Source organism: Eucyclogobius newberryi, unplaced genomic scaffold (genome assembly GCF_026437365.1).
Source record: "Eucyclogobius newberryi isolate DKJ021-1_F unplaced genomic scaffold, fEucNew1.0.hap1 SCAF_7, whole genome shotgun sequence".
NCBI lineage: Eukaryota > Metazoa > Chordata > Actinopteri > Gobiiformes > Gobiidae > Eucyclogobius > Eucyclogobius newberryi.
The window spans coordinates 41,566,275-41,694,145 of record NW_027316389.1 but is presented as its reverse complement, the minus strand read 5'-3'; the positions used below and the strand labels follow the sequence as shown (position 1 = coordinate 41,694,145).

General features: G+C 58.2%; 62 non-coding genes and 2 pseudogenes across 62 annotated transcripts; 41 read left to right on the top strand and 23 right to left on the bottom strand.

Annotated features, from left to right (window-relative positions):
- Positions 1-30,366: 30,366 nt before the first annotated feature.
- Positions 30,367-30,438, bottom strand: trnad-guc (transfer RNA aspartic acid (anticodon GUC)). Its single transcript has one exon. It is a non-coding gene; the product is annotated as a tRNA-Asp (tRNA).
- Positions 30,439-30,640: 202 nt separating this feature from the next.
- Positions 30,641-30,713, bottom strand: trnav-aac (transfer RNA valine (anticodon AAC)). The gene has a single exon. It is a non-coding gene; the product is annotated as a tRNA-Val (tRNA).
- Positions 30,714-30,847: 134 nt separating this feature from the next.
- LOC140349775 (U5 spliceosomal RNA) lies at positions 30,848-30,961 on the top strand. Its single transcript, XR_011924694.1, has one exon. It is a non-coding gene; the product is annotated as a U5 spliceosomal RNA (small nuclear RNA).
- Positions 30,962-31,249: 288 nt separating this feature from the next.
- On the top strand, positions 31,250-31,415 carry LOC140350312 (U1 spliceosomal RNA). The gene has a single exon (XR_011925173.1). It is a non-coding gene; the product is annotated as a U1 spliceosomal RNA (small nuclear RNA).
- A 165-nt stretch (positions 31,416-31,580) lies between these two features.
- Positions 31,581-31,772, top strand: LOC140349731 (U2 spliceosomal RNA). Its single transcript, XR_011924651.1, has one exon. It is a non-coding gene; the product is annotated as a U2 spliceosomal RNA (small nuclear RNA).
- A 415-nt stretch (positions 31,773-32,187) lies between these two features.
- On the bottom strand, positions 32,188-32,260 carry trnav-cac (transfer RNA valine (anticodon CAC)). The gene has a single exon. It is a non-coding gene; the product is annotated as a tRNA-Val (tRNA).
- An 81-nt stretch (positions 32,261-32,341) lies between these two features.
- Positions 32,342-32,413, bottom strand: trnad-guc (transfer RNA aspartic acid (anticodon GUC)). Its single transcript has one exon. It is a non-coding gene; the product is annotated as a tRNA-Asp (tRNA).
- An 893-nt stretch (positions 32,414-33,306) lies between these two features.
- Positions 33,307-33,379, bottom strand: trnav-aac (transfer RNA valine (anticodon AAC)). Its single transcript has one exon. It is a non-coding gene; the product is annotated as a tRNA-Val (tRNA).
- Positions 33,380-33,513: 134 nt separating this feature from the next.
- Positions 33,514-33,627, top strand: LOC140349820 (U5 spliceosomal RNA). Its single transcript, XR_011924736.1, has one exon. It is a non-coding gene; the product is annotated as a U5 spliceosomal RNA (small nuclear RNA).
- A 282-nt stretch (positions 33,628-33,909) lies between these two features.
- LOC140350311 (U1 spliceosomal RNA) lies at positions 33,910-34,075 on the top strand. The gene has a single exon (XR_011925172.1). It is a non-coding gene; the product is annotated as a U1 spliceosomal RNA (small nuclear RNA).
- Positions 34,076-34,240: 165 nt separating this feature from the next.
- LOC140349697 (U2 spliceosomal RNA) lies at positions 34,241-34,432 on the top strand. Its single transcript, XR_011924617.1, has one exon. It is a non-coding gene; the product is annotated as a U2 spliceosomal RNA (small nuclear RNA).
- A 415-nt stretch (positions 34,433-34,847) lies between these two features.
- Positions 34,848-34,920, bottom strand: trnav-cac (transfer RNA valine (anticodon CAC)). Its single transcript has one exon. It is a non-coding gene; the product is annotated as a tRNA-Val (tRNA).
- Positions 34,921-35,484: 564 nt separating this feature from the next.
- On the top strand, positions 35,485-35,598 carry LOC140349774 (U5 spliceosomal RNA). Its single transcript, XR_011924693.1, has one exon. It is a non-coding gene; the product is annotated as a U5 spliceosomal RNA (small nuclear RNA).
- A 287-nt stretch (positions 35,599-35,885) lies between these two features.
- On the top strand, positions 35,886-36,051 carry LOC140349657 (U1 spliceosomal RNA). Its single transcript, XR_011924581.1, has one exon. It is a non-coding gene; the product is annotated as a U1 spliceosomal RNA (small nuclear RNA).
- A 165-nt stretch (positions 36,052-36,216) lies between these two features.
- Positions 36,217-36,408, top strand: LOC140349696 (U2 spliceosomal RNA). The gene has a single exon (XR_011924616.1). It is a non-coding gene; the product is annotated as a U2 spliceosomal RNA (small nuclear RNA).
- A 414-nt stretch (positions 36,409-36,822) lies between these two features.
- trnav-cac (transfer RNA valine (anticodon CAC)) lies at positions 36,823-36,895 on the bottom strand. Its single transcript has one exon. It is a non-coding gene; the product is annotated as a tRNA-Val (tRNA).
- An 81-nt stretch (positions 36,896-36,976) lies between these two features.
- On the bottom strand, positions 36,977-37,048 carry trnad-guc (transfer RNA aspartic acid (anticodon GUC)). The gene has a single exon. It is a non-coding gene; the product is annotated as a tRNA-Asp (tRNA).
- Positions 37,049-37,458: 410 nt separating this feature from the next.
- Positions 37,459-37,572, top strand: LOC140349817 (U5 spliceosomal RNA). Its single transcript, XR_011924733.1, has one exon. It is a non-coding gene; the product is annotated as a U5 spliceosomal RNA (small nuclear RNA).
- Positions 37,573-37,859: 287 nt separating this feature from the next.
- Positions 37,860-38,025, top strand: LOC140349643 (U1 spliceosomal RNA). The gene has a single exon (XR_011924568.1). It is a non-coding gene; the product is annotated as a U1 spliceosomal RNA (small nuclear RNA).
- Positions 38,026-38,189: 164 nt separating this feature from the next.
- On the top strand, positions 38,190-38,381 carry LOC140349695 (U2 spliceosomal RNA). The gene has a single exon (XR_011924615.1). It is a non-coding gene; the product is annotated as a U2 spliceosomal RNA (small nuclear RNA).
- Positions 38,382-38,795: 414 nt separating this feature from the next.
- Positions 38,796-38,868, bottom strand: trnav-cac (transfer RNA valine (anticodon CAC)). Its single transcript has one exon. It is a non-coding gene; the product is annotated as a tRNA-Val (tRNA).
- Positions 38,869-38,949: 81 nt separating this feature from the next.
- Positions 38,950-39,021, bottom strand: trnad-guc (transfer RNA aspartic acid (anticodon GUC)). Its single transcript has one exon. It is a non-coding gene; the product is annotated as a tRNA-Asp (tRNA).
- A 410-nt stretch (positions 39,022-39,431) lies between these two features.
- Positions 39,432-39,545, top strand: LOC140349816 (U5 spliceosomal RNA). Its single transcript, XR_011924732.1, has one exon. It is a non-coding gene; the product is annotated as a U5 spliceosomal RNA (small nuclear RNA).
- A 287-nt stretch (positions 39,546-39,832) lies between these two features.
- On the top strand, positions 39,833-39,998 carry LOC140349642 (U1 spliceosomal RNA). Its single transcript, XR_011924567.1, has one exon. It is a non-coding gene; the product is annotated as a U1 spliceosomal RNA (small nuclear RNA).
- Positions 39,999-40,162: 164 nt separating this feature from the next.
- On the top strand, positions 40,163-40,354 carry LOC140349694 (U2 spliceosomal RNA). Its single transcript, XR_011924614.1, has one exon. It is a non-coding gene; the product is annotated as a U2 spliceosomal RNA (small nuclear RNA).
- Positions 40,355-40,769: 415 nt separating this feature from the next.
- trnav-cac (transfer RNA valine (anticodon CAC)) lies at positions 40,770-40,842 on the bottom strand. Its single transcript has one exon. It is a non-coding gene; the product is annotated as a tRNA-Val (tRNA).
- An 81-nt stretch (positions 40,843-40,923) lies between these two features.
- Positions 40,924-40,995, bottom strand: trnad-guc (transfer RNA aspartic acid (anticodon GUC)). Its single transcript has one exon. It is a non-coding gene; the product is annotated as a tRNA-Asp (tRNA).
- Positions 40,996-41,403: 408 nt separating this feature from the next.
- On the top strand, positions 41,404-41,517 carry LOC140349773 (U5 spliceosomal RNA). The gene has a single exon (XR_011924692.1). It is a non-coding gene; the product is annotated as a U5 spliceosomal RNA (small nuclear RNA).
- Positions 41,518-41,804: 287 nt separating this feature from the next.
- Positions 41,805-41,970, top strand: LOC140350310 (U1 spliceosomal RNA). The gene has a single exon (XR_011925171.1). It is a non-coding gene; the product is annotated as a U1 spliceosomal RNA (small nuclear RNA).
- A 165-nt stretch (positions 41,971-42,135) lies between these two features.
- Positions 42,136-42,327, top strand: LOC140349693 (U2 spliceosomal RNA). The gene has a single exon (XR_011924613.1). It is a non-coding gene; the product is annotated as a U2 spliceosomal RNA (small nuclear RNA).
- Positions 42,328-42,743: 416 nt separating this feature from the next.
- trnav-cac (transfer RNA valine (anticodon CAC)) lies at positions 42,744-42,816 on the bottom strand. Its single transcript has one exon. It is a non-coding gene; the product is annotated as a tRNA-Val (tRNA).
- An 81-nt stretch (positions 42,817-42,897) lies between these two features.
- Positions 42,898-42,969, bottom strand: trnad-guc (transfer RNA aspartic acid (anticodon GUC)). Its single transcript has one exon. It is a non-coding gene; the product is annotated as a tRNA-Asp (tRNA).
- A 410-nt stretch (positions 42,970-43,379) lies between these two features.
- On the top strand, positions 43,380-43,493 carry LOC140349772 (U5 spliceosomal RNA). Its single transcript, XR_011924691.1, has one exon. It is a non-coding gene; the product is annotated as a U5 spliceosomal RNA (small nuclear RNA).
- A 287-nt stretch (positions 43,494-43,780) lies between these two features.
- On the top strand, positions 43,781-43,946 carry LOC140349654 (U1 spliceosomal RNA). Its single transcript, XR_011924578.1, has one exon. It is a non-coding gene; the product is annotated as a U1 spliceosomal RNA (small nuclear RNA).
- A 165-nt stretch (positions 43,947-44,111) lies between these two features.
- Positions 44,112-44,303, top strand: LOC140349692 (U2 spliceosomal RNA). Its single transcript, XR_011924612.1, has one exon. It is a non-coding gene; the product is annotated as a U2 spliceosomal RNA (small nuclear RNA).
- A 416-nt stretch (positions 44,304-44,719) lies between these two features.
- trnav-cac (transfer RNA valine (anticodon CAC)) lies at positions 44,720-44,792 on the bottom strand. Its single transcript has one exon. It is a non-coding gene; the product is annotated as a tRNA-Val (tRNA).
- Positions 44,793-44,873: 81 nt separating this feature from the next.
- Positions 44,874-44,945, bottom strand: trnad-guc (transfer RNA aspartic acid (anticodon GUC)). The gene has a single exon. It is a non-coding gene; the product is annotated as a tRNA-Asp (tRNA).
- Positions 44,946-55,946: 11,001 nt separating this feature from the next.
- On the top strand, positions 55,947-56,112 carry LOC140349641 (U1 spliceosomal RNA). The gene has a single exon (XR_011924566.1). It is a non-coding gene; the product is annotated as a U1 spliceosomal RNA (small nuclear RNA).
- Positions 56,113-56,278: 166 nt separating this feature from the next.
- LOC140349691 (U2 spliceosomal RNA) lies at positions 56,279-56,470 on the top strand. Its single transcript, XR_011924611.1, has one exon. It is a non-coding gene; the product is annotated as a U2 spliceosomal RNA (small nuclear RNA).
- A 537-nt stretch (positions 56,471-57,007) lies between these two features.
- Positions 57,008-57,079, bottom strand: trnad-guc (transfer RNA aspartic acid (anticodon GUC)). Its single transcript has one exon. It is a non-coding gene; the product is annotated as a tRNA-Asp (tRNA).
- Positions 57,080-57,488: 409 nt separating this feature from the next.
- On the top strand, positions 57,489-57,602 carry LOC140349815 (U5 spliceosomal RNA). The gene has a single exon (XR_011924731.1). It is a non-coding gene; the product is annotated as a U5 spliceosomal RNA (small nuclear RNA).
- A 287-nt stretch (positions 57,603-57,889) lies between these two features.
- Positions 57,890-58,055, top strand: LOC140350308 (U1 spliceosomal RNA). Its single transcript, XR_011925169.1, has one exon. It is a non-coding gene; the product is annotated as a U1 spliceosomal RNA (small nuclear RNA).
- A 166-nt stretch (positions 58,056-58,221) lies between these two features.
- LOC140349690 (U2 spliceosomal RNA) lies at positions 58,222-58,413 on the top strand. The gene has a single exon (XR_011924610.1). It is a non-coding gene; the product is annotated as a U2 spliceosomal RNA (small nuclear RNA).
- Positions 58,414-58,980: 567 nt separating this feature from the next.
- On the bottom strand, positions 58,981-59,052 carry trnad-guc (transfer RNA aspartic acid (anticodon GUC)). Its single transcript has one exon. It is a non-coding gene; the product is annotated as a tRNA-Asp (tRNA).
- A 203-nt stretch (positions 59,053-59,255) lies between these two features.
- Positions 59,256-59,328, bottom strand: trnav-aac (transfer RNA valine (anticodon AAC)). Its single transcript has one exon. It is a non-coding gene; the product is annotated as a tRNA-Val (tRNA).
- A 134-nt stretch (positions 59,329-59,462) lies between these two features.
- Positions 59,463-59,576, top strand: LOC140349771 (U5 spliceosomal RNA). The gene has a single exon (XR_011924690.1). It is a non-coding gene; the product is annotated as a U5 spliceosomal RNA (small nuclear RNA).
- A 287-nt stretch (positions 59,577-59,863) lies between these two features.
- On the top strand, positions 59,864-60,029 carry LOC140349659 (U1 spliceosomal RNA). The gene has a single exon (XR_011924583.1). It is a non-coding gene; the product is annotated as a U1 spliceosomal RNA (small nuclear RNA).
- Positions 60,030-60,194: 165 nt separating this feature from the next.
- LOC140349688 (U2 spliceosomal RNA) lies at positions 60,195-60,386 on the top strand. The gene has a single exon (XR_011924609.1). It is a non-coding gene; the product is annotated as a U2 spliceosomal RNA (small nuclear RNA).
- An 843-nt stretch (positions 60,387-61,229) lies between these two features.
- On the bottom strand, positions 61,230-61,302 carry trnav-aac (transfer RNA valine (anticodon AAC)). Its single transcript has one exon. It is a non-coding gene; the product is annotated as a tRNA-Val (tRNA).
- A 134-nt stretch (positions 61,303-61,436) lies between these two features.
- On the top strand, positions 61,437-61,550 carry LOC140349826 (U5 spliceosomal RNA). The gene has a single exon (XR_011924742.1). It is a non-coding gene; the product is annotated as a U5 spliceosomal RNA (small nuclear RNA).
- A 286-nt stretch (positions 61,551-61,836) lies between these two features.
- Positions 61,837-62,002, top strand: LOC140349644 (U1 spliceosomal RNA). The gene has a single exon (XR_011924569.1). It is a non-coding gene; the product is annotated as a U1 spliceosomal RNA (small nuclear RNA).
- A 165-nt stretch (positions 62,003-62,167) lies between these two features.
- Positions 62,168-62,359, top strand: LOC140349686 (U2 spliceosomal RNA). Its single transcript, XR_011924607.1, has one exon. It is a non-coding gene; the product is annotated as a U2 spliceosomal RNA (small nuclear RNA).
- Positions 62,360-63,202: 843 nt separating this feature from the next.
- Positions 63,203-63,275, bottom strand: trnav-aac (transfer RNA valine (anticodon AAC)). Its single transcript has one exon. It is a non-coding gene; the product is annotated as a tRNA-Val (tRNA).
- A 134-nt stretch (positions 63,276-63,409) lies between these two features.
- LOC140349770 (U5 spliceosomal RNA) lies at positions 63,410-63,523 on the top strand. Its single transcript, XR_011924689.1, has one exon. It is a non-coding gene; the product is annotated as a U5 spliceosomal RNA (small nuclear RNA).
- A 287-nt stretch (positions 63,524-63,810) lies between these two features.
- LOC140349658 (U1 spliceosomal RNA) lies at positions 63,811-63,976 on the top strand. Its single transcript, XR_011924582.1, has one exon. It is a non-coding gene; the product is annotated as a U1 spliceosomal RNA (small nuclear RNA).
- Positions 63,977-64,141: 165 nt separating this feature from the next.
- LOC140349685 (U2 spliceosomal RNA) lies at positions 64,142-64,333 on the top strand. The gene has a single exon (XR_011924606.1). It is a non-coding gene; the product is annotated as a U2 spliceosomal RNA (small nuclear RNA).
- Positions 64,334-65,177: 844 nt separating this feature from the next.
- trnav-aac (transfer RNA valine (anticodon AAC)) lies at positions 65,178-65,250 on the bottom strand. The gene has a single exon. It is a non-coding gene; the product is annotated as a tRNA-Val (tRNA).
- Positions 65,251-65,384: 134 nt separating this feature from the next.
- LOC140349769 (U5 spliceosomal RNA) lies at positions 65,385-65,498 on the top strand. The gene has a single exon (XR_011924688.1). It is a non-coding gene; the product is annotated as a U5 spliceosomal RNA (small nuclear RNA).
- Positions 65,499-65,785: 287 nt separating this feature from the next.
- LOC140350307 (U1 spliceosomal RNA) lies at positions 65,786-65,951 on the top strand. The gene has a single exon (XR_011925168.1). It is a non-coding gene; the product is annotated as a U1 spliceosomal RNA (small nuclear RNA).
- Positions 65,952-66,116: 165 nt separating this feature from the next.
- Positions 66,117-66,308, top strand: LOC140349684 (U2 spliceosomal RNA). The gene has a single exon (XR_011924605.1). It is a non-coding gene; the product is annotated as a U2 spliceosomal RNA (small nuclear RNA).
- An 844-nt stretch (positions 66,309-67,152) lies between these two features.
- Positions 67,153-67,225, bottom strand: trnav-aac (transfer RNA valine (anticodon AAC)). The gene has a single exon. It is a non-coding gene; the product is annotated as a tRNA-Val (tRNA).
- A 134-nt stretch (positions 67,226-67,359) lies between these two features.
- LOC140349828 (U5 spliceosomal RNA) lies at positions 67,360-67,473 on the top strand. The gene has a single exon (XR_011924744.1). It is a non-coding gene; the product is annotated as a U5 spliceosomal RNA (small nuclear RNA).
- Positions 67,474-67,760: 287 nt separating this feature from the next.
- LOC140349661 (U1 spliceosomal RNA) lies at positions 67,761-67,888 on the top strand (annotated as a pseudogene).
- A 177-nt stretch (positions 67,889-68,065) lies between these two features.
- Positions 68,066-68,165, top strand: LOC140349745 (U2 spliceosomal RNA; annotated as a pseudogene).
- Positions 68,166-127,871: the final 59,706 nt, after the last annotated feature.

Below are 127,871 nucleotides of genomic sequence, written 5' to 3'. Positions count from 1 at the left end.
GGTGGCTCTGGAGGTTCTCCGGGGGCTCCAGGGAGTGCTTGGTGGAGACCATGCCCAGCCAGAGTGGCCCTTCCCCGGGGTGAGTCTGGGGAGAGTGGGGGGTGGCTCTGGAGGGCCTCCGGGGGTTCCAGGGGGTGCTCGGCGGAGGCCATGCCCAGCCAGAGTGGCCCTTCCCCGGGCAGAGTCTGGGGAGAGTGGGGGGTGGCTCTGGAGGTTCTCCCGGGGCTCCAGGGGTTCCAGGGGGTGCTCAGTGGAGGCCATGCCCAGCCAGAGTGTCCCGTCCCCGGGGTGAGTCTGGAGGAGTGGGGGGTGGCTCTGGAGGTGCTCCGGGGGCTCCAGGGGGTGCTTGGCGGAGGCCATGCCCGGCCAGAGTGTCCCTTCCCCGGGGTGAGTCTGGAGGAGTGGGGGGGTGGCTCTGGAGGTGCTCCGGGGGGTTCCAGGGGGTGCTCGGCGGAGGCCATGCCCGGCCAGAGTGTCCCTTCCCCGGGCAGAGTCTGGGGAGAGTGGGGGGTGGCTCTGGAGGTGCTCCGGGGGCTCCAGGGGTTCCAGGGGGTGCTCGGCGGAGGCCATGCCCAGCCAGAGTGTCCCTTCCCCGGGGTGAGTCTGGAGGAGTGGGGGGTGGCTCTGGAGGTTCTCCGGGGGCTCCAGGGGGTGCTTGGTGGAGGCCATGCCCGGCCAGAGTGTCCCTTCCCCGGGGTGAGTCTGGAGGAGTGGGGGGTGGCTCTGGAGGTGCTCCGGGGGCTCCAGGGGGTGCTCAGTGGAGGCCATGCCCAGCCAGAGTGGCCCTTCCCCGGGCATAGTCTGGGGAGAGTGGGGGGTGGCTCTGGAGGTGCTCCGGGGGCTCCAGGGGGTGCTCAGTGGAGGCCATGCCCAGCCAGAGTGGCCCTTCCCCGGGCAGAGTCTGGAGGAGTGGGGGGTGGCTCTGGAGGTGCTCTGGGGGCTCCAGGGGGTGCTCGGTGGAGGCCATGCCCAGCCAGAGTGGCCCTTCCCCGGGCATAGTCTGGGGAGAGTGGGGGGTGGCTCTGGAGGTGCTCCGGGGGCTCCAGGGGGTGCTCAGTGGAGGCCATGCCCAGCCAGAGTGTCCCTTCCCCGGGCAGAGTCTGGAGGAGTGGGGGGTTGCTCTGGAGGTGCTCCGGGGGCTCCAGGGGTTCCAGGGGGTGCTCAGCGGAGGCCATGCCCAGCCAGAGTGGCCCTTCCCCGGGGTGAGTCTGGGGAGAGTGGGGGGTGGCTCTGGAGGTGCTCCGGGGGCTCCAGGGGGTGCTCAGCGGAGGCCATGCCCAGCCAAAGTGGCCCTTCCCCGAGCAGAATCTGGGGAGAGTGGGGGGTGGCTCTGGAGGTGCTCCGGGGGCTCCAGGGGGTGCTCAGTGGAGGCCATGCCCAGCCAGAGTGGCCCTTCCCCGGGGTGAGTCTGGAGGAGTGGGGGGTGGCTCTGGAGGAGCTCCAGGGGTTCCAGGGGGTGCTCGGCGGAGGCCATGCCCAGCCAGAGTGGCCCTTCCCCGGGCATAGTCTGGGGAGAGTGGGGGGTGGCTCTGGAGGTGCTCCGGGGGCTCCAGGGGGTGCTCAGTGGAGGCCATGCCCAGCCAGAGTGGCCCTTCCCCGGGCAGAGTCTGGAGGAGTGGGGGGTGGCTCTGGAGGTGCTCCGGGGGCTCCAGGGGTTCCAGGGGGTGCTCAGTGGGGGCCATGCCCAGCCAGAGTGGCCCTTCCCCGGGCAAAGTCTGGTCGTGTGCGGGGTGGATGATCCCTGCTCCGCCTCACGCGAGTTCGAGACCGGCTGGGTGCCCTTTTATCCATGAGGCACTGCACTGCCTCCGGCAGCCGAGTTCGGGGCCCGGTGAGGGCTCCAGGCTCCAGGGGCTCCGACCCGGAGCCTCCGACCCGCAGAAGGTGCTCCCTGGCCGGGCAAAGTCTGGCCGTGTGCGGGGTGGATGATCCCTGCTCCGCCTCACGCGAGTTCGAGACCGGCTGGGTGCCCTTTTATCCATGAGGCACTGCACTGCCTCCGGCAGCCGAGTTCGGGGCCCGGTGAGGGCTCCAGGCTCCAGGGGCTCCGACCCGGAGCCTCCGACCCGCAGAAGGTGCTCCCTGGCCGGGCAAAGTCTGGCCGTGTGCGGGGTGGATGATCCCTGCTCCGCCTCACGCGAGTTCGAGACCGGCTGGGTGCCCTTTTATCCATGAGGCACTGCACTGCCTCCGGCAGCCGAGTTCGGGGCCCGGTGAGGGCTCCAGGCTCCAGGGGCTCCGACCCGGAGCCTCCGACCCGCAGAAGGTGCTCCCTGGCCGGGCAAAGTCTGGCCGTGTGCGGGGTGGATGATCCCTGCTCCGCCTCACGCGAGTTCGAGACCGGCTGGGTGCCCTTTTATCCAAGAATCAACTGGAGTGTGGAGCTTCTACGGGCCTCCAGGGGCACTGCCGACCCAGAGCTGTGCCCCGGCTTCAGTTCTCTGTATCTCAGGAAGTTTTTTATTTATACATTTATTTCATCCATAATCTCTGGCGCCTAAAGGGTTATCAGTCCTTGGGGCTTGGGGCTAGGCTTGGCGTTTGTCAAATATTTATTTATTTTTGTCCACCTTTATTTACAAAAAATACAGAAGATGGCAGCAGATGATAAGGTATTGAAACCAAAAACTCTGTATTCTAACCCTTTAAGCGCCAAAGTCGCAGAAATGCAACTTTACCGTACAAGGAAATTAATGAAATAATAGTAGAAAATGAATCACTTCAGTCATTGGTCGGTTCGGTGCAACTTCCCTTTATTAGCCAGGTATGATCCAGGGCAGATCCGGTAAGGAAAAAAATGGCTGGAGGAAGTACACGTGGCATGCAATTTACAGCAGATTCTGACTCTGAAGGGTATTATCTCCCCGAGAGTGACGATGGATTTCCAAGTGGAGATGAAGGGACTTCGAAACAACGGACAGGTGCAAAGGACAGACGGAGGCGAGGAACCAGTGGAACCAGTGGCTGCAGTAAAACTTGCCCGGTGGATGAGAGCTGGGACATGCTGAGAGAGGTCGAGGTATTTGAGGCATGGATCAAACCTTTTGAAGACCCAGTTGGCTACACAGGAGAGATGGATCTGACGGATGCTAATCCATTTGATATTCTGTCACTCTTTCTGACCGATCAGTTTTGGACTTTCATTACTGATGAGACAAATAGATATGCACATCAGTGTATGGCACCTATGATTCTGAAGCCACATTCAAGATTTCTTGAGTGGTATGATGTATCAGTCACCGAAATGAAAGCTTTCTTCGCTTTGCATCTCTCCATGGGCCTTGTTGAGAAACCTGAAATCGAGGATTACTGGGGAACATTTTGGCTTACACAAACGCCTGGATTTGGAAATGTAATGTCAAGAAACAGATTTGAAATCATTCTTTCGTTCTTTCATTTTGTCAACAATAATGATTACGGGCACGATAAACTGTTCAAAGTCCGCCCAATAATAGATTTGATTATTCCCAAATTTGCAGCAGTTTACAGTCCAATCAAGGAGCTTTCTTTAGATGAAATGACAATAGCTTTCAAGGGGAGATCTTCACTAAAATGTTACTCTCCGAATAAACCTGACAAATATGGCTATAGAGTGTATGCCCTGAGTGAAAGCTGTTCAGGGTATGTTTTGCGCTGGTCAATGCACACTGGACAGTACAAAAATAATGCAAGCAACATCAGTGCAACACACGCAGTTGTCCGTGAGTTGGTTTCTCCCTTTACGGGCAAAGGACACGAGATTTACATGGACAGTTACTATACCTCGCCTGTAATTGCAAATGAATTAGCAGATTTGGAAACTGGACTGTGTGGGACGGTAAGGATTACCAGGTTGGGGATGCCAAAATGCCTTGGTAAAAGTGTCTTACAGCTGAAAAAAGGAGATGACCCAGTTTTTTGCAGAAAGGGAAAACTCCTGGCTTGTGCTTGGCACGATACTAAACGTCTCACCATGTTGTCCACAGTCCATGGAAATGATTGTGTTCAGAGGAGGATCCGATCCAAGACAGATGACACTGGCTTCCGTGACATCAAAAGACCTGTATGTGTCGACCAGTACAACGCCTACATGGGTGGAGTGGACACTGCTGACCAGAGGATGAAGACATACCTCTTTCCACACAGGTCCCGGAAATGGTATCATCGCATATTCAATGCCATTATAAGCATAAGTATTGTCAACTCACACATCATATACACCAAATCCACTCCAGGCCCACACAAACCTTTAAAGGTTTACATTCAGAACATTATTGATGCATTACTGGCTGATCACTCCAAAAAACAAGAAAGGCGCTCAAGACCGGAGGGTGAAATGCCACAGAGACTCACAGAGCGTCATTGGCTTTGTCAAGCAGAGGGACGTCCAGACTGCGCCGTGTGCTCTGACCGCTCTCGTACCAAAGGCAGGCGGCAAACAAAGTACAGGTGCCGTCAGTGTGGCGTTGGCCTCTGTGCGGTTCCATGCAACGAGAGATACCATACGCTAAAAAACTTTAAATGCTGTCATTTGGATATGTAAAAGTGCAGGGTACCTTGACCCTGGATGGACATCTTTTCTGTGATGGCTCTCTCCTTTCTTCACTGCTTTCTCCACAACCTGCCTGGCACCAATGATGGATGTATAAGTTGGAAAAATAAAAAAAATGAAAAAAATACATAATAAATACCGTGTTTGTCATCATTTGGTCAGAACTTGTAATCAGGGCCCGAGTTTGAAGATGTGAGCAAAAGGGGTGAAAATGGGTTAAAATGTGAAAACACACCAAAATGAGCAAAATGAAATAATCCCCCATCATCAGTGCACAGTTTGCCCCCAGAAAAGCACTCCCCTGGGGCCTGGAGGTGATCTGACCACCAGAATATAGTACCATATACCCCTGCTGGACTTAGAAAAAAAACCGAGCTTCCAGCCAATAGTACACTATACCCGAGGGACTCTGTCGTTTTTCGGCAATAGTACACTATACCCGAGGGACTCTGTCGTTTTTCGGCAATAGTACACTATACCCGAGGGACTCTGTCGTTTTTCGGCAATAGTACACTATACCCGAGGGACTCTGTCGTTTTTCGGCAATAGTACACTATACCCGAGGGACTCTGTCGTTTTTCGGCAATAGTACACTGTACCCGAGGGACTCTGTAGTTTTTCCGGGCCGTAGTATGAAGTTGTGAGCAAAAGGGGTGAAAATGGGTTAAAATGTGAAAAAACACCAAAATGAGCAAAATGAAATAATCCCCCATCATCAGTGCACTGTTTGACCCCAGAAAAGCACTCCCCTGGGGCCTGGAGGTGATCTGACCATCAGAGTATAGCACCATATGCCCCTGAGGGACTTAGAGTAAAAACCGAAATAGTACACTATACCCGAAAAGACTCTGTCATTTTTCGGCAATAGTACACTATACCCATCGACTCTGTCGTTTTTCCGGGCCGTAGTACGAAGTTGTGAGCAAAAGGGGTGAAAATGGGTTAAAATGTGAAAAAACACCAAAATGAGCAAAATGAAATAATCCCCCATCATCAGTGCACTGTTTGACCCCAGAAAAGCACTCCCCTGGGGCCTGGAGGTGATCTGACCATCATAGTATAGTACACTATACCCCTGAGGGACTTAGAGTAAAAACCGAAATAGTACACTATACTCGAAAAATTTCAAAGTGTGGTTAAGAGTACCAAGGGCACGGGCTTCCATGTCAGAGTACCAAGGGCACGGGCTTCCAGGCGGCTGCCCCTAAGGGGTTTAGCCCGCGAGGGGGTGCTTAAGGGTGGGTCCCCGGGTTCGAAGGGAGTGCCTGGTCCCCGGTGGTCATCCCCGGAGTCCCGGAGCCCAGGACCCGGGGAAGAGTGTGCCCGGGTCGGGGCTGAGTCTGGTGGAGTGGGGGGGTGGCCCTGGAGGTGCTCCAGGGGCTCCATGGGTTCCAGGGGGTGCTCAGTGGGGGCCATGCCCAGCCAGAGTTGCCCTTCCCCGGGGGTGAGTCTGGAGGAGTGGGGGGTGGCTCTGGAGGTGCTCCGGGGGTTCCAGGGGGTGCTCGGCGGAGGCCATGCCCAGCCAGAGTGGCCCTTCCCCGGGCAGAGTCTGGGGAGAGTGGGGGGTGGCTCTGGAGGTGCTCCCGGGGCTCCAGGGGTTCCAGGGGGTGCTCAGTGGAGGCCATGCCCAGCCAGAGTGTCCCTTCCCCGGGGTGAGTCTGGGGAGAGTGGGGGGTGGCTCTGGGGGTGCTCCGGGGGCTCCAGGGGGTGCTCGGCGGAGGCCATGCCCAGCCAGAGTGTCCCTTCCCCGGGGTGAGTCTGGAGGAGTGGGGGGTGGCTCTGGAGGTGCTCCGGGGGCTCCAGGGGTTCCAGGGGGTGCTCAGTGGAGGCCATGCCCAGCCAGAGTGTCCCGTCCCCGGGGTGAGTCTGGAGGAGTGGGGGGTGGCTCTGGAGGTGCTCCGGGGGCTCCAGGGGGTGCTTGGTGGAGGCCATGCCCAGCCAGAGTGTCCCTTCCCCGGGGTGAGTCTGGAGGAGTGGGGGGGTGGCTCTGGAGGTGCTCCGGGGGGTTCCAGGGGGTGCTCGGCGGAGGCCATGCCCGGCCAGAGTGTCCCTTCCCCGGGCAGAGTCTGGGGAGAGTGGGGGGTGGCTCTGGAGGTGCTCCGGGGGCTCCAGGGGTTCCAGGGGGTGCTCGGCGGAGGCCATGCCCAGCCAGAGTGTCCCTTCCCCGGGGTGAGTCTGGAGGAGTGGGGGGTGGCTCTGGAGGTGCTCCGGGGGCTCCAGGGGGTGCTTGGTGGAGGCCATGCCCAGCCAGAGTGTCCCTTCCCCGGGGTGAGTCTGGAGGAGTGGGGGGTGGCTCTGGAGGTGCTCCGGGGGGCTCCAGGGGGTGCTTGGTGGAGGCCATGCCCAGCCAGAGTGGCCCTTCCCCGGGCAGAGTCTGGGGAGAGTGGGGGGGTGGCTCTGGGGGTGCTCCGGGGGCTCCAGGGGGTGCTCGGCGGAGGCCATGCCCAGCCAGAGTGGACCTTCCCCGGGGTGAGTCTGGGGAGAGTGGGGGGTGGCTCTGGAGGGTCTCCGGGGGCTCCAGGGGCTGCTCGGCGGAGGCCATGCCCAGCCAGAGTGTCCCTTCCCCGGGGTGAGTCTGGAGGAGTGGGGGGTGGCTCTGGAGGGTCTCCGGGGGCTCCAGGGGCTCCAGGGGGTGCTCAGCGGAGGCCATGCTCAGCCAGAGTGGCCCTTCCCCGGCCTCATATGCGGCAGAGTGCGGGGTGAGCAAAAGGGGTGAAAATGGGTTAAAATGTGAATAAACACCAAAATGAGCAAAATGAAATAATCCCCCATCATCAGTGCACTGTTTGACCCCAGAAAAGCACTCCCCTGGGGCCTGGAGGTGATCTGACCATCAGAGTATAGCACCATATGCCCCTGAGGGACTTAGAGTAAAAACCGAAATAGTACACTATACCCGAAAAGACTCTGTCATTTTTCGGCAATAGTACACTATACCCATCGACTCTGTCGTTTTTCCGGGCCGTAGTACGAAGTTGTGAGCAAAAGGGGTGAAAATGGGTTAAAATGTGAAAAAACACCAAAATGAGCAAAATGAAATAATCCCCCATCATCAGTGCACTGTTTGACCCCAGAAAAGCACTCCCCTGGGGCCTGGAGGTGATCTGACCATCATAGTATAGTACACTATACCCCTGAGGGACTTAGAGTAAAAACCGAAATAGTACACTATACTCGAAAAATTTCAAAGTGTGGTTAAGAGTACCAAGGGCACGGGCTTCCATGTCAGAGTACCAAGGGCACGGGCTTCCAGGCGGCTGCCCCTAAGGGGTTTAGCCCGCGAGGGGGTGCTTAAGGGTGGGTCCCCGGGTTCGGAGGGAGAGCCTGGTCCCCGGTGGTCATCCCCGGAGTCCCGGAGCCCAGGACCCGGGGAAGAGTGTGCCCGGGTCAAGGCTGAGTCTGGTGGAGTGGGGGGGTGGCCCTGGAGGTGCTCCAGGGGCTCCAGGGGTTCCAGGGGGTGCTCAGTGGGGGCCATGCCCAGCCAGAGTTGCCCTTCCCCGGGGGTGAGTCTGGAGGAGTGGGGGGTGGCTCTGGAGGTGCTCCGGGGGTTCCAGGGGGTGCTCGGCGGAGGCCATGCCCAGCCAGAGTGGCCCTTCCCCGGGCAGAGTCTGGGGAGAGTGGGGGGTGGCTCTGGAGGTGCTCCCGGGGCTCCAGGGGTTCCAGGGGGTGCCCAGCCAGAGTGTCCCTTCCCCGGGGTGAGTCTGGGGAGAGTGGGGGGTGGCTCTGGGGGTGCTCCGGGGGCTCCAGGGGGTGCTCGGCGGAGGCCATGCCCAGCCAGAGTGTCCCTTCCCCGGGGTGAGTCTGGAGGAGTGGGGGGTGGCTCTGGAGGTGCTCCGGGGGCTCCAGGGGTTCCAGGGGGTGCTCAGTGGAGGCCATGCCCAGCCAGAGTGTCCCGTCCCCGGGGTGAGTCTGGAGGAGTGGGGGGTGGCTCTGGAGGTGCTCCGGGGGCTCCAGGGGGTGCTTGGTGGAGGCCATGCCCAGCCAGAGTGTCCCTTCCCCGGGGTGAGTCTGGAGGAGTGGGGGGGTGGCTCTGGAGGTGCTCCGGGGGGTTCCAGGGGGTGCTCGGCGGAGGCCATGCCCGGCCAGAGTGTCCCTTCCCCGGGCAGAGTCTGGGGAGAGTGGGGGGTGGCTCTGGAGGTGCTCCGGGGGCTCCAGGGGTTCCAGGGGGTGCTCGGCGGAGGCCATGCCCAGCCAGAGTGTCCCTTCCCCGGGGTGAGTCTGGAGGAGTGGGGGGTGGCTCTGGAGGTGCTCCGGGGGCTCCAGGGGGTGCTTGGTGGAGGCCATGCCCAGCCAGAGTGTCCCTTCCCCGGGGTGAGTCTGGAGGAGTGGGGGGTGGCTCTGGAGGTGCTCCGGGGGGCTCCAGGGGGTGCTTGGTGGAGGCCATGCCCAGCCAGAGTGGCCCTTCCCCGGGCAGAGTCTGGGGAGAGTGGGGGGGTGGCTCTGGGGGTGCTCCGGGGGCTCCAGGGGGTGCTCGGCGGAGGCCATGCCCAGCCAGAGTGGACCTTCCCCGGGGTGAGTCTGGGGAGAGTGGGGGGTGGCTCTGGAGGGTCTCCGGGGGCTCCAGGGGCTGCTCGGCGGAGGCCATGCCCAGCCAGAGTGTCCCTTCCCCGGGGTGAGTCTGGAGGAGTGGGGGGTGGCTCTGGAGGGTCTCCGGGGGCTCCAGGGGCTCCAGGGGGTGCTCAGCGGAGGCCATGCTCAGCCAGAGTGGCCCTTCCCCGGCCTCATATGCGGCAGAGTGCGGGGTGAGCAAAAGGGGTGAAAATGGGTTAAAATGTGAATAAACACCAAAATGAGCAAAATGAAATAATCCCCCATCATCAGTGCACTGTTTGACCCCAGAAAAGCACTCCCCTGGGGCCTGGAGGTGATCTGACCATCAGAGTATAGCACCATATGCCCCTGAGGGACTTAGAGTAAAAACCGAAATAGTACACTATACCTGAAAAGACTCTGTCATTTTTCGGCAATAGTACACTATACCCATCGACTCTGTCGTTTTTCCGGGCCGTAGTACGAAGTTGTGAGCAAAAGGGGTGAAAATGGGTTAAAATGTGAAAAAACACCAAAATGAGCAAAATGAAATAATCCCCCATCATCAGTGCACTGTTTGACCCCAGAAAAGCACTCCCCTGGGGCCTGGAGGTGATCTGACCATCATAGTATAGTACACTATACCCCTGAGGGACTTAGAGTAAAAACCGAAATAGTACACTATACTCGAAAAATTTCAAAGTGTGGTTAAGAGTACCAAGGGCACGGGCTTCCATGTCAGAGTACCAAGGGCACGGGCTTCCAGGCGGCTGCCCCTAAGGGGTTTAGCCCGCGAGGGGGTGCTTAAGGGTGGGTCCCCGGGTTCGGAGGGAGAGCCTGGTCCCCGGTGGTCATCCCCGGAGTCCCGGAGCCCAGGACCCGGGGAAGAGTGTGCCCGGGTCAAGGCTGAGTCTGGTGGAGTGGGGGGGTGGCCCTGGAGGTGCTCCAGGGGCTCCAGGGGTTCCAGGGGGTGCTCAGTGGGGGCCATGCCCAGCCAGAGTTGCCCTTCCCCGGGGGTGAGTCTGGAGGAGTGGGGGGTGGCTCTGGAGGTGCTCCGGGGGTTCCAGGGGGTGCTCGGCGGAGGCCATGCCCAGCCAGAGTGGCCCTTCCCCGGGCAGAGTCTGGGGAGAGTGGGGGGTGGCTCTGGAGGTGCTCCCGGGGCTCCAGGGGTTCCAGGGGGTGCTCAGTGGAGGCCATGCCCAGCCAGAGTGTCCCTTCCCCGGGGTGAGTCTGGGGAGAGTGGGGGGTGGCTCTGGGGGTGCTCCGGGGGCTCCAGGGGGTGCTCGGCGGAGGCCATGCCCAGCCAGAGTGTCCCTTCCCCGGGGTGAGTCTGGAGGAGTGGGGGGTGGCTCTGGAGGTTCTCCGGGGGCTCCAGGGAGTGCTTGGTGGAGACCATGCCCAGCCAGAGTGGCCCTTCCCCGGGGTGAGTCTGGGGAGAGTGGGGGGTGGCTCTGGAGGGCCTCCGGGGGTTCCAGGGGGTGCTCGGCGGAGGCCATGCCCAGCCAGAGTGGCCCTTCCCCGGGCAGAGTCTGGGGAGAGTGGGGGGTGGCTCTGGAGGTTCTCCCGGGGCTCCAGGGGTTCCAGGGGGTGCTCAGTGGAGGCCATGCCCAGCCAGAGTGTCCCGTCCCCGGGGTGAGTCTGGAGGAGTGGGGGGTGGCTCTGGAGGTGCTCCGGGGGCTCCAGGGGGTGCTTGGTGGAGGCCATGCCCAGCCAGAGTGTCCCTTCCCCGGGGTGAGTCTGGAGGAGTGGGGGGGTGGCTCTGGAGGTGCTCCGGGGGGTTCCAGGGGGTGCTCGGCGGAGGCCATGCCCGGCCAGAGTGTCCCTTCCCCGGGCAGAGTCTGGGGAGAGTGGGGGGTGGCTCTGGAGGTGCTCCGGGGGCTCCAGGGGTTCCAGGGGGTGCTCGGCGGAGGCCATGCCCAGCCAGAGTGTCCCTTCCCCGGGGTGAGTCTGGAGGAGTGGGGGGTGGCTCTGGAGGTTCTCCGGGGGCTCCAGGGGGTGCTTGGTGGAGGCCATGCCCGGCCAGAGTGTCCCTTCCCCGGGGTGAGTCTGGAGGAGTGGGGGGTGGCTCTGGAGGTGCTCCGGGGGCTCCAGGGGGTGCTCAGTGGAGGCCATGCCCAGCCAGAGTGGCCCTTCCCCGGGCATAGTCTGGGGAGAGTGGGGGGTGGCTCTGGAGGTGCTCCGGGGGCTCCAGGGGGTGCTCAGTGGAGGCCATGCCCAGCCAGAGTGGCCCTTCCCCGGGCAGAGTCTGGAGGAGTGGGGGGTGGCTCTGGAGGTGCTCCGGGGGCTCCAGGGGGTGCTCGGTGGAGGCCATGCCCAGCCAGAGTGGCCCTTCCCCGGGCATAGTCTGGGGAGAGTGGGGGGTGGCTCTGGAGGTGCTCCGGGGGCTCCAGGGGGTGCTCAGTGGAGGCCATGCCCAGCCAGAGTGTCCCTTCCCCGGGCAGAGTCTGGAGGAGTGGGGGGTTGCTCTGGAGGTGCTCCGGGGGCTCCAGGGGTTCCAGGGGGTGCTCAGCGGAGGCCATGCCCAGCCAGAGTGGCCCTTCCCCGGGGTGAGTCTGGGGAGAGTGGGGGGTGGCTCTGGAGGTGCTCCGGGGGCTCCAGGGGGTGCTCAGCGGAGGCCATGCCCAGCCAAAGTGGCCCTTCCCCGAGCAGAATCTGGGGAGAGTGGGGGGTGGCTCTGGAGGTGCTCCGGGGGCTCCAGGGGGTGCTCAGTGGAGGCCATGCCCAGCCAGAGTGGCCCTTCCCCGGGGTGAGTCTGGAGGAGTGGGGGGTGGCTCTGGAGGAGCTCCAGGGGTTCCAGGGGGTGCTCGGCGGAGGCCATGCCCAGCCAGAGTGGCCCTTCCCCGGGCATAGTCTGGGGAGAGTGGGGGGTGGCTCTGGAGGTGCTCCGGGGGCTCCAGGGGGTGCTCAGTGGAGGCCATGCCCAGCCAGAGTGGCCCTTCCCCGGGCAGAGTCTGGAGGAGTGGGGGGTGGCTCTGGAGGTGCTCCGGGGGCTCCAGGGGTTCCAGGGGGTGCTCAGTGGGGGCCATGCCCAGCCAGAGTGGCCCTTCCCCGGGCAAAGTCTGGTCGTGTGCGGGGTGGATGATCCCTGCTCCGCCTCACGCGAGTTCGAGACCGGCTGGGTGCCCTTTTATCCATGAGGCACTGCACTGCCTCCGGCAGCCGAGTTCGGGGCCCGGTGAGGGCTCCAGGCTCCAGGGGCTCCGACCCGGAGCCTCCGACCCGCAGAAGGTGCTCCCTGGCCGGGCAAAGTCTGGCCGTGTGCGGGGTGGATGATCCCTGCTCCGCCTCACGCGAGTTCGAGACCGGCTGGGTGCCCTTTTATCCATGAGGCACTGCACTGCCTCCGGCAGCCGAGTTCGGGGCCCGGTGAGGGCTCCAGGCTCCAGGGGCTCCGACCCGGAGCCTCCGACCCGCAGAAGGTGCTCCCTGGCCGGGCAAAGTCTGGCCGTGTGCGGGGTGGATGATCCCTGCTCCGCCTCACGCGAGTTCGAGACCGGCTGGGTGCCCTTTTATCCATGAGGCACTGCACTGCCTCCGGCAGCCGAGTTCGGGGCCCGGTGAGGGCTCCAGGCTCCAGGGGCTCCGACCCGGAGCCTCCGACCCGCAGAAGGTGCTCCCTGGCCGGGCAAAGTCTGGCCGTGTGCGGGGTGGATGATCCCTGCTCCGCCTCACGCGAGTTCGAGACCGGCTGGGTGCCCTTTTATCCAAGAATCAACTGGAGTGTGGAGCTTCTACGGGCCTCCAGGGGCACTGCCGACCCAGAGCTGTGCCCCGGCTTCAGTTCTCTGTATCTCAGGAAGTTTTTTATTTATACATTTATTTCATCCATAATCTCTGGCGCCTAAAGGGTTATCAGTCCTTGGGGCTTGGGGCTAGGCTTGGCGTTTGTCAAATATTTATTTATTTTTGTCCACCTTTATTTACAAAAAATACAGAAGATGGCAGCAGATGATAAGGTATTGAAACCAAAAACTCTGTATTCTAACCCTTTAAGCGCCAAAGTCGCAGAAATGCAACTTTACCGTACAAGGAAATTAATGAAATAATAGTAGAAAATGAATCACTTCAGTCATTGGTCGGTTCGGTGCAACTTCCCTTTATTAGCCAGGTATGATCCAGGGCAGATCCGGTAAGGAAAAAAATGGCTGGAGGAAGTACACGTGGCATGCAATTTACAGCAGATTCTGACTCTGAAGGGTATTATCTCCCCGAGAGTGACGATGGATTTCCAAGTGGAGATGAAGGGACTTCGAAACAACGGACAGGTGCAAAGGACAGACGGAGGCGAGGAACCAGTGGAACCAGTGGCTGCAGTAAAACTTGCCCGGTGGATGAGAGCTGGGACATGCTGAGAGAGGTCGAGGTATTTGAGGCATGGATCAAACCTTTTGAAGACCCAGTTGGCTACACAGGAGAGATGGATCTGACGGATGCTAATCCATTTGATATTCTGTCACTCTTTCTGACCGATCAGTTTTGGACTTTCATTACTGATGAGACAAATAGATATGCACATCAGTGTATGGCACCTATGATTCTGAAGCCACATTCAAGATTTCTTGAGTGGTATGATGTATCAGTCACCGAAATGAAAGCTTTCTTCGCTTTGCATCTCTCCATGGGCCTTGTTGAGAAACCTGAAATCGAGGATTACTGGGGAACATTTTGGCTTACACAAACGCCTGGATTTGGAAATGTAATGTCAAGAAACAGATTTGAAATCATTCTTTCGTTCTTTCATTTTGTCAACAATAATGATTACGGGCACGATAAACTGTTCAAAGTCCGCCCAATAATAGATTTGATTATTCCCAAATTTGCAGCAGTTTACAGTCCAATCAAGGAGCTTTCTTTAGATGAAATGACAATAGCTTTCAAGGGGAGATCTTCACTAAAATGTTACTCTCCGAATAAACCTGACAAATATGGCTATAGAGTGTATGCCCTGAGTGAAAGCTGTTCAGGGTATGTTTTGCGCTGGTCAATGCACACTGGACAGTACAAAAATAATGCAAGCAACATCAGTGCAACACACGCAGTTGTCCGTGAGTTGGTTTCTCCCTTTACGGGCAAAGGACACGAGATTTACATGGACAGTTACTATACCTCGCCTGTAATTGCAAATGAATTAGCAGATTTGGAAACTGGACTGTGTGGGACGATAAGGATTACCAGGTTGGGGATGCCAAAATGCCTTGGTAAAAGTGTCTTACAGCTGAAAAAAGGAGATGACCCAGTTTTTTGCAGAAAGGGAAAACTCCTGGCTTGTGCTTGGCACGATACTAAACGTCTCACCATGTTGTCCACAGTCCATGGAAATGATTGTGTTCAGAGGAGGATCCGATCCAAGACAGATGACACTGGCTTCCGTGACATCAAAAGACCTGTATGTGTCGACCAGTACAACGCCTACATGGGTGGAGTGGACACTGCTGACCAGAGGATGAAGACATACCTCTTTCCACACAGGTCCCGGAAATGGTATCATCGCATATTCAATGCCATTATAAGCATAAGTATTGTCAACTCACACATCATATACACCAAATCCACTCCAGGCCCACACAAACCTTTAAAGGTTTACATTCAGAACATTATTGATGCATTACTGGCTGATCACTCCAAAAAACAAGAAAGGCGCTCAAGACCGGAGGGTGAAATGCCACAGAGACTCACAGAGCGTCATTGGCTTTGTCAAGCAGAGGGACGTCCAGACTGCGCCGTGTGCTCTGACCGCTCTCGTACCAAAGGCAGGCGGCAAACAAAGTACAGGTGCCGTCAGTGTGGCGTTGGCCTCTGTGCGGTTCCATGCAACGAGAGATACCATACGCTAAAAAACTTTAAATGCTGTCATTTGGATATGTAAAAGTGCAGGGTACCTTGACCCTGGATGGACATCTTTTCTGTGATGGCTCTCTCCTTTCTTCACTGCTTTCTCCACAACCTGCCTGGCACCAATGATGGATGTATAAGTTGGAAAAATAAAAAAAATGAAAAAAATACATAATAAATACCGTGTTTGTCATCATTTGGTCAGAACTTGTAATCAGGGCCCGAGTTTGAAGATGTGAGCAAAAGGGGTGAAAATGGGTTAAAATGTGAAAACACACCAAAATGAGCAAAATGAAATAATCCCCCATCATCAGTGCACAGTTTGCCCCCAGAAAAGCACTCCCCTGGGGCCTGGAGGTGATCTGACCACCAGAATATAGTACCATATACCCCTGCTGGACTTAGAAAAAAAACCGAGCTTCCAGCCAATAGTACACTATACCCGAGGGACTCTGTCGTTTTTCGGCAATAGTACACTATACCCGAGGGACTCTGTCGTTTTTCGGCAATAGTACACTATACCCGAGGGACTCTGTCGTTTTTCGGCAATAGTACACTATACCCGAGGGACTCTGTCGTTTTTCGGCAATAGTACACTATACCCGAGGGACTCTGTCGTTTTTCGGCAATAGTACACTGTACCCGAGGGACTCTGTAGTTTTTCCGGGCCGTAGTATGAAGTTGTGAGCAAAAGGGGTGAAAATGGGTTAAAATGTGAAAAAACACCAAAATGAGCAAAATGAAATAATCCCCCATCATCAGTGCACTGTTTGACCCCAGAAAAGCACTCCCCTGGGGCCTGGAGGTGATCTGACCATCAGAGTATAGCACCATATGCCCCTGAGGGACTTAGAGTAAAAACCGAAATAGTACACTATACCCGAAAAGACTCTGTCATTTTTCGGCAATAGTACACTATACCCATCGACTCTGTCGTTTTTCCGGGCCGTAGTACGAAGTTGTGAGCAAAAGGGGTGAAAATGGGTTAAAATGTGAAAAAACACCAAAATGAGCAAAATGAAATAATCCCCCATCATCAGTGCACTGTTTGACCCCAGAAAAGCACTCCCCTGGGGCCTGGAGGTGATCTGACCATCATAGTATAGTACACTATACCCCTGAGGGACTTAGAGTAAAAACCGAAATAGTACACTATACTCGAAAAATTTCAAAGTGTGGTTAAGAGTACCAAGGGCACGGGCTTCCATGTCAGAGTACCAAGGGCACGGGCTTCCAGGCGGCTGCCCCTAAGGGGTTTAGCCCGCGAGGGGGTGCTTAAGGGTGGGTCCCCGGGTTCGGAGGGAGAGCCTGGTCCCCGGTGGTCATCCCCGGAGTCCCGGAGCCCAGGACCCGGGGAAGAGTGTGCCCGGGTCAAGGCTGAGTCTGGTGGAGTGGGGGGGTGGCCCTGGAGGTGCTCCAGGGGCTCCAGGGGTTCCAGGGGGTGCTCAGTGGGGGCCATGCCCAGCCAGAGTTGCCCTTCCCCGGGGGTGAGTCTGGAGGAGTGGGGGGTGGCTCTGGAGGTGCTCCGGGGGTTCCAGGGGGTGCTCGGCGGAGGCCATGCCCAGCCAGAGTGGCCCTTCCCCGGGCAGAGTCTGGGGAGAGTGGGGGGTGGCTCTGGAGGTGCTCCCGGGGCTCCAGGGGTTCCAGGGGGTGCTCAGTGGAGGCCATGCCCAGCCAGAGTGTCCCTTCCCCGGGGTGAGTCTGGGGAGAGTGGGGGGTGGCTCTGGGGGTGCTCCGGGGGCTCCAGGGGGTGCTCGGCGGAGGCCATGCCCAGCCAGAGTGTCCCTTCCCCGGGGTGAGTCTGGAGGAGTGGGGGGTGGCTCTGGAGGTTCTCCGGGGGCTCCAGGGAGTGCTTGGTGGAGACCATGCCCAGCCAGAGTGGCCCTTCCCCGGGGTGAGTCTGGGGAGAGTGGGGGGTGGCTCTGGAGGGCCTCCGGGGGTTCCAGGGGGTGCTCGGCGGAGGCCATGCCCAGCCAGAGTGGCCCTTCCCCGGGCAGAGTCTGGGGAGAGTGGGGGGTGGCTCTGGAGGTTCTCCCGGGGCTCCAGGGGTTCCAGGGGGTGCTCAGTGGAGGCCATGCCCAGCCAGAGTGTCCCGTCCCCGGGGTGAGTCTGGAGGAGTGGGGGGTGGCTCTGGAGGTGCTCCGGGGGCTCCAGGGGGTGCTTGGTGGAGGCCATGCCCAGCCAGAGTGTCCCTTCCCCGGGGTGAGTCTGGAGGAGTGGGGGGGTGGCTCTGGAGGTGCTCCGGGGGGTTCCAGGGGGTGCTCGGCGGAGGCCATGCCCGGCCAGAGTGTCCCTTCCCCGGGCAGAGTCTGGGGAGAGTGGGGGGTGGCTCTGGAGGTGCTCCGGGGGCTCCAGGGGTTCCAGGGGGTGCTCGGCGGAGGCCATGCCCAGCCAGAGTGTCCCTTCCCCGGGGTGAGTCTGGAGGAGTGGGGGGTGGCTCTGGAGGTGCTCCGGGGGCTCCAGGGGGTGCTTGGTGGAGGCCATGCCCAGCCAGAGTGTCCCTTCCCCGGGGTGAGTCTGGAGGAGTGGGGGGTGGCTCTGGAGGTGCTCCGGGGGCTCCAGGGGGTGCTTGGTGGAGGCCATGCCCAGCCAGAGTGTCCCTTCCCCGGGGTGAGTCTGGAGGAGTGGGGGGTGGCTCTGGAGGTGCTCCGGGGGGCTCCAGGGGGTGCTTGGTGGAGGCCATGCCCAGCCAGAGTGGCCCTTCCCCGGGCAGAGTCTGGGGAGAGTGGGGGGGTGGCTCTGGGGGTGCTCCGGGGGCTCCAGGGGGTGCTCGGCGGAGGCCATGCCCAGCCAGAGTGGACCTTCCCCGGGGTGAGTCTGGGGAGAGTGGGGGGTGGCTCTGGAGGGTCTCCGGGGGCTCCAGGGGCTGCTCGGCGGAGGCCATGCCCAGCCAGAGTGTCCCTTCCCCGGGGTGAGTCTGGAGGAGTGGGGGGTGGCTCTGGAGGGTCTCCGGGGGCTCCAGGGGCTCCAGGGGGTGCTCAGCGGAGGCCATGCTCAGCCAGAGTGGCCCTTCCCCGGCCTCATATGCGGCAGAGTGCGGGGTGAGCAAAAGGGGTGAAAATGGGTTAAAATGTGAAAAAACACCAAAATGAGCAAAATGAAATAATCCCCCATCATCAGTGCACTGTTTGACCCCAGAAAAGCACTCCCCTGGGGCCTGGAGGTGATCTGACCATCAGAGTATAGCACCATATGCCCCTGAGGGACTTAGAGTAAAAACCGAAATAGTACACTATACCCGAAAAGACTCTGTCATTTTTCGGCAATAGTACACTATACCCATCGACTCTGTCGTTTTTCCGGGCCGTAGTACGAAGTTGTGAGCAAAAGGGGTGAAAATGGGTTAAAATGTGAAAAAACACCAAAATGAGCAAAATGAAATAATCCCCCATCATCAGTGCACTGTTTGACCCCAGAAAAGCACTCCCCTGGGGCCTGGAGGTGATCTGACCATCATAGTATAGTACACTATACCCCTGAGGGACTTAGAGTAAAAACCGAAATAGTACACTATACTCGAAAAATTTCAAAGTGTGGTTAAGAGTACCAAGGGCACGGGCTTCCATGTCAGAGTACCAAGGGCACGGGCTTCCAGGCGGCTGCCCCTAAGGGGTTTAGCCCGCGAGGGGGTGCTTAAGGGTGGGTCCCCGGGTTCGGAGGGAGAGCCTGTTCCCCGGTGGTCATCCCCGGAGTCCCGGAGCCCAGGACCCGGGGAAGAGTGTGCCCGGGTCAAGGCTGAGTCTGGTGGAGTGGGGGGGTGGCCCTGGAGGTGCTCCAGGGGCTCCAGGGGTTCCAGGGGGTGCTCAGTGGGGGCCATGCCCAGCCAGAGTTGCCCTTCCCCGGGGGTGAGTCTGGAGGAGTGGGTGGTGGCTCTGGAGGTGCTCCGGGGGTTCCAGGGGGTGCTCGGCGGAGGCCATGCCCAGCCAGAGTGGCCCTTCCCCGGGCAGAGTCTGGGGAGAGTGGGGGGTGGCTCTGGAGGTGCTCCCGGGGCTCCAGGGGTTCCAGGGGGTGCTCAGTGGAGGCCATGCCCAGCCAGAGTGTCCCTTCCCCGGGGTGAGTCTGGGGAGAGTGGGGGGTGGCTCTGGGGGTGCTCCGGGGGCTCCGGGGGGTGCTCGGCGGAGGCCATGCCCAGCCAGAGTGTCCCTTCCCCGGGGTGAGTCTGGAGGAGTGGGGGGTGGCTCTGGAGGTTCTCCGGGGGCTCCAGGGAGTGCTTGGTGGAGACCATGCCCAGCCAGAGTGGCCCTTCCCCGGGGTGAGTCTGGGGAGAGTGGGGGGTGGCTCTGGAGGGCCTCCGGGGGTTCCAGGGGGTGCTCGGCGGAGGCCATGCCCAGCCAGAGTGGCCCTTCCCCGGGCAGAGTCTGGGGAGAGTGGGGGGTGGCTCTGGAGGTTCTCCCGGGGCTCCAGGGGTTCCAGGGGGTGCTCAGTGGAGGCCATGCCCAGCCAGAGTGTCCCGTCCCCGGGGTGAGTCTGGAGGAGTGGGGGGTGGCTCTGGAGGTGCTCCGGGGGCTCCAGGGGGTGCTTGGTGGAGGCCATGCCCAGCCAGAGTGTCCCTTCCCCGGGGTGAGTCTGGAGGAGTGGGGGGGTGGCTCTGGAGGTGCTCCGGGGGGTTCCAGGGGGTGCTCGGCGGAGGCCATGCCCGGCCAGAGTGTCCCTTCCCCGGGCAGAGTCTGGGGAGAGTGGGGGGTGGCTCTGGAGGTGCTCCGGGGGCTCCAGGGGTTCCAGGGGGTGCTCGGCGGAGGCCATGCCCAGCCAGAGTGTCCCTTCCCCGGGGTGAGTCTGGAGGAGTGGGGGGTGGCTCTGGAGGTTCTCCGGGGGCTCCAGGGGGTGCTTGGTGGAGGCCATGCCCGGCCAGAGTGTCCCTTCCCCGGGGTGAGTCTGGAGGAGTGGGGGGTGGCTCTGGAGGTGCTCCGGGGGCTCCAGGGGGTGCTCAGTGGAGGCCATGCCCAGCCAGAGTGGCCCTTCCCCGGGCATAGTCTGGGGAGAGTGGGGGGTGGCTCTGGAGGTGCTCCGGGGGCTCCAGGGGGTGCTCAGTGGAGGCCATGCCCAGCCAGAGTGGCCCTTCCCCGGGCAGAGTCTGGAGGAGTGGGGGGTGGCTCTGGAGGTGCTCCGGGGGCTCCAGGGGGTGCTCGGTGGAGGCCATGCCCAGCCAGAGTAGCCCTTCCCCGGGCATAGTCTGGGGAGAGTGGGGGGTGGCTCTGGAGGTGCTCCGGGGGCTCCAGGGGGTGCTCAGTGGAGGCCATGCCCAGCCAGAGTGTCCCTTCCCCGGGCAGAGTCTGGAGGAGTGGGGGGTTGCTCTGGAGGTGCTCCGGGGGCTCCAGGGGTTCCAGGGGGTGCTCAGCGGAGGCCATGCCCAGCCAGAGTGGCCCTTCCCCGGGGTGAGTCTGGGGAGAGTGGGGGGTGGCTCTGGAGGTGCTCCGGGGGCTCCAGGGGGTGCTCAGCGGAGGCCATGCCCAGCCAAAGTGGCCCTTCCCCGAGCAGAATCTGGGGAGAGTGGGGGGTGGCTCTGGAGGTGCTCCCGGGGCTCCAGGGGGTGCTCAGTGGAGGCCATGCCCAGCCAGAGTGGCCCTTCCCCGGGGTGAGTCTGGAGGAGTGGGGGGTGGCTCTGGAGGAGCTCCAGGGGTTCCAGGGGGTGCTCGGCGGAGGCCATGCCCAGCCAGAGTGGCCCTTCCCCGGGCATAGTCTGGGGAGAGTGGGGGGTGGCTCTGGAGGTGCTCCGGGGGCTCCAGGGGGTGCTCAGTGGAGGCCATGCCCAGCCAGAGTGGCCCTTCCCCGGGCAGAGTCTGGAGGAGTGGGGGGTGGCTCTGGAGGTGCTCCGGGGGCTCCAGGGGTTCCAGGGGGTGCTCAGTGGGGGCCATGCCCAGCCAGAGTGGCCCTTCCCCGGGCAAAGTCTGGTCGTGTGCGGGGTGGATGATCCCTGCTCCGCCTCACGCGAGTTCGAGACCGGCTGGGTGCCCTTTTATCCATGAGGCACTGCACTGCCTCCGGCAGCCGAGTTCGGGGCCCGGTGAGGGCTCCAGGCTCCAGGGGCTCCGACCCGGAGCCTCCGACCCGCAGAAGGTGCTCCCTGGCCGGGCAAAGTCTGGCCGTGTGCGGGGTGGATGATCCCTGCTCCGCCTCACGCGAGTTCGAGACCGGCTGGGTGCCCTTTTATCCATGAGGCACTGCACTGCCTCCGGCAGCCGAGTTCGGGGCCCGGTGAGGGCTCCAGGCTCCAGGGGCTCCGACCCGGAGCCTCCGACCCGCAGAAGGTGCTCCCTGGCCGGGCAAAGTCTGGCCGTGTGCGGGGTGGATGATCCCTGCTCCGCCTCACGCGAGTTCGAGACCGGCTGGGTGCCCTTTTATCCATGAGGCACTGCACTGCCTCCGGCAGCCGAGTTCGGGGCCCGGTGAGGGCTCCAGGCTCCAGGGGCTCCGACCCGGAGCCTCCGACCCGCAGAAGGTGCTCCCTGGCCGGGCAAAGTCTGGCCGTGTGCGGGGTGGATGATCCCTGCTCCGCCTCACGCGAGTTCGAGACCGGCTGGGTGCCCTTTTATCCAAGAATCAACTGGAGTGTGGAGCTTCTACGGGCCTCCAGGGGCACTGCCGACCCAGAGCTGTGCCCCGGCTTCAGTTCTCTGTATCTCAGGAAGTTTTTTATTTATACATTTATTTCATCCATAATCTCTGGCGCCTAAAGGGTTATCAGTCCTTGGGGCTTGGGGCTAGGCTTGGCGTTTGTCAAATATTTATTTATTTTTGTCCACCTTTATTTACAAAAAATACAGAAGATGGCAGCAGATGATAAGGTATTGAAACCAAAAACTCTGTATTCTAACCCTTTAAGCGCCAAAGTCGCAGAAATGCAACTTTACCGTACAAGGAAATTAATGAAATAATAGTAGAAAATGAATCACTTCAGTCATTGGTCGGTTCGGTGCAACTTCCCTTTATTAGCCAGGTATGATCCAGGGCAGATCCGGTAAGGAAAAAAATGGCTGGAGGAAGTACACGTGGCATGCAATTTACAGCAGATTCTGACTCTGAAGGGTATTATCTCCCCGAGAGTGACGATGGATTTCCAAGTGGAGATGAAGGGACTTCGAAACAACGGACAGGTGCAAAGGACAGACGGAGGCGAGGAACCAGTGGAACCAGTGGCTGCAGTAAAACTTGCCCGGTGGATGAGAGCTGGGACATGCTGAGAGAGGTCGAGGTATTTGAGGCATGGATCAAACCTTTTGAAGACCCAGTTGGCTACACAGGAGAGATGGATCTGACGGATGCTAATCCATTTGATATTCTGTCACTCTTTCTGACCGATCAGTTTTGGACTTTCATTACTGATGAGACAAATAGATATGCACATCAGTGTATGGCACCTATGATTCTGAAGCCACATTCAAGATTTCTTGAGTGGTATGATGTATCAGTCACCGAAATGAAAGCTTTCTTCGCTTTGCATCTCTCCATGGGCCTTGTTGAGAAACCTGAAATCGAGGATTACTGGGGAACATTTTGGCTTACACAAACGCCTGGATTTGGAAATGTAATGTCAAGAAACAGATTTGAAATCATTCTTTCGTTCTTTCATTTTGTCAACAATAATGATTACGGGCACGATAAACTGTTCAAAGTCCGCCCAATAATAGATTTGATTATTCCCAAATTTGCAGCAGTTTACAGTCCAATCAAGGAGCTTTCTTTAGATGAAATGACAATAGCTTTCAAGGGGAGATCTTCACTAAAATGTTACTCTCCGAATAAACCTGACAAATATGGCTATAGAGTGTATGCCCTGAGTGAAAGCTGTTCAGGGTATGTTTTGCGCTGGTCAATGCACACTGGACAGTACAAAAATAATGCAAGCAACATCAGTGCAACACACGCAGTTGTCCGTGAGTTGGTTTCTCCCTTTACGGGCAAAGGACACGAGATTTACATGGACAGTTACTATACCTCGCCTGTAATTGCAAATGAATTAGCAGATTTGGAAACTGGACTGTGTGGGACGGTAAGGATTACCAGGTTGGGGATGCCAAAATGCCTTGGTAAAAGTGTCTTACAGCTGAAAAAAGGAGATGACCCAGTTTTTTGCAGAAAGGGAAAACTCCTGGCTTGTGCTTGGCACGATACTAAACGTCTCACCATGTTGTCCACAGTCCATGGAAATGATTGTGTTCAGAGGAGGATCCGATCCAAGACAGATGACACTGGCTTCCGTGACATCAAAAGACCTGTATGTGTCGACCAGTACAACGCCTACATGGGTGGAGTGGACACTGCTGACCAGAGGATGAAGACATACCTCTTTCCACACAGGTCCCGGAAATGGTATCATCGCATATTCAATGCCATTATAAGCATAAGTATTGTCAACTCACACATCATATACACCAAATCCACTCCAGGCCCACACAAACCTTTAAAGGTTTACATTCAGAACATTATTGATGCATTACTGGCTGATCACTCCAAAAAACAAGAAAGGCGCTCAAGACCGGAGGGTGAAATGCCACAGAGACTCACAGAGCGTCATTGGCTTTGTCAAGCAGAGGGACGTCCAGACTGCGCCGTGTGCTCTGACCGCTCTCGTACCAAAGGCAGGCGGCAAACAAAGTACAGGTGCCGTCAGTGTGGCGTTGGCCTCTGTGCGGTTCCATGCAACGAGAGATACCATACGCTAAAAAACTTTAAATGCTGTCATTTGGATATGTAAAAGTGCAGGGTACCTTGACCCTGGATGGACATCTTTTCTGTGATGGCTCTCTCCTTTCTTCACTGCTTTCTCCACAACCTGCCTGGCACCAATGATGGATGTATAAGTTGGAAAAATAAAAAAAATGAAAAAAATACATAATAAATACCGTGTTTGTCATCATTTGGTCAGAACTTGTAATCAGGGCCCGAGTTTGAAGATGTGAGCAAAAGGGGTGAAAATGGGTTAAAATGTGAAAACACACCAAAATGAGCAAAATGAAATAATCCCCCATCATCAGTGCACAGTTTGCCCCCAGAAAAGCACTCCCCTGGGGCCTGGAGGTGATCTGACCACCAGAATATAGTACCATATACCCCTGCTGGACTTAGAAAAAAAACCGAGCTTCCAGCCAATAGTACACTATACCCGAGGGACTCTGTCGTTTTTCGGCAATAGTACACTATACCCGAGGGACTCTGTCGTTTTTCGGCAATAGTACACTATACCCGAGGGACTCTGTCGTTTTTCGGCAATAGTACACTATACCCGAGGGACTCTGTCGTTTTTCGGCAATAGTACACTATACCCGAGGGACTCTGTCGTTTTTCGGCAATAGTACACTATACCCGAGGGACTCTGTCGTTTTTCGGCAATAGTACACTGTACCCGAGGGACTCTGTAGTTTTTCCGGGCCGTAGTATGAAGTTGTGAGCAAAAGGGGTGAAAATGGGTTAAAATGTGAAAAAACACCAAAATGAGCAAAATGAAATAATCCCCCATCATCAGTGCACTGTTTGACCCCAGAAAAGCACTCCCCTGGGGCCTGGAGGTGATCTGACCATCAGAGTATAGCACCATATGCCCCTGAGGGACTTAGAGTAAAAACCGAAATAGTACACTATACCCGAAAAGACTCTGTCATTTTTCGGCAATAGTACACTATACCCATCGACTCTGTCGTTTTTCCGGGCCGTAGTACGAAGTTGTGAGCAAAAGGGGTGAAAATGGGTTAAAATGTGAAAAAACACCAAAATGAGCAAAATGAAATAATCCCCCATCATCAGTGCACTGTTTGACCCCAGAAAAGCACTCCCCTGGGGCCTGGAGGTGATCTGACCATCATAGTATAGTACACTATACCCCTGAGGGACTTAGAGTAAAAACCGAAATAGTACACTATACTCGAAAAATTTCAAAGTGTGGTTAAGAGTACCAAGGGCACGGGCTTCCATGTCAGAGTACCAAGGGCACGGGCTTCCAGGCGGCTGCCCCTAAGGGGTTTAGCCCGCGAGGGGGTGCTTAAGGGTGGGTCCCCGGGTTCGGAGGGAGTGCCTGGTCCCCGGTGGTCATCCCCGGAGTCCCGGAGCCCAGGACCCGGGGAAGAGTGTGCCCGGGTCGGGGCTGAGTCTGGTGGAGTGGGGGGGTGGCCCTGGAGGTGCTCCAGGGGCTCCATGGGTTCCAGGGGGTGCTCAGTGGGGGCCATGCCCAGCCAGAGTTGCCCTTCCCCGGGGGTGAGTCTGGAGGAGTGGGGGGTGGCTCTGGAGGTGCTCCGGGGGTTCCAGGGGGTGCTCGGCGGAGGCCATGCCCAGCCAGAGTGGCCCTTCCCCGGGCAGAGTCTGGGGAGAGTGGGGGGTGGCTCTGGAGGTGCTCCCGGGGCTCCAGGGGTTCCAGGGGGTGCTCAGTGGAGGCCATGCCCAGCCAGAGTGTCCCTTCCCCGGGGTGAGTCTGGGGAGAGTGGGGGGTGGCTCTGGGGGTGCTCCGGGGGCTCCAGGGGGTGCTCGGCGGAGGCCATGCCCAGCCAGAGTGTCCCTTCCCCGGGGTGAGTCTGGAGGAGTGGGGGGTGGCTCTGGAGGTGCTCCGGGGGCTCCAGGGGTTCCAGGGGGTGCTCAGTGGAGGCCATGCCCAGCCAGAGTGTCCCGTCCCCGGGGTGAGTCTGGAGGAGTGGGGGGTGGCTCTGGAGGTGCTCCGGGGGCTCCAGGGGGTGCTTGGTGGAGGCCATGCCCAGCCAGAGTGTCCCTTCCCCGGGGTGAGTCTGGAGGAGTGGGGGGGTGGCTCTGGAGGTGCTCCGGGGGGTTCCAGGGGGTGCTCGGCGGAGGCCATGCCCGGCCAGAGTGTCCCTTCCCCGGGCAGAGTCTGGGGAGAGTGGGGGGTGGCTCTGGAGGTGCTCCGGGGGCTCCAGGGGTTCCAGGGGGTGCTCGGCGGAGGCCATGCCCAGCCAGAGTGTCCCTTCCCCGGGGTGAGTCTGGAGGAGTGGGGGGTGGCTCTGGAGGTGCTCCGGGGGCTCCAGGGGGTGCTTGGTGGAGGCCATGCCCAGCCAGAGTGTCCCTTCCCCGGGGTGAGTCTGGAGGAGTGGGGGGTGGCTCTGGAGGTGCTCCAGGGGGCTCCAGGGGGTGCTTGGTGGAGGCCATGCCCAGCCAGAGTGGCCCTTCCCCGGGCAGAGTCTGGGGAGAGTGGGGGGGTGGCTCTGGGGGTGCTCCGGGGGCTCCAGGGGGTGCTCGGCGGAGGCCATGCCCAGCCAGAGTGGACCTTCCCCGGGGTGAGTCTGGGGAGAGTGGGGGGTGGCTCTGGAGGGTCTCCGGGGGCTCCAGGGGCTGCTCGGCGGAGGCCATGCCCAGCCAGAGTGTCCCTTCCCCGGGGTGAGTCTGGAGGAGTGGGGGGTGGCTCTGGAGGGTCTCCGGGGGCTCCAGGGGCTCCAGGGGGTGCTCAGCGGAGGCCATGCTCAGCCAGAGTGGCCCTTCCCCGGCCTCATATGCGGCAGAGTGCGGGGTGAGCAAAAGGGGTGAAAATGGGTTAAAATGTGAAAAAACACCAAAATGAGCAAAATGAAATAATCCCCCATCATCAGTGCACTGTTTGACCCCAGAAAAGCACTCCCCTGGGGCCTGGAGGTGATCTGACCATCAGAGTATAGCACCATATGCCCCTGAGGGACTTAGAGTAAAAACCGAAATAGTACACTATACCCGAAAAGACTCTGTCATTTTTCGGCAATAGTACACTATACCCATCGACTCTGTCGTTTTTCCGGGCCGTAGTACGAAGTTGTGAGCAAAAGGGGTGAAAATGGGTTAAAATGTGAAAAAACACCAAAATGAGCAAAATGAAATAATCCCCCATCATCAGTGCACTGTTTGACCCCAGAAAAGCACTCCCCTGGGGCCTGGAGGTGATCTGACCATCATAGTATAGTACACTATACCCCTGAGGGACTTAGAGTAAAAACCGAAATAGTACACTATACTCGAAAAATTTCAAAGTGTGGTTAAGAGTACCAAGGGCACGGGCTTCCATGTCAGAGTACCAAGGGCACGGGCTTCCAGGCGGCTGCCCCTAAGGGGTTTAGCCCGCGAGGGGGTGCTTAAGGGTGGGTCCCCGGGTTCGGAGGGAGAGCCTGGTCCCCGGTGGTCATCCCCGGAGTCCCGGAGCCCAGGACCCGGGGAAGAGTGTGCCCGGGTCAAGGCTGAGTCTGGTGGAGTGGGGGGGTGGCCGTGGAGGTGCTCCAGGGGCTCCAGGGGTTCCAGGGGGTGCTCAGTGGGGGCCATGCCCAGCCAGAGTTGCCCTTCCCCGGGGGTGAGTCTGGAGGAGTGGGGGGTGGCTCTGGAGGTGCTCCGGGGGTTCCAGGGGGTGCTCGGCGGAGGCCATGCCCAGCCAGAGTGGCCCTTCCCCGGGCAGAGTCTAGGGAGAGTGGGGGGTGGCTCTGGAGGTGCTCCCGGGGCTCCAGGGGTTCCAGGGGGTGCTCAGTGGAGGCCATGCCCAGCCAGAGTGTCCCTTCCCCGGGGTGAGTCTGGGGAGAGTGGGGGGTGGCTCTGGGGGTGCTCCGGGGGCTCCAGGGAGTGCTTGGTGGAGACCATGCCCAGCCAGAGTGGCCCTTCCCCGGGGTGAGTCTGGGGAGAGTGGGGGGTGGCTCTGGAGGGCCTCCGGGGGTTCCAGGGGGTGCTCGGCGGAGGCCATGCCCAGCCAGAGTGGCCCTTCCCCGGGCAGAGTCTGGGGAGAGTGGGGGGTGGCTCTGGAGGTTCTCCCGGGGCTCCAGGGGTTCCAGGGGGTGCTCAGTGGAGGCCATGCCCAGCCAGAGTGTCCCGTCCCCGGGGTGAGTCTGGAGGAGTGGGGGGTGGCTCTGGAGGTGCTCCGGGGGCTCCAGGGGGTGCTTGGTGGAGGCCATGCCCAGCCAGAGTGTCCCTTCCCCGGGGTGAGTCTGGAGGAGTGGGGGGGTGGCTCTGGAGGTGCTCCGGGGGGTTCCAGGGGGTGCTCGGCGGAGGCCATGCCCGGCCAGAGTGTCCCTTCCCCGGGCAGAGTCTGGGGAGAGTGGGGGGTGGCTCTGGAGGTGCTCCGGGGGCTCCAGGGGTTCCAGGGGGTGCTCGGCGGAGGCCATGCCCAGCCAGAGTGTCCCTTCCCCGGGGTGAGTCTGGAGGAGTGGGGGGTGGCTCTGGAGGTTCTCCGGGGGCTCCAGGGGGTGCTTGGTGGAGGCCATGCCCGGCCAGAGTGTCCCTTCCCCGGGGTGAGTCTGGAGGAGTGGGGGGTGGCTCTGGAGGTGCTCCGGGGGCTCCAGGGGGTGCTCAGTGGAGGCCATGCCCAGCCAGAGTGGCCCTTCCCCGGGCATAGTCTGGGGAGAGTGGGGGGTGGCTCTGGAGGTGCTCCGGGGGCTCCAGGGGGTGCTCAGTGGAGGCCATGCCCAGCCAGAGTGGCCCTTCCCCGGGCAGAGTCTGGAGGAGTGGGGGGTGGCTCTGGAGGTGCTCCGGGGGCTCCAGGGGGTGCTCGGTGGAGGCCATGCCCAGCCAGAGTGGCCCTTCCCCGGGCATAGTCTGGGGAGAGTGGGGGGTGGCTCTGGAGGTGCTCCGGGGGCTCCAGGGGGTGCTCAGTGGAGGCCATGCCCAGCCAGAGTGTCCCTTCCCCGGGCAGAGTCTGGAGGAGTGGGGGGTTGCTCTGGAGGTGCTCCGGGGGCTCCAGGGGTTCCAGGGGGTGCTCAGCGGAGGCCATGCCCAGCCAGAGTGGCCCTTCCCCGGGGTGAGTCTGGGGAGAGTGGGGGGTGGCTCTGGAGGTGCTCCGGGGGCTCCAGGGGGTGCTCAGCGGAGGCCATGCCCAGCCAAAGTGGCCCTTCCCCGAGCAGAATCTGGGGAGAGTGGGGGGTGGCTCTGGAGGTGCTCCGGGGGCTCCAGGGGGTGCTCAGTGGAGGCCATGCCCAGCCAGAGTGGCCCTTCCCCGGGGTGAGTCTGGAGGAGTGGGGGGTGGCTCTGGAGGAGCTCCAGGGGTTCCAGGGGGTGCTCGGCGGAGGCCATGCCCAGCCAGAGTGGCCCTTCCCCGGGCATAGTCTGGGGAGAGTGGGGGGTGGCTCTGGAGGTGCTCCGGGGGCTCCAGGGGGTGCTCAGTGGAGGCCATGCCCAGCCAGAGTGGCCCTTCCCCGGGCAGAGTCTGGAGGAGTGGGGGGTGGCTCTGGAGGTGCTCCGGGGGCTCCAGGGGTTCCAGGGGGTGCTCAGTGGGGGCCATGCCCAGCCAGAGTGGCCCTTCCCCGGGCAAAGTCTGGTCGTGTGCGGGGTGGATGATCCCTGCTCCGCCTCACGCGAGTTCGAGACCGGCTGGGTGCCCTTTTATCCATGAGGCACTGCACTGCCTCCGGCAGCCGAGTTCGGGGCCCGGTGAGGGCTCCAGGCTCCAGGGGCTCCGACCCGGAGCCTCCGACCCGCAGAAGGTGCTCCCTGGCCGGGCAAAGTCTGGCCGTGTGCGGGGTGGATGATCCCTGCTCCGCCTCACGCGAGTTCGAGACCGGCTGGGTGCCCTTTTATCCATGAGGCACTGCACTGCCTCCGGCAGCCGAGTTCGGGGCCCGGTGAGGGCTCCAGGCTCCAGGGGCTCCGACCCGGAGCCTCCGACCCGCAGAAGGTGCTCCCTGGCCGGGCAAAGTCTGGCCGTGTGCGGGGTGGATGATCCCTGCTCCGCCTCACGCGAGTTCGAGACCGGCTGGGTGCCCTTTTATCCATGAGGCACTGCACTGCCTCCGGCAGCCGAGTTCGGGGCCCGGTGAGGGCTCCAGGCTCCAGGGGCTCCGACCCGGAGCCTCCGACCCGCAGAAGGTGCTCCCTGGCCGGGCAAAGTCTGGCCGTGTGCGGGGTGGATGATCCCTGCTCCGCCTCACGCGAGTTCGAGACCGGCTGGGTGCCCTTTTATCCAAGAATCAACTGGAGTGTGGAGCTTCTACGGGCCTCCAGGGGCACTGCCGACCCAGAGCTGTGCCCCGGCTTCAGTTCTCTGTATCTCAGGAAGTTTTTTATTTATACATTTATTTCATCCATAATCTCTGGCGCCTAAAGGGTTAAACGCTTCCTTGCCGTTTCTCTGCTCCGGAAGTGGACAAAAATTCTCGGAGACGTTTTGAGTGGAAGGGCTGGATATTTCAAATCTCCCGCCAAAAGCCCTGACTGGAGAAGAGGGGGAGGGAAGGTGAAGTATCTGTTCCTAAACCCAACCCCCTTGGGAGGTAGCCCATTCCACGTAAACCCTTGTGCAAAATAGGCCACCTTTGGAATTTGAGTGGCCCCTTTGTGAAGTACAGTACATGTGACTAGTTGTTTTTTTTTTTTTGGGGGGGGGTCAAACGCAACACCGACTTTCAAACCCATCCTCGACAAGTAAAGTCTTCGCATGAGGGCGTGCTTCTGCCCGGTTTCGAGCCGGGGACCTTTTGCGTGTGAGGCAAACGTGATAACCGCTACACTCCAGAAGCGATAGTGTAGCGCAGGTACGTTGGTGGGACAAGTCCTCAGCGTCAGTGCAACGCTTTCGTGCTGGGTAAAACGCACTTTCTCTCCCCGTCTGGGAATCGAACCCAGGTCTTCCGCGTGACAAGCGGAGATACTGTCCACTATACTAACGAGGACATATGGGGCTGCAGGGGGGCCCCTTTTTTTTTTTTTTTTTTTTGGGGCGTGTGTGTCGGTGTCTTTTTCCCCCGATCTCTGTGATGAAAAGTTTGAAGGACTACGCCGACAATTCCGCCGCTCCTCCCTCTTTTCTAGGAATAAACCATCGAGTTTGGAATGAACCGTGTCAAAGATTGAAGCAAACATAAAAGGAGGCTTTGTTTCTGCCCGGTTTCGAGCCGAGGACCTTTCGCGCGTTAGGCGAACGTGATAACCGCTACACTACAGAAACGACGTGCGAGCCTGTCGTGTCCCTTTTGCCGCGCGACCGCCGATGCAAATGAGCGCGTGAACAGAAGTACACTGCCCGTGATGAAGCCCCGTGTGCCCTCAAGTACTGGACGCCGTGTGGCGCTGCAACGTGGCACTCTTGTTTCTCTTCAGAGCGTATAAATCTTTCGCCTTTTACTAAAGATTTCCGTGGAGAGGGACAACAAGAGATCTTTCCAATTTTTTGATGCCCTGCTTCAATGCGGGGCTTTTCTACCTATGTCTAAAGCAAGCAAGCGGTCATCCTCCAAGAGCAAAGGTTGTGTCTTGTCGGCCTTTAAACATGCCCTTGCGTACCCTCCGTTTGGCATCCCGTGTTCAAGAACTTTAAAAAGTAAAAAAGAGTGCTTAGAACGCACAGACTTGCGTGTGTATCGCTGCCGTTTAACCTGGGGCTCAATCGTCGGGTGGAAGCTGGTCCATGCAAATGGCCGGAAGGACCATGCTGCCACATTGCCTCTTCCAGGGCCTGGGCCTTGGCTCGGAGCGGAGCAACTCATACTTACCTGGCAGGGGCGACACCATGATCAGGAAGGTGGTTCACCCAGGGCGAGGCTCGTCCATTGCACAAACAGGATGTGCTGACCCCTGTGAATTCCCCAAATGTGGGAATCTCAACTGCATAATTTCTGGTAGTGGGGGACTGCGTTCGCGCTCTCCCCTCTTGTTTTTTGTCAGAGGAAAAAAAAAAAAAACCAAAGGGTCGTTTCCATGTACGCCGCTCGCGCTCCGGCCCCTCCGCCGGGCGCTTTGCGCGGGCGCCGCTTTGGACCGTTGACGGGAGGGTCAGCGTGGGGAGAGCTCACTGCTCCCCGAACCCATTGTGGGCATCGCTTCTCGGCCTTTTGGCTAAGATCAAGTGTAGTATCTGTTCTTATCAGTTTAATATCTGATACGTCCCCTACCCGGGGACCGTATATTAAATTTATTTTTGGACCAGGGAGATGGAATTTGGGGCTTGCTCCGTCCACTCCGCGCATCGGCTCGGTATTGCAGTACCTCCGAGAACGGTGCACCTCCTCTCTCAGGTTTAAAAAAAAAAGTCATTCAGTTTGTTTTCGTCGTCACGTTACATGCAAATGTGCCATCATACCCTCATGTTAAACGCTTCCTTGCCGTTTGTCTGCTCCGGAAGTGGACAAAAATTCTCGGAGACGTTTTGAGTGGAAGGGCTGGATATTTCAAATCTCCCGCCAAAAGCCCTGACTGGAGAAGAGGGGGAGTGAGTGAAGTATCTGTTCCTAAACCCAACCCCCTTGGGAGGTAGCCCATTCCACGTAAACCCTTGTGCAAAATAGGCCACCTTTGGAATTTGAGTGGCCCCTTTGTGAAGTACAGTACATGTGACTAGTTGTTTTTTTTTTTTTTGGGGGGGGTCAAACGCAACACCGACTTTCAAACCCATCCTCGACAAGTAAAGTCTTCGCATGAGGGCGTGCTTCTGCCCGGTTTCGAGCCGGGGACCTTTTGCGTGTGAGGCAAACGTGATAACCGCTACACTACAGAAGCGATAGTGTAGCACAGGTATGTTGGTGGGACAAGTCCTCAGCGTCAGTGCAACGCTTTCGTGCTGGGTAAAACGCACTTTCTCTCCCCGTCTGGGAATCGAACCCAGGTCTTCCGCGTGACAAGCGGAGATACTGTCCACTATACTAACGAGGACATATGGCGCATCGGCTCGGTATTGCAGTACCTCCGAGAACGGTGCACCTCCTCTCTCAGGTTAAAAAAAGTCATTCAGTTTGTTTTCGCCGTCACGTTACATGCAAATGTGCCATCATACCCTCATGTTAAACGCTTCCTTGCCGTTTGTCTGCTCCGGAAGTGGACAAAAATTCTCGGAGACGTTTTGAGTGGAAGGGCTGGATATTTCAAATCTCCCGCCAAAAGCCCTGACTGGAGAAGAGGGGGAGGGAAGGTGAAGTATCTGTTCCTAAACCCAACCCCCTTGGGAGGTAGCCCATTCCACGTAAACCCTTGTGCAAAATAGGCCACCTTTGGAATTTGAGTGGCCCCTTTGTGGAGTACAGTACATGTGACTAGTTGTTTTTTTTTTTTTGGGGGGGGGTCAAACGCAACACCGACTTTCAAACCCATCCTCGACAAGTAAAGTCTTCGCATGAGGGCGTGCTTCTGCCCGGTTTTGAGCCGGGGACCTTTTGCGTGTGAGGCAAACGTGATAACCGCTACACTACAGAAGCGATAGTGTAGCGCAGGTACGTTGGTGGGACAAGTCCTCAGCGTCAGTGCAACGCTTTCGTGCTGGGTAAAACGCACTTTCTCTCCCCGTCTGGGAATCGAACCCAGGTCTTCCGCGTGACAAGCGGAGACACTGTCCACTATACTAACGAGGACATATGGGGCTGCAGGGGGGCCCCTTTTTTTTTTTTTTTTTTTGGGGCGTGTGTGTCGGTGTCTTTTTCCCCCGATCTCTGTGATGAAAAGTTTGAAGGACTACGCCGACAATTCCGCCGCTCCTCCCTCTTTTCTAGGAATAAACCATCGAGTTTGGAATGAACCGTGTCAAAGATTGAAGCAAACATAAAAGGAGGCTTTGTTTCTGCCCGGTTTCGAGCCGAGGACCTTTCGCGCGTTAGGCGAACGTGATAACCGCTACACTACAGAAACGACGTGCGAGCCTGTCGTGTCCCTTTTGCCGCGCGACCGCCGATGCAAATGAGCGCGTGAACAGAAGTACACTGCCCGTGATGAAGCCCCGTGTGCCCTCAAGTACTGGACGCCGTGTGGCGCTGCAACGTGGCACTCTTGTTTCTCTTCAGAGCGTATAAATCTTTCGCCTTTTACTAAAGATTTCTGTGGAGAGGGACAACAAGAGATCTTTCCAATTTTTTGATGCCCTGCTTCAATGCGGGGCTTTTCTACCTATGTCTAAAGCAAGCAAGCGGTCATCCTCCAAGAGCAAAGGTTGTGTCTTGTCGGCCTTTAAACATGCCCTTGCGTACCCTCCGTTTGGCATCCCGTGTTCAAGAACTTTAAAAGTAAAAAAGAGTGCTTAGAACGCACAGACTTGCGTGTGTATCGCTGCCGTTTAACCTGGGGCTCAATCGTCGGGTGGAAGCTGGTCCATGCAAATGGCCGGAAGGACCATGCTGCCACATTGCCTCTTCCAGGGCCTGGGCCTTGGCTCGGAGCAACTCATACTTACCTGGCAGGGGCGACACCATGATCAGGAAGGTGGTTCACCCAGGGCGAGGCTCGTCCATTGCACAAACAGGATGTGCTGACCCCTGTGAATTCCCCAAATGTGGGAATCTCAACTGCATAATTTCTGGTAGTGGGGGACTGCGTTCGCGCTCTCCCCTCTTGTTTTTTGTCAGAGGAAAAAAAAAAAAACCCAAAGGGTCGTTTCCATGTACGCCGCTCGCGCTCCGGCCCCTTCGCCGGGCGCTTTGCGCGGGCGCCGCTTTGGACCGTTGACGGGAGGGTCAGCGTGGGGAGAGCTCACTGCTCCCCGAACCCATTGTGGGCATCGCTTCTCGGCCTTTTGGCTAAGATCAAGTGTAGTATCTGTTCTTATCAGTTTAATATCTGATACGTCCCCTACCCGGGGACCGTATATTAAATTGATTTTTGGACCAGGGAGATGGAATTTGGGGCTTGCTCCGTCCACTCCACGCATCGGCTCGGTATTGCAGTACCTCCGAGAACGGTGCACCTCCTCTCTCAGGTTAAAAAAAGTCATTCAGTTTGTTTTCGCCGTCACGTTACATGCAAATGTGCCATCATACCCTCATGTTAAACGCTTCCTTGCCGTTTGTCTGCTCCGGAAGTGGACAAAAATTCTCGGAGACGTTTTGAGTGGAAGGGCTGGATATTTCAAATCTCCCGCCAAAAGCCCTGACTGGAGAAGAGGGGGAGGGAAGGTGAAGTATCTGTTCCTAAACCCAACCCCCTTGGGAGGTAGCCCATTCCACGTAAACCCTTGTGCAAAATAGGCCACCTTTGGAATTTGAGTGGCCCCTTTGTGGAGTACAGTACATGTGACTAGTTGTTTTGTTTTTTTTTGGGGGGGGGGTCAAACGCAACACCGACTTTCAAACCCATCCTCGACAAGTAAAGTCTTCGCATGAGGGCGTGCTTCTGCCCGGTTTCGAGCCGGGGACCTTTTGCGTGTGAGGCAAACGTGATAACCGCTACACTACAGAAGCGATAGTGTAGCGCAGGTACGTTGGTGGGACAAGTCCTCAGCGTCAGTGCAACGCTTTCGTGCTGGGTAAAAAGCACTTTCTCTCCCCATCTGGGAATCGAACCCAGGTCTTCCGCGTGACAAGCGGAGATACTGTCCACTATACTAACGAGGACATATGGGGCTGCAGGGGGGCCCCTTTTTTTTTTTTTTTTTTTTCTGGGGCGTGTGTGTCGGTGTCTTTTTCCCCCGATCTCTGTGATGAAAAGTTTGAAGGACTACGCCGACAATTCCGCCGCTCCTCCCTCTTTTCTAGGAATAAACCATCGAGTTTGGAATGAACCGTGTCAAAGATTGAAGCAAACATAAAAGGAGGCTTTGTTTCTGCCCGGTTTCGAGCCGAGGACCTTTCGCGCGTTAGGCGAACGTGATAATCGCTACACTACAGAAACGACATGCGAACCTGTCGTGTCCCTTTTGCCGCGCGACCGCCGATGCAAATGAGCGCGTGAACAGAAGTACACTGCCCGTGATGAAGCCCCGTGTGCCCTCAAGTACTGGACGCCGTGTGGCGCTGCAACGTGGCACTCTTGTTTCTCTTCAGAGCGTATAAATCTTTCGCCTTTTACTAAAGATTTCCGTGGAGAGGGACAACAAGAGATCTTTCCAATTTTTTGATGCCCTGCTTCAATGCGGGGCTTTTCTACCTATGTCTAAAGCAAGCAAGCGGTCATCCTCCAAGAGCAAAGGTTGTGTCTTGTCGGCCTTTAAACATGCCCTTGCGTACCCTCCGTTTGGCATCCCGTGTTCAAGAACTTTAAAAGTAAAAAAGAGTGCTTAGAACGCACAGACTTGCGTGTGTATCGCTGCCGTTTGACCTGGGGCTCAATCGTCGGGTGGAAGCTGGTCCATGCAAATGGCCGGAAGGACCATGCTGCCACATTGCCTCTTCCAGGGCCTGGGCCTTGGCTCGGAGCGGAGCAACTCATACTTACCTGGCAGGGGCGACACCATGATCAGGAAGGTGGTTCACCCAGGTCGAGGCTCGTCCATTGCACGAACAGGATGTGCTGACCCCTGTGAATTCCCCAAATGTGGGAATCTCAACTGCATAATTTCTGGTAGTGGGGGACTGCGTTCGCGCTCTCCCCTCTTGTTTTTTGTCAGAGGAAAAAAAAAAAAAAACAAAGGGTCGTTTCCATGTACGCCGCTCGCGCTCCGGCCCCTCCGCCGGGCGCTTTGCGCGGGCGCCGCTTTGGACCGTTGACGGGAGGGTCAGCGTGGGGAGAGCTCACTGCTCCCCGAACCCATTGTGGGCATCGCTTCTCGGCCTTTTGGCTAAGATCAAGTGTAGTATCTGTTCTTATCAGTTTAATATCTGATACGTCCCCTACCCGGGGACCGTATATTAAATTGATTTTTGGACCAGGGAGATGGAATTTGGGGCTTGCTCCGTCCACTCCACGCATCGGCTCGGTATTGCAGTACCTCCGAGAACGGTGCACCTCCTCTCTCAGGTTAAAAAAAGTCATTCAGTTTGTTTTCGCCGTCACGTTACATGCAAATGTGCCATCATACCCTCATGTTAAACGCTTCCTTGCCGTTTGTCTGCTCCGGAAGTGGACAAAAATTCTCGGAGACGTTTTGAGTGGAAGGGCTGGATATTTCAAATCTCCCGCCAAAAGCCCTGACTGGAGAAGAGGGGGAGGGAAGGTGAAGTATCTGTTCCTAAACCCAACCCCCTTGGGAGGTAGCCCATTCCACGTAAACCCTTGTGCAAAATAGGCCACCTTTGGAATTTGAGTGGCCCCTTTGTGAAGTACAGTACATGTGACTAGTTTTTTTTTTTTTTTTTTGGGGGGGGTCAAACGCAACACCGACTTTCAAACCCATCCTCGACAAGTAAAGTCTTCGCATGAGGGCGTGCTTCTGCCCGGTTTCGAGCCGGGGACCTTTTGCGTGTGAGGCAAACGTGATAACCGCTACACTACAGAAGCGATAGTGTAGCGCAGGTACGTTGGTGGGACAAGTCCTCAGCGTCAGTGCAACGCTTTCGTGCTGGGTAAAACGCACTTTCTCTCCCCGTCTGGGAATCGAACCCAGGTCTTCCGCGTGACAAGCGGAGATACTGTCCACTATACTAACGAGGACATATGGGGCTGCAGGGGGGCCCCTTTTTTTTTTTTTTTTTTTTTGGGGCGTGTGTGTCGGTGTCTTTTTCCCCCGATCTCTGTGATGAAAAGTTTGAAGGACTACGCCGACAATTCCGCCGCTCCTCCCTCTTTTCTAGGAATAAACCATCGAGTTTGGAATGAACCGTGTCAAAGATTGAAGCAAACATAAAAGGAGGCTTTGTTTCTGCCCGGTTTCGAGCCGAGGACCTTTCGCGCGTTAGGCGAACGTTATAACCGCTACACTACAGAAACAACGTGCGAGCCTGTCGTGTCCCTTTTGCCGCGCGACCGACGATGCAAATGAGCGCGTGAACAGAAGTACACTGCCCGTGATGAAGCCCCGTGTGCCCTCAAGTACTGGACGCCGTGTGGCGCTGCAACGTGGCACTCTTGTTTCTCTTCAGAGCGTATAAATCTTTCGCCTTTTACTAAAGATTTCCGTGGGGAGGGACAACAAGAGATCTTTCCAATTTTTTGATGCCCTGCTTCAATGCGGGGCTTTTCTACCTATGTCTAAAGCAAGCAAGCGGTCATCCTCCAAGAGCAAAGGTTGTGTCTTGTCGGCCTTTAAACATGCCCTTGCGTACCCTCCGTTTGGTATCCCGTGTTCAAGAACTTTAAAAGTAAAAAAGAGTGCTTAGAACGCACAGACTTGCGTGTGTATCGCTGCCGTTTAACCTGGGGCTCAATCGTCGGGTGGAAGCTGGTCCATGCAAATGGCCGGAAGGACCATGCTGCCACATTGCCTCTTCCAGGGCCTGGGCCTTGGCTCGGAGCGGAGCAACTCATACTTACCTGGCAGGGGCGACACCATGATCAGGAAGGTGGTTCCCCCAGGGCGAGGCTCGTCCATTGCACAAACAGGATGTGCTGACCCCTGTGAATTCCCCAAATGTGGGAATCTCAACTGCATAATTTCTGGTAGTGGGGGACTGCGTTCGCGCTCTCCCCTCTTGTTTTTTGTCAGAGGAAAAAAAAAAAAACCCAAAGGGTCGTTTCCATGTTTGCGCTCGCGCTCCGGCCCCTCCGCCGGGCGCTTGGCGCGGGCGCCGCTTTGGACCGTTGACGGGAGGGTCAGCGTGGGGAGAGCTCACTGCTCCCCGAACCCATTGTGGGCATCGCTTCTCGGCCTTTTGGCTAAGATCAAGTGTAGTATCTGTTCTTATCAGTTTAATATCTGATACGTCCCCTACCCGGGGACCGTATATTAAATTGATTTTTGGACCAGGGAGATGGAATTTGGGGCTTGCTCCGTCCACTCCACGCATCGGCTCGGTATTGCAGTACCTCCGAGAACGGTGCACCTCCTCTCTCAGGTTAAAAAAAGTCATTCAGTTTGTTTTCGCCGTCACGTTACATGCAAATGTGCCATCATACCCTCATGTTAAACGCTTCCTTGCCGTTTGTCTGCTCCGGAAGTGGACAAAAATTCTCGGAGACGTTTTGAGTGGAAGGGCTGGATATTTCAAATCTCCCGCCAAAAGCCCTGACTGGAGAAGAGGGGGAGGGAAGGTGAAGTATCTGTTCCTAAACCCAACCCCCTTGGGAGGTAGCCCATTCCACGTAAACCCTTGTGCAAAATAGGCCACCTTTGGAATTTGAGTGGCCCCTTTGTGAAGTACAGTACATGTGACTAGTTTTTTTTTTTTTTTTTTGGGGGGGGTCAAACGCAACACCGACTTTCAAACCCATCCTCGACAAGTAAAGTCTTCGCATGAGGGCGTGCTTCTGCCCGGTTTCGAGCCGGGGACCTTTTGCGTGTGAGGCAAACGTGATAACCGCTACACTACAGAAGCGATAGTGTAGCGCAGGTACGTTGGTGGGACAAGTCCTCAGCGTCAGTGCAACGCTTTCGTGCTGGGTAAAACGCACTTTCTCTCCCCGTCTGGGAATCGAACCCAGGTCTTCCGCGTGACAAGCGGAGATACTGTCCACTATACTAACGAGGACATATGGGGCTGCAGGGGGGCCCCTTTTTTTTTTTTTTTTTTTTTGGGGCGTGTGTGTCGGTGTCTTTTTCCCCCGATCTCTGTGATGAAAAGTTTGAAGGACTACGCCGACAATTCCGCCGCTCCTCCCTCTTTTCTAGGAATAAACCATCGAGTTTGGAATGAACCGTGTCAAAGATTGAAGCAAACATAAAAGGAGGCTTTGTTTCTGCCCGGTTTCGAGCCGAGGACCTTTCGCGCGTTAGGCGAACGTTATAACCGCTACACTACAGAAACAACGTGCGAGCCTGTCGTGTCCCTTTTGCCGCGCGACCGACGATGCAAATGAGCGCGTGAACAGAAGTACACTGCCCGTGATGAAGCCCCGTGTGCCCTCAAGTACTGGACGCCGTGTGGCGCTGCAACGTGGCACTCTTGTTTCTCTTCAGAGCGTATAAATCTTTCGCCTTTTACTAAAGATTTCCGTGGGGAGGGACAACAAGAGATCTTTCCAATTTTTTGATGCCCTGCTTCAATGCGGGGCTTTTCTACCTATGTCTAAAGCAAGCAAGCGGTCATCCTCCAAGAGCAAAGGTTGTGTCTTGTCGGCCTTTAAACATGCCCTTGCGTACCCTCCGTTTGGTATCCCGTGTTCAAGAACTTTAAAAGTAAAAAAGAGTGCTTAGAACGCACAGACTTGCGTGTGTATCGCTGCCGTTTAACCTGGGGCTCAATCGTCGGGTGGAAGCTGGTCCATGCAAATGGCCGGAAGGACCATGCTGCCACATTGCCTCTTCCAGGGCCTGGGCCTTGGCTCGGAGCGGAGCAACTCATACTTACCTGGCAGGGGCGACACCATGATCAGGAAGGTGGTTCCCCCAGGGCGAGGCTCGTCCATTGCACAAACAGGATGTGCTGACCCCTGTGAATTCCCCAAATGTGGGAATCTCAACTGCATAATTTCTGGTAGTGGGGGACTGCGTTCGCGCTCTCCCCTCTTGTTTTTTGTCAGAGGAAAAAAAAAAAAACCCAAAGGGTCGTTTCCATGTTTGCGCTCGCGCTCCGGCCCCTCCGCCGGGCGCTTGGCGCGGGCGCCGCTTTGGACCGTTGACGGGAGGGTCAGCGTGGGGAGAGCTCACTGCTCCCCGAACCCATTGTGGGCATCGCTTCTCGGCCTTTTGGCTAAGATCAAGTGTAGTATCTGTTCTTATCAGTTTAATATCTGATACGTCCCCTACCCGGGGACCGTATATTAAATTGATTTTTGGACCAGGGAGATGGAATTTGGGGCTTGCTCCGTCCACTCCACGCATCGGCTCGGTATTGCAGTACCTCCGAGAACGGTGCACCTCCTCTCTCAGGTTAAAAAAAGTCATTCAGTTTGTTTTCGCCGTCACGTTACATGCAAATGTGCCATCATACCCTCATGTTAAACGCTTCCTTGCCGTTAGTCTGCTCCGGAAGTGGACAAAAATTCTCGGAGACGTTTTGAGTGGAAGGGCTGGATATTTCAAATCTCCCGCCAAAAGCCCTTACTGGAGAAGAGGGGGAGGGAAGGTGAAGTATCTGTTCCTAAACCCAACCCCCTTGGGAGGTAGCCCATTCCACGTAAACCCTTGTGCAAAATAGGCCACCTTTGGAATTTGAGTGGCCCCTTTGTGAAGTACAGTACATGTGACTAGTTGTTTTGTTTTTTTTTTGGGGGGGGGTCAAACGCAACACCGACTTTCAAACCCATCCTCGACAAGTAAAGTCTTCGCATGAGGGCGTGCTTCTGCCCGGTTTCGAGCCGGGGACCTTTTGCGTGTGAGGCAAACGTGATAACCGCTACACTACAGAAGCGATAGTGTAGCGCAGGTACGTTGGTGGGACAAGTCCTCAGCGTCAGTGCAACGCTTTCGTGCTGGGTAAAACGCACTTTCTCTCCCCGTCTGGGAATCGAACCCAGGTCTTCCGCGTGACAAGCGGAGATACTGTCCACTATACTAACGAGGACATATGAGGCTGCAGAGGGGCCCCTTTTTTTTTTTTTTTTTTTTGGGGCGTGTGTGTCGGTGTCTTTTTCCCCCGATCTCTGTGATGAAAAGTTTGAAGGACTACGCCGACAATTCCGCCGCTCCTCCCTCTTTTCTAGGAATAAACCATCGAGTTTGGAATGAACCGTGTCAAAGATTGAAGCAAACATAAAAGGAGGCTTTGTTTCTGCCCGTTTCGAGCCGAGGACCTTTCGTCCGTTAGGCGAACGTGATAACCGCTACACTACAGAAACGACGTGCGAGCCTGTCGTGTCCCTTTTGCCGCGCGACCGCCGATGCAAATGAGCGCGTGAACAGAAGTACACTGCCCGTGATGAAGCCCCGTGTGCCCTCAAGTACTGGACGCCGTGTGGCGCTGCAACGTGGCACTCTTGTTTCTCTTCAGAGCGTATAAATCTTTCGCCTTTTACTAAAGATTTCCGTGGAGAGGGACAACAAGAGATCTTTCCAATTTTTTGATGCCCTGCTTCAATGCGGGGCTTTTCTACCTATGTCTAAAGCAAGCAAGCGGTCATCCTCCAAGAGCAAAGGTTGTGTCTTGTCGGCCTTTAAACATGCCCTTGCGTACCCTCCGTTTGGCATCCCGTGTTCAAGAACTTTAAAAGTAAAAAAGAGTGCTTAGAACGCACAGACTTGCGTGTGTATCGCTGCCGTTTAACCTGGGGCTCAATCGTGGGGTGGAAGCTGGTCCATGCAAATGGCCGGAAGGACCATGCTGCCACATTGCCTCTTCCAGGGCCTGGGCCTTGGCTCGGAGCGGAGCAACTCATACTTACCTGGCAGGGGCGACACCATGATCAGGAAGGTGGTTCACCCAGGGCGAGGCTCGTCCATTGCACAAACAGGATGTGCTGACCCCTGTGAATTCCCCAAATGTGGGAATCTCAACTGCATAATTTCTGGTAGTGGGGGACTGCGTTCGCGCTCTCCCCTCTTGTTTTTTGTCAGAGGAAAAAAAAAAAAACCCAAAGGGTCGTTTCCATGTACGCCGCTCGCGCTCCGGCCCCTCCGCCGGGCGCTTTGCGCGGGCGCCGCTTTGGACCGTTGACGGGAGGGTCAGCGTGGGGAGAGCTCACTGCTCCCCGAACCCATTGTGGGCATCGCTTCTCGGCCTTTTGGCTAAGATCAAGTGTAGTATCTGTTCTTATCAGTTTAATATCTGATACGTCCCCTACCCGGGGACCGTATATTAAATTGATTTTTGGACCAGGGAGATGGAATTTGGGGCTTGCTCCGTCCACTCCACGCATCGGCTCGGTATTGCAGTACCTCCGAGAACGGTGCACCTCCTCTCTCAGGTTAAAAAAAGTCATTCAGTTTGTTTTCGCCGTCACGTTACATGCAAATGTGCCATCATACCCTCATGTTAAACGCTTCCTTGCCGTTTGTCTGCTCCGGAAGTGGACAAAAATTCTCGGAGACGTTTTGAGTGGAAGGGCTGGATATTTCAAATCTCCCGCCAAAAGCCCTGACTGGAGAAGAGGGGGAGGGAAGGTGAAGTATCTGTTCCTAAACCCAACCCCCTTGGGAGGTAGCCCATTCCACGTAAACCCTTGTGCAAAATAGGCCACCTTTGGAATTTGAGTGGCCCCTTTGTGAAGTACAGTACATGTGACTAGTTGTTTTTTTTTTTTTTTGGGGGGGGGGTCAAACGCAACACCGACTTTCAAACCCATCCTCGACAAGTAAAGTCTTCGCATGAGGGCGTGCTTCTGCCCGGTTTCGAGCCGGGGACCTTTTGCGTGTGAGGCAAACGTGATAACCGCTACACTACAGAAGCGATAGTGTAGCGCAGGTACGTTGGTGGGACAAGTCCTCAGCGTCAGTGCAACGCTTTCGTGCTGGGTAAAACGCACTTTCTCTCCCCGTCTGGGAATCGAACCCAGGTCTTCCGCGTGACAAGCGGAGATACTGTCCACTATACTAACGAGGACATATGGGGCTGCAGGGGGGCCCCTTTTTTTTTTTTTTTTTTTTTGGGGCGTGTGTGTCGGTGTCTTTTTCCCCCGATCTCTGTGATGAAAAGTTTGAAGGACTACGCCGACAATTCCGCCGCTCCTCCCTCTTTTCTAGGAATAAACCATCGAGTTTGGAATGAACCGTGTCAAAGATTGAAGCAAACATAAAAGGAGGCTTTGTTTCTGCCCGGTTTCGAGCCGAGGACCTTTCGCGCATTAGGCGAACGTGATAACCGCTACACTACAGAAACGACGTGCGAGCCTGTCGTGTCCCTTTTGCCGCGCGACCGCCGATGCAAATGAGCGCGTGAACAGAAGTACACTGCCCGTGATGAAGCCCCGTGTGCCCTCAAGTACTGGACGCCGTGTGGCGCTGCAACGTGGCACTCTTGTTTCTCTTCAGAGCGTATAAATCTTTCGCCTTTTACTAAAGATTTCCGTGGAGAGGGACAACAAGAGATCTTTCCAATTTTTTGATGCCCTGCTTCAATGCGGGGCTTTTCTACCTATGTCTAAAGCAAGCGAGCGGGCATCCTCCAAGAGCAAAGGTTGTGTCTTGTCGGCCTTTAAACATGCCCTTGCGTACCCTCCGTTTGGCATCCCGTGTTCAAGAACTTTAAAAGTAAAAAAGAGTGCTTAGAACGCACAGACTTGCGTGTGTATCGCTGCCGTTTAACCTGGGGCTCAATCGTCGGGTGGAAGCTGGTCCATGCAAATGGCCGGAAGGACCATGCTGCCACATTGCCTCTTCCAGGGCCTGGGCCTTGGCTCGGAGCGGAGCAACTCATACTTACCTGGCAGGGACGACACCATGATCAGGAAGGTGGTTCACCCAGGGCGAGGCTCGTCCATTGCACAAACAGGATGTGCTGACCCCTGTGAATTCCCCAAATGTGGGAATCTCAACTGCATAATTTCTGGTAGTGGGGGACTGCGTTCGCGCTCTCCCCTCTTGTTTTTTGTCAGAGGAAAAAAAAAAAAACCCAAAGGGTCGTTTCCATGTACGCCGCTCGCGCTCCGGCCCCTCCGCCGGGCGCTTTGCGCGGGCGCCGCTTTGGACCGTTGACGGGAGGGTCAGCGTGGGGAGAGCTCACTGCTCCCCGAACCCATTGTGGGCATCGCTTCTCGGCCTTTTGGCTAAGATCAAGTGTAGTATCTGTTCTTATCAGTTTAATATCTGATACGTCCCCTACCCGGGGACCGTATATTAAATTGATTTTTGGACCAGGGAGATGGAATTTGGGGCTTGCTCCGTCCACTCCACGCATCGGCTCGGTATTGCAGTACCTCCGAGAACGGTGCACCTCCTCTCTCAGGTTAAAAAAAGTCATTCAGTTTGTTTTCGCCGTCACGTTACATGCAAATGTGCCATCATACCCTCATGTTAAACGCTTCCTTGCCGTTTGTCTGCTCCGGAAGTGGACAAAAATTCTCGGAGACGTTTTGAGTGGAAGGGCTGGATATTTCAAATCTCCCGCCAAAAGCCCTGACTGGAGAAGAGGGGGAGGGAAGGTGAAGTATCTGTTCCTAAACCCAACCCCCTTGGGAGGTAGCCCATTCCACGTAAACCCTTGTGCAAAATAGGCCACCTTTGGAATTTGAGTGGCCCCTTTGTGAAGTACAGTACATGTGACTAGTTGTTTTTTTTTTTTTTTGGGGGGGGGGTCAAACGCAACACCGACTTTCAAACCCATCCTCGACAAGTAAAGTCTTCGCATGAGGGCGTGCTTCTGCCCGGTTTCGAGCCGGGGACCTTTTGCGTGTGAGGCAAACGTGATAACCACTACACTACAGAAGCGATAGTGTAGCGCAGGTACGTTGGTGGGACAAGTCCTCAGCGTCAGTGCAACGCTTTCGTGCTGGGTAAAACGCACTTTCTCTCCCCGTCTGGGAATCGAACCCAGGTCTTCCGCGTGACAAGCGGAGATACTGTCCACTATACTAACGAGGACATATGGGGCTGCAGGGGGGCCTATGTCTAAAGCAAGCAAGCGGTCATCCTCCAAGAGCAAAGGTTGTGTCTTGTCGGCCTTTAAACATGCCCTTGCGTACCCTCCGTTTGGCATCCCGTGTTCAAGAACTTTAAAAGTAAAAAAGAGTGCTTAGAACGCACAGACTTGCGTGTGTATCGCTGCCGTTTAACCCTTTAGGCGCCAGAGATTATGGATGAAATAAATGTATAAATAAAAAACTTCCTGAGATACAGAGAACTGAAGCCGGGGCACAGCTCTGGGTCGGCAGTGCCCCTGGAGGCCCGTAGAAGCTCCACACTCCAGTTTATTCTTGGATAAAAGGGCACCCAGCCGGTCTCGAACTCGCGTGAGGCGGAGCAGGGATCATCCACCCCGCACACGGCCAGACTTTGCCCGGCCAGGGAGCACCTTCTGCGGGTCGGAGGCTCCGGGTCGGAGCCCCTGGAGCCTGGAGCCCTCACCGGGCCCCGAACTCGGCTGCCGGAGGCAGTGCAGTGCCTCATGGATAAAAGGGCACCCAGCCGGTCTCGAACTCGCGTGAGGCGGAGCAGGGATCATCCACCCCGCACACGGCCAGACTTTGCCCGGCCAGGGAGCACCTTCTGCGGGTCGGAGGCTCCGGGTCGGAGCCCCTGGAGCCTGGAGCCCTCACCGGGCCCCGAACTCGGCTGCCGGAGGAAGTGCAGTGCCTCATGGATAAAAGGGCACCCAGCCGGTCTCGAACTCGCGTGAGGCGGAGCAGGGATCATCCACCCGCACACGGCCAGACTTTGCCCGGCCAGGGAGCACCTTCTGCGGGTCGGAGGCTCCGGGTCGGAGCCCCTGGAGCCTGGAGCCCTCACCGGGCCCCGAACTCGGCTGCCGGAGGCAGTGCAGTGCCTCATGGATAAAAGGGCACCCAGCCGGTCTCGAACTCGCGTGAGGCGGAGCAGGGATCATCCACCCCGCACACGGCCAGACTTTGCCCGGCCAGGGAGCACCTTCTGCGGGTCGGAGGCTCCGGGTCGGAGCCCCTGGAGCCTGGAGCCCTCACCGGGCCCCGAACTCGGCTGCCGGAGGCAGTGCAGTGCCTCATGGATAAAAGGGCACCCAGCCGGTCTCGAACTCGCGTGAGGCGGAGCAGGGATCATCCACCCCACACACGGCCAGACTTTGCCCGGCCAGGGAGCACCTTCTGCGGGTCGGAGGCTCCGGGTCGGAGCCCCTGGAGCCTGGAGCCCTCACCGGGCCCCGAACTCGGCTGCCGGAGGAAGTGCAGTGCCTCATGGATAAAAGGGCACCCAGCCGGTCTCGAACTCGCGTGAGGCGGAGCAGGGATCATCCACCCGCACACGGCCAGACTTTGCCCGGCCAGGGAGCACCTTCTGCGGGTCGGAGCCCCTGGAGCCTGGAGCCCTCACCGGGCCCCGAACTCGGCTGCCGGAGGCAGTGCAGTGCCTCATGGATAAAAGGGCACCCAGCCGGTCTCGAACTCGCGTGAGGCGGAGCAGGGATCATCCACCCCGCACACGGCCAGACTTTGCCCGGCCAGGGAGCACCTTCTGCGGGTCGGAGGCTCCGGGTCGGAGCCCCTGGAGCCTGGAGCCCTCACCGGGCCCCGAACTCGGCTGCCGGAGGCAGTGCAGTGCCTCATGGATAAAAGGGCACCCAGCCGGTCTCGAACTCGCGTGAGGCGGAGCAGGGATCATCCACCCCGCACACGACCAGACTTTGCCCGGGGAAGGGCCACTCTGGCTGGGCATGGCCCCCACTGAGCACCCCCTGGAACCCCTGGAGCCCCCGGAGCACCTCCAGAGCCACCCCCCACTCCTCCAGACTCTGCCCGGGGAAGGGACACTCTGGCTGGGCATGGCCTCCACTGAGCACCCCCTGGAGCCCCCGGAGCACCTCCAGAGCCACCCCCCACTCTCCCCAGACTATGCCCGGGGAAGGGCCACTCTGGCTGGGCATGGCCTCCGCCGAGCACCCCCTGGAGCCCCCGGAGCATCTCCAGAGCCACCCCCCACTCCTCCAGACTCTGCCCGGGGAAGGGACACTCTGGCTGGGCATGGCCTCCACTGAGCACCCTCTGGAGCCCCCAGAGCACCTCCAGAGCCACCCCCCACTCTCCCCAGACTATGCCCGGGGAAGGGCCACTCTGGCTGGGCATGGCCTCCGCTGAGCACCCCCTGGAGCCCCCGGAGCACCTCCAGAGCCACCCCCCCCTCTCCCCAGACTCACCCCGGGGAAGGGCCACTCTGGCTGGGCATGACCTCCGCTGAGCACCCCCTGGAACCCCTGGAGCCCCCGGAGCACCTCCAGAGCCACCCCCCACTCCTCCAGACTCTGCCCGGGGAAGGGACACTCTGGCTGGGCATGGCCTCCACTGAGCACCCCCTGGAGCCCCCGGAGCACCTCCAGAGCCACCCCCCACTCTCCCCAGACTATGCCCGGGGAAGGGCCACTCTGGCTGGGCATGGCCTCCGCCGAGCACCCCCTGGAGCCCCCGGAGCACCTCCAGAGCCACCCCCCACTCCTCCAGACTCTGCCCGGGGAAGGGACACTCTGGCTGGGCATGGCCTCCACTGAGCGCCCCCGGAGCACCTCCAGAGCCACCCCCCACTCTCCCCAGACTATGCCCGGGGAAGGGCCACTCTGGCTGGAAATGGCCTCCGCTGAGCACCCCCTGGAGCCCCCGGAGCACCTCCAGAGCCACCCCCCACTCTCCCCAGACTCACCCCGGGGAAGGGCCACTCTGGCTGGGCATGGCCTCCGCTGAGCACCCCCTGGAACCCCTGGAGCCCCCGGAGCACCTCCAGAGCCACCCCCCACTCCTCCAGACTCTGCCCGGGGAAGGGACACTCTGGCTGGGCATGGCCTCCACTGAGCACCCCCTGGAGCCCCCGGAGCACCTCCAGAGCCACCCCCCACTCTCCCCAGACTATGCCCGGGGAAGGGCCACTCTGGCTGGGCATGGCCTCCGCCGAGCACCCCCTGGAGCCCCCGGAGCACCTCCAGAGCCACCCCCCACTCCTCCAGACTCTGCCCGGGGAAGGGCCACTCTGGCTGGGCATGGCCTCCACTGAGCACCCCCTGGAGCCCCCGGAGCACCTCCAGAGCCACCCCCCACTCTCCCCAGACTATGCCCGGGGAAGGGACACTCTGGCTGGGCATGGCCTCCGCCGAGCACCCCCTGGAGCCCCCGGAGCACCTCCAGAGCCACCCCCCACTCCTCCAGACTCACCCCGGGGAAGGGCAACTCTGGCTGGGCATGGCCCCCACTGAGCACCCCCTGGAACCCCTGGAGCCCCCGGAGCACCTCCAGAGCCACCCCCCACTCTCCCCAGACTATGCCCGGGGAAGGGCCACTCTGGCTGGGCATGGCCTCCGCCGAGCACCCCCTGGAGCCCCCGGAGCACCTCCAGAGCCACCCCCCACTCCTCCAGACTCACCCCGGGGAAGGGCCACTCTGGCTGGGCATGGCCTCCGCCGAGCACCCCCTGGAACCCCTGGAGCCCCTCCAGAGCCACCCCGCATTCCCCCAAACTCAGTCTGGGGACGGGCCACTCTTCCCCGGGTTGCAGGCTCTGGGACTCCGGGGATGACCACCGGGGACCAGGCCCTCCCTTCGAACCCGGGGACCCACACTTAAGCACCCCCACACGGGCTACACACCCTTGTTTCAGCCCCCTGGAGGTCCGTGCCCTTGGTACTATACCATGGAAGTCCGTGCCCTTGGTACTCCGACTGGAGTACCAAGGGAACGGCCCAGCACTCACCACAGAGGCTCGCGCCGGCCCCGGCCCACCTTTCGTCCCCGGGTACCCACACTTAAGCACCCCAACACGAGCTACACACCCTTGGTGCAGCCCCCTGGAAGTCCGTGCCCTTGGTACTCTGAGCCACTTTAAAAGATAAAAAGCACCAGGACCCCAAGGCCCTGGCTCCCCTGTCCCCTACACCACACTTGGAGGCAGGGCCCTTGCCCTCCACTGGCTGCCCCCGCGCCCAATGTACTCCATAACCGAAGAAGAGAGGGGGACCCGGAGGCCGGCCTACTAGGGTAACAGGTTTAATTTAGAGCCGGGGCTCTGGACCACAAATGCCAACAACCCCGCAGTGCGCAGGAGCCTTCGAAGCTAGATGAAACCAGAACGGGGCCCTACGATGGCGGTGACCAGCCAGTTGATAGCAAAGTGAGCCCTGGACAGGAGCTGCATTTGACAAACTCAGAGACGAGGAAGGGACCGGAGTCGGACCAAATATATCATCTGGCGCTGTGTCCAGCGTAAGGGTGAGCCAGCGCAAATCAGGACCACAAATGCCAACAACCCCGCAGTGCGCAGGAGCCTTCGAAGCTGGATGAAACCAGAACGGGGCCCTACGATGGCGGTGACCAGCCAGTTGATAGCAAAGTGAGCCCTGGACAGGCGCTGCATTTGACAAACTCAGAGACGAGGAAGGGACCGGAGTCGGACCAAATATATCATCTGGCGCTGTGTCCAGCGTAAGGGTGAGCCAGCGCAAATCAGGACCACAAATGCCAACAACCCCGCAGTGCGCAGGAGCCTTCGAAGCTGGATGAAACCAGAACGGGGCCCTACGATGGCGGTGACCAGCCAGTTGATAGCAAAGTGAGCCCTGGACAGGAGCTGCATTTGACAAACTCAGAGACGAGGAAGGGACCGGAGTCGGACCAAATATATCATCTGGCGCTGTGTCCAGCGTAAGGGTGAGCCAGCGCAAATCAGGACCACAAATGCCAACAACCCCGCAGTGCGCAGGAGCCTTCGAAGCTGGATGAAACCAGAACGGGGCCCTACGATGGCGGTGACCAGCCAGTTGATAGCAAAGTGAGCCCTGGACAGGCGCTGCATTTGACAAACTCAGAGACGAGGAAGGGACCGGAGTCGGACCAAATATATCATCTGGCGCTGTGTCCAGCGTAAGGGTGAGCCAGCGCAAATCAGGACCACAAATGCCAACAACCCCGCAGTGCGCAGGAGCCTTCGAAGCTGGATGAAACCAGAACGGGGCCCTACGATGGCGGTGACCAGCCAGTTGATAGCAAAGTGAGCCCTGGACAGGCGCTGCATTTGACAAACTCAGAGACGAGGAAGGGACCGGAGTCGGACCAAAAATATGCGCCGGCCCTGCCCCCCGCCCCGCGCAGAGCCATCGGACACGTTGAGGCTGAAGGGGACTGGCGCAGAGCCCTTGGGCCCAGGGGCTAAGCGCAGCCATCATCCTTCAAGCCGCGCCTCCTGCTGCGCGGGGGTGAGTGACAATGGGCTCGGACTGTGGTTCCGTCGGACGCGTTGAGGCTGAAGGAGACTGGCGCAGAGCCCCTGTAACAGGGGCTAAGCGCAGCCATCATCCTCCAAGCCGCGCGTCCTTCAGTGCGGGGGTGAGTGACAGTGGGCCTGGACTGTTGTTCCACCGGACGCGTTGAGGCTGAAGGGGACTGGTGCAGAGCCCCTGTGCCAGGGGCTAAGCGCAGCCATCATCCTCCAAGCCGCGCGTCCTTCTGCGCAGGGGTGAGTGACAGAGGGCCTGGACTGTTGTTCCACCGGACGCGTTGAGGCTGAAGGGGACTGGTGCAGAGCCCCTGTGCCAGGGGCTAAGCGCAGCCATCATCCTCCAAGCCGCGCGTCCTTCTGCGCAGGGGTGAGTGACAGTGGACCCGGACTGTGTTCCCACCGGACGCGTTGAGGCTGAAGGGGACTGGCTCAGAGCCCCTGGCACAGGGGCTAAGCACAGCCATCATCCTTCAAGCCGCGCGTCCTTCAGTGCGGGGGTGAGTGACAGAGGGCCTGGACTGTTGTTCCACCGGACGCGTTGAGGCTGAAGGGGACTGGTGCAGAGCCCCTGTGCCAGGGGCTAAGCGCAGCCATCATCCTCCAAGCCGCGCGTCCTTCTGCGCAGGGGTGAGTGACAATGGACCCGGACTGTGTTCCCACCGGACGCGTTGAGGCTGAAGGGGACTGGCTCAGAGCCCCTGGCACAGGGGCTAAGCGCAGCCATCATCCTCCAAGCCGCGCGTCCTTCAGTGCGGGGGTGAGTGACAGTGGGCCTGGACTGTTGTTCCACCGGACGCGTTGAGGCTGAAGGGGACTGGTGCAGAGCCCCTGTGCCAGGGGCTAAGCGCAGCCATCATCCTCCAAGTCGCGCGTCCTTCTGCGCAGGGGTGAGTGACAGTGGACCCGGACTGTGTTCCCACCGGACGCGTTGAGGCTGAAGGGGACTGGCTCAGAGCCCCTGGCACAGGGGCTAAGCACAGCCATCATCCTTCAAGCCGCGCGTCCTTCAGTGCGGGGGTGAGTGACAGAGGGCCTGGACTGTTGTTCCACCGGACGCGTTGAGGCTGAAGGGGACTGGTGCAGAGCCCCTGTGCCAGGGGCTAAGCGCAGCCATCATCCTCCAAGCCGCGCGTCCTTCTGCGCAGGGGTGAGTGACAATGGACCCGGACTGTGTTCCCACCGGACGCGTTGAGGCTGAAGGGGACTGGCTCAGAGCCCCTGGCACAGGGGCTAAGCGCAGCCATCATCCTCCAAGCCGCGCGTCCTTCAGTGCGGGGGTGAGTGACAGTGGGCCTGGACTGTTGTTCCACCGGACGCGTTGAGGCTGAAGGGGACTGGTGCAGAGCCCCTGTGCCAGGGGCTAAGCGCAGCCATCATCCTCCAAGTCGCGCGTCCTTCTGCGCAGGGGTGAGTGACAGTGGACCCGGACTGTGTTCCCACCGGACGCGTTGAGGCTGAAGGGGACTGGCTCAGAGCCCCTGGCACAGGGGCTAAGCGCAGCCATCATCCTTCAAGCCGCGCGTCCTTCAGTGCGGGGGTGAGTGACGGTCCCATCTCCGGAGACAAGGGGCCAGGCGCGGGGGAAGCCAGTCAGACTGAAGCCCCGCGCCTGGTGGGACCTCTGTCTCGGCCTCGCTTCCAACGTGTCCGGCGTGAGGTTAGCCGGAGCAAACCACAGCCGCAAAATGTAAACAAACCCGCAGTGCGCAGGAGCCTTCGAAGCTGGATAAAACCAGAACGGGGCCCTACGATGGCGGGTCTTGAGTGCCAATAGACCAAGCTCCTTGTCTGGTATACATAGAACCATGATTTGTACCATTTTCATGGTTGATTCACGGATGATCCCTGCTCCGCCTCACGCGAGTTGGACAGCTGGGTGCCTTTTATCCATGAGGCACTGCACTGCCTCCGGCAGCCGAGTTCGGGGCCCGGTGAGGGCTCCAGGCTCCAGGGGCTCCGACCCGGAGCCTCCGACCCGCAGAAGGTGCTCCCTGGCCGGGCAAAGTCTGGCCGTATGTGGGGTGGATGGCCCTGGGTCTGGGCGGCGCTAAGATCACGGAGCGGGTCACCTCCGCGTACAGCCCGTGGTCAGCGTGACACCGTGCTCTGCCCCGAGCAATCAGAGCAAACAGGAAGCTTCTGGAAGTGCCCGGGAGTCTGGTAAAATCAAGCCGAAAATAGACCCTCTCATGCCGGGTCTGAGCGGCACTTAGAGCCCGGAGGAGCGCGGAGCGCGGGGCTCCATTCAGAGGCTCCGTGATCCGCCTTACAACCAGCTCTCACCTCCGCGTACAGCCCGTGGTCAGCGTGACACCGTGCTCTGCCCCGAGCAATCAGAGCAAACAGGAAGCTTCTGGAAGTGCCCGGGAGTCTGGTAAAATCAAGCCGAAAATAGACCCTCTCATGCCGGGTCTGAGCGGCGCTTAGAGCCCGGGGCTCCATTCAGAGGCTCCGTGATCCGACGCTCACCTCCGCACCTCCGAACCATGACTTGACATTACGGCTGTGAAGGAGCCTTGGAAGCTGGATAAAACCAGAACGGGGCCCATCGATCGCGGTTCTCGTGTGCCCGTCAAACGAGCTCCTTGCCCGGTATCCGCACAACCAGGAAATGTACCTGTTTCGATTGCGAAAAACGTCATTCTCAAAAACCGCCCGCCCCTCCCTCCCAGCATTACCATTTTGCACATTCCGCGTGAGAGCAGCGTAAGAATTTCTCGGGAGCAGCGTGATTTAGCCCGGGAATTTTGAGCTGAACGCTTATTCCCACGAGCCCAAAAAACGACTAAGTCCAACGGTATATAGTGTACTATTGCCGAAAAATGACAGAGTCTTTTCAGGTATAGTGTACTATTTCGGTTTTTACTCTAAGTCCCTCAGGGGCATATGGTGCTATACTCTGATGGTCAGATCACCTCCAGGCCCCAGGGGAGTGCTTTTCTGGGGGCAAACAGTGCACTGATGATGGGGGATTATTTAATTTTGCTCATTTTGGTGTTTTTTCACATTTTAACCCATTTTCACCCCTTTTGCTCACAACTTCATACTACGGCCCGGAAAAACGACAGAGTCCCTCGGGTATAGTGTACTATTGCCGAAAAACGACAGAGTCCCTCGGGTATAGTGTACTATTGCCGAAAAACGACAGAGTCCCTCGGGTATAGTGTACTATTGCCGAAAAACGACAGAGTCCCTCGGGTATAGTGTACTATTGCCGAAAAACGACAGAGTCCCTCGGGTATAGTGTACTATTGCCGAAAAACGACAGAGTCCCTCGGGTATAGTGTACTATTGGCTGGAAGCTCGTTTTTTTTTCTAAGACCAGCAGGGGTATATGGTACTATATTCTGGTGGTCAGATCACCTCCAGGCACCAGGGGAGTGCTTTTCTGGGGGCAAACTGTGCACTGATGATGGGGGATTATTTCATTTTGCTCATTTTGGTGTTTTTTCACATTTTAACCCATTTTCACCCCTTTTGCTCACATCTTCAAACTCGGGCCCTGATTACAAGTTCTGACCAAATGATGACAAACACGGTATTTATTATGTATTTTTTTCATTTTTTTTTATTTTTCCAACTTATACATCCATCATTGGTGCCAGGCAGGTTGTGGAGAAAGCAGTGAAGAAAGGAGAGAGCCATCACAGAAAAGATGTCCATCCAGGGTCAAGGTACCCTGCACTTTTACATATCCAAATGACAGCATTTAAAGTTTTTTAGCGTATGGTATCTCTCGTTGCATGGAACCGCACAGAGGCCAACGCCACACTGACGGCACCTGTACTTTGTTTGCCGCCTGCCTTTGGTACGAGAGCGGTCAGAGCACACGGCGCAGTCTGGACGTCCCTCTGCTTGACAAAGCCAATGACGCTCTGTGAGTCTCTGTGGCATTTCACCCTCCGGTCTTGAGCGCCTTTCTTGTTTTTTGGAGTGATCAGCCAGTAATGCATCAATAATGTTCTGAATGTAAACCTTTAAAGGTTTGTGTGGGCCTGGAGTGGATTTGGTGTATATGATGTGTGAGTTGACAATACTTATGCTTATAATGGCATTGAATATGCGATGATACCATTTCCGGGACCTGTGTGGAAAGAGGTATGTCTTCATCCTCTGGTCAGCAGTGTCCACTCCACCCATGTAGGCGTTGTACTGGTCGACACATACAGGTCTTTTGATGTCACGGAAGCCAGTGTCATCTGTCTTGGATCGGATCCTCCTCTGAACACAATCATTTCCATGGACTGTGGACAACATGGTGAGACGTTTAGTATCGTGCCAAGCACAAGCCAGGAGTTTTCCCTTTCTGCAAAAAACTGGGTCATCTCCTTTTTTCAGCTGTAAGACACTTTTACCAAGGCATTTTGGCATCCCCAACCTGGTAATCCTTACCGTCCCACACAGTCCAGTTTCCAAATCTGCTAATTCATTTGCAATTACAGGCGAGGTATAGTAACTGTCCATGTAAATCTCGTGTCCTTTGCCCGTAAAGGGAGAAACCAACTCACGGACAACTGCGTGTGTTGCACTGATGTTGCTTGCATTATTTTTGTACTGTCCAGTGTGCATTGACCAGCGCAAAACATACCCTGAACAGCTTTCACTCAGGGCATACACTCTATAGCCATATTTGTCAGGTTTATTCGGAGAGTAACATTTTAGTGAAGATCTCCCCTTGAAAGCTATTGTCATTTCATCTAAAGAAAGCTCCTTGATTGGACTGTAAACTGCTGCAAATTTGGGAATAATCAAATCTATTATTGGGCGGACTTTGAACAGTTTATCGTGCCCGGGCTCGCCTGTTCTCACATAATCATTATTGTTGACAAAATGAAAGAACGAAAGAATGATTTCAAATCTGTTTCTTGACATTACATTTCCAAATCCAGGCGTTTGTGTAAGCCAAAATGTTCCCCAGTAATCCTCGATTTCAGGTTTCTCAACAAGGCCCATGGAGAGATGCAAAGCGAAGAAAGCTTTCATTTCGGTGACTGATACATCATACCACTCAAGAAATCTTGAATGTGGCTTCAGAATCATAGGTGCCATACACTGATGTGCATATCTATTTGTCTCATCAGTAATGAAAGTCCAAAACTGATCGGTCAGAAAGAGTGACAGAATATCAAATGGATTAGCATCCGTCAGATCCATCTCTCCTGTGTAGCCAACTGGGTCTTCAAAAGGTTTGATCCATGCCTCAAATACCTCGACCTCTCTCAGCATGTCCCAGCTCTCATCCACCGGGCAAGTTTTACTGCAGCCACTGGTTCCACTGGTTCCTCGCCTCCGTCTGTCCTTTGCACCTGTCCGTTGTTTCGAAGTCCCTTCATCTCCACTTGGAAATCCATCGTCACTCTCGGGGAGATAATACCCTTCAGAGTCAGAATCTGCTGTAAATTGCATGCCACGTGTACTTCCTCCAGCCATTTTTTTCCTTACCGGATCTGCCCTGGATCATACCTGGCTAATAAAGGGAAGTTGCACCGAACCGACCAATGACTGAAGTGATTCATTTTCTACTATTATTTCATTAATTTCCTTGTACGGTAAAGTTGCATTTCTGCGACTTTGGCGCTTAAAGGGTTAACCTGGGGCTCAATCGTCGGGTGGAAGCTGGTCCATGCAAATGGCCGGAAGGACCATGCTGCCACATTGCCTCTTCCAGGGCCTGGGCCTTGGCTCGGAGCGGAGCAACTCATACTTACCTGGCAGGGGCGACACCATGATCAGGAAGGTGGTTCACCCAGGGAGAGGCTCGTCCATTGCACAAACAGGATGTGCTGACCCCTGTGAATTCCCCAAATGTGGGAATCTCAACTGCATAATTTCTGGTAGTGGGGGACTGCGTTCGCGCTCTCCCCTCTTGTTTTTTGTCAGAGGAAAAAAAAAAAAAACCCAAAGGGTCGTTTCCATGTACGCCGCTCGCGCTCCGGCCCCTCCGCCGGGCGCTTTGCGCGGGCGCCGCTTTGGACCGTTGACGGGAGGGTCAGCGTGGGGAGAGCTCACTGCTCCCCGAACCCATTGTGGGCATCGCTTCTCGGCCTTTTGGCTAAGATCAAGTGTAGTATCTGTTCTTATCAGTTTAATATCTGATACGTCCCCTACCCGGGGACCGTATATTAAATTGATTTTTGGACCAGGGAGATGGAATTTGGGGCTTGCTCCGTCCACTCCACGCATCGGCTCGGTATTGCAGTACCTCCGAGAACGGTGCACCTCCTCTCTCAGGTTAAAAAAAGTCATTCAGTTTGTTTTCGCCGTCACGTTACATGCAAATGTGCCATCATACCCTCATGTTAAACGCTTCCTTGCCGTTTGTCTGCTCCGGAAGTGGACAAAAATTCTCGGAGACGTTTTGAGTGGAAGGGCTGGATATTTCAAATCTCCCGCCAAAAGCCCTGACTGGAGAAGAGGGGGAGGGAAGGTGAAGTATCTGTTCCTAAACCCAAACCCTTGTGCAAAATAGGCCACCTTTGGAATTTGAGTGGCCCCTTTGTGAAGTACAGTACATGTGACTAGTTGTTTTGTTTTTTTTTGGGGGGGGTCAAACGCAACACCGACTTTCAAACCCATCCTCGACAAGTAAAGTCTTCGCATGAGGGCGTGCTTCTGCCCGGTTTCGAGCCGGGGACCTTTGGCGTGTGAGGCAAACGTGATAACCGCTACACTACAGAAGCGATAGTGTAGCGCAGGTACGTTGGTGGGACAAGTCCTCAGCGTCAGTGCAACGCTTTCGTGCTGGGTAAAACGCACTTTCTCTCCCCGTCTGGGAATCGAACCCAGGTCTTCCGCGTGACAAGCGGAGATACTGTCCACTATACTAACGAGGACATATGGGGCTGCATGGGGGCCCCTTTTTTTTTTTTTTTTTTTTGGGGCGTGTGTGTCGGTGTCTTTTTCCCCCGATCTCTGTGATGAAAAGTTTGAAGGACTACGCCGACAATTCCTCCGCTCCTCCCTCTTTTCTAGGAATAAACCATCGAGTTTGGAATGAACAGTGTTAAAGATTGAAGCAAACATAAAAGGAGGCTTTGTTTCTGCCCGGTTTCGAGCCGAGGACCTTTCGCGCATTAGGCGAACGTGATAACCGCTACACTACAGAAACGACGTGCGAGCCTGTCGTGTCCCTTTTGCCGCGCGACCGCCGATGCAAATGAGCGCGTGAACAGAAGTACACTGCCCGTGATGAAGCCCCGTGTGCCCTCAAGTACTGGACGCCGTGTGGCGCTGCAACGTGGCACTCTTGTTTCTCTTCAGAGCGTATAAATCTTTCGCCTTTTACTAAAGATTTCCGTGGAGAGGGACAACAAGAGATCTTTCCAATTTTTTGATGCCCTGCTTCAATGTGGGGCTTTTCTACCTATGTCTAAAGCAAGCAAGCGGTCATCCTCCAAGAGCAAAGGTTGTGTCTTGTCGGCCTTTAAACATGCCCTTGCGTACCCTCCGTTTGGCATCCCGTGTTCAAGAACTTTAAAAGTAAAAAAGAGTGCTTAGAACGCACAGACTTGCGTGTGTATCGCTGCCGTTTAACCTGGGGCTCAATCGTCGGGTGGAAGCTGGTCCATGCAAATGGCCGGAAGGACCATGCTGCCACATTGCCTCTTCCAGGGCCTGGGCCTTGGCTCGGAGCGGAGCAACTCATACTTACCTGGCAGGGGCGACACCATGATCAGGAAGGTGGTTCACCCAGGGCGAGGCTCGTCCATTGCACAAACAGGATGTGCTGACCCCTGTGAATTCCCCAAATGTGGGAATCTCAACTGCATAATTTCTGGTAGTGGGGGACTGCGTTCGCGCTCTCCCCTCTTGTTTTTTGTCAGAGGAAAAAAAAAAAAAACCCAAAGGGTCGTTTCCATGTACGCCGCTCGCGCTCCGGCCCCTCCGCCGGGCGCTTTGCGCGGGCGCCGCTTTGGACCGTTGACGGGAGGGTCAGCGTGGGGAGAGCTCACTGCTCCCCGAACCCATTGTGGGCATCGCTTCTCGGCCTTTTGGCTAAGATCAAGTGTAGTATCTGTTCTTATCAGTTTAATATCTGATACGTCCCCTACCCGGGGACCGTATATTAAATTGATTTTTGGACCAGGGAGATGGAATTTGGGGCTTGCTCCGTCCACTCCACGCATCGGCTCGGTATTGCAGTACCTCCGAGAACGGTGCACCTCCTCTCTCAGGTTAAAAAAGTCATTCAGTTTGTTTTCGCCGTCACGTTACATGCAAATGCGCCATCATACCCTCATGTTAAACGCTTCCTTGCCGTTTGTCTGCTCCGGAAGTGGACAAAAATTCTCGGAGACGTTTTGAGTGGAAGGGCTGGATATTTCAAATCTCCCGCCAAAAGCCCTGACTGGAGAAGAGGGGGAGGGAAGGTGAAGTATCTGTTCCTAAACCCAACCCCCTTGGGAGGTAGCCCATTCCACGTAAACCCTTGTGCAAAATAGGCCACCTTTGGAATTTGAGTGGCCCCTTTGTGGAGTACAGTACATGTGACTAGTTGTTTTTTTTTTTTTTGGGGGGGGGTCAAACGCAACACCGACTTTCAAACCCATCCTCGACAAGTAAAGTCTTCGCATGAGGGCGTGCTTCTGCCCGGTTTCGAGCCGGGGACCTTTTGCGTGTGAGGTAAACGTGATAACCGCTACACTACAGAAGCGATAGTGTAGCGCAGGTACGTTGGTGGGACAAGTCCTCAGCGTCAGTGCAACGCTTTCGTGCTGGGTAAAACGCACTTTCTCTCCCCGTCTGGGAATCGAACCCAGGTCTTCCGCGTGACAAGCGGAGATACTGTCCACTATACTAACGAGGACATATGGGGCTGCAGGGGGGCCCCTTTTTTTTTTTTTTTTTTTTTGGGGCGTGTGTGTCGGTGTCTTTTTCCCCCGATCTCTGTGATGAAAAGTTTGAAGGACTACGCCGACAATTCCGCCGCTCCTCCCTCTTTTCTAGGAATAAACCATCGAGTTTGGAATGAACCGTGTCAAAGATTGAAGCAAACATAAAAGGAGGCTTTGTTTCTGCCCGGTTTCGAGCCGAGGACCTTTCGCGCGTTAGGCGAACGTGATAACCGCTACACTACAGAAACGACGTGCGAGCCTGTCGTGTCCCTTTTGCCGCGCGACCGCCGATGCAAATGAGCGCGTGAACAGAAGTACACTGCCCGTGATGAAGCCCCGTGTGCCCTCAAGTACTGGACGCCGTGTGGCGCTGCAACGTGGCACTCTTGTTTCTCTTCAGAGCGTATAAATCTTTCGCCTTTTACTAAAGATTTCCGTGGAGAGGGACAACAAGAGATCTTTCCAATTTTTTGATGCCCTGCTTCAATGCGGGGCTTTTCTACCTATGTCTAAAGCAAGCAAGCGGTCATCCTCCAAGAGCAAAGGTTGTGTCTTGTCGGCCTTTAAACATGCCCTTGCGTACCCTCCGTTTGGCATCCCGTGTTCAAGAACTTTAAAAGTAAAAAAGAGTGCTTAGAACGCACAGACTTGCGTGTGTATCGCTGCCGTTTAACCTGGGGCTCAATCGTCGGGTGGAAGCTGGTCCATGCAAATGGCCGGAAGGACCATGCTGCCACATTGCCTCTTCCAGGGCCTGGGCCTTGGCTCGGAGCGGAGCAACTCATACTTACCTGGCAGGGGCGACACCATGATCAGGAAGGTGGTTAACCCAGGGCGAGGCTCGTCCATTGGACAAACAGGATGTGCTGACCCCTGTGAATTCCCCAAATGTGGGAATCTCAACTGCATAATTTCTGCTAGTGGGGGACTGCGTTCGCGCTCTCCCCTCTTGTTTTTTGTCAGAGGAAAAAAAAAAAAACCCAAAGGGTCGTTTCCATGTACGCCGCTCGCGCTCCGGCCCCTCCGCCGGGCGCTTTGCGCGGGCGCCGCTTTGGACCGTTGACGGGAGGGTCAGCGTGGGGAGAGCTCACTGCTCCCCGAACCCATTGTGGGCATCGCTTCTCGGCCTTTTGGCTAAGATCAAGTGTAGTATCTGTTCTTATCAGTTTAATATCTGATACGTCCCCTACCCGGGGACCGTATATTAAATTGATTTTTGGACCAGGGAGATGGAATTTGGGGCTTGCTCCGTCCACTCCACGCATCGGCTCGGTATTGCAGTACCTCCGAGAACGGTGCACCTCCTCTCTCAGGTTAAAAAAAGTCATTCAGTTTGTTTTCGCCGTCACGTTACATGCAAATGTGCCATCATACCCTCATGTTAAACGCTTCCTTGCCGTTTGTCTGCTCCGGAAGTGGACAAAAATTCTCGGAGACGTTTTGAGTGGAAGGGCTGGATATTTCAAATCTCCCGCCAAAAGCCCTGACTGGAGAAGAGGGGGAGTGAAGGTGAAGTATCTGTTCCTAAACCCAACCCCCTTGGGAGGTAGCCCATTCCACGTAAACCCTTGTGCAAAATAGGCCACCTTTGGAATTTGAGTGGCCCCTTTGTGGAGTACAGTACATGTGACTAGTTGTTTTGTTTTTTTTTGGGGGGGGGTCAAACGCAACACCGACTTTCAAACCCATCCTCGACAAGTAAAGTCTTCGCATGAGGGCGTGCTTCTGCCCGGTTTCGAGCCGGGGACCTTTGGCGTGTGAGGCAAACGTGATAACCGCTACACTACAGAAGCGATAGTGTAGCGCAGGTACGTTGGTGGGACAAGTCCTCAGCGTCAGTGCAACGCTTTCGTGCTGGGTAAAACTCACTTTCTCTCCCCGTCTGGGAACCGAACCCAGGTCTTCCGCGTGACAAGCGGAGATACTGTCCACTATACTAACGAGGACATATGGGGCTGCAGGGGGGCCCCTTTTTTTTTTTTTTTTTTTTTGGGGCGTGTGTGTCGGTGTCTTTTTCCCCCGATCTCTGTGATGAAAAGTTTGAAGGACTACGCCGACAATTCCGCCGCTCCTCCCTCTTTTCTAGGAATAAACCATCGAGTTTGGAATGAACCGTGTCAAAGATTGAAGCAAACATAAAAGGAGGCTTTGTTTCTGCCCGGTTTCGAGCCGAGGACCTTTCGCGCGTTAGGCGAACGTGATAACCGCTACACTACAGAAACGACGTGCGAGCCTGTCGTGTCCCTTTTGCCGCGCGACCGCCGATGCAAATGAGCGCGTGAACAGAAGTACACTGCCCGTGATGAAGCCCTGTGTGCCCTCAAGTACTGGACGCCGTGTGGCGCTGCAACGTGGCACTCTTGTTTCTCTTCAGAGCGTATAAATCTTTCGCCTTTTACTATAGATTTCCGTGGAGAGGGACAACAAGAGATCTTTCCAATTTTTTGATGCCCTGCTTCAATGCGGGGCTTTTCTACCTATGTCTAAAGCAAGCGAGCGGTCATCCTCCAAGAGCAAAGGTTGTGTCTTGTCGGCCTTTAAACATGCCCTTGCGTACCCTCCGTTTGGCATCCCGTGTTCAAGAACTTTAAAAGTAAAAAGAGTGCTTAGAACGCACAGACTTGCGTGTGTATCGCTGCCGTTTAACCTGGGGCTCAATCGTCGGGTGGAAGCTGGTCCATGCAAATGGCCGGAAGGACCATGCTGCCACATTGCCTCTTCCAGGGCCTGGGCCTTGGCTCGGAGCGGAGCAACTCATACTTACCTGGCAGGGGCGACACCATGATCAGGAAGGTGGTTCACCCAGGGCGAGGCTCGTCCATTGCACAAACAGGATGTGCTGACCCCTGTGAATTCCCCAAATGTGGGAATCTCAACTGCATAATTTCTGCTAGTGGGGGACTGCGTTCGCGCTCTCCCCTCTTGTTTTTTGTCAGAGGAAAAAAAAAAAAACCCAAAGGGTCGTTTCCATGTACGCCGCTCGCGCTCCGGCCCCTCCGCCGGGCGCTTTGCGCGGGCGCCGCTTTGGACCGTTGACGGGAGGGTCAGCGTGGGGAGAGCTCACTGCTCCCCGAACCCATTGTGGGCATCGCTTCTCGGCCTTTTGGCTAAGATCAAGTGTAGTATCTGTTCTTATCAGTTTAATATCTGATACGTCCCCTACCCGGGGACCGTATATTAAATTGATTTTTGGACCAGGGAGATGGAATTTGGGGCTTGCTCCGTCCACTCCACGCATCGGCTCGGTATTGCAGTACCTCCGAGAACGGTGCACCTCCTCTCTCAGGTTAAAAAAAGTCATTCAGTTTGTTTTCGCCGTCACGTTACATGCAAATGTGCCATCATACCCTCATGTTAAACGCTTCCTTGCCGTTTGTCTGCTCCGGAAGTGGACAAAAATTCTCGGAGACGTTTTGAGTGGAAGGGCTGGATATTTCAAATCTCCCGCCAAAAGCCCTGACTGGAGAAGAGGGGGAGGGAAGGTGAAGTATCTGTTCCTAAACCCAACCCCCTTGGGAGGTAGCGCATTCCACGTAAACCCTTGTGCAAAATAGGCCACCTTTGGAATTTGAGTGGCCCCTTTGTGGAGTACAGTACATGTGACTAGTTGTTTTGTTTTTTTTTTGGGGGGGGGTCAAACGCAACACCGACTTTCAAACCCATCCTCGACAAGTAAAGTCTTCGCATGAGGGCGTGCTTCTGCCCGGTTTCGAGCCGGGGACCTTTGGCGTGTGAGGCAAACGTGATAACCGCTACACTACAGAAGCGATAGTGTAGCGCAGGTACGTTGGTGGGACAAGTCCTCAGCGTCAGTGCAACGCTTTCATGCTGGGTAAAACGCACTTTCTCTCCCCGTCTGGGAATCGAACACAGGTCTTCCGCGTGACAAGCGGAGATACTGTCCACTATACTAACGAGGACATATGGGGCTGCAGGGGGGCCCCTTTTTTTTTTTTTTTTTTTTGGGGCGTGTGTGTCGGTGTCTTTTTCCCCCGATCTCTGTGATGAAAAGTTTGAAGGACTACGCCGACAATTCCGCCGCTCCTCCCTCTTTTCTAGGAATAAACCATCGAGTTTGGAATGAACCGTGTCAAAGATTGAAGCAAACATAAAAGGAGGCTTTGTTTCTGCCCGGTTTCGAGCCGAGGACCTTTCGCGCGTTAGGCGAACGTGATAACCGCTACACTACAGAAACGACGTGCGAGCCTGTCGTGTCCCTTTTGCCGCGCGACCGCCGATGCAAATGAGCGCGTGAACAGAAGTACACTGCCCGTGATGAAGCCCCGTGTGCCCTCAAGTACTGGACGCCGTGTGGCGCTGCAACGTGGCACTCTTGTTTCTCTTCAGAGCGTATAAATCTTTCGCCTTTTACTAAAGATTTCCGTGGAGAGGGACAACAAGAGATCTTTCCAATTTTTTGATGCCCTGCTTCAATGCGGGGCTTTTCTACCTATGTCTAAAGCAAGCAAGCGGTCATCCTCCAAGAGCAAAGGTTGTGTCTTGTCGGCCTTTAAACATGCCCTTGCGTACCCTCCGTTTGGCATCCCGTGTTCAAGAACTTTAAAAGTAAAAAAGAGTGCTTAGAACGCACAGACTTGCGTGTGTATCGCTGCCGTTTAACCTGGGGCTCAATCGTCGGGTGGAAGCTGGTCCATGCAAATGGCCGGAAGGACCATGCTGCCACATTGCCTCTTCCAGGGCCTGGGCCTTGGCTCGGAGCGGAGCAACTCATACTTACCTGGCAGGGGCGACACCATGATCAGGAAGGTGGTTAACCCAGGGCGAGGCTCGTCCATTGGACAAACAGGATGTGCTGACCCCTGTGAATTCCCCAAATGTGGGAATCTCAACTGCATAATTTCTGGTAGTGGGGGACTGCGTTCGCGCTCTCCCCTCTTGTTTTTTGTCAGAGGAAAAAAAAAAAAACCCAAAGGGTCGTTTCCATGTACGCCGCTCGCGCTCCGGCCCCTCCGCCGGGCGCTTTGCGCGGGCGCCGCTTTGGACCGTTGACGGGAGGGTCAGCGTGGGGAGAGCTCACTGCTCCCCGAACCCATTGTGGGCATCGCTTCTCGGCCTTTTGGCTAAGATCAAGTGTAGTATCTGTTCTTATCAGTTTAATATCTGATACGTCCCCTACCCGGGGACCGTATATTAAATTGATTTTTGGACCAGGGAGATGGAATTTGGGGCTTGCTCCGTCCACTCCACGCATCGGCTCGGTATTGCAGTACCTCCGAGAACGGTGCACCTCCTCTCTCAGGTTAAAAAAAGTCATTCAATTTGTTTTCGCCGTCACGTTACATGCAAATGTGCCATCATACCCTCATGTTAAACGCTTCCTTGCCGTTTGTCTGCTCCGGAAGTGGACAAAAATTCTCGGAGACGTTTTGAGTGGAAGGGCTGGATATTTCAAATCTCCCGCCAAAAGCCCTGACTGGAGAAGAGGGGGAGGGAAGGTGAAGTATCTGTTCCTAAACCCAACCCCCTTGGGAGGTAGCGCATTCCACGTAAACCCTTGTGCAAAATAGGCCACCTTTGGAATTTGAGTGGCCCCTTTGTGGAGTACAGTACATGTGACTAGTTGTTTTGTTTTTTTTTGGGGGGGGGGTCAAACGCAACACCGACTTTCAAACCCATCCTCGACAAGTAAAGTCTTCGCATGAGGGCGTGCTTCTGCCCGGTTTCGAGCCGGGGACCTTTGGCGTGTGAGGCAAACGTGATAACCGCTACACTACAGAAGCGATAGTGTAGCGCAGGTACATTGGTGGGACAAGTCCTCAGCGTCAGTGCAACGCTTTCGTGCTGGGTAAAACGCACTTTCTCTCCCCGTCTGGGAACCGAACCAAGGTCTTCCGCGTGACAAGCGGAGATACTGTCCACTATACTAACGAGGACATATGGGGCTGCAGGGGGGCCCCTTTTTTTTTTTTTTTTTTTTTGGGGCGTGTGTGTCGGTGTCTTTTTCCCCCGATCTCTGTGATGAAAAGTTTGAAGGACTACGCCGACAATTCCGCCGCTCCTCCCTCTTTTCTAGGAATAAACCATCGAGTTTGGAATGAACCGTGTCAAAGATTGAAGCAAACATAAAAGGAGGCTTTGTTTCTGCCCGGTTTCGAGCCGAGGACCTTTCGCGCGTTAGGCGAACGTGATAACCGCTACACTACAGAAACGACGTGCGAGCCTGTCGTGTCCCTTTTGCCGCGCGACCGCCGATGCAAATGAGCGCGTGAACAGAAGTACACTGCCCGTGATGAAGCCCCGTGTGCCCTCAAGTACTGGACGCCGTGTGGCGCTGCAACGTGGCACTCTTGTTTCTCTTCAGAGCGTATAAATCTTTCGCCTTTTACTAAAGATTTCCGTGGAGAGGGACAACAAGAGATCTTTCCAATTTTTTGATGCCCTGCTTCAATGCGGGGCTTTTCTACCTATGTCTAAAGCAAGCAAGCGGTCATCCTCCAAGAGCAAAGGTTGTGTCTTGTCGGCCTTTAAACATGCCCTTGCGTACCCTCCGTTTGGCATCCCGTGTTCAAGAACTTTAAAAGTAAAAAAGAGTGCTTAGAACGCACAGACTTGCGTGTGTATCGCTGCCGTTTAACCTGGGGCTCAATCGTCGGGTGGAAGCTGGTCCATGCAAATGGCCGGAAGGACCATGCTGCCACATTGCCTCTTCCAGGGCCTGGGCCTTGGCTCGGAGCGGAGCAACTCATACTTACCTGGCAGGGGCGACACCATGATCAGGAAGGTGGTTCACCCAGGGCGAGGCTCGTCCATTGCACAAACAGGATGTGCTGACCCCTGTGAATTCCCCAAATGTGGGAATCTCAACTGCATAATTTCTGGTAGTGGGGGACTGCGTTCGCGCTCTCCCCTCTTGTTTTTTGTCAGAGGAAAAAAAAAAAAACCCAAAGGGTCGTTTCCATGTACGCCGCTCGCGCTCCGGCCCCTCCGCCGGGCGCTTTGCGCGGGCGCCGCTTTGGACCGTTGACGGGAGGGTCAGCGTGGGGAGAGCTCACTGCTCCCCGAACCCATTGTGGGCATCGCTTCTCGGCCTTTTGGCTAAGATCAAGTGTAGTATCTGTTCTTATCAGTTTAATATCTGATACGTCCCCTACCCGGGGACCGTATATTAAATTGATTTTTGGACCAGGGAGATGGAATTTGGGGCTTGCTCCGTCCACTCCACGCATCGGCTCGGTATTGCAGTACCTCCGAGAACGGTGCACCTCCTCTCTCAGGTTAAAAAAAGTCATTCAGTTTGTTTTCGCCGTCACGTTACATGCAAATGTGCCATCATACCCTCATGTTAAACGCTTCCTTGCCGTTTGTCTGCTCCGGAAGTGGACAAAAATTCTCGGAGACGTTTTGAGTGGAAGGGCTGGATATTTCAAATCTCCCGCCAAAAGCCCTGACTGGAGAAGAGGGGGAGGGAAGGTGAAGTATCTGTTCCTAAACCCAACCCCCTTGGGAGGTAGCCCATTCCACGTAAACCCTTGTGCAAAATAGGCCACCTTTGGAATTTGAGTGGCCCCTTTGTGGAGTACAGTACATGTGACTAGTTGTTTTGTTTTTTTTTGGGGGGGGGTCAAACGCAACACCGACTTTCAAACCCATCCTCGACAAGTAAAGTCTTCGCATGAGGGCGTGCTTCTGCCCGGTTTCGAGCCGGGGACCTTTGGCGTGTGAGGCAAACGTGATAACCGCTACACTACAGAAGCGATAGTGTAGCGCAGGTACGTTGGTGGGACAAGTCCTCAGCGTCAGTGCAACGCTTTCGTGCTGGGTAAAACGCACTTTCTCTCCCCGTCTGGGAACCGAACCCAGGTCTTCCGCGTGACAAGCGGAGATACTGTCCACTATACTAACGAGGACATATGGGGCTGCAGGGGGGCCCCTTTTTTTTTTTTTTTTTTTTTTGGGGCGTGTGTGTCGGTGTCTTTTTCCCCCGATCTCTGTGATGAAAAGTTTGAAGGACTACGCCGACAATTCCGCCGCTCCTCCCTCTTTTCTAGGAATAAACCATCGAGTTTGGAATGAACCGTGTCAAAGATTGAAGCAAACATAAAAGGAGGCTTTGTTTCTGCCCGGTTTCGAGCCGAGGACCTTTCGCGCGTTAGGCGAACGTGATAACCGCTACACTACAGAAACGACGTGCGAGCCTGTCGTGTCCCTTTTGCCGCGCGACCGCCGATGCAAATGAGCGCGTGAACAGAAGTACACTGCCCGTGATGAAGCCCCGTGTGCCCTCAAGTACTGGACGCCGTGTGGCGCTGCAACGTGGCACTCTTGTTTCTCTTCAGAGCGTATAAATCTTTCGCCTTTTACTAAAGATTTCCGTTGAGAGGGACAACAAGAAATCTTTCCAATTTTTTGATGCCCTGCTTCAATGCGGGGCTTTTCTACCTATGTCTAAAGCAAGCAAGCGGTCATCCTCCAAGAGCAAAGGTTGTGTCTTGTCGGCCTTTAAACATGCCCTTGCGTACCCTCCGTTTGGCATCCCGTGTTCAAGAACTTTAAAAGTAAAAAAGAGTGCTTAGAACGCACAGACTTGCGTGTGTATCGCTGCCGTTTAACCTGTGGCTCAATCGTCGGGTGGAAGCTGGTCCATGCAAATGGCCGGAAGGACCATGCTGCCACATTGCCTCTTCCAGGGCCTGGGCCTTGGCTCGGAGCGGAGCAACTCATACTTACCTGGCAGGGGCGACACCATGATCAGGAAGGTGGTTCACCCAGGGCGAGGCTCGTCCATTGCACAAACAGGATGTGCTGACCCCTGTGAATTCCCCAAATGTGGGAATCTCAACTGCGTTCGCGCTCTCCCCTCTTGATTTTTGTCAGAGGAAAAAAAAAAAAACCAAAGGGTCGTTTCCATGTACGCCGCTCGCGCTCCGGCCCCTCCGCCGGGCGCTTTGCGCGGGCGCCGCTTTGGACCGTTGACGGGAGGGTCAGCGTGGGGAGAGCTCACTGCTCCCCGAACCCATTGTGGGCATCGCTTCTCGGCCTTTTGGCTAAGATCAAGTGTAGTATCTGTTCTTATCAGTTTAATATCTGATACGTCCCCTACCCGGGGACCGTATATTAACCCTTTAGGCGCCAGAGATTATGGATGAAATAAATGTATAAATAAAAAACTTCCTGAGATACAGAGAACTGAAGCCGGGGCACAGCTCTGGGTCGGCAGTGCCCCTGGAGACCCGTAGAAGCTCCACACTCCAGTTGATTCTTGGATAAAAGGGCACCCAGCCGGTCTCGAACTCGCGTGAGGCGGAGCAGGGATCATCCACCCCGCACACGGCCAGACTTTGCCCGGCCAGGGAGCACCTTCTGCGGGTCGGAGGCTCCGGGTCGGAGCCCCTGGAGCCTGGAGCCCTCACCGGGCCCCGAACTCGGCTGCCGGAGGCAGTGCAGTGCCTCATGGATAAAAGGGCACCCAGCCGGTCTCGAACTCGCGTGAGGCAGAGCAGGGATCATCCACCCCGCACACGGCCAGACTTTGCCCGGCCAGGGAGCACCTTCTGCGGGTCGGAGGCTCCGGGTCGGAGCCCCTGGAGCCTGGAGCCCTCACCGGGCCCCGAACTCGGCTGCTGGAGGCAGTGCAGTGCCTCATGGATAAAAGGGCACCCAGCCGGTCTCGAACTCGCGTGAGGCGGAGCAGGGATCATCCACCCCGCACACGGCCAGACTTTGCCCGGCCAGGGAGCACCTTCTGCGGGTCGGAGGCTCCGGGTCGGAGCCCCTGGAGCCTGGAGCCCTCACCGGGCCCCGAACTCGGCTGCCGGAGGCAGTGCAGTGCCTCATGGATAAAAGGGCACCCAGCCGGTCTCGAACTCGCGTGAGGCGGAGCAGGGATCATCCACCCCGCACACGACCAGACTTTGCCCGGGGAAGGGCCACTCTGGCTGGGCATGGCCCCCACTGAGCACCCCCTGGAACCCCTGGAGCCCCCGGAGCACCTCCAGAGCCACCCCCCACTCCTCCAGACTCTGCCCGGGGAAGGGACACTCTGGCTGGGCATGGCCTCCACTGAGCACCCTCTGGAGCCCCCAGAGCACCTCCAGAGCCACCCCCCACTCTCCCCAGACTATGCCCGGGGAAGGGCCACTCTGGCTGGGCATGGCCTCCGCTGAGCACCCCCTGGAGCCCCCGGAGCACCTCCAGAGCCACCCCCCACTCTCCCCAGACTCACCCCGGGGAAGGGCCACTCTGGCTGGGCATGGCCTCCGCTGAGCACCCCCTGGAACCCCTGGAGCCCCCGGAGCACCTCCAGAGCCACCCCCCACTCCTCCAGACTCTGCCCGGGGAAGGGACACTCTGGCTGGGCATGGCCTCCACTGAGCACCCCCTGGAGCCCCCGGAGCACCTCCAGAGCCACCCCCCACTCTCCCCAGACTATGCCCGGGGAAGGGCCACTCTGGCTGGGCATGGCCTCCGCCGAGCACCCCCTGGAGCCCCCGGAGCACCTCCAGAGCCACCCCCCACTCTCCCCAGACTATGCCCGGGGAAGGGCCACTCTGGCTGGGCATGGCCTCCGCTGAGCACCCCCTGGAGCCCCCGGAGCACCTCCAGAGCCACCCCCCACTCTCCCCAGACTCACCCCGGGGAAGGGCCACTCTGGCTGGGCATGGCCTCCGCTGAGCACCCCCTGGAACCCCTGGAGCCCCCGGAGCACCTCCAGAGCCACCCCCCACTCCTCCAGACTCTGCCCGGGGAAGGGACACTCTGGCTGGGCATGGCCTCCACTGAGCACCCCCTGGAGCCCCCGGAGCACCTCCAGAGCCACCCCCCACTCTCCCCAGACTATGCCCGGGGAAGGGCCACTCTGGCTGGGCATGGCCTCCGCCGAGCACCCCCTGGAGCCCCCGGAGCACCTCCAGAGCCACCCCCCACTCTCCCCAGACTCACCCCGGGGAAGGGCCACTCTGGCTGGGCATGGCCTCCGCTGAGCACCCCCTGGAACCCCTGGAGCCCCCGGAGCACCTCCAGAGCCACCCCCCACTCCTCCAGACTCTGCCCGGGGAAGGGACACTCTGGCTGGGCATGGCCTCCACTGAGCACCCCCTGGAGCCCCCGGAGCACCTCCAGAGCCACCCCCCACTCTCCCCAGATTCTGCCCGGGGAAGGGCCACTCTGGCTGGGCATGGCCTCCGCCGAGCACCCCCTGGAACCCCTGGAGCCCCTCCAGAGCCACCCCGCATTCCCCCAAACTCAGTCTGGGGACGGGCCACTCTTCCCCGGGTTGCAGGCTCTGGGACTCCGGGGATGACCACCGGGGACCAGGCCCTCCCTTCGAACCCGGGGACCCACACTTAAGCACCCCCACACGGGCTACACACCCTTGTTTCAGCCACCTGGAGGTCCGTGCCCTTGGTACTATACCATGGAAGTCCGTGCCCTTGGTACTCCGACTGGAGTACCAAGGGAACGGCCCAGCACTCACCACAGAGGCTCGCGCCGGCCCCGGCCCACCTTTCGTCCCTGGGTACCCACACTTAAGCACCCCAACACGAGCTACACACCCTTGGTGCAGCCCCCTGGAAGTCCGTGCCCTTGGTACTCTGAGCCACTTTAAAAGATAAAAAGCACCAGGACCCCAAGGCCCTGGCTCCCCTGTCCCCTACACCACACTTGGAGGCAGGGCCCTTGCCCTCCACTGGCTGCCCCCGCGCCCAATGTACTCCATAACCGAAGAAGAGAGGGGGACCCGGAGGCCGGCCTACTAGGGTAACAGGTTTAATATAGAGCCGGGGCTCTGGACCACAAATGCCAACAACCCCGCAGTGCGCAGGAGCCTTCGAAGCTGGATGAAACCAGAACGGGGCCCTACGATGGCGGTGACCAGCCAGTTGATAGCAAAGTGAGCCCTGGACAGGCGCTGCATTTGACAAACTCAGAGACGAGGAAGGGACCGGAGTCGGACCAAATATATCATCTGGCGCTGTGTCCAGCGTAAGGGTGAGCCAGCGCAAATCAGGACCACAAATGCCAACAACCCCGCAGTGCGCAGGAGCCTTCGAAGCTGGATGAAACCAGAACGGGGCCCTACGATGGCGGTGACCAGCCAGTTGATAGCAAAGTGAGCCCTGGACAGGAGCTGCATTTGACAAACTCAGAGACGAGGAAGGGACCGGAGTCGGACCAAATATATCATCTGGCGCTGTGTCCAGCGTAAGGGTGAGCCAGCGCAAATCAGGACCACAAATGCCAACAACCCCGCAGTGCGCAGGAGCCTTCGAAGCTGGATGAAACCAGAACGGGGCCCTACGATGGCGGTGACCAGCCAGTTGATAGCAAAGTGAGCCCTGGACAGGAGCTGCATTTGACAAACTCAGAGACGAGGAAGGGACCGGAGTCGGACCAAATATATCATCTGGCGCTGTGTCCAGCGTAAGGGTGAGCCAGCGCAAATCAGGACCACAAATGCCAACAACCCCGCAGTGCGCAGGAGCCTTCGAAGCTGGATGATGAAACCAGAACGGGGCCCTACGATGGCGGTGACCAGCCAGTTGATAGCAAAGTGAGCCCTGGACAGGCGCTGCATTTGACAAACTCAGAGACGAGGAAGGGACCGGAGTCGGACCAAATATATCATCTGGCGCTGTGTCCAGCGTAAGGGTGAGCCAGCGCAAATCAGGACCACAAATGCCAACAACCCCGCAGTGCGCAGGAGCCTTCGAAGCTGGATGAAACCAGAACGGGGCCCTACGATGGCGGTGACCAGCCAGTTGATAGCAAAGTGAGCCCTGGACAGGCGCTGCATTTGACAAACTCAGAGACGAGGAAGGGACCGGAGTCGGACCAAAAATATGGGCCGGCCCTGCCCCCCGCCCCGCGCAGAGCCATCGGACACGTTGAGGCTGAAGGGGACTGGCGCAGAGCCCTTGGGCCCAGGGGCTAAGCGCAGCCATCATCCTTCAAGCCGCGCCTCCTGCTGCGCGGGGGTGAGTGACAATGGGCTCGGACTGTGGTTCCGTCGGACGCGTTGAGGCTGAAGGAGACTGGCGCAGAGCCCCTGTAACAGGGGCTAAGCGCAGCCATCATCCTCCAAGCCGCGCGTCCTTCAGTGCGGGGGTGAGTGACAGTGGGCCTGGACTGTTGTTCCACCGGACGCGTTGAGGCTGAAGGGGACTGGTGCAGAGCCCCTGTGCCAGGGGCTAAGCGCAGCCATCATCCTCCAAGCCGCGCGTCCTTCTGCGCAGGGGTGAGTGACAGTGGACCCGGACTGTGTTCCCACCGGACGCGTTGAGGCTGAAGGGGACTGGCTCAGAGCCCCTGGCACAGGGGCTAAGCACAGCCATCATCCTTCAAGCCGCGCGTCCTTCAGTGCGGGGGTGAGTGACAGAGGGCCTGGACTGTTGTTCCACCGGACGCGTTGAGGCTGAAGGGGACTGGTGCAGAGCCCCTGTGCCAGGGGCTAAGCGCAGCCATCATCCTCCAAGCCGCGCGTCCTTCTGCGCAGGGGTGAGTGACAATGGACCCGGACTGTGTTCCCACCGGACGCGTTGAGGCTGAAGGGGACTGGCTCAGAGCCCCTGGCACAGGGGCTAAGCGCAGCCATCATCCTCCAAGCCGCGCGTCCTTCAGTGCGGGGGTGAGTGACAGTGGGCCTGGACTGTTGTTCCACCGGACGCGTTGAGGCTGAAGGGGACTGGTGCAGAGCCCCTGTGCCAGGGGCTAAGCGCAGCCATCATCCTCCAAGTCGCGCGTCCTTCTGCGCAGGGGTGAGTGACAGTGGACCCGGACTGTGTTCCCACCGGACGCGTTGAGGCTGAAGGGGACTGGCTCAGAGCCCCTGGCACAGGGGCTAAGCACAGCCATCATCCTTCAAGCCGCGCGTCCTTCAGTGCGGGGGTGAGTGACAGAGGGCCTGGACTGTTGTTCCACCGGACGCGTTGAGGCTGAAGGGGACTGGTGCAGAGCCCCTGTGCCAGGGGCTAAGCGCAGCCATCATCCTCCAAGCCGCGCGTCCTTCTGCGCAGGGGTGAGTGACAATGGACCCGGACTGTGTTCCCACCGGACGCGTTGAGGCTGAAGGGGACTGGCTCAGAGCCCCTGGCACAGGGGCTAAGCGCAGCCATCATCCTTCAAGCCGCGCGTCCTTCAGTGCGGGTGTGAGTGACGGTCCCATCTCCGGAGACAAGGCTTCCCCAGGCGCGGGGGAAGCCAGTCAGACTGAAGCCCCGCGCCTGGTGGGACCTCTGTCTCGGCCTCGCTTCCAACGTGTCCGGCGTGAGGTTAGCCGGAGCAAACCACAGCCGCAAAATGTAAACAAACCCGCAGTGCGCAGGAGCCTTCGAAGCTGGATAAAACCAGAACGGGGCCCTACGATGGCGGGTCTTGAGTGCCAATAGACCAAGCTCCTTGTCTGGTATACATAGAACCATGATTTGTACCATTTTCATGGTTGATTCACGGATGATCCCTGCTCCGCCTCACGCGAGTTGGACGGCTGGGTGCCTTTTATCCATGAGGCACTGCACTGCCTCCGGCAGCCGAGTTCGGGGCCCGGTGAGGGCTCCAGGCTCCAGGGGCTCCGACCCGGAGCCTCCGACCCGCAGAAGGTGCTCCCTGGCCGGGCAAAGTCTGGCCGTATGCGGGGTGGATGGCCCTGGGTCTGGGCGGCGCTAAGATCACGGAGCGGGTCACCTCCGCGTACAGCCCGTGGTCAGCGTGACACCGTGCTCTGCCCCGAGCAATCAGAGCAAACAGGAAGCTTCTGGAAGTGCCCGGGAGTCTGGTAAAATCAAGCCGAAAATAGACCCTCTCATGCCGGGTCTGAGCGGCACTTAGAGCCCGGAGGAGCGCGGAGCGCGGGGCTCCATTCAGAGGCTCCGTGATCCGCCTTACAACCAGCTCTCACCTCCGCGTACAGCCCGTGGTCAGCGTGACACCGTGCTCTGCCCCGAGCAATCAGAGCAAACAGGAAGCTTCTGGAAGTGCCCGGGAGTCTGGTAAAATCAAGCCGAAAATAGACCCTCTCATGCCGGGTCTGAGCGGCGCTTAGAGCCCGGTGGAGCGCGGAGCGCGGGGCTCCATTCAGAGGCTCCGTGATCCGACGCTCACCTCCGCACCTCCGAACCATGACTTGACATTACGGCTGTGAAGGAGCCTTGGAAGCTGGATAAAACCAGAACGGGGCCCATCGATCGCGGTTCTCGTGTGCCCGTCAAACGAGCTCCTTGCCCGGTATCCGCACAACCAGGAAATGTACCTGTTTCGATTGCGAAAAACGTCATTCTCAAAAACCGCCCGCCCCTCCCTCCCAGCATTACCATTTTGCACATTCCGCGTGAGAGCAGCGTAAGAATTTCTCGGGAGCAGCGTGATTTAGCCCGGGAATTTTGAGCTGAACGCTTATTCCCACGAGCCCAAAAAACGACTAAGTCCAACGGTATATAGTGTACTATTGCCGAAAAATGACAGAGTCTTTTCAGGTATAGTGTACTATTTCGGTTTTTACTCTAAGTCCCTCAGGGGCATATGGTGCTATACTCTGATGGTCAGATCACCTCCAGGCCCCAGGGGAGTGCTTTTCTGGGGGCAAACAGTGCACTGATGATGGGGGATTATTTCATTTTGCTCATTTTGGTGTTTTTTCACATTTTAACCCATTTTCACCCCTTTTGCTCACAACTTCATACTACGGCCCGGAAAAACGACAGAGTCCCTCGGGTATAGTGTACTATTGCCGAAAAACGACAGAGTCCCTCGGGTATAGTGTACTATTGCCGAAAAACGACAGAGTCCCTCGGGTATAGTGTACTATTGCCGAAAAACGACAGAGTCCCTCGGGTATAGTGTACTATTGGCTGGAAGCTCGGTTTTTTTTCTAAGACCAGCAGGGGTATATGGTACTATATTCTGGTGGTCAGATCACCTCCAGGCACCAGGGGAGTGCTTTTCTGGGGGCAAACTGTGCACTGATGATGGGGGATTATTTCATTTTGCTCATTTTGGTGTTTTTTCACATTTTAACCCATTTTCACCCCTTTTGCTCACATCTTCAAACTCGGGCCCTGATTACAAGTTCTGACCAAATGATGACAAACACGGTATTTTTATGTATTTTTTTCATTTTTTTTATTTTTCCAACTTATACATCCATCATTGGTGCCAGGCAGGTTGTGGAGAAAGCAGTGAAGAAAGGAGAGAGCCATCACAGAAAAGATGTCCATCCAGGGTCAAGGTACCCTGCACTTTTACATATCCAAATGACAGCATTTAAAGTTTTTTAGCGTATGGTATCTCTCGTTGCATGGAACCGCACAGAGGCCAACGCCACACTGACGGCACCTGTACTTTGTTTGCCGCCTGCCTTTGGTACGAGAGCGGTCAGAGCACACGGCGCAGTCTGGACGTCCCTCTGCTTGACAAAGCCAATGACGCTCTGTGAGTCTCTGTGGCATTTCACCCTCCGGTCTTGAGCGCCTTTCTTGTTTTTTGGAGTGATCAGCCAGTAATGCATCAATAATGTTCTGAATGTAAACCTTTAAAGGTTTGTGTGGGCCTGGAGTGGATTTGGTGTATATGATGTGTGAGTTGACAATACTTATGCTTATAATGGCATTGAATATGCGATGATACCATTTCCGGGACCTGTGTGGAAAGAGGTATGTCTTCATCCTCTGGTCAGCAGTGTCCACTCCACCCATGTAGGCGTTGTACTGGTCGACACATACAGGTCTTTTGATGTCACGGAAGCCAGTGTCATCTGTCTTGGATCGGATCCTCCTCTGAACACAATCATTTCCATGGACTGTGGACAACATGGTGAGACGTTTAGTATCGTGCCAAGCACAAGCCAGGAGTTTTCCCTTTCTGCAAAAAACTGGGTCATCTCCTTTTTTCAGCTGTAAGACACTTTTACCAAGGCATTTTGGCATCCCCAACCTGGTAATCCTTACCGTCCCACACAGTCCAGTTTCCAAATCTGCTAATTCATTTGCAATTACAGGCGAGGTATAGTAACTGTCCATGTAAATCTCGTGTCCTTTGCCCGTAAAGGGAGAAACCAACTCACGGACAACTGCGTGTGTTGCACTGATGTTGCTTGCATTATTTTTGTACTGTCCAGTGTGCATTGACCAGCGCAAAACATACCCTGAACAGCTTTCACTCAGGGCATACACTCTATAGCCATATTTGTCAGGTTTATTCGGAGAGTAACATTTTAGTGAAGATCTCCCCTTGAAAGCTATTGTCATTTCATCTAAAGAAAGCTCCTTGATTGGACTGTAAACTGCTGCAAATTTGGGAATAATCAAATCTATTATTGGGCGGACTTTGAACAGTTTATCGTGCCCGGGCTCGCCTGTTCTCACATAATCATTATTGTTGACAAAATGAAAGAACGAAAGAATGATTTCAAATCTGTTTCTTGACATTACATTTCCAAATCCAGGCGTTTGTGTAAGCCAAAATGTTCCCCAGTAATCCTCGATTTCAGGTTTCTCAACAAGGCCCATGGAGAGATGCAAAGCGAAGAAAGCTTTCATTTCGGTGACTGATACATCATACCACTCAAGAAATCTTGAATGTGGCTTCAGAATCATAGGTGCCATACACTGATGTGCATATCTATTTGTCTCATCAGTAATGAAAGTCCAAAACTGATCGGTCAGAAAGAGTGACAGAATATCAAATGGATTAGCATCCGTCAGATCCATCTCTCCTGTGTAGCCAACTGGGTCTTCAAAAGGTTTGATCCATGCCTCAAATACCTCGACCTCTCTCAGCATGTCCCAGCTCTCATCCACCGGGCAAGTTTTACTGCAGCCACTGGTTCCACTGGTTCCTCGCCTCCGTCTGTCCTTTGCACCTGTCCGTTGTTTCGAAGTCCCTTCATCTCCACTTGGAAATCCATCGTCACTCTCGGGGAGATAATACCCTTCAGAGTCAGAATCTGCTGTAAATTGCATGCCACGTGTACTTCCTCCAGCCATTTTTTTCCTTACCGGATCTGCCCTGGATCATACCTGGCTAATAAAGGGAAGTTGCACCGAACCGACCAATGACTGAAGTGATTCATTTTCTACTATTATTTCATTAATTTCCTTGTACGGTAAAGTTGCATTTCTGCGACTTTGGCGCTTAAAGGGTTAGAATACAGAGTTTTTGGTTTCAATACCTTATCATCTGCTGCCATCTTCTGTATTTTTTGTAAATAAAGGTGGACAAAAATAAATAAATATTTGACAAACGCCAAGCCTAGCCCCAAGCCCCAAGGACTGATAACCCTTTAGGCGCCAGAGATTATGGATGAAATAAATGTATAAATAAAAAACTTCCTGAGATACAGAGAACTGAAGCCGGGGCACAGCTCTGGGTCGGCAGTGCCCCTGGAGGCCCGTAGAAGCTCCACACTCCAGTTGATTCTTGGATAAAAGGGCACCCAGCCGGTCTCGAACTCCCGTGAGGCGGAGCAGGGATCATCCACCCCGCACACGGCCAGACTTTGCCCGGCCAGGGAGCACCTTCTGCGGGTCGGAGGCTCCGGGTCGGAGCCCCTGGAGCCTGGAGCCCTCACCGGGCCCCGAACTCGGCTGCCGGAGGCAGTGCAGTGCCTCATGGATAAAAGGGCACCCAGCCGGTCTCGAACTCGCGTGAGGCGGAGCAGGGATCATCCACCCCGCACACGGCCAGACTTTGCCCGGCCAGGGAGCACCTTCTGCGGGTCGGAGGCTCCGGGTCGGAGCCCCTGGAGCCTGGAGCCCTCACCGGGCCCCGAACTCGGCTGCCGGAGGAAGTGCAGTGCCTCATGGATAAAAGGGCACCCAGCCGGTCTCGAACTCGCGTGAGGCGGAGCAGGGATCATCCACCCGCACACGGCCAGACTTTGCCCGGCCAGGGAGCACCTTCTGCGGGTCGGAGGCTCCGGGTCGGAGCCCCTGGAGCCTGGAGCCCTCACCGGGCCCCGAACTCGGCTGCTGGAGGCAGTGCAGTGCCTCATGGATAAAAGGGCACCCAGCCGGTCTCGAACTCGCGTGAGGCGGAGCAGGGATCATCCACCCCGCACACGGCCAGACTTTGCCCGGCCAGGGAGCACCTTCTGCGGGTCGGAGGCTCCGGGTCGGAGCCCCTGGAGCCTGGAGCCCTCACCGGGCCCCGAACTCGGCTGCCGGAGGCAGTGCAGTGCCTCATGGATAAAAGGGCACCCAGCCGGTCTCGAACTCGCGTGAGGCGGAGCAGGGATCATCCACCCCGCACACGACCAGACTTTGCCCGGGGAAGGGCCACTCTGGCTGGGCATGGCCCCCACTGAGCACCCCCTGGAACCCCTGGAGCCCCCGGAGCACCTCCAGAGCCACCCCCCACTCCTCCAGACTCTGCCCGGGGAAGGGACACTCTGGCTGGGCATGGCCTCCACTGAGCACCCTCTGGAGCCCCCAGAGCACCTCCAGAGCCACCCCCCACTCTCCCCAGACTATGCCCGGGGAAGGGCCACTCTGGCTGGGCATGGCCTCCGCTGAGCACCCCCTGGAGCCCCCGGAGCACCTCCAGAGCCACCCCCCACTCTCCCCAGACTCACCCCGGGGAAGGGCCACTCTGGCTGGGCATGGCCTCCGCTGAGCACCCCCTGGAACCCCTGGAGCCCCCGGAGCACCTCCAGAGCCACCCCCCACTCCTCCAGACTCTGCCCGGGGAAGGGACACTCTGGCTGGGCATGGCCTCCACTGAGCACCCCCTGGAGCCCCCGGAGCACCTCCAGAGCCACCCCCCACTCTCCCCAGACTATGCCCGGGGAAGGGCCACTCTGGCTGGGCATGGCCTCCGCCGAGCACCCCCTGGAGCCCCCGGAGCACCTCCAGAGCCACCCCCCACTCTCCCCAGACTATGCCCGGGGAAGGGCCACTCTGGCTGGGCATGGCCTCCGCTGAGCACCCCCTGGAGCCCCCGGAGCACCTCCAGAGCCACCCCCCACTCTCCCCAGACTCACCCCGGGGAAGGGCCACTCTGGCTGGGCATGGCCTCCGCTGAGCACCCCCTGGAACCCCTGGAGCCCCCGGAGCACCTCCAGAGCCACCCCCCACTCCTCCAGACTCTGCCCGGGGAAGGGACACTCTGGCTGGGCATGGCCTCCACTGAGCACCCCCTGGAGCCCCCGGAGCACCTCCAGAGCCACCCCCCACTCTCCCCAGACTATGCCCGGGGAAGGGCCACTCTGGCTGGGCATGGCCTCCGCCGAGCACCCCCTGGAGCCCCCGGAGCACCTCCAGAGCCACCCCCCACTCTCCCCAGACTATGCCCGGGGAAGGGCCACTCTGGCTGGGCATGGCCTCCGCTGAGCACCCCCTGGAGCCCCCGGAGCACCTCCAGAGCCACCCCCCACTCTCCCCAGACTCACCCCGGGGAAGGGCCACTCTGGCTGGGCATGGCCTCCGCTGAGCACCCCCTGGAACCCCTGGAGCCCCCGGAGCACCTCCAGAGCCACCCCCCACTCCTCCAGACTCTGCCCGGGGAAGGGACACTCTGGCTGGGCATGGCCTCCACTGAGCACCCCCTGGAGCTCCCGGAGCACCTCCAGAGCCACCCCCCACTCTCCCCAGACTATGCCCGGGGAAGGGCCACTCTGGCTGGGCATGGCCTCCGCCGAGCACCCCCTGGAGCCCCCGGAGCACCTCCAGAGCCACCCCCCACTCTCCCCAGACTATGCCCGGGGAAGGGCCACTCTGGCTGGGCATGGCCTCCGCTGAGCACCCCCTGGAGCCCCCGGAGCACCTCCAGAGCCACCCCCCACTCTCCCCAGACTCACCCCGGGGAAGGGCCACTCTGGCTGGGCATGGCCTCCGCTGAGCACCCCCTGGAAGCCCTGGAGCCCCCGGAGCACCTCCAGAGCCACCCCCCACTCCTCCAGACTCTGCCCGGGGAAGGGACACTCTGGCTGGGCATGGCCTCCACTGAGCACCCCCTGGAGCCCCCGGAGCACCTCCAGAGCCACCCCCCACTCTCCCCAGACTATGCCCGGGGAAGGGCCACTCTGGCTGGGCATGGCCTCCGCCGAGCACCCCCTGGAGCCCCCGGAGCACCTCCAGAGCCACCCCCCACTCTCCCCAGACTATGCCCGGGGAAGGGCCACTCTGGCTGGGCATGGCCTCCGCTGAGCACCCCCTGGAGCCCCCGGAGCACCTCCAGAGCCACCCCCCACTCTCCCCAGACTCACCCCGGGGAAGGGCCACTCTGGCTGGGCATGGCCTCCGCTGAGCACCCCCTGGAACCCCTGGAGCCCCCGGAGCACCTCCAGAGCCACCCCCCACTCCTCCAGACTCTGCCCGGGGAAGGGACACTCTGGCTGGGCATGGCCTCCACTGAGCACCCCCTGGAGCCCCCGGAGCACCTCCAGAGCCACCCCCCACTCTCCCCAGACTATGCCCGGGGAAGGGCCACTCTGGCTGGGCATGGCCTCCGCCGAGCACCCCCTGGAGCCCCCGGAGCACCTCCAGAGCCACCCCCCACTCTCCCCAGACTATGCCCGGGGAAGGGCCACTCTGGCTGGGCATGGCCTCCGCTGAGCACCCCCTGGAGCCCCCGGAGCACCTCCAGAGCCACCCCCCACTCTCCCCAGACTCACCCCGGGGAAGGGCCACTCTGGCTGGGCATGGCCTCCGCTGAGCACCCCCTGGAACCCCTGGAGCCCCCGGAGCACCTCCAGAGCCACCCCCCACTCCTCCAGACTCTGCCCGGGGAAGGGACACTCTGGCTGGGCATGGCCTCCACTGAGCACCCCCTGGAGCCCCCGGAGCACCTCCAGAGCCACCCCCCACTCTCCCCAGATTCTGCCCGGGGAAGGGCCACTCTGGCTGGGCATGGCCTCCACTGAGCACCCCCTGGAGCCCCCGGAGCACCTCCAGAGCCACCCCCCACTCTCCCCAGATTCTGCCCGGGGAAGGGCCACTCTGGCTGGGCATGGCCTCCGCCGAGCACCCCCTGGAACCCCTGGAGCCCCTCCAGAGCCACCCCGCATTCCCCCAAACTCAGTCTGGGGACGGGCCACTCTTCCCCGGGTTGCAGGCTCTGGGACTCCGGGGATGACCACCGGGGACCAGGCCCTCCCTTCGAACCCGGGGACCCACACTTAAGCACCCCCACACGGGCTACACACCCTTGTTTCAGCCCCCTGGAGGTCCGTGCCCTTGGTACTATACCATGGAAGTCCGTGCCCTTGGTACTCCGACTGGAGTACCAAGGGAACGGCCCAGCACTCACCACAGAGGCTCGCGCCGGCCCCGGCCCACCTTTCGTCCCTGGGTACCCACACTTAAGCACCCCAACACGAGCTACACACCCTTGGTGCAGCCCCCTGGAAGTCCGTGCCCTTGGTACTCTGAGCCACTTTAAAAGATAAAAAGCACCAGGACCCCAAGGCCCTGGCTCCCCTGTCCCCTACACCACACTTGGAGGCAGGGCCCTTGCCCTCCACTGGCTGCCCCCGCGCCCAATGTACTCCATAACCGAAGAAGAGAGGGGGACCCGGAGGCCGGCCTACTAGGGTAACAGGTTTAATATAGAGCCGGGGCTCTGGACCACAAATGCCAACAACCCCGCAGTGCGCAGGAGCCTTCGAAGCTGGATGAAACCAGAACGGGGCCCTACGATGGCGGTGACCAGCCAGTTGATAGCAAAGTGAGCCCTGGACAGGAGCTGCATTTGACAAACTCAGAGACGAGGAAGGGACCGGAGTCGGACCAAATATATCATCTGGCGCTGTGTCCAGCGTGAGGGTGAGCCAGCGCAAATCAGGACCACAAATGCCAACAACCCCGCAGTGCGCAGGAGCCTTCGAAGCTGGATGAAACCAGAACGGGGCCCTACGATGGCGGTGACCAGCCAGTTGATAGCAAAGTGAGCCCTGGACAGGCGCTGCATTTGACAAACTCAGAGACGAGGAAGGGACCGGAGTCGGACCAAATATATCATCTGGCGCTGTGTCCAGCGTAAGGGTGAGCCAGCGCAAATCAGGACCACAAATGCCAACAACCCCGCAGTGCGCAGGAGCCTTCGAAGCTGGATGAAACCAGAACGGGGCCCTACGATGGCGGTGACCAGCCAGTTGATAGCAAAGTGAGCCCTGGACAGGAGCTGCATTTGACAAACTCAGAGACGAGGAAGGGACCGGAGTCGGACCAAATATATCATCTGGCGCTGTGTCCAGCGTAAGGGTGAGCCAGCGCAAATCAGGACCACAAATGCCAACAACCCCGCAGTGCGCAGGAGCCTTCGAAGCTGGATGAAACCAGAACGGGGCCCTACGATGGCGGTGACCAGCCAGTTGATAGCAAAGTGAGCCCTGGACAGGCGCTGCATTTGACAAACTCAGAGACGAGGAAGGGACCGGAGTCGGACCAAATATATCATCTGGCGCTGTGTCCAGCGTAAGGGTGAGCCAGCGCAAATCAGGACCACAAATGCCAACAACCCCGCAGTGCGCAGGAGCCTTCGAAGCTGGATGAAACCAGAACGGGGCCCTACGATGACGGTGACCAGCCAGTTGATAGCAAAGTGAGCCCTGGACAGGCGCTGCATTTGACAAACTCAGAGACGAGGAAGGGACCGGAGTCGGACCAAAAATATGGGCCGGCCCTGCCCCCCGCCCCGCGCAGAGCCATCGGACACGTTGAGGCTGAAGGGGACTGGCGCAGAGCCCTTGGGCCCAGGGGCTAAGCGCAGCCATCATCCTTCAAGCCGCGCCTCCTGCTGCGCGGGGGTGAGTGACAATGGGCTCGGACTGTGGTTCCGTCGGACGCGTTGAGGCTGAAGGAGACTGGCGCAGAGCCCCTGTAACAGGGGCTAAGCGCAGCCATCATCCTCCAAGCCGCGCGTCCTTCAGTGCGGGGGTGAGTGACAGTGGGCCTGGACTGTTGTTCCACCGGACGCGTTGAGGCTGAAGGGGACTGGTGCAGAGCCCCTGTGCCAGGGGCTAAGCGCAGCCATCATCCTCCAAGCCGCGCGTCCTTCTGCGCAGGGGTGAGTGACAGTGGACCCGGACTGTGTTCCCACCGGACGCGTTGAGGCTGAAGGGGACTGGCTCAGAGCCCCTGGCACAGGGGCTAAGCACAGCCATCATCCTTCAAGCCGCGCGTCCTTCAGTGCGGGGGTGAGTGACAGAGGGCCTGGACTGTTGTTCCACCGGACGCGTTGAGGCTGAAGGGGACTGGTGCAGAGCCCCTGTGCCAGGGGCTAAGCGCAGCCATCATCCTCCAAGCCGCGCGTCCTTCTGCGCAGGGGTGAGTGACAATGGACCCGGACTGTGTTCCCACCGGACGCGTTGAGGCTGAAGGGGACTGGCTCAGAGCCCCTGGCACAGGGGCTAAGCGCAGCCATCATCCTCCAAGCCGCGCGTCCTTCAGTGCGGGGGTGAGTGACAGTGGGCCTGGACTGTTGTTCCACCGGACGCGTTGAGGCTGAAGGGGACTGGTGCAGAGCCCCTGTGCCAGGGGCTAAGCGCAGCCATCATCCTCCAAGTCGCGCGTCCTTCTGCGCAGGGGTGAGTGACAGTGGACCCGGACTGTGTTCCCACCGGACGCGTTGAGGCTGAAGGGGACTGGCTCAGAGCCCCTGGCACAGGGGCTAAGCACAGCCATCATCCTTCAAGCCGCGCGTCCTTCAGTGCGGGGGTGAGTGACAGAGGGCCTGGACTGTTGTTCCACCGGACGCGTTGAGGCTGAAGGGGACTGGTGCAGAGCCCCTGTGCCAGGGGCTAAGCGCAGCCATCATCCTCCAAGCCGCGCGTCCTTCTGCGCAGGGGTGAGTGACAATGGACCCGGACTGTGTTCCCACCGGACGCGTTGAGGCTGAAGGGGACTGGCTCAGAGCCCCTGGCACAGGGGCTAAGCGCAGCCATCATCCTTCAAGCCGCGCGTCCTTCAGTGCGGGGGTGAGTGACGGTCCCATCTCCGGAGACAAGGCTTCCCCAGGCGCGGGGGAAGCCAGTCAGACTGAAGCCCCGCGCCTGGTGGGACCTCTGTCTCGGCCTCGCTTCCAACGTGTCCGGCGTGAGGTTAGCCGGAGCAAACCACAGCCGCAAAATGTAAACAAACCCGCAGTGCGCAGGAGCCTTCGAAGCTGGATAAAACCAGAACGGGGCCCTACGATGGCGGGTCTTGAGTGCCAATAGACCAAGCTCCTTGTCTGGTATACATAGAACCATGATTTGTACCATTTTCATGGTTGATTCACGGATGATCCCTGCTCCGCCTCACGCGAGTTGGACGGCTGGGTGCCTTTTATCCATGAGGCACTGCACTGCCTCCGGCAGCCGAGTTCGGGGCCCGGTGAGGGCTCCAGGCTCCAGGGGCTCCGACCCGGAGCCTCCGACCCGCAGAAGGTGCTCCCTGGCCGGGCAAAGTCTGGCCGTATGCGGGGTGGATGGCCCTGGGTCTGGGCGGCGCTAAGATCACGGAGCGGGTCACCTCCGCGTACAGCCCGTGGTCAGCGTGACACCGTGCTCTGCCCCGAGCAATCAGAGCAAACAGGAAGCTTCTGGAAGTGCCCGGGAGTCTGGTAAAATCAAGCCGAAAATAGACCCTCTCATGCCGGGTCTGAGCGGCACTTAGAGCCCGGAGGAGCGCGGAGCGCGGGGCTCCATTCAGAGGCTCCGTGATCCGCCTTACAACCAGCTCTCACCTCCGCGTACAGCCCGTGGTCAGCGTGACACCGTGCTCTGCCCCGAGCAATCAGAGCAAACAGGAAGCTTCTGGAAGTGCCCGGGAGTCTGGTAAAATCAAGCCGAAAATAGACCCTCTCATGCCGGGTCTGAGCGGCACTTAGAGCCCGGAGGAGCACGGAGCGCGGGGCTCCATTCAGAGGCTCCGTGATCCGCCTTACAACCAGCTCTCACCTCCGCGTACAGCCCGTGGTCAGCGTGACACCGTGCTCTGCCCCGAGCAATCAGAGCAAACAGGAAGCTTCTGGAAGTGCCCGGGAGTCTGGTAAAATCAAGCCGAAAATAGACCCTCTCATGCCGGGTCTGAGCGGCACTTAGAGCCCGGAGGAGCGCGGAGCGCGGGGCTCCATTCAGAGGCTCCGTGATCCGCCTTACAACCAGCTCTCACCTCCGCGTACAGCCCGTGGTCAGCGTGACACCGTGCTCTGCCCCGAGCAATCAGAGCAAACAGGAAGCTTCTGGAAGTGCCCGGGAGTCTGGTAAAATCAAGCCGAAAATAGACCCTCTCATGCCGGGTCTGAGCGGCGCTTAGAGCCCGGTGGAGCGCGGAGCGCGGGGCTCCATTCAGAGGCTCCGTGATCCGACGCTCACCTCCGCACCTCCGAACCATGACTTGACATTACGGCTGTGAAGGAGCCTTGGAAGCTGGATAAAACCAGAACGGGGCCCATCGATCGCGGTTCTCGTGTGCCCGTCAAACGAGCTCCTTGCCCGGTATCCGCACAACCAGGAAATGTACCTGTTTCGATTGCGAAAAACGTCATTCTCAAAAACCGCCCGCCCCTCCCTCCCAGCATTACCATTTTGCACATTCCGCGTGAGAGCAGCGTAAGAATTTCTCGGGAGCAGCGTGATTTAGCCCGGGAATTTTGAGCTGAACGCTTATTCCCACGAGCCCAAAAAACGACTAAGTCCAACGGTATATAGTGTACTATTGCCGAAAAATGACAGAGTCTTTTCAGGTATAGTGTACTATTTCGGTTTTTACTCTAAGTCCCTCAGGGGCATATGGTGCTATACTCTGATGGTCAGATCACCTCCAGGCCCCAGGGGAGTGCTTTTCTGGGGGCAAACAGTGCACTGATGATGGGGGATTATTTCATTTTGCTCATTTTGGTGTTTTTTCACATTTTAACCCATTTTCACCCCTTTTGCTCACAACTTCATACTACGGCCCGGAAAAACGACAGAGTCCCTCGGGTATAGTGTACTATTGCCGAAAAACGACAGAGTCCCTCGGGTATAGTGTACTATTGCCGAAAAACGACAGAGTCCCTCGGGTATAGTGTACTATTGCCGAAAAACGACAGAGTCCCTCGGGTATAGTGTACTATTGGCTGGAAGCTCGGTTTTTTTTCTAAGACCAGCAGGGGTATATGGTACTATATTCTGGTGGTCAGATCACCTCCAGGCACCAGGGGAGTGCTTTTCTGGGGGCAAACTGTGCACTGATGATGGGAGATTATTTCATTTTGCTCATTTTGGTGTTTTTTCACATTTTAACCCATTTTCACCCCTTTTGCTCATCTTCAAACTCGGGCCCTGATTACAAGTTCTGACCAAATGATGACAAACACGGTATTTTTATGTATTTTTTTCATTTTTTTTATTTTTCCAACTTATACATCCATCATTGGTGCCAGGCAGGTTGTGGAGAAAGCAGTGAAGAAAGGAGAGAGCCATCACAGAAAAGATGTCCATCCAGGGTCAAGGTACCCTGCACTTTTACATATCCAAATGACAGCATTTAAAGTTTTTTAGCGTATGGTATCTCTCGTTGCATGGAACCGCACAGAGGCCAACGCCACACTGACGGCACCTGTACTTTGTTTGCCGCCTGCCTTTGGTACGAGAGCGGTCAGAGCACACGGCGCAGTCTGGACGTCCCTCTGCTTGACAAAGCCAATGACGCTCTGTGAGTCTCTGTGGCATTTCACCCTCCGGTCTTGAGCGCCTTTCTTGTTTTTTGGAGTGATCAGCCAGTAATGCATCAATAATGTTCTGAATGTAAACCTTTAAAGGTTTGTGTGGGCCTGGAGTGGATTTGGTGTATATGATGTGTGAGTTGACAATACTTATGCTTATAATGGCATTGAATATGCGATGATACCATTTCCGGGACCTGTGTGGAAAGAGGTATGTCTTCATCCTCTGGTCAGCAGTGTCCACTCCACCCATGTAGGCGTTGTACTGGTCGACACATACAGGTCTTTTGATGTCACGGAAGCCAGTGTCATCTGTCTTGGATCGGATCCTCCTCTGAACACAATCATTTCCATGGACTGTGGACAACATGGTGAGACGTTTAGTATCGTGCCAAGCACAAGCCAGGAGTTTTCCCTTTCTGCAAAAAACTGGGTCATCTCCTTTTTTCAGCTGTAAGACACTTTTACCAAGGCATTTTGGCATCCCCAACCTGGTAATCCTTACCGTCCCACACAGTCCAGTTTCCAAATCTGCTAATTCATTTGCAATTACAGGCGAGGTATAGTAACTGTCCATGTAAATCTCGTGTCCTTTGCCCGTAAAGGGAGAAACCAACTCACGGACAACTGCGTGTGTTGCACTGATGTTGCTTGCATTATTTTTGTACTGTCCAGTGTGCATTGACCAGCGCAAAACATACCCTGAACAGCTTTCACTCAGGGCATACACTCTATAGCCATATTTGTCAGGTTTATTCGGAGAGTAACATTTTAGTGAAGATCTCCCCTTGAAAGCTATTGTCATTTCATCTAAAGAAAGCTCCTTGATTGGACTGTAAACTGCTGCAAATTTGGGAATAATCAAATCTATTATTGGGCGGACTTTGAACAGTTTATCGTGCCCGGGCTCGCCTGTTCTCACATAATCATTATTGTTGACAAAATGAAAGAACGAAAGAATGATTTCAAATCTGTTTCTTGACATTACATTTCCAAATCCAGGCGTTTGTGTAAGCCAAAATGTTCCCCAGTAATCCTCGATTTCAGGTTTCTCAACAAGGCCCATGGAGAGATGCAAAGCGAAGAAAGCTTTCATTTCGGTGACTGATACATCATACCACTCAAGAAATCTTGAATGTGGCTTCAGAATCATAGGTGCCATACACTGATGTGCATATCTATTTGTCTCATCAGTAATGAAAGTCCAAAACTGATCGGTCAGAAAGAGTGACAGAATATCAAATGGATTAGCATCCGTCAGATCCATCTCTCCTGTGTAGCCAACTGGGTCTTCAAAAGGTTTGATCCATGCCTCAAATACCTCGACCTCTCTCAGCATGTCCCAGCTCTCATCCACCGGGCAAGTTTTACTGCAGCCACTGGTTCCACTGGTTCCTCGCCTCCGTCTGTCCTTTGCACCTGTCCGTTGTTTCGAAGTCCCTTCATCTCCACTTGGAAATCCATCGTCACTCTCGGGGAGATAATACCCTTCAGAGTCAGAATCTGCTGTAAATTGCATGCCACGTGTACTTCCTCCAGCCATTTTTTTCCTTACCGGATCTGCCCTGGATCATACCTGGCTAATAAAGGGAAGTTGCACCGAACCGACCAATGACTGAAGTGATTCATTTTCTACTATTATTTCATTAATTTCCTTGTACGGTAAAGTTGCATTTCTGCGACTTTGGCGCTTAAAGGGTTAGAATACAGAGTTTTTGGTTTCAATACCTTATCATCTGCTGCCATCTTCTGTATTTTTTGTAAATAAAGGTGGACAAAAATAAATAAATATTTGACAAACGCCAAGCCTAGCCCCAAGCCCCAAGGACTGATTACCCTTTAGGCGCCAGAGATTATGGATGAAATAAATGTATAAATAAAAAACTTCCTGAGATACAGAGAACTGAAGCCGGGGCACAGCTCTGGGTCGGCAGTGCCCCTGGAGGCCCGTAGAAGCTCCACACTCCAGTTGATTCTTGGATAAAAGGGCACCCAGCCGGTCTCGAACTCGCGTGAGGCGGAGCAGGGATCATCCACCCCGCACACGGCCAGACTTTGCCCGGCCAGGGAGCACCTTCTGCGGGTCGGAGGCTCCGGGTCGGAGCCCCTGGAGCCTGGAGCCCTCACCGGGCCCCGAACTCGGCTGCCGGAGGCAGTGCAGTGCCTCATGGATAAAAGGGCACCCAGCCGGTCTCGAACTCGCGTGAGGCGGAGCAGGGATCATCCACCCCGCACACGGCCAGACTTTGCCCGGCCAGGGAGCACCTTCTGCGGGTCGGAGGCTCCGGGTCGGAGCCCCTGGAGCCTGGAGCCCTCACCGGGCCCCGAACTCGGCTGCCGGAGGCAGTGCAGTGCCTCATGGATAAAAGGGCACCCAGCCGGTCTCGAACTCGCGTGAGGCGGAGCAGGGATCATCCACCCCGCACACGGCCAGACTTTGCCCGGCCAGGGAGCACCTTCTGCGGGTCGGAGGCTCCGGGTCGGAGCCCCTGGAGCCTGGAGCCCTCACCGGGCCCCGAACTCGGCTGCCGGAGGAAGTGCAGTGCCTCATGGATAAAAGGGCACCCAGCCGGTCTCGAACTCGCGTGAGGCGGAGCAGGGATCATCCACCCGCACACGGCCAGACTTTGCCCGGCCAGGGAGCACCTTCTGCGGGTCGGAGGCTCCGGGTCGGAGCCCCTGGAGCCTGGAGCCCTCACCGGGCCCCGAACTCGGCTGCTGGAGGCAGTGCAGTGCCTCATGGATAAAAGGGCACCCAGCCGGTCTCGAACTCGCGTGAGGCGGAGCAGGGATCATCCACCCCGCACACGGCCAGACTTTGCCCGGCCAGGGAGCACCTTCTGCAGGTCGGAGGCTCCGGGTCGGAGCCCCTGGAGCCTGGAGCCCTCACCGGGCCCCGAACTCGGCTGCCGGAGGCAGTGCAGTGCCTCATGGATAAAAGGGCACCCAGCCGGTCTCGAACTCGCGTGAGGCGGAGCAGGGATCATCCACCCCGCACACGACCAGACTTTGCCCGGGGAAGGGCCACTCTGGCTGGGCATGGCCCCCACTGAGCACCCCCTGGAACCCCTGGAGCCCCCGGAGCACCTCCAGAGCCACCCCCCACTCCTCCAGACTCTGCCCGGGGAAGGGACACTCTGGCTGGGCATGGCCTCCACTGAGCACCCTCTGGAGCCCCCAGAGCACCTCCAGAGCCACCCCCCACTCTCCCCAGACTATGCCCGGGGAAGGGCCACTCTGGCTGGGCATGGCCTCCGCTGAGCACCCCCTGGAGCCCCCGGAGCACCTCCAGAGCCACCCCCCACTCTCCCCAGACTCACCCCGGGGAAGGGCCACTCTGGCTGGGCATGGCCTCCGCTGAGCACCCCCTGGAACCCCTGGAGCCCCCGGAGCACCTCCAGAGCCACCCCCCACTCCTCCAGACTCTGCCCGGGGAAGGGACACTCTGGCTGGGCATGGCCTCCACTGAGCACCCCCTGGAGCCCCCGGAGCACCTCCAGAGCCACCCCCCACTCTCCCCAGACTATGCCCGGGGAAGGGCCACTCTGGCTGGGCATGGCCTCCGCCGAGCACCCCCTGGAGCCCCCGGAGCACCTCCAGAGCCACCCCCCACTCTCCCCAGACTATGCCCGGGGAAGGGCCACTCTGGCTGGGCATGGCCTCCGCTGAGCACCCCCTGGAGCCCCCGGAGCACCTCCAGAGCCACCCCCCACTCTCCCCAGACTCACCCCGGGGAAGGGCCACTCTGGCTGGGCATGGCCTCCGCTGAGCACCCCCTGGAACCCCTGGAGCCCCCGGAGCACCTCCAGAGCCACCCCCCACTCCTCCAGACTCTGCCCGGGGAAGGGACACTCTGGCTGGGCATGGCCTCCACTGAGCACCCCCTGGAGCCCCCGGAGCACCTCCAGAGCCACCCCCCACTCTCCCCAGACTATGCCCGGGGAAGGGCCACTCTGGCTGGGCATGGCCTCCGCCGAGCACCCCCTGGAGCCCCCGGAGCACCTCCAGAGCCACCCCCCACTCTCCCCAGACTATGCCCGGGGAAGGGCCACTCTGGCTGGGCATGGCCTCCGCTGAGCACCCCCTGGAGCCCCCGGAGCACCTCCAGAGCCACCCCCCACTCTCCCCAGACTCACCCCGGGGAAGGGCCACTCTGGCTGGGCATGGCCTCCGCTGAGCACCCCCTGGAACCCCTGGAGCCCCCGGAGCACCTCCAGAGCCACCCCCCACTCCTCCAGACTCTGCCCGGGGAAGGGACACTCTGGCTGGGCATGGCCTCCACTGAGCACCCCCTGGAGCCCCCGGAGCACCTCCAGAGCCACCCCCCACTCTCCCCAGACTATGCCCGGGGAAGGGCCACTCTGGCTGGGCATGGCCTCCGCCGAGCACCCCCTGGAGCCCCCGGAGCACCTCCAGAGCCACCCCCCACTCTCCCCAGACTATGCCCGGGGAAGGGCCACTCTGGCTGGGCATGGCCTCCGCTGAGCACCCCCTGGAGCCCCCGGAGCACCTCCAGAGCCACCCCCCACTCTCCCCAGACTCACCCCGGGGAAGGGCCACTCTGGCTGGGCATGGCCTCCGCTGAGCACCCCCTGGAACCCCTGGAGCCCCCGGAGCACCTCCAGAGCCACCCCCCACTCCTCCAGACTCTGCCCGGGGAAGGGACACTCTGGCTGGGCATGGCCTCCACTGAGCACCCCCTGGAGCCCCCGGAGCACCTCCAGAGCCACCCCCCACTCTCCCCAGACTATGCCCGGGGAAGGGCCACTCTGGCTGGGCATGGCCTCCGCCGAGCACCCCCTGGAGCCCCCGGAGCACCTCCAGAGCCACCCCCCACTCTCCCCAGACTATGCCCGGGGAAGGGCCACTCTGGCTGGGCATGGCCTCCGCTGAGCACCCCCTGGAGCCCCCGGAGCACCTCCAGAGCCACCCCCCACTCTCCCCAGACTCACCCCGGGGAAGGGCCACTCTGGCTGGGCATGGCCTCCGCTGAGCACCCCCTGGAACCCCTGGAGCCCCCGGAGCACCTCCAGAGCCACCCCCCACTCCTCCAGACTCTGCCCGGGGAAGGGACACTCTGGCTGGGCATGGCCTCCACTGAGCACCCCCTGGAGCCCCCGGAGCACCTCCAGAGCCACCCCCCACTCTCCCCAGATTCTGCCCGGGGAAGGGCCACTCTGGCTGGGCATGGCCTCCGCCGAGCACCCCCTGGAACCCCTGGAGCCCCTCCAGAGCCACCCCGCATTCCCCCAAACTCAGTCTGGGGACGGGCCACTCTTCCCCGGGTTGCAGGCTCTGGGACTCCGGGGATGACCACCGGGGACCAGGCCCTCCCTTCGAACCCGGGGACCCACACTTAAGCACCCCCACACGGGCTACACACCCTTGTTTCAGCCCCCTGGAGGTCCGTGCCCTTGGTACTATACCATGGAAGTCCGTGCCCTTGGTACTCCGACTGGAGTACCAAGGGAACGGCCCAGCACTCACCACAGAGGCTCGCGCCGGCCCCGGCCCACCTTTCGTCCCTGGGTACCCACACTTAAGCACCCCAACACGAGCTACACACCCTTGGTGCAGCCCCCTGGAAGTCCGTGCCCTTGGTACTCTGAGCCACTTTAAAAGATAAAAAGCACCAGGACCCCAAGGCCCTGGCTCCCCTGTCCCCTACACCACACTTGGAGGCAGGGCCCTTGCCCTCCACTGGCTGCCCCCGCGCCCAATGTACTCCATAACCGAAGAAGAGAGGGGGACCCGGAGGCCGGCCTACTAGGGTAACAGGTTTAATATAGAGCCGGGGCTCTGGACCACAAATGCCAACAACCCCGCAGTGCGCAGGAGCCTTCGAAGCTGGATGAAACCAGAACGGGGCCCTACGATGGCGGTGACCAGCCAGTTGATAGCAAAGTGAGCCCTGGACAGGAGCTGCATTTGACAAACTCAGAGACGAGGAAGGGACCGGAGTCGGACCAAATATATCATCTGGCGCTGTGTCCAGCGTGAGGGTGAGCCAGCGCAAATCAGGACCACAAATGCCAACAACCCCGCAGTGCGCAGGAGCCTTCGAAGCTGGATGAAACCAGAACGGGGCCCTACGATGGCGGTGACCAGCCAGTTGATAGCAAAGTGAGCCCTGGACAGGCGCTGCATTTGACAAACTCAGAGACGAGGAAGGGACCGGAGTCGGACCAAATATATCATCTGGCGCTGTGTCCAGCGTAAGGGTGAGCCAGCGCAAATCAGGACCACAAATGCCAACAACCCCGCAGTGCGCAGGAGCCTTCGAAGCTGGATGAAACCAGAACGGGGCCCTACGATGGCGGTGACCAGCCAGTTGATAGCAAAGTGAGCCCTGGACAGGAGCTGCATTTGACAAACTCAGAGACGAGGAAGGGACCGGAGTCGGACCAAATATATCATCTGGCGCTGTGTCCAGCGTAAGGGTGAGCCAGCGCAAATCAGGACCACAAATGCCAACAACCCCGCAGTGCGCAGGAGCCTTCGAAGCTGGATGAAACCAGAACGGGGCCCTACGATGGCGGTGACCAGCCAGTTGATAGCAAAGTGAGCCCTGGACAGGCGCTGCATTTGACAAACTCAGAGACGAGGAAGGGACCGGAGTCGGACCAAATATATCATCTGGCGCTGTGTCCAGCGTAAGGGTGAGCCAGCGCAAATCAGGACCACAAATGCCAACAACCCCGCAGTGCGCAGGAGCCTTCGAAGCTGGATGAAACCAGAACGGGGCCCTACGATGGCGGTGACCAGCCAGTTGATAGCAAAGTGAGCCCTGGACAGGCGCTGCATTTGACAAACTCAGAGACGAGGAAGGGACCGGAGTCGGACCAAAAATATCGGCCGGCCCTGCCCCCCGCCCCGCGCAGAGCCATCGGACACGTTGAGGCTGAAGGGGACTGGCGCAGAGCCCTTGGGCCCAGGGGCTAAGCGCAGCCATCATCCTTCAAGCCGCGCCTCCTGCTGCGCGGGGGTGAGTGACAATGGGCTCGGACTGTGGTTCCGTCGGACGCGTTGAGGCTGAAGGAGACTGGGGCAGAGCCCCTGTAACAGGGGCTAAGCGCAGCCATCATCCTCCAAGCCGCGCGTCCTTCAGTGCGGGGGTGAGTGACAGTGGGCCTGGACTGTTGTTCCACCGGACGCGTTGAGGCTGAAGGGGACTGGTGCAGAGCCCCTGTGCCAGGGGCTAAGCGCAGCCATCATCCTCCAAGCCGCGCGTCCTTCTGCGCAGGGGTGAGTGACAGTGGACCCGGACTGTGTTCCCACCGGACGCGTTGAGGCTGAAGGGGACTGGCTCAGAGCCCCAGGCACAGGGGCTAAGCACAGCCATCATCCTTCAAGCCGCGCGTCCTTCAGTGCGGGGGTGAGTGACAGAGGGCCTGGACTGTTGTTCCACCGGACGCGTTGAGGCTGAAGGGGACTGGTGCAGAGCCCCTGTGCCAGGGGCTAAGCGCAGCCATCATCCTCCAAGCCGCGCGTCCTTCTGCGCAGGGGTGAGTGACAATGGACCCGGACTGTGTTCCCACCGGACGCGTTGAGGCTGAAGGGGACTGGCTCAGAGCCCCTGGCACAGGGGCTAAGCGCAGCCATCATCCTCCAAGCCGCGCGTCCTTCAGTGCGGGGGTGAGTGACAGTGGGCCTGGACTGTTGTTCCACCGGACGCGTTGAGGCTGAAGGGGACTGGTGCAGAGCCCCTGTGCCAGGGGCTAAGCGCAGCCATCATCCTCCAAGTCGCGCGTCCTTCTGCGCAGGGGTGAGTGACAGTGGACCCGGACTGTGTTCCCACCGGACGCGTTGAGGCTGAAGGGGACTGGCTCAGAGCCCCTGGCACAGGGGCTAAGCACAGCCATCATCCTTCAAGCCGCGCGTCCTTCAGTGCGGGGGTGAGTGACAGAGGGCCTGGACTGTTGTTCCACCGGACGCGTTGAGGCTGAAGGGGACTGGTGCAGAGCCCCTGTGCCAGGGGCTAAGCGCAGCCATCATCCTCCAAGCCGCGCGTCCTTCTGCGCAGGGGTGAGTGACAATGGACCCGGACTGTGTTCCCACCGGACGCGTTGAGGCTGAAGGGGACTGGCTCAGAGCCCCTGGCACAGGGGCTAAGCGCAGCCATCATCCTTCAAGCCGCGCGTCCTTCAGTGCGGGGGTGAGTGACGGTCCCATCTCCGGAGACAAGGCTTCCCCAGGCGCGGGGGAAGCCAGTCAGACTGAAGCCCCGCGCCTGGTGGGACCTCTGTCTCGGCCTCGCTTCCAACGTGTCCGGCGTGAGGTTAGCCGGAGCAAACCACAGCCGCAAAATGTAAACAAACCCGCAGTGCGCAGGAGCCTTCGAAGCTGGATAAAACCAGAACGGGGCCCTACGATGGCGGGTCTTGAGTGCCAATAGACCAAGCTCCTTGTCTGGTATACATAGAACCATGATTTGTACCATTTTCATGGTTGATTCACGGATGATCCCTGCTCCGCCTCACGCGAGTTGGACGGCTGGGTGCCTTTTATCCATGAGGCACTGCACTGCCTCCGGCAGCCGAGTTCGGGGCCCGGTGAGGGCTCCAGGCTCCAGGGGCTCCGACCCGGAGCCTCCGACCCGCAGAAGGTGCTCCCTGGCCGGGCAAAGTCTGGCCGTATGCGGGGTGGATGGCCCTGGGTCTGGGCGGCGCTAAGATCACGGAGCGGGTCACCTCCGCGTACAGCCCGTGGTCAGCGTGACACCGTGCTCTGCCCCGAGCAATCAGAGCAAACAGGAAGCTTCTGGAAGTGCCCGGGAGTCTGGTAAAATCAAGCCGAAAATAGACCCTCTCATGCCGGGTCTGAGCGGCACTTAGAGCCCGGAGGAGCGCGGAGCGCGGGGCTCCATTCAGAGGCTCCGTGATCCGCCTTACAACCAGCTCTCACCTCCGCGTACAGCCCGTGGTCAGCGTGACACCGTGCTCTGCCCCGAGCAATCAGAGCAAACAGGAAGCTTCTGGAAGTGCCCGGGAGTCTGGTAAAATCAAGCCGAAAATAGACCCTCTCATGCCGGGTCTGAGCGGCACTTAGAGCCCGGAGGAGCGCGGAGCGCGGGGCTCCATTCAGAGGCTCCGTGATCCGCCTTACAACCAGCTCTCACCTCCGCGTACAGCCCGTGGTCAGCGTGACACCGTGCTCTGCCCCGAGCAATCAGAGCAAACAGGAAGCTTCTGGAAGTGCCCGGGAGTCTGGTAAAATCAAGCCGAAAATAGACCCTCTCATGCCGGGTCTGAGCGGCACTTAGAGCCCGGAGGAGCACGGAGCGCGGGGCTCCATTCAGAGGCTCCGTGATCCGCCTTACAACCAGCTCTCACCTCCGCGTACAGCCCGTGGTCAGCGTGACACCGTGCTCTGCCCCGAGCAATCAGAGAAAACAGGAAGCTTCTGGAAGTGCCCGGGAGTCTGGTAAAATCAAGCCGAAAATAGACCCTCTCATGCCGGGTCTGAGCGGCACTTAGAGCCCGGAGGAGCGCGGAGCGCGGGGCTCCATTCAGAGGCTCCGTGATCCGCCTTACAACCAGCTCTCACCTCCGCGTACAGCCCGTGGTCAGCGTGACACCGTGCTCTGCCCCGAGCAATCAGAGCAAACAGGAAGCTTCTGGAAGTGCCCGGGAGTCTGGTAAAATCAAGCCGAAAATAGACCCTCTCATGCCGGGTCTGAGCGGCGCTTAGAGCCCGGGGCTCCATTCAGAGGCTCCGTGATCCGACGCTCACCTCCGCACCTCCGAACCATGACTTGACATTACGGCTGTGAAGGAGCCTTGGAAGCTGGATAAAACCAGAACGGGGCCCATCGATCGCGGTTCTCGTGTGCCCGTCAAACGAGCTCCTTGCCCGGTATCCGCACAACCAGGAAATGTACCTGTTTCGATTGCGAAAAACGTCATTCTCAAAAACCGCCCGCCCCTCCCTCCCAGCATTACCATTTTGCACATTCCGCGTGAGAGCAGCGTAAGAATTTCTCGGGAGCAGCGTGATTTAGCCCGGGAATTTTGAGCTGAACGCTTATTCCCACGAGCCCAAAAAACGACTAAGTCCAACGGTATATAGTGTACTATTGCCGAAAAATGACAGAGTCTTTTCAGGTATAGTGTACTATTTCGGTTTTTACTCTAAGTCCCTCAGGGGCATATGGTGCTATACTATGATGGTCAGATCACCTCCAGGCCCCAGGGGAGTGCTTTTCTGGGGGCAAACAGTGCACTGATGATGGGGGATTATTTCATTTTGCTCATTTTGGTGTTTTTTCACATTTTAACCCATTTTCACCCCATTTGCTCACAACTTCATACTACGGCCCGGAAAAACGACAGAGTCGCTCGGGTATAGTGTACTATTGCCGAAAAATGACAGAGTCTTTTCAGGTATAGTGTACTATTTCGGTTTTTACTCTAAGTCCCTCAGGGGCATATGGTGCTATACTCTGATGGTCAGATCACCTCCAGGCCCCAGGGGAGTGCTTTTCTGGGGGCAAACAGTGCACTGATGATGGGGGATTATTTCATTTTGCTCATTTTGGTGTTTTTTCACATTTTAACCCATTTTCACCCCATTTGCTCACAACTTCATACTACGGCCCGGAAAAACGACAGAGTCGCTCGGGTATAGTGTACTATTGCCGAAAAATGACAGAGTCTTTTCAGGTATAGTGTACTATTTCGGTTTTTACTCTAAGTCCCTCAGGGGCATATGGTGCTATACTCTGATGGTCAGATCACCTCCAGGCCCCAGGGGAGTGCTTTTCTGGGGGCAAACAGTGCACTGATGATGGGGGATTATTTCATTTTGCTCATTTTGGTGTTTTTTCACATTTTAACCCATTTTCACCCCTTTTGCTCACAACTTCATACTACGGCCCGGAAAAACGACAGAGTCCCTCGGGTATAGTGTACTATTGCAGAAAAACGACAGAGTCTTTTCAGGCATAGTGTACTATTTCGGTTTTTACTCTAAGTCCCTCAGGGGCATATGGTGCTATACTCTGATGGTCAGATCACCTCCAGGCCCCATTGGAGTGCTTTTCTGGGGGCAAACAGTGCACTGATGATGGGGGATTATTTAATTTTGCTCATTTTGGTGTTTTTTCACATTTTAACCCATTTTCACCCCTTTTGCTCACAACTTCATACTACGGCCCGGAAAAACGACAGAGTCCCTCGGGTATAGTGTACTATTGCCGAAAAACGACAGAGTCCCTCGGGTATAGTGTACTATTGCCGAAAAACGACAGAGTCCCTCGGGTATAGTGTACTATTGCCGAAAAACGACAGAGTCCCTCGGGTATAGTGTACTATTGCCGAAAAACGACAGAGTCCCTCGGGTATAGTGTACTATTGCCGAAAAACGACAGAGTCCCTCGGGTATAGTGTACTATTGGCTGGAAGCTCGGTTTTTTTTCTAAGACCAGCAGGGGTATATGGTACTATATTCTGGTGGTCAGATCACCTCCAGGCACCAGGGGAGTGCTTTTCTGGGGGCAAACTGTGCACTGATGATGGGGGATTATTTCATTTTGCTCATTTTGGTGTTTTTTCACATTTTAACCCATTTTCACCCCTTTTGCTCACATCTTCAAACTCGGGCCCTGATTACAAGTTCTGACCAAATGATGACAAACACGGTATTTTTATGTATTTTTTTCATTTTTTTTATTTTTCCAACTTATACATCCATCATTGGTGCCAGGCAGGTTGTGGAGAAAGCAGTGAAGAAAGGAGAGAGCCATCACAGAAAAGATGTCCATCCAGGGTCAAGGTACCCTGCACTTTTACATATCCAAATGACAGCATTTAAAGTTTTTTAGCGTATGGTATCTCTCGTTGCATGGAACCGCACAGAGGCCAACGCCACACTGACGGCACCTGTACTTTGTTTGCCGCCTGCCTTTGGTACGAGAGCGGTCAGAGCACACGGCGCAGTCTGGACGTCCCTCTGCTTGACAAAGCCAATGACGCTCTGTGAGTCTCTGTGGCATTTCACCCTCCGGTCTTGAGCGCCTTTCTTGTTTTTTGGAGTGATCAGCCAGTAATGCATCAATAATGTTCTGAATGTAAACCTTTAAAGGTTTGTGTGGGCCTGGAGTGGATTTGGTGTATATGATGTGTGAGTTGACAATACTTATGCTTATAATGGCATTGAATATGCGATGATACCATTTCCGGGACCTGTGTGGAAAGAGGTATGTCTTCATCCTCTGGTCAGCAGTGTCCACTCCACCCATGTAGGCGTTGTACTGGTCGACACATACAGGTCTTTTGATGTCACGGAAGCCAGTGTCATCTGTCTTGGATCGGATCCTCCTCTGAACACAATCATTTCCATGGACTGTGGACAACATGGTGAGACGTTTAGTATCGTGCCAAGCACAAGCCAGGAGTTTTCCCTTTCTGCAAAAAACTGGGTCATCTCCTTTTTTCAGCTGTAAGACACTTTTACCAAGGCATTTTGGCATCCCCAACCTGGTAATCCTTACCGTCCCACACAGTCCAGTTTCCAAATCTGCTAATTCATTTGCAATTACAGGCGAGGTATAGTAACTGTCCATGTAAATCTCGTGTCCTTTGCCCGTAAAGGGAGAAACCAACTCACGGACAACTGCGTGTGTTGCACTGATGTTGCTTGCATTATTTTTGTACTGTCCAGTGTGCATTGACCAGCGCAAAACATACCCTGAACAGCTTTCACTCAGGGCATACACTCTATAGCCATATTTGTCAGGTTTATTCGGAGAGTAACATTTTAGTGAAGATCTCCCCTTGAAAGCTATTGTCATTTCATCTAAAGAAAGCTCCTTGATTGGACTGTAAACTGCTGCAAATTTGGGAATAATCAAATCTATTATTGGGCGGACTTTGAACAGTTTATCGTGCCCGGGCTCGCCTGTTCTCACATAATCATTATTGTTGACAAAATGAAAGAACGAAAGAATGATTTCAAATCTGTTTCTTGACATTACATTTCCAAATCCAGGCGTTTGTGTAAGCCAAAATGTTCCCCAGTAATCCTCGATTTCAGGTTTCTCAACAAGGCCCATGGAGAGATGCAAAGCGAAGAAAGCTTTCATTTCGGTGACTGATACATCATACCACTCAAGAAATCTTGAATGTGGCTTCAGAATCATAGGTGCCATACACTGATGTGCATATCTATTTGTCTCATCAGTAATGAAAGTCCAAAACTGATCGGTCAGAAAGAGTGACAGAATATCAAATGGATTAGCATCCGTCAGATCCATCTCTCCTGTGTAGCCAACTGGGTCTTCAAAAGGTTTGATCCATGCCTCAAATACCTCGACCTCTCTCAGCATGTCCCAGCTCTCATCCACCGGGCAAGTTTTACTGCAGCCACTGGTTCCACTGGTTCCTCGCCTCCGTCTGTCCTTTGCACCTGTCCGTTGTTTCGAAGTCCCTTCATCTCCACTTGGAAATCCATCGTCACTCTCGGGGAGATAATACCCTTCAGAGTCAGAATCTGCTGTAAATTGCATGCCACGTGTACTTCCTCCAGCCATTTTTTTCCTTACCGGATCTGCCCTGGATCATACCTGGCTAATAAAGGGAAGTTGCACCGAACCGACCAATGACTGAAGTGATTCATTTTCTACTATTATTTCATTAATTTCCTTGTACGGTAAAGTTGCATTTCTGCGACTTTGGCGCTTAAAGGGTTAGAATACAGAGTTTTTGGTTTCAATACCTTATCATCTGCTGCCATCTTCTGTATTTTTTGTAAATAAAGGTGGACAAAAATAAATAAATATTTGACAAACGCCAAGCCTAGCCCCAAGCCCCAAGGACTGATAACCCTTTAGGCGCCAGAGATTATGGATGAAATAAATAAATAAATAAAAAACTTCCTGAGATACAGAGAACTGAAGCCGGGGCACAGCTCTGGGTCGGCAGTGCCCCTGGAGGCCCGTAGAAGCTCCACACTCCAGTTGATTCTTGGATAAAAGGGCACCCAGCCGGTCTCGAACTCGCGTGAGGCGGAGCAGGGATCATCCACCCCGCACACGGCCAGACTTTGCCCGGCCAGGGAGCACCTTCTGCGGGTCGGAGGCTCCGGGTCGGAGCCCCTGGAGCCTGGAGCCCTCACCGGGCCCCGAACTCGGCTGCCGGAGGCAGTGCAGTGCCTCATGGATAAAAGGGCACCCAGCCGGTCTCGAACTCGCGTGAGGCGGAGCAGGGATCATCCACCCGCACACGGCCAGACTTTGCCCGGCCAGGGAGCACCTTCTGCGGGTCGGAGGCTCCGGGTCGGAGCCCCTGGAGCCTGGAGCCCTCACCGGGCCCCGAACTCGGCTGCCGGAGGAAGTGCAGTGCCTCATGGATAAAAGGGCACCCAGCCGGTCTCGAACTCGCGTGAGGCGGAGCAGGGATCATCCACCCGCACACGGCCAGACTTTGCCCGGCCAGGGAGCACCTTCTGCGGGTCGGAGGCTCCGGGTCGGAGCCCCTGGAGCCTGGAGCCCTCACCGGGCCCCGAACTCGGCTGCTGGAGGCAGTGCAGTGCCTCATGGATAAAAGGGCACCCAGCCGGTCTCGAACTCGCGTGAGGCGGAGCAGGGATCATCCACCCCGCACACGGCCAGACTTTGCCCGGCCAGGGAGCACCTTCTGCGGGTCGGAGGCTCCGGGTCGGAGCCCCTGGAGCCTGGAGCCCTCACCGGGCCCCGAACTCGGCTGCCGGAGGCAGTGCAGTGCCTCATGGATAAAAGGGCACCCAGCCGGTCTCGAACTCGCGTGAGGCGGAGCAGGGATCATCCACCCCGCACACGACCAGACTTTGCCCGGGGAAGGGCCACTCTGGCTGGGCATGGCCCCCACTGAGCACCCCCTGGAACCCCTGGAGCCCCCGGAGCACCTCCAGAGCCACCCCCCACTCCTCCAGACTCTGCCCGGGGAAGGGACACTCTGGCTGGGCATGGCCTCCACTGAGCACCCTCTGGAGCCCCCAGAGCACCTCCAGAGCCTCTCCCCAGACTATGCCCGGGGAAGGGCCACTCTGGCTGGGCATGGCCTCCGCTGAGCACCCCCTGGAGCCCCCGGAGCACCTCCAGAGCCACCCCCCACTCTCCCCAGACTCACCCCGGGGAAGGGCCACTCTGGCTGGGCATGGCCTCCGCTGAGCACCCCCTGGAACCCCTGGAGCCCCCGGAGCACCTCCAGAGCCACCCCCCACTCCTCCAGACTCTGCCCGGGGAAGGGACACTCTGGCTGGGCATGGCCTCCACTGAGCACCCCCTGGAGCCCCCGGAGCACCTCCAGAGCCACCCCCCACTCTCCCCAGACTATGCCCGGGGAAGGGCCACTCTGGCTGGGCATGGCCTCCGCCGAGCACCCCCTGGAGCCCCCGGAGCACCTCCAGAGCCACCCCCCACTCTCCCCAGACTATGCCCGGGGAAGGGCCACTCTGGCTGGGCATGGCCTCCGCTGAGCACCCCCTGGAGCCCCCGGAGCACCTCCAGAGCCACCCCCCACTCTCCCCAGACTCACCCCGGGGAAGGGCCACTCTGGCTGGGCATGGCCTCCGCTGAGCACCCCCTGGAACCCCTGGAGCCCCCGGAGCACCTCCAGAGCCACCCCCCACTCCTCCAGACTCTGCCCGGGGAAGGGACACTCTGGCTGGGCATGGCCTCCACTGAGCACCCCCTGGAGCCCCCGGAGCACCTCCAGAGCCACCCCCCACTCTCCCCAGACTATGCCCGGGGAAGGGCCACTCTGGCTGGGCATGGCCTCCGCCGAGCACCCCCTGGAGCCCCCGGAGCACCTCCAGAGCCACCCCCCACTCTCCCCAGACTATGCCCGGGGAAGGGCCACTCTGGCTGGGCATGGCCTCCGCTGAGCACCCCCTGGAGCCCCCGGAGCACCTCCAGAGCCACCCCCCACTCTCCCCAGACTCACCCCGGGGAAGGGCCACTCTGGCTGGGCATGGCCTCCGCTGAGCACCCCCTGGAACCCCTGGAGCCCCCGGAGCACCTCCAGAGCCACCCCCCACTCCTCCAGACTCTGCCCGGGGAAGGGACACTCTGGCTGGGCATGGCCTCCACTGAGCACCCCCTGGAGCCCCCGGAGCACCTCCAGAGCCACCCCCCACTCTCCCCAGACTATGCCCGGGGAAGGGCCACTCTGGCTGGGCATGGCCTCCGCCGAGCACCCCCTGGAGCCCCCGGAGCACCTCCAGAGCCACCCCCCACTCTCCCCAGACTATGCCCGGGGAAGGGCCACTCTGGCTGGGCATGGCCTCCGCTGAGCACCCCCTGGAGCCCCCGGAGCACCTCCAGAGCCACCCCCCACTCTCCCCAGACTCACCCCGGGGAAGGGCCACTCTGGCTGGGCATGGCCTCCGCTGAGCACCCCCTGGAACCCCTGGAGCCCCCGGAGCACCTCCAGAGCCACCCCCCACTCCTCCAGACTCTGCCCGGGGAAGGGACACTCTGGCTGGGCATGGCCTCCACTGAGCACCCCCTGGAGCCCCCGGAGCACCTCCAGAGCCACCCCCCACTCTCCCCAGACTATGCCCGGGGAAGGGCCACTCTGGCTGGGCATGGCCTCCGCCGAGCACCCCCTGGAGCCCCCGGAGCACCTCCAGAGCCACCCCCCACTCTCCCCAGACTATGCCCGGGGAAGGGCCACTCTGGCTGGGCATGGCCTCCGCTGAGCACCCCCTGGAGCCCCCGGAGCACCTCCAGAGCCACCCCCCACTCTCCCCAGACTCACCCCAGGGAAGGGCCACTCTGGCTGGGCATGGCCTCCGCTGAGCACCCCCTGGAACCCCTGGAGCCCCCGGAGCACCTCCAGAGCCACCCCCCACTCCTCCAGACTCTGCCCGGGGAAGGGACACTCTGGCTGGGCATGGCCTCCACTGAGCACCCCCTGGAGCCCCCGGAGCACCTCCAGAGCCACCCCCCACTCTCCCCAGACTATGCCCGGGGAAGGGCCACTCTGGCTGGGCATGGCCTCCGCCGAGCACCCCCTGGAGCCCCCGGAGCACCTCCAGAGCCACCCCCCACTCTCCCCAGACTATGCCCGGGGAAGGGCCACTCTGGCTGGGCATGGCCTCCGCTGAGCACCCCCTGGAGCCCCCGGAGCACCTCCAGAGCCACCCCCCACTCTCCCCAGACTCACCCCGGGGAAGGGCCACTCTGGCTGGGCATGGCCTCCGCTGAGCACCCCCTGGAACCCCTGGAGCCCCCGGAGCACCTCCAGAGCCACCCCCCACTCCTCCAGACTCTGCCCGGGGAAGGGACACTCTGGCTGGGCATGGCCTCCACTGAGCACCCCCTGGAGCCCCCGGAGCACCTCCAGAGCCACCCCCCACTCTCCCCAGATTCTGCCCGGGGAAGGGCCACTCTGGCTGGGCATGGCCTCCGCCGAGCACCCCCTGGAACCCCTGGAGCCCTTCCAGAGCCACCCCGCATTCCCCCAAACTCAGTCTGGGGACGGGCCACTCTTCCCCGGGTTGCAGGCTCTGGGACTCCGGGGATGACCACCGGGGACCAGGCCCTCCCTTCGAACCCGGGGACCCACACTTAAGCACCCCCACACGGGCTACACACCCTTGTTTCAGCCCCCTGGAGGTCCGTGCCCTTGGTACTATACCATGGAAGTCCGTGCCCTTGGTACTCCGACTGGAGTACCAAGGGAACGGCCCAGCACTCACCACAGAGGCTCGCGCCGGCCCCGGCCCACCTTTCGTCCCTGGGTACCCACACTTAAGCACCCCAACACGAGCTACACACCCTTGGTGCAGCCCCCTGGAAGTCCGTGCCCTTGGTACTCTGAGCCACTTTAAAAGATAAAAAGCACCAGGACCCCAAGGCCCTGGCTCCCCTGTCCCCTACACCACACTTGGAGGCAGGGCCCTTGCCCTCCACTGGCTGCCCCCGCGCCCAATGTACTCCATAACCGAAGAAGAGAGGGGGACCCGGAGGCCGGCCTACTAGGGTAACAGGTTTAATATAGAGCCGGGGCTCTGGACCACAAATGCCAACAACCCCGCAGTGCGCAGGAGCCTTCGAAGCTGGATGAAACCAGAACGGGGCCCTACGATGGCGGTGACCAGCCAGTTGATAGCAAAGTGAGCCCTGGACAGGAGCTGCATTTGACAAACTCAGAGACGAGGAAGGGACCGGAGTCGGACCAAATATATCATCTGGCGCTGTGTCCAGCGTGAGGGTGAGCCAGCGCAAATCAGGACCACAAATGCCAACAACCCCGCAGTGCGCAGGAGCCTTCGAAGCTGGATGAAACCAGAACGGGGCCCTACGATGGCGGTGACCAGCCAGTTGATAGCAAAGTGAGCCCTGGACAGGCGCTGCATTTGACAAACTCAGAGACGAGGAAGGGACCGGAGTCGGACCAAATATATCATCTGGCGCTGTGTCCAGCGTAAGGGTGAGCCAGCGCAAATCAGGACCACAAATGCCAACAACCCCGCAGTGCGCAGGAGCCTTCGAAGCTGGATGAAACCAGAACGGGGCCCTACGATGGCGGTGACCAGCCAGTTGATAGCAAAGTGAGCCCTGGACAGGAGCTGCATTTGACAAACTCAGAGACGAGGAAGGGACCGGAGTCGGACCAAATATATCATCTGGCGCTGTGTCCAGCGTAAGGGTGAGCCAGCGCAAATCAGGACCACAAATGCCAACAACCCCGCAGTGCGCAGGAGCCTTCGAAGCTGGATGAAACCAGAACGGGGCCCTACGATGGCGGTGACCAGCCAGTTGATAGCAAAGTGAGCCCTGGACAGGCGCTGCATTTGACAAACTCAGAGACGAGGAAGGGACCGGAGTCGGACCAAATATATCATCTGGCGCTGTGTCCAGCGTAAGGGTGAGCCAGCGCAAATCAGGACCACAAATGCCAACAACCCCGCAGTGCGCAGGAGCCTTCGAAGCTGGATGAAACCAGAACGGGGCCCTACGATGGCGGTGACCAGCCAGTTGATAGCAAAGTGAGCCCTGGACAGGCGCTGCATTTGACAAACTCAGAGACGAGGAAGGGACCGGAGTCGGACCAAAAATATGGGCCGGCCCTGCCCCCCGCCCCGCGCAGAGCCATCGGACACGTTGAGGCTGAAGGGGACTGGCGCAGAGCCCTTGGGCCCAGGGGCTAAGCGCAGCCATCATCCTTCAAGCCGCGCCTCCTGCTGCGCGGGGGTGAGTGACAATGGGCTCGGACTGTGGTTCCGTCGGACGCGTTGAGGCTGAAGGAGACTGGCGCAGAGCCCCTGTAACAGGGGCTAAGCGCAGCCATCATCCTCCAAGCCGCGCGTCCTTCAGTGCGGGGGTGAGTGACAGTGGGCCTGGACTGTTGTTCCACCGGACGCGTTGAGGCTGAAGGGGACTGGTGCAGAGCCCCTGTGCCAGGGGCTAAGCGCAGCCATCATCCTCCAAGCCGCGCGTCCTTCTGCGCAGGGGTGAGTGACAGTGGACCCGGACTGTGTTCCCACCGGACGCGTTGAGGCTGAAGGGGACTGGCTCAGAGCCCCTGGCACAGGGGCTAAGCACAGCCATCATCCTTCAAGCCGCGCGTCCTTCAGTGCGGGGGTGAGTGACAGAGGGCCTGGACTGTTGTTCCACCGGACGCGTTGAGGCTGAAGGGGACTGGTGCAGAGCCCCTGTGCCAGGGGCTAAGCGCAGCCATCATCCTCCAAGCCGCGCGTCCTTCTGCGCAGGGGTGAGTGACAATGGACCCGGACTGTGTTCCCACCGGACGCGTTGAGGCTGAAGGGGACTGGCTCAGAGCCCCTGGCACAGGGGCTAAGCGCAGCCATCATCCTCCAAGCCGCGCGTCCTTCAGTGCGGGGGTGAGTGACAGTGGGCCTGGACTGTTGTTCCACCGGACGCGTTGAGGCTGAAGGGGACTGGTGCAGAGCCCCTGTGCCAGGGGCTAAGCGCAGCCATCATCCTCCAAGTCGCGCGTCCTTCTGCGCAGGGGTGAGTGACAGTGGACCCGGACTGTGTTCCCACCGGACGCGTTGAGGCTGAAGGGGACTGGCTCAGAGCCCCTGGCACAGGGGCTAAGCACAGCCATCATCCTTCAAGCCGCGCGTCCTTCAGTGCGGGGGTGAGTGACAGAGGGCCTGGACTGTTGTTCCACCGGACGCGTTGAGGCTGAAGGGGACTGGTGCAGAGCCCCTGTGCCAGGGGCTAAGCGCAGCCATCATCCTCCAAGCCGCGCGTCCTTCTGCGCAGGGGTGAGTGACAATGGACCCGGACTGTGTTCCCACCGGACGCGTTGAGGCTGAAGGGGACTGGCTCAGAGCCCCTGGCACAGGGGCTAAGCGCAGCCATCATCCTTCAAGCCGCGCGTCCTTCAGTGCGGGGGTGAGTGACGGTCCCATCTCCGGAGACAAGGCTTCCCCAGGCGCGGGGGAAGCCAGTCAGACTGAAGCCCCGCGCCTGGTGGGACCTCTGTCTCGGCCTCGCTTCCAACGTGTCCGGCGTGAGGTTAGCCGGAGCAAACCACAGCCGCAAAATGTAAACAAACCCGCAGTGCGCAGGAGCCTTCGAAGCTGGATAAAACCAGAACGGGGCCCTACGATGGCGGGTCTTGAGTGCCAATAGACCAAGCTCCTTGTCTGGTATACATAGAACCATGATTTGTACCATTTTCATGGTTGATTCACGGATGATCCCTGCTCCGCCTCACGCGAGTTGGACGGCTGGGTGCCTTTTATCCATGAGGCACTGCACTGCCTCCGGCAGCCGAGTTCGGGGCCCGGTGAGGGCTCCAGGCTCCAGGGGCTCCGACCCGGAGCCTCCGACCCGCAGAAGGTGCTCCCTGGCCGGGCAAAGTCTGGCCGTATGCGGGGTGGATGGCCCTGGGTCTGGGCGGCGCTAAGATCACGGAGCGGGTCACCTCCGCGTACAGCCCGTGGTCAGCGTGACACCGTGCTCTGCCCCGAGCAATCAGAGCAAACAGGAAGCTTCTGGAAGTGCCCGGGAGTCTGGTAAAATCAAGCCGAAAATAGACCCTCTCATGCCGGGTCTGAGCGGCACTTAGAGCCCGGAGGAGCGCGGAGCGCGGGGCTCCATTCAGAGGCTCCGTGATCCGCCTTACAACCAGCTCTCACCTCCGCGTACAGCCCGTGGTCAGCGTGACACCGTGCTCTGCCCCGAGCAATCAGAGCAAACAGGAAGCTTCTGGAAGTGCCCGGGAGTCTGGTAAAATCAAGCCGAAAATAGACCCTCTCATGCCGGGTCTGAGCGGCACTTAGAGCCCGGAGGAGCACGGAGCGCGGGGCTCCATTCAGAGGCTCCGTGATCCGACGCTCACCTCCGCACCTCCGAACCATGACTTGACATTACGGCTGTGAAGGAGCCTTGGAAGCTGGATAAAACCAGAACGGGGCCCATCGATCGCGGTTCTCGTGTGCCCGTCAAACGAGCTCCTTGCCCGGTATCCGCACAACCAGGAAATGTACCTGTTTCGATTGCGAAAAACGTCATTCTCAAAAACCGCCCGCCCCTCCCTCCCAGCATTACCATTTTGCACATTCCGCGTGAGAGCAGCGTAAGAATTTCTCGGGAGCAGCGTGATTTAGCCCGGGAATTTTGAGCTGAACGCTTATTCCCACGAGCCCAAAAAACGACTAAGTCCAACGGTATATAGTGTACTATTGCCGAAAAATGACAGAGTCTTTTCAGGTATAGTGTACTATTTCGGTTTTTACTCTAAGTCCCTCAGGGGCATATGGTGCTATACTATGATGGTCAGATCACCTCCAGGCCCCAGGGGAGTGCTTTTCTGGGGGCAAACAGTGCACTGATGATGGGGGATTATTTCATTTTGCTCATTTTGGTGTTTTTTCACATTTTAACCCATTTTCACCCCATTTGCTCACAACTTCATACTACGGCCCGGAAAAACGACAGAGTCGCTCGGGTATAGTGTACTATTGCCGAAAAATGACAGAGTCTTTTCAGGTATAGTGTACTATTTCGGTTTTTACTCTAAGTCCCTCAGGGGCATATGGTGCTATACTATGATGGTCAGATCACCTCCAGGCCCCAGGGGAGTGCTTTTCTGGGGGCAAACAGTGCACTGATGATGGGGGATTATTTCATTTTGCTCATTTTGGTGTTTTTTCACATTTTAACCCATTTTCACCCCTTTTGCTCACAACTTCATACTACGGCCCGGAAAAACGACAAGAGTCCCTCGGGTATAGTGTACTATTGCAGAAAAACGACAGAGTCTTTTCAGGCATAGTGTACTATTTCGGTTTTTACTCTAAGTCCCTCAGGGGCATATGGTGCTATACTCTGATGGTCAGATCACCTCCAGGCCCCAGGGGAGTGCTTTTCTGGGGGCAAACAGTGCACTGATGATGGGGGATTATTTAATTTTGCTCATTTTGGTGTTTTTTCACATTTTAACCCATTTTCACCCCTTTTGCTCACAACTTCATACTACGGCCCGGAAAAACGACAGAGTCCCTCGGGTATAGTGTACTATTGCAGAAAAACGACAGAGTCTTTTCAGGCATAGTGTACTATTTCGGTTTTTACTCTAAGTCCCTCAGGGGCATATGGTGCTATACTCTGATGGTCAGATCACCTCCAGGCCCCATTGGAGTGCTTTTCTGGGGGCAAACAGTGCACTGATGATGGGGGATTATTTAATTTTGCTCATTTTGGTGTTTTTTCACATTTTAACCCATTTTCACCCCTTTTGCTCACAACTTCATACTACGGCCCGGAAAAACGACAAGAGTCCCTCGGGTATAGTGTACTATTGCCGAAAAACGACAGAGTCCCTCGGGTATAGTGTACTATTGCCGAAAAACGACAGAGTCCCTCGGGTATAGTGTACTATTGCCGAAAAACGACAGAGTCCCTCGGGTATAGTGTACTATTGCCGAAAAACGACAGAGTCCCTCGGGTATAGTGTACTATTGCCGAAAAACGACAGAGTCCCTCGGGTATAGTGTACTATTGCCGAAAAACGACAGAGTCCCTCGGGTATAGTGTACTATTGCCGAAAAACGACAGAGTCCCTCGGGTATAGTGTACTATTGCCGAAAAACGACAGAGTCCCTCGGGTATAGTGTACTATTGCCGAAAAACGACAGAGTCCCTCGGGTATAGTGTACTATTGGCTGGAAGCTCGGTTTTTTTTCTAAGACCAGCAGGGGTATATGGTACTATATTCTGGTGGTCAGATCACCTCCAGGCCCCAGGGGAGTGCTTTTCTGGGGGCAAACTGTGCACTGATGATGGGGGATTATTTCATTTTGCTCATTTTGGTGTTTTTTCACATTTTAACCCATTTTCACCCCTTTTGCTCACATCTTCAAACTCGGGCCCTGATTACAAGTTCTGACCAAATGATGACAAACACGGTATTTATTATGTATTTTTTTCATTTTTTTTATTTTTCCAACTTATACATCCATCATTGGTGCCAGGCAGGTTGTGGAGAAAGCAGTGAAGAAAGGAGAGAGCCATCACAGAAAAGATGTCCATCCAGGGTCAAGGTACCCTGCACTTTTACATATCCAAATGACAGCATTTAAAGTTTTTTAGCGTATGGTATCTCTCGTTGCATGGAACCGCACAGAGGCCAACGCCACACTGACGGCACCTGTACTTTGTTTGCCGCCTGCCTTTGGTACGAGAGCGGTCAGAGCACACGGCGCAGTCTGGACGTCCCTCTGCTTGACAAAGCCAATGACGCTCTGTGAGTCTCTGTGGCATTTCACCCTCCGGTCTTGAGCGCCTTTCTTGTTTTTTGGAGTGATCAGCCAGTAATGCATCAATAATCTTCTGAATGTAAACCTTTAAAGGTTTGTGTGGGCCTGGAGTGGATTTGGTGTATATGATGTGTGAGTTGACAATACTTATGCTTATAATGGCATTGAATATGCGATGATACCATTTCCGGGACCTGTGTGGAAAGAGGTATGTCTTCATCCTCTGGTCAGCAGTGTCCACTCCACCCATGTAGGCGTTGTACTGGTCGACACATACAGGTCTTTTGATGTCACGGAAGCCAGTGTCATCTGTCTTGGATCGGATCCTCCTCTGAACACAATCATTTCCATGGACTGTGGACAACATGGTGAGACGTTTAGTATCGTGCCAAGCACAAGCCAGGAGTTTTCCCTTTCTGCAAAAAACTGGGTCATCTCCTTTTTTCAGCTGTAAGACACTTTTACCAAGGCATTTTGGCATCCCCAACCTGGTAATCCTTACCGTCCCACACAGTCCAGTTTCCAAATCTGCTAATTCATTTGCAATTACAGGCGAGGTATAGTAACTGTCCATGTAAATCTCGTGTCCTTTGCCCGTAAAGGGAGAAACCAACTCACGGACAACTGCGTGTGTTGCACTGATGTTGCTTGCATTATTTTTGTACTGTCCAGTGTGCATTGACCAGCGCAAAACATACCCTGAACAGCTTTCACTCAGGGCATACACTCTATAGCCATATTTGTCAGGTTTATTCGGAGAGTAACATTTTAGTGAAGATCTCCCCTTGAAAGCTATTGTCATTTCATCTAAAGAAAGCTCCTTGATTGGACTGTAAACTGCTGCAAATTTGGGAATAATCAAATCTATTATTGGGCGGACTTTGAACAGTTTATCGTGCCCGGGCTCGCCTGTTCTCACATAATCATTATTGTTGACAAAATGAAAGAATGAAAGAATGATTTCAAATCTGTTTCTTGACATTACATTTCCAAATCCAGGCGTTTGTGTAAGCCAAAATGTTCCCCAGTAATCCTCGATTTCAGGTTTCTCAACAAGGCCCATGGAGAGATGCAAAGCGAAGAAAGCTTTCATTTCGGTGACTGATACATCATACCACTCAAGAAATCTTGAATGTGGCTTCAGAATCATAGGTGCCATACACTGATGTGCATATCTATTTGTCTCATCAGTAATGAAAGTCCAAAACTGATCGGTCAGAAAGAGTGACAGAATATCAAATGGATTAGCATCCGTCAGATCCATCTCTCCTGTGTAGCCAACTGGGTCTTCAAAAGGTTTGATCCATGCCTCAAATACCTCGACCTCTCTCAGCATGTCCCAGCTCTCATCCACCGGGCAAGTTTTACTGCAGCCACTGGTTCCACTGGTTCCTCGCCTCCGTCTGTCCTTTGCACCTGTCCGTTGTTTCGAAGTCCCTTCATCTCCACTTGGAAATCCATCGTCACTCTCGGGGAGATAATACCCTTCAGAGTCAGAATCTGCTGTAAATTGCATGCCACGTGTACTTCCTCCAGCCATTTTTTTCCTTACCGGATCTGCCCTGGATCATACCTGGCTAATAAAGGGAAGTTGCACCGAACCGACCAATGACTGAAGTGATTCATTTTCTACTATTATTTCATTAATTTCCTTGTACGGTAAAGTTGCATTTCTGCGACTTTGGCGCTTAAAGGGTTAGAATACAGAGTTTTTGGTTTCAATACCTTATCATCTGCTGCCATCTTCTGTATTTTTTGTAAATAAAGGTGGACAAAAATAAATAAATATTTGACAAACGCCAAGCCTAGCCCCAAGCCCCAAGGACTGATAACCCTTTAGGCGCCAGAGATTATGGATGAAATAAATGTATAAATAAAAAACTTCCTGAGATACAGAGAACTGAAGCCGGGGCACAGCTCTGGGTCGGCAGTGCCCCTGGAGGCCCGTAGAAGCTCCACACTCCAGTTGATTCTTGGATAAAAGGGCACCCAGCCGGTCTCGAACTCGCGTGAGGCGGAGCAGGGATCATCCACCCCGCACACGGCCAGACTTTGCCCGGCCAGGGAGCACCTTCTGCGGGTCGGAGGCTCCGGGTCGGAGCCCCTGGAGCCTGGAGCCCTCACCGGGCCCCGAACTCGGCTGCCGGAGGCAGTGCAGTGCCTCATGGATAAAAGGGCACCCAGCCGGTCTCGAACTCGCGTGAGGCGGAGCAGGGATCATCCACCCCGCACACGGCCAGACTTTGCCCGGCCAGGGAGCACCTTCTGCGGGTCGGAGGCTCCGGGTCGGAGCCCCTGGAGCCTGGAGCCCTCACCGGGCCCCGAACTCGGCTGCCGGAGGCAGTGCAGTGCCTCATGGATAAAAGGGCACCCAGCCGGTCTCGAACTCGCGTGAGGCGGAGCAGGGATCATCCACCCCGCACACGGCCAGACTTTGCCCGGCCAGGGAGCACCTTCTGCGGGTCGGAGGCTCCGGGTCGGAGCCCCTGGAGCCTGGAGCCCTCACCGGGCCCCGAACTCGGCTGCCGGAGGCAGTGCAGTGCCTCATGGATAAAAGGGCACCCAGCCGGTCTCGAACTCGCGTGAGGCGGAGCAGGGATCATCCACCCCGCACACGGCCAGACTTTGCCCGGCCAGGGAGCACCTTCTGCGGGTCGGAGGCTCCGGGTCGGAGCCCCTGGAGCCTGGAGCCCTCACCGGGGCCCGAACTCGGCTGCCGGAGGAAGTGCAGTGCCTCATGGATAAAAGGGCACCCAGCCGGTCTCGAACTCGCGTGAGGCGGAGCAGGGATCATCCACCCCGCACACGACCAGACTTTGCCCGGGGAAGGGCCACTCTGGCTGGGCATGGCCCCCACTGAGCACCCCCTGGAACCCCTGGAGCCCCCGGAGCACCTCCAGAGCCACCCCCCACTCCTCCAGACTCTGCCCGGGGAAGGGCCACTCTGGCTGGGCATGGTCTCCGCCGAGCACCCCCTGGAGCCCCCGGAGCACCTCCAGAGCCACCCCCCACTCCTCCAGACTCTGCCCGGGGAAGGGACACTCTGGCTGGGCATGGCCTCCACTGAGCACCCCCTGAAGCCCCCGGAGCACCTCCAGAGCCACCCCACACTCTCCCCAGACTATGCCCGGGGAAGGGACACTCTGGCTGGGCATGGCCTCCACTGAGCACCCCCTGGAGCCCCCGGAGCACCTCCAGAGCCACCCCCCACTCTCCCCAGACTATGCCCGGGGAAGGGCCACTCTGGCTGGGCATGGCCTCCGCCGAGCACCCCCTGGAGCCCCCGGAGCATCTCCAGAGCCACCCCCCACTCCTCCAGACTCTGCCGGGGGAAGGGACACTCTGGCTGGGCATGGCCTCCACTGAGCACCCTCTGGAGCCCCCAGAGCACCTCCAGAGCCACCCCCCACTCTCCCCAGACTATGCCCGGGGAAGGGCCACTCTGGCTGGGCATGGCCTCCGCTGAGCACCCCCTGGAGCCCCCGGAGCACCTCCAGAGCCACCCCCCACTCTCCCCAGACTCACCCCGGGGAAGGGCCACTCTGGCTGGGCATGGCCTCCGCTGAGCACCCCCTGGAACCCCTGGAGCCCCCGGAGCACCTCCAGAGCCACCCCCCACTCCTCCAGACTCTGCCCGGGGAAGGGACACTCTGGCTGGGCATGGCCTCCACTGAGCACCCCCTGGAGCCCCCGGAGCACCTCCAGAGCCACCCCCCACTCTCCCCAGACTATGCCCGGGGAAGGGCCACTCTGGCTGGGCATGGCCTCCGCCGAGCACCCCCTGGAGCCCCCGGAGCACCTCCAGAGCCACCCCCCACTCCTCCAGACTCTGCCCGGGGAAGGGCCACTCTGGCTGGGCATGGCCTCCACTGAGCACCCCCTGGAGCCCCCGGAGCACCTCCAGAGCCACCCCCCACTCTCCCCAGACTATGCCCGGGGAAGGGCCACTCTGGCTGGGCATGGCCTCCGCCGAGCACCCCCTGGAGCCCCCGGAGCACCTCCAGAGCCACCCCCCACTCCTCCAGACTCTGCCCGGGGAAGGGACACTCTGGCTGGGCATGGCCTCCACTGAGCACCCCCTGAAGCCCCCGGAGCACCTCCAGAGCCACCCCCCACTCTCCCCAGACTATGCCCGGGGAAGGGCCACTCTGGCTGGGCATGGCCTCCACTGAGCACCCCCTGGAGCCCCCGGAGCACCTCCAGAGCCACCCCCCACTCTCCCCAGACTATGCCCGGGGAAGGGCCACTCTGGCTGGGCATGGCCTCCGCCGAGCACCCCCTGGAACCCCTGGAGCACCTCCAGAGCCACCCCCCACTCTCCCCAGACTATGCCCGGGGAAGGGCCACTCTGGCTGGGCATGGCCTCCACTGAGCACCCCCTGGAGCCCCCGGAGCACCTCCAGAGCCACCCCCCACTCTCCCCAGACTATGCCCGGGGAAGGGCCACTCTGGCTGGGCATGGCCTCCGCCGAGCACCCCCTGGAACCCCTGGAGCCCCTCCAGAGCCACCCCCCACTCCTCCAGACTCACCCCGGGGAAGGGCCACTCTGGCTGGGCATGGCCTCCGCCGAGCACCCCCCTGGAACCCCTGGAGCCCCTCCAGAGCCACCCCCCACTCCTCCAGACTCACCCCGGGGAAGGGCAACTCTGGCTGGGCATGGCCTCCGCTGAGCACCCCCTGGAACCCCTGGAGCCCCCGGAGCACCTCCAGAGCCACCCCCCACTCCTCCAGACTCTGCCCGGGGAAGGGACACTCTGGCTGGGCATGGCCTCCACTGAGCACCCTCTGGAGCCCCCGGAGCACCTCCAGAGCCACCCCCCACTCCTCCAGACTCTGCCCGGGGAAGGGACACTCTGGCTGGGCATGGCCTCCACTGAGCACCCCCTGGAGCCCCCGGAGCACCTCCAGAGCCACCCCCCACTCTCCCCAGACTATGCCCGGGGAAGGGCCACTCTGGCTGGGCATGGCCTCCGCCGAGCACCCCCTGGAGCCCCCGGAGCACCTCCAGAGCCACCCCCCACTCCTCCAGACTCTGCCCGGGGAAGGGACACTCTGGCTGGGCATGGCCTCCACTGAGCACCCCCTGGAGCCCCCGGAGCACCTCCAGAGCCACCCCCCACTCTCCCCAGACTATGCCCGGGGAAGGGCCACTCTGGCTGGGCATGGCCTCCGCCGAGCACCCCCTGGAGCCCCCGGAGCACCTCCAGAGCCACCCCCCACTCCTCCAGACTCTGCACGGGGAAGGGACACTCTGGCTGGGCATGGCCTCCACTGAGCACCCCCTGGAGCCCCCGGAGCACCTCCAGAGCCACCCCCCACTCTCCCCAGACTATGCCCGGGGAAGGGCCACTCTGGCTGGGCATAGCCTCCGCCGAGCACCCCCTGGAGCCCCCGGAGCACCTCCAGAGCCACCCCCCACTCCTCCAGACTCTGCCCGGGGAAGGGACACTCTGGCTGGGCATGGCCTCCACTGAGCACCCCCTGGAGCCCCCGGAGCACCTCCAGAGCCACCCCCCACTCTCCCCAGACTATGCCCGGGGAAGGGCCACTCTGGCTGGGCATGGCCTCCGCCGAGCACCCCCTGGAGCCCCCGGAGCACCTCCAGAGCCACCCCCCACTCCTCCAGACTCTGCCCGGGGAAGGGACACTCTGGCTGGGCATGGCCTCCACTGAGCACCCCCTGAAGCCCCCGGAGCACCTCCAGAGCCACCCCCCACTCTCCCCAGACTATGCCCGGGGAAGGGCCACTCTGGCTGGGCATGGCCTCCACCGAGCACCCCCTGGAACCCCTGGAGCCCCCGGAGCACCTCCAGAGCCACCCCCCACTCCTCCAGACTCTGCACGGGGAAGGGACACTCTGGCTGGGCATGGCCTCCACTGAGCACCCCCTGGAGCCCCCGGAGCACCTCCAGAGCCACCCCCCACTCTCCCCAGACTATGCCCGGGGAAGGGCCACTCTGGCTGGGCATGGCCTCCGCCGAGCACCCCCTGGAACCCCTGGAGCCCCTCCAGAGCCACCCCCCACTCCTCCAGACTCACCCCGGGGAAGGGCAACTCTGGCTGGGCATGGCCCCCACTGAGCACCCCCTGGAACCCCTGGAGCCCCCGGAGCACCTCCAGAGCCACCCCCCACTCTCCCCAGATTCTGCCCGGGGAAGGGCCACTCTGGCTGGGCATGGCCTCCGCCGAGCACCCCCTGGAACCCCTGGAGCCCCTCCAGAGCCACCCCGCATTCCCCCAAACTCAGTCTGGGGACGGGCCACTCTTCCCCGGGTTGCAGGCTCTGGGACTCCGGGGATGACCACCGGGGACCAGGCCCTCCCTTCGAACCCGGGGACCCACACTTAAGCACCCCCACACGGGCTACACACCCTTGTTTCAGCCCCCTGGAGGTCCGTGCCCTTGGTACTATACCATGGAAGTCCGTGCCCTTGGTACTCCGACTGGAGTACCAAGGGAACGGCCCAGCACTCACCACAGAGGCTCGCGCCGGCCCCGGCCCACCTTTCGTCCCCGGGTACCCACACTTAAGCACCCCAACACGAGCTACACACCCTTGGTGCAGCCCCCTGGAAGTCCGTGCCCTTGGTACTCTGAGCCACTTTAAAAGATAAAAAGCACCAGGACCCCAAGGCCCTGGCTCCCCTGTCCCCTACACCACACTTGGAGGCAGGGCCCTTGCCCTCCACTGGCTGCCCCCGCGCCCAATGTACTCCATAACCGAAGAAGAGAGGGGGACCCGGAGGCCGGCCTACTAGGGTAACAGGTTTAATTTAGAGCCGGGGCTCTGGACCACAAATGCCAACAACCCCGCAGTGCGCAGGAGCCTTCGAAGCTGGATGAAACCAGAACGGGGCCCTACGATGGCGGTGACCAGCCAGTTGATAGCAAAGTGAGCCCTGGACAGGAGCTGCATTTGACAAACTCAGAGACGAGGAAGGGACCGGAGTCGGACCAAATATATCATCTGGCGCTGTGTCCAGCGTGAGGGTGAGCCAGCGCAAATCAGGACCACAAATGCCAACAACCCCGCAGTGCGCAGGAGCCTTCGAAGCTGGATGAAACCAGAACGGGGCCCTACGATGGCGGTGACCAGCCAGTTGATAGCAAAGTGAGCCCTGGACAGGCGTTGCATTTGACAAACTCAGAGACGAGGAAGGGACCGGAGTCGGACCAAATATATCATCTGGCGCTGTGTCCAGCGTAAGGGTGAGCCAGCGCAAATCAGGACCACAAATGCCAACAACCCCGCAGTGCGCAGGAGCCTTCGAAGCTGGATGAAACCAGAACGGGGCCCTACGATGGCGGTGACCAGCCAGTTGATAGCAAAGTGAGCCCTGGACAGGCGCTGCATTTGACAAACTCAGAGACGAGGAAGGGACCGGAGTCGGACCAAATATATCATCTGGCGCTGTGTCCAGCGTAAGGGTGAGCCAGCGCAAATCAGGACCACAAATGCCAACAACCCCGCAGTGCGCAGGAGCCTTCGAAGCTGGATGAAACCAGAACGGGGCCCTACGATGGCGGTGACCAGCCAGTTGATAGCAAAGTGAGCCCTGGACAGGCGCTGCATTTGACAAACTCAGAGACGAGGAAGGGACCGGAGTCGGACCAAAAATATGCGCCGGCCCTGCCCCCCGCCCCGCGCAGAGCCATCGGACACGTTGAGGCTGAAGGGGACTGGCGCAGAGCCCTTGGGCCCAGGGGCTAAGCGCAGCCATCATCCTTCAAGCCGCGCCTCCTGCTGCGCGGGGGTGAGTGACAATGGGCTCGGACTGTGGTTCCGTCGGACGCGTTGAGGCTGAAGGAGACTGGCGCAGAGCCCCTGTAACAGGGGCTAAGCGCAGCCATCATCCTCCAAGCCGCGCGTCCTTCAGTGCGGGGGTGAGTGACAGTGGGCCTGGACTGTTGTTCCACCGGACGCGTTGAGGCTGAAGGGGACTGGTGCAGAGCCCCTGTGCCAGGGGCTAAGCGCAGCCATCATCCTCCAAGCCGCGCGTCCTTCTGCGCAGGGGTGAGTGACAGTGGACCCGGACTGTGTTCCCACCGGACGCGTTGAGGCTGAAGGGGACTGGCTCAGAGCCCCTGGCACAGGGGCTAAGCACAGCCATCATCCTTCAAGCCGCGCGTCCTTCAGTGCGGGGGTGAGTGACAGAGGGCCTGGACTGTTGTTCCACCGGACGCGTTGAGGCTGAAGGGGACTGGTGCAGAGCCCCTGTGCCAGGGGCTAAGCGCAGCCATCATCCTCCAAGCCGCGCGTCCTTCTGCGCAGGGGTGAGTGACAATGGACCCGGACTGTGTTCCCACCGGACGCGTTGAGGCTGAAGGGGACTGGCTCAGAGCCCCTGGCACAGGGGCTAAGCGCAGCCATCATCCTCCAAGCCGCGCGTCCTTCAGTGCGGGGGTGAGTGACAGTGGGCCTGGACTGTTGTTCCACCGGACGCGTTGAGGCTGAAGGGGACTGGTGCAGAGCCCCTGTGCCAGGGGCTAAGCGCAGCCATCATCCTCCAAGTCGCGCGTCCTTCTGCGCAGGGGTGAGTGACAGTGGACCCGGACTGTGTTCCCACCGGACGCGTTGAGGCTGAAGGGGACTGGCTCAGAGCCCCTGGCACAGGGGCTAAGCACAGCCATCATCCTTCAAGCCGCGCGTCCTTCAGTGCGGGGGTGAGTGACAGAGGGCCTGGACTGTTGTTCCACCGGACGCGTTGAGGCTGAAGGGGACTGGCTCAGAGCCCCTGGCACAGGGGCTAAGCGCAGCCATCATCCTCCAAGCCGCGCGTCCTTCTGCGCAGGGGTGAGTGACAATGGACCCGGACTGTGTTCCCACCGGACGCGTTGAGGCTGAAGGGGACTGGCTCAGAGCCCCTGGCACAGGGGCTAAGCGCAGCCATCATCCTTCAAGCCGCGCGTCCTTCAGTGCGGGGGTGAGTGACGGTCCCATCTCCGGAGACAAGGGGCCAGGCGCGGGGGAAGCCAGTCAGACTGAAGCCCCGCGCCTGGTGGGACCTCTGTCTCGGCCTCGCTTCCAACGTGTCCGGCGTGAGGTTAGCCGGAGCAAACCACAGCCGCAAAATGTAAACAAACCCGCAGTGCGCAGGAGCCTTCGAAGCTGGATAAAACCAGAACGGGGCCCTACGATGGCGGGTCTTGAGTGTCAATAGACCAAGCTCCTTGTCTGGTATAAATAGAACCATGATTTGTACCATTTTCATGGTTGATTCACGGATGATCCCTGCTCCGCCTCACGCGAGTTGGACGGCTGGGTGCCTTTTATCCATGAGGCACTGCACTGCCTCCGGCAGCCGAGTTCGGGGCCCGGTGAGGGCTCCAGGCTCCAGGGGCTCCGACCCGGAGCCTCCGACCCGCAGAAGGTGCTCCCTGGCCGGGCAAAGTCTGGCCGTATGCGGGGTGGATGGCCCTGGGTCTGGGCGGCGCTAAGATCACGGAGCGGGTCACCTCCGCGTACAGCCCGTGGTCAGCGTGACACCGTGCTCTGCCCCGAGCAATCAGAGCAAACAGGAAGCTTCTGGAAGTGCCCGGGAGTCTGGTAAAATCAAGCCGAAAATAGACCCTCTCATGCCGGGTCTGAGCGGCACTTAGAGCCCGGAGGAGCGCGGAGCGCGGGGCTACATTCAGAGGCTCCGTGATCCGCCTTACAACCAGCTCTCACCTCCGCGTACAGCCCGTGGTCAGCGTGACACCGTGCTCTGCCCCGAGCAATCAGAGCAAACAGGAAGCTTCTGGAAGTGCCCGGGAGTCTGGTAAAATCAAGCCGAAAATAGACCCTCTCATGCCGGGTCTGAGCGGCGCTTAGAGCCCGGAGGAGCGCGGAGCGCGGGGCTCCATTCAGAGGCTCCGTGATCCGCCTTACAACCAGCTCTCACCTCCGCGTACAGCCCGTGGTCAGCGTGACACCGTGCTCTGCCCCGAGCAATCAGAGCAAACAGGAAGCTTCTGGAAGTGCCCGGGAGTCTGGTAAAATCAAGCCGAAAATAGACCCTCTCATGCCGGGTCTGAGCGGCGCTTAGAGCCCGGTGGAGCGCGGAGCGCGGGGCTCCATTCAGAGGCTCCGTGATCCGACGCTCACCTCCGCACCTCCGAACCATGACTTGACATTACGGCTGTGAAGGAGCCTTGGAAGCTGGATAAAACCAGAACGGGGCCCATCGATCGCGGTTCTCGTGTGCCCGTCAAACGAGCTCCTTGCCCGGTATCCGCACAACCAGGAAATGTACCTGTTTCGATTGCGAAAAACGTCATTCTCAAAAACCGCCCGCCCCTCCCTCCCAGCATTACCATTTTGCACATTCCGCGTGAGAGCAGCGTAAGAATTTCTCGGGAGCAGCGTGATTTAGCCCGGGAATTTTGAGCTGAACGCTTATTCCCACGAGCCCAAAAAACGACTAAGTCCAACGGTATATAGTGTACTATTGCCGAAAAACGACAGAGTCTTTTCAGGTATAGTGTACTATTTCGGTTTTTACTCTAAGTCCCTCAGGGGCATATGGTGCTATACTATGATGGTCAGATCACCTCCAGGCCCCAGGGGAGTGCTTTTCTGGGGGCAAACAGTGCACTGATGATGGGGGATTATTTCATTTTGCTCATTTTGGTGTTTTTTCACATTTTAACCCATTTTCACCCCTTTTGCTCACATCTTCAAACTCGGGCCCTGATTACAAGTTCTGACCAAATGATGACAAACACGGTATTTATTATGTATTTTTTTTATTTTTTTTATTTTTCCAACTTATACATCCATCATTGGTGCCAGGCAGGTTGTGGAGAAAGCAGTGAAGAAAGGAGAGAGCCATCACAGAAAAGATGTCCATCCAGGGTCAAGGTACCCTGCACTTTTACATATCCAAATGACAGCATTTAAAGTTTTTTAGCGTATGGTATCTCTCGTTGCATGGAACCGCACAGAGGCCAACGCCACACTGACGGCACCTGTACTTTGTTTGCCGCCTGCCTTTGGTACGAGAGCGGTCAGAGCACACGGCGCAGTCTGGACGTCCCTCTGCTTGACAAAGCCAATGACGCTCTGTGAGTCTCTGTGGCATTTCACCCTCCGGTCTTGAGCGCCTTTCTTGTTTTTTGGAGTGATCAGCCAGTAATGCATCAATAATGTTCTGAATGTAAACCTTTAAAGGTTTGTGTGGGCCTGGAGTGGATTTGGTGTATATGATGTGTGAGTTGACAATACTTATGCTTATAATGGCATTGAATATGCGATGATACCATTTCCGGGACCTGTGTGGAAAGAGGTATGTCTTCATCCTCTGGTCAGCAGTGTCCACTCCACCCATGTAGGCGTTGTACTGGTCGACACATACAGGTCTTTTGATGTCACGGAAGCCAGTGTCATCTGTCTTGGATCGGATCCTCCTCTGAACACAATCATTTCCATGGACTGTGGACAACATGGTGAGACGTTTAGTATCATGCCAAGCACAAGCCAGGAGTTTTCCCTTTCTGCAAAAAACTGGGTCATCTCCTTTTTTCAGCTGTAAGACACTTTTACCAAGGCATTTTGGCATCCCCAACCTGGTAATCCTTACCGTCCCACACAGTCCAGTTTCCAAATCTGCTAATTCATTTGCAATTACAGGCGAGGTATAGTAACTGTCCATGTAAATCTCGTGTCCTTTGCCCGTAAAGGGAGAAACCAACTCACGGACAACTGCGTGTGTTGCACTGATGTTGCTTGCATTATTTTTGTACTGTCCAGTGTGCATTGACCAGCGCAAAACATACCCTGAACAGCTTTCACTCAGGGCATACACTCTATAGCCATATTTGTCAGGTTTATTCGGAGAGTAACATTTTAGTGAAGATCTCCCCTTGAAAGCTATTGTCATTTCATCTAAAGAAAGCTCCTTGATTGGACTGTAAACTGCTGCAAATTTGGGAATAATCAAATCTATTATTGGGCGGACTTTGAACAGTTTATCGTGCCCGGGCTCGCCTGTTCTCACATAATCATTATTGTTGACAAAATGAAAGAACGAAAGAATGATTTCAAATCTGTTTCTTGACATTACATTTCCAAATCCAGGCGTTTGTGTAAGCCAAAATGTTCCCCAGTAATCCTCGATTTCAGGTTTCTCAACAAGGCCCATGGAGAGATGCAAAGCGAAGAAAGCTTTCATTTCGGTGACTGATACATCATACCACTCAAGAAATCTTGAATGTGGCTTCAGAATCATAGGTGCCATACACTGATGTGCATATCTATTTGTCTCATCAGTAATGAAAGTCCAAAACTGATCGGTCAGAAAGAGTGACAGAATATCAAATGGATTAGCATCCGTCAGATCCATCTCTCCTGTGTAGCCAACTGGGTCTTCAAAAGGTTTGATCCATGCCTCAAATACCTCGACCTCTCTCAGCATGTCCCAGCTCTCATCCACCGGGCAAGTTTTACTGCAGCCACTGGTTCCACTGGTTCCTCGCCTCCGTCTGTCCTTTGCACCTGTCCGTTGTTTCGAAGTCCCTTCATCTCCACTTGGAAATCCATCGTCACTCTCGGGGAGATAATACCCTTCAGAGTCAGAATCTGCTGTAAATTGCATGCCACGTGTACTTCCTCCAGCCATTTTTTTCCTTACCGGATCTGCCCTGGATCATACCTGGCTAATAAAGGGAAGTTGCACCGAACCGACCAATGACTGAAGTGATTCATTTTCTACTATTATTTCATTAATTTCCTTGTACGGTAAAGTTGCATTTCTGCGACTTTGGCGCTTAAAGGGTTAGAATACAGAGTTTTTGGTTTCAATACCTTATCATCTGCTGCCATCTTCTGTATTTTTTGTAAATAAAGGTGGACAAAAATAAATAAATATTTGACAAACGCCAAGCCTAGCCCCAAGCCCCAAGGACTGATAACCCTTTAGGCGCCAGAGATTATGGATGAAATAAATGTATAAATAAAAAACTTCCTGAGATACAGAGAACTGAAGCCGGGGCACAGCTCTGGGTCGGCAGTGCCCCTGGAGGCCCGTAGAAGCTCCACACTCCAGTTGATTCTTGGATAAAAGGGCACCCAGCCGGTCTCGAACTCGCGTGAGGCGGAGCAGGGATCATCCACCCCGCACACGGCCAGACTTTGCCCGGCCAGGGAGCACCTTCTGCGGGTCGGAGGCTCCGGGTCGGAGCCCCTGGAGCCTGGAGCCCTCACCGGGCCCCGAACTCGGCTGCCGGAGGCAGTGCAGTGCCTCATGGATAAAAGGGCACCCAGCCGGTCTCGAACTCGCGTGAGGCGGAGCAGGGATCATCCACCCCGCACACGGCCAGACTTTTCCCGGCCAGGGAGCACCTTCTGCGGGTCAGAGGCTCCGGGTCGGAGCCCCTGGAGCCTGGAGCCCTCACCGGGCCCCGAACTCGGCTGCCGGAGGCAGTGCAGTGCCTCATGGATAAAAGGGCACCCAGCCGGTCTCGAACTCGCGTGAGGCGGAGCAGGGATCATCCACCCCGCACACGGCCAGACTTTGCCCGGCCAGGGAGCACCTTCTGCGGGTCAGAGGCTCCGGGTCGGAGCCCCTGGAGCCTGGAGCCCTCACCGGGCCCCGAACTCGGCTGCCGGAGGCAGTGCAGTGCCTCATGGATAAAAGGGCACCCAGCCGGTCTCGATCTCGCGTGAGGCGGAGCAGGGATCATCCACCCCGCACACGGCCAGACTTTGCCCGGCCAGGGAGCACCTTCTGCGGGTCGGAGGCTCCGGGTCGGAGCCCCTGGAGCCTGGAGCCCTCACCGGGCCCCGAACTCGGCTGCCGGAGGCAGTGCAGTGCCTCATGGATAAAAGGGCACCCAGCCGGTCTCGAACTCGCGTGAGGCGGAGCAGGGATCATCCACCCCGCACACGGCCAGACTTTGCCCGGCCAGGGAGCACCTTCTGCGGGTCGGAGGCTCCGGGTCGGAGCCCCTGGAGCCTGGAGCCCTCACCGGGGCCCGAACTCGGCTGCCGGAGGAAGTGCAGTGCCTCATGGATAAAAGGGCACCCAGCCGGTCTCGAACTCGCGTGAGGCGGAGCAGGGATCATCCACCCCGCACACGACCAGACTTTGCCCGGGGAAGGGCCACTCTGGCTGGGCATGGCCCCCACTGAGCACCCCCTGGAACCCCTGGAGCCCCCGGAGCACCTCCAGAGCCACCCCCCACTCCTCCAGACTCTGCCCGGGGAAGGGCCACTCTGGCTGGGCATGGCCTCCGCCGAGCACCCCCTGGAGCCCCCGGAGCACCTCCAGAGCCACCCCCCACTCCTCCAGACTCTGCCCGGGGAAGGGACACTCTGGCTGGGCATGGCCTCCACTGAGCACCCCCTGAAGCCCCCGGAGCACCTCCAGAGCCACCCCCCACTCTCCCCAGACTATGCCCGGGGAAGGGACACTCTGGCTGGGCATGGCCTCCACTGAGCACCCCCTGGAGCCCCCGGAGCACCTCCAGAGCCACCCCCCACTCTCCCCAGACTATGCCCGGGGAAGGGACACTCTGGCTGGGCATGGCCTCCACTGAGCACCCCCTGGAGCCCCCGGAGCACCTCCAGAGCCACCCCCCACTCTCCCCAGACTATGCCCGGGGAAGGGCCACTCTGGCTGGGCATGGCCTCCGCCGAGCACCCCCTGGAGCCCCCGGAGCACCTCCAGAGTCACCCCCCACTCCTCCAGACTCTGCCGGGGGAAGGGACACTCTGGCTGGGCATGGCCTCCACTGAGCACCCTCTGGAGCCCCCAGAGCACCTCCAGAGCCACCCCCCACTCTCCCCAGACTATGCCCGGGGAAGGGCCACTCTGGCTGGGCATGGCCTCCGCTGAGCACCCCCTGGAGCCCCCGGAGCACCTCCAGAGCCACCCCCCACTCTCCCCAGACTCACCCCGGGGAAGGGCCACTCTGGCTGGGCATGGCCTCCGCTGAGCACCCCCTGGAACCCCTGGAGCCCCCGGAGCACCTCCAGAGCCACCCCCCACTCCTCCAGACTCTGCCCGGGGAAGGGACACTCTGGCTGGGCATGGCCTCCACTGAGCACCCCCTGGAGCCCCCGGAGCACCTCCAGAGCCACCCCCCACTCTCCCCAGACTATGCCCGGGGAAGGGCCACTCTGGCTGGGCATGGCCTCCGCCGAGCACCCCCTGGAGCCCCCGGAGCACCTCCAGAGCCACCCCCCACTCCTCCAGACTCTGCCCGGGGAAGGGACACTCTGGCTGGGCATGGCCTCCACTGAGCACCCCCTGGAGCCCCCGGAGCACCTCCAGAGCCACCCCCCACTCTCCCCAGACTATGCCCGGGGAAGGGCCACTCTGGCTGGGCATGGCCTCCGCCGAGCACCCCCTGGAGCCCCCGGAGCACCTCCAGAGCCACCCCCCACTCCTCCAGACTCTGCCCGGGGAAGGGACACTCTGGCTGGGCATGGCCTCCACTGAGCACCCCCTGAAGCCCCCGGAGCACCTCCAGAGCCACCCCCCACTCTCCCCAGACTATGCCCGGGGAAGGGCCACTCTGGCTGGGCATGGCCTCCACTGAGCACCCCCTGGAGCCCCCGGAGCACCTCCAGAGCCACCCCCCACTCCTCCAGACTCTGCCCGGGGAAGGGACACTCTGGCTGGGCATGGCCTCCACTGAGCACCCTCTGGAGCCCCCGGAGCACCTCCAGAGCCACCCCCCACTCCTCCAGACTCTGCCCGGGGAAGGGACACTCTGGCTGGGCATGGCCTCCACTGAGCACCCCCTGGAGCCCCCGGAGCACCTCCAGAGCCACCCCCCACTCTCCCCAGACTATGCCCGGGGAAGGGCCACTCTGGCTGGGCATGGCCTCCGCCGAGCACCCCCTGGAGCCCCCGGAGCACCTCCAGAGCCACCCCCCACTCCTCCAGACTCTGCCCGGGGAAGGGACACTCTGGCTGGGCATGGCCTCCACTGAGCACCCCCTGGAGCCCCCGGAGCACCTCCAGAGCCACCCCCCACTCTCCCCAGACTATGCCCGGGGAAGGGCCACTCTGGCTGGGCATGGCCTCCGCCGAGCACCCCCTGGAGCCCCCGGAGCACCTCCAGAGCCACCCCCCACTCCTCCAGACTCTGCACGGGGAAGGGACACTCTGGCTGGGCATGGCCTCCACTGAGCACCCCCTGGAGCCCCCGGAGCACCTCCAGAGCCACCCCCCACTCTCCCCAGACTATGCCCGGGGAAGGGCCACTCTGGCTGGGCATGGCCTCCGCCGAGCACCCCCTGGAGCCCCCGGAGCACCTCCAGAGCCACCCCCCACTCCTCCAGACTCTGCCCGGGGAAGGGACACTCTGGCTGGGCATGGCCTCCACTGAGCACCCCCTGGAGCCCCCGGAGCACCTCCAGAGCCACCCCCCACTCTCCCCAGACTATGCCCGGGGAAGGGCCACTCTGGCTGGGCATGGCCTCCGCCGAGCACCCCCTGGAGCCCCCGGAGCACCTCCAGAGCCACCCCCCACTCCTCCAGACTCTGCCCGGGGAAGGGACACTCTGGCTGGGCATGGCCTCCACTGAGCACCCCCTGAAGCCCCCGGAGCACCTCCAGAGCCACCCCCCACTCTCCCCAGACTATGCCCGGGGAAGGGCCACTCTGGCTGGGCATGGCCTCCACTGAGCACCCCCTGGAGCCCCCGGAGCACCTCCAGAGCCACCCCCCACTCTCCCCAGACTATGCCCGGGGAAGGGCCACTCTGGCTGGGCATGGCCTCCGCCGAGCACCCCCTGGAACCCCTGGAGCCCCTCCAGAGCCACCCCCCACTCCTCCAGACTCACCCCGGGGAAGGGCCACTCTGGCTGGGCATGGCCTCCGCCGAGCACCCCCCTGGAACCCCTGGAGCCCCTCCAGAGCCACCCCCCACTCCTCCAGACTCACCCCGGGGAAGGGCAACTCTGGCTGGGCATGGCCTCCGCTGAGCACCCCCTGGAACCCCTGGAGCCCCCGGAGCACCTCCAGAGCCACCCCCCACTCCTCCAGACTCTGCCCGGGGAAGGGACACTCTGGCTGGGCATGGCCTCCACTGAGCACCCTCTGGAGCCCCCGGAGCACCTCCAGAGCCACCCCCCACTCCTCCAGACTCTGCCCGGGGAAGGGACACTCTGGCTGGGCATGGCCTCCACTGAGCACCCCCTGGAGCCCCCGGAGCACCTCCAGAGCCACCCCCCACTCTCCCCAGACTATGCCCGGGGAAGGGCCACTCTGGCTGGGCATGGCCTCCGCCGAGCACCCCCTGGAGCCCCCGGAGCACCTCCAGAGCCACCCCCCACTCCTCCAGACTCTGCCCGGGGAAGGGACACTCTGGCTGGGCATGGCCTCCACTGAGCACCCCCTGGAGCCCCCGGAGCACCTCCGGAGCCACCCCCCACTCTCCCCAGACTATGCCCGGGGAAGGGCCACTCTGGCTGGGCATGGCCTCCGCCGGGCACCCCCTGGAGCCCCCGGAGCACCTCCAGAGCCACCCCCCACTCCTCCAGACTCTGCACGGGGAAGGGAC